Genomic DNA, 117048 nt, shown 5'->3' with positions numbered 1-117048 from the left:
ACCGGTCCCCAAGATTCAGTTCTAGACACTATATTGGTCCCTGGACCTTTTCTATTACTGAATCAGCAAACTAAGTGCTGAATTGGCTCTAAATTGCGTTGCTGGACACATGGCTAAACAATGTTGTTTCGTTTTAGCGTGGCAAGTCAGAGCTAACTCAGCATTCCGTTAGTTAATTCAACGCTTCAAAACGATCTTTTTTTTGCCTTATTTAAGAGCTAAAATGAAAAGACGCTATTTAGCCATGTGTTTAGCGTGACAAGTCAGAGCTAGCTCAGCATTCCGTTAGTTGATTCAACGCTGGAAAGAGTTTAGGGACCAATATGGTGCCTAAAGCTGAATCTCCGGGACCTGTATAGAATTTTGAATCTGAGGGACTAAGATGGTGAAAGTTGTAAACCTTAGGGAGGTTGGCCTTGTTCTCTGTTATACTTTTGGCCTACTCTGACTAATATCATCCTTTCCTTATACTTTTGCATATAGTGACAGATAAAAGAGAATGAATGAAGCGATCGAATATTTCTTTTTCGGAAAAGAAACTTGGTAAAATTCACTTCATTCCAGAATGAAGTGAGGAAGTTAGAAAGATCGAAAGAAGGATTTTCGTTGGACTGACTTTGAAGTTTGACCCCAAGTAGCTCCCAAACAGTATGTTTGACATGTCTTGAAATTAAAAGACGATTGCTACTTTTAATCACTCCCAGGGATGCTTGGCCTCGATTAACCCAACATTTTGATACTGAGATCCAGAGTGTTTTTATTTTCTTTTTTCCTTTTTCTAAAATATTTATAAGAAATCACTTTGTTTCAAAGAAGATCGATTTATTCATGACTTTGTTTTTTGCGTTATATGACAAAATGTTAGGATGCAGCTTTGTGAAGTTCAATGAGCTTATTCGGTTGCAGACACAAATATTGCGGAGGCATTAATGGAGATGTGAATTGACACTTTTTAAGAATATGAATTCATATATGGATTTTGGAGTTAAGCTCTACTTTGGTCGTGGGATTGGCATTTATTCTCTGACTTTTTAATTGCTACAATTTGGTTCTTTAGATTTAAAAAAGATGCACTAATGTAGTCTTTTGTGTATTTTTCGTCGTCGGAATTTAACGTCCTTGCCATGCTGAACATATTAAAACAACGTCGTACGCGTTTTAGCGCTAAAGAAGACACTAAATGACGTCGTTTTATGGTTTGAACAATGCTAAAACGTTACACCTCTTTCTTTTGAACAATAATAATTGTTCAAACCCTCAAACGACGCTGTTTAGTGCATTTTTTAGTGGCAAAGCGTGTATGACATTGTTTTAATATGTCCAGCGTGAAAAGTCTTGAGCCACATCACTAACGGCGTTGAGTTCTGATGATAGAAAATATACAAGAGACTATATTGGTGCACTTTTTTAAATATGGGAGACCAAATTGTAACAATTAAAAAGTCAAGAACTAAATCAGTGTATCTTGCCAATCTCAAGGATCAAAGTGGGGCTTAATTCATGGATTTTGTAAACTATTAACACTATTGTTAAATGCACAAAAATGTTATTTGTATATCAAAATCAGTCACCAATGTATTTGTATATCAATATTTATATGGTTTAATTTAGTTTTAATATATATTTATGTTTTAATATTTATTTTATACTAATAATTAATTTTGATAATTAATTTTAGTGTATATATAGTATAGTCGTTATTATTAATATTATAAAGCTTTCTGACAGCATTGATAAAGTTAATTAAATAAAGCCATAAAGATATAGTTATTAGGTCATAAAAGAACTGTTAATTTTGAAGTAGTATTTACATTCGATATTTTATAAAAAAAAAATGATATTTTTTGGAGCAGAAGCTATTTCATATGTTAATGATATATGTTGGTATGAATTAAAGCATGAAATGACTCCTAGGCCGACAAGAGTACCCGCTTGTACAGAAACGTGTGTAAAATAATTTCAATAATATGCCACCATAATTATTTCATTAGTGGAAGGTTTAAAACAACAGTGTCTTATGCATCATCATGATTTATTGATTTTAAGTAAGGAAAGGTTATTTCTTCCCAAAAAAAAAAAGTAAGGAAAGGTTATGAAACATATAAATTATAATGCATGACCACTGACATGAGATATAATACGATATGAGATATGAAAATTTAAAATTTTTATTAGATATAAGAATACAGTATATATATAAAATATAAAGTATTTTTTAGATAAATTATAATAATATTTTAGTATTTTATTAATATTAAAATATAAATTATTTTTAATATTATTGTTAATTATATAAAATATTTAAAATATATTTTATTTTAATAATTAATAATATATATTATTTTTAAATTTATTTCAAAAATATATATTAAGATTAAAGTTAAATAAACTAATACGTAATGATATTTAAGTGTATTTAAATATATTTAAAAAAATTATTTTTTATTAGACATAATTTAAACACAAAAAACACATATTAAATAAATATTATATTAAATAAATATTGTATCTAAAATATATCTCACAAATTAAAAAAATTTCCATATTTCATAACACACAAGTACTGATAATTGGAAAGGTATGAACCGGACCCGCTTGAAAACTAGTCATCAACACATGGCATCTAATAAGCTTTTCAAATAATGCTTTAACTTTTATAGTAACTATCATAAACACAATTTAAATTATTATATATGAATTTGAATACCAAGATAAATTATGAATATGTAATTTTTTAAATAAATTTTCAACTGATTTTTATTATCAATTCAACATAATCGTAATTGAGGGAGATTATAAATACAATTTAATCTTTTCTTTTTTAGAAAAACGACAACTAAAATGCACTGGTTATTTTGTAATTATTATTTAGTTCTCAAATTAACTCGGTCTCCGTACAAAAGAAGGGGAAAAAAATGTCGGCATCTTGGAATTGAAACATTATTTTTATTTTTTTATATAAAGAAAATAAAAATAAAAATAGTATTTATTGCATCAGCAGTGTGTGTTGCCACATGCACGTGCAGTAACGGTGACAGTAACAGTAACTGAAGCTGTTACTTGTTCAGTTGTTCTTGCTTTTTACTTCGTCGTTGGATTCAATGTCAAGAACTAACTTTAGGTCCTAACTAACCCCTTACAACATAAGTAGATTACTAGATTTCATCCTCTAATAATATGTGTTATTATTTTTCAGTTCAACTAGGTATCCTTTAAAAGTTGTACAATATCCAGCCTTTTATTACAATAATTTTAAAAAAATAAAACAAATATATCTAAAAATTTTAAATAGATTTAGTGTTTTTTTAAAATTAAATACACATTCAAAATACAAACTAAATAAAACTGAAATTTAAAATTTAAATTTAAATTTTAAATTTTTATTTCAAATTTAATATATTTAATTATTAATATATTATAATTACAATTTAAATACACATCCAAAAATCAAATTAGTTATAATTCAAAATTTTGAATTTAAAATTTTAAAATAAATCTTAAACCGTCTTAAAATTTTGGATGTGTTTCAAACATGTTTTGTATATAAGTCAATAATTTTAGATGTGTAATAAAGGAAAAATAACCAATATTTACAAACATACATTTTAATAATTTTAAAAGCATTAATGTTCAAATAAATAACGATAAAATTCAACAAATAATAAAAAAATGAGAAATATTAGATGAATTTTATCGAATAAGATATAAAAAAAATTAATTTTATATTTAATGTTTAAATTTAAATTTTTTATTTATGATTTTGGATGCGTTTTGGAAATATTTTTTGTATCACTTAATAATTTTAGATGTGTTACAATTGAAAACAAAATCGAATTTTTACAAACAAGCATTTTAATACTTTTAAAAGCATTAATATTAAAATAAGTAACGAAAAATCTAACTATTAAAAAAAGAGAAATATTAGATGAGTTTTTCTCGAATAAGATATAAAAATTAATTTTATTTTTAATGCTTAAATTTAAATTTTAGATTTATAATTTTGGATGTGTTTTAAAAATATTTTATGTATAATTTAATTTTAGATGTGTTACAATTGAAAAAATTAATTTTTACGAACATACATTTTAATAATTTTAAGAGCGTTAATATTCAAATAAGCAATGAAAAATTCAAAAAAAAAAATAAAAGAAAGAAAGAAAGAAAAAAAAAAAGAAGAAGAAAAGAATATTGATATATACACTGATTATTTATTATTTAATTCAAATGTTGATATAATCTTATTAAATAATGATGAATGAATTTTGAGTTAGTATGTAAGTCATTCGAAATAGAAACAAAATAGCACGACTCATCTAATAACAATAATATAATAATATAAAAATGTTAAATATGAAATAATAAATTTACCTGTAGAGAAATAATACTCTTCTATGAAAATTTTTGTAAAGAACAGTGAGAGAGAAGAAAAAAAAGAAAGAACGTACACGAGAGAGGGGAGGGGGACGTGCAAATAAATAAAAAACTAATAAAATAACTATTTTATGAAGTAGGTAGGAAGTTAGAGAAATTCTAGTATTTAAAATTTAAATTAATTTTAATTACCAACATGTTTAGCTACAAATTAGGAATGTCTTTTAACTAAAATTTATTATTTAAATTTAAAGGCTGAATAAAGGCTGAATTTTAAAGGACACATAGCATTTTCCATTATTTTTTGGATTTTATAATAAAATCATGATAAAATAATAGTGCTCTATTTTTTTAGATTTAGTAATTTTTGCTCAAGAATGATGATTAATTAATCATATATAGTTTTTAAGTGATATATTTTAGATTTAATTATCTTGTCAGTTCTTATAGTTTTAGGAATTTTTAATTAGATCTTTATATTTTTTTTCCTTTTGATTAAGTCCTTATATTATATCAGATTTTGTAATTAAGTCCCTACCGTAATAAAAATGCTAGAATTAACGAAATATTCCGTTAAAAAAAACGAATATGTCTAATATTTAACTAAATATTCTATATAGTTTAACAGAATATTTCGTTAATTTCAACTTTTTTATTATGGCAGAGACTTAATTATAAAATTTAATATGATATAAGGACTTAATTAAAAAAAAAGTATAAGAACCTAATTAAAAATTTGTTAAAACTATAAAGATAGAATAATTAAACCTATATTTTATTGTAGTAACAAAAGGAAAAGGTGATGTTTCATTACTTAATTAATTAAATATTCTTTTGGCATAAAGTAACTAAATATATATTTGCTTATGTATAATTAGTTAAATATTTTAACTTAATTACTATTGTGAAACATGCAGTACATTACATATTATTGAAACTGAGTTAGGCACATATTTCAAAAACTTTAGAGAACAAAAATGAAGATTTGCATTTGTCTTATTGAGCACTAATATTAATGGATAAAACAGTATGAATTTCGTGGAAATATACAGTTCTTCTACATCAAGTGGGCCTTAATGAAATCGAAAGATGTGTTGTCTTGAAAAATGATTTGTGTTCTTATCCAAAAATGAATGATGTCAATTTTGGTCACACATTTGTGCACTGTGCAAGATTAACTGCCTCAATGCCCACAACAAAAATAAATAAATTAAGTTAATTGCCTCGTCAAAGTAGGGAAACATTAATAATAATAATAATAATAATAATAATAATAATAATAATAATAATAATAATATGACTCTAGCTAATATGTATTTAAAGGAGGTATGTTAAAATTATTATTAGTAAACATTTTTAAATCTTTTGTTTTAATAAATAAGTAACAAATATATTAAAATATTAAATTTTACATTATATATATATTTTTAATTCTTAGTTAAATCCTAACAACAACGACATCAGAAGTTTAACCACACGTGATACATATACATTATTTGTGGTATCCAATCCAATCCAGTAGGGTTGCTAATTCGATTTACATCGGGTAGGGTAGAATACAGGTAGAGTTCTCGAACTCATATTCTACATAAAAATACGTTTAAAATAAATATTGAATTAAAGACTTTTTACTAAATTCAAAAGATCTTTAATCAGTAAAAGAAGATTATTAATTAATAATTTAATTTTTTTTACATAAAAGTTAATTCTATTTTAAATTATCATCAAGTTATATAATAATGTTGTATCTTTTTAGTAACTTGCGGATAGAGTCAAATACCCGTGAGTTAAAAACGAGTAAGATTAGGATTGGATATTCTCAATTTGTAGATAAATAAGATTAAGTTTATATAAAAATCTCAACTCGCGAATAACATTAGAGTTAGATCTAAACCCTACACTATCCTACTAAAACCCTAATATTACTTATGTTAATTTAAGGTAAAGTAATCTTTGTATTGGGGAATGCGTTTTACTATAGTCTAATTCATTGAACAAATAAAATCAAACTTGGGCTTACATGCTTCTTAAACTTAGTAAATGCAGGCTTATTTATATATGATTAAAAGTTTCATTTAATTGGATTAGTTATTTAATTATACTAAATTAAGAGATTACGTAGAAAATTAAAAAGCATGTGTCTTTGACTTATTAACAGAACTTGGCATAAGCTACTCCTTTATATAGTTTTCCAAATCAAGTCAAACATTTCTTTTGTATTATTTAATAATATTTGTGAATAAACAACACCAGCCTAAAAATAAGAAACAAATGAAAAGTAGACAAGGCTAATAATGTCATGGTTTCACCAAATAAATTTGAAGTCTTCTTGTTTTGTTTTGTTTTTTTGGTCTTCCATATTTTTAAATTCACACATTGGACTCGGATCAAATCTATGAGAATGAACATTGAAACCAATGAACCCATGTCACCACCATTGCCCTTAGGCTGCTAATAGCACCATTTCACTTTGGTTGACCACAAATTATGAACTTAGCTTCAAGTCAATCTAAAGCAGTGTTTTGAGAATCGAAACAAGTCGATCGATTAAACCAAATTAATTGGAAAGCAGCCACTAGACCTATTTGGAATCTGGTTTAAACAAAAAATTAGTTAGTAACAAATCAATCAAAACATCAGTTAATCGGTCAAACTATTCTGATTTTTTAGTATTAATCAACTTAAAATAATAATATATAATTTTTTCTGGAATATATTTAAACCAGTTCAATCTCGATTGAACTTTTAAACTTTTAAACAACTCTACCAATTCAATAATCGATTTGGTTTTCAGAACCTTGATTTAAAGCTTCAAAGCTTCAAACGTTGAACAAAGAAGAAAAAGCTTCAAGAATACACCAATGACTAACACAAATTTGACAATAAGTGTGCTTTTTATAAGCCTAATCGTTATAGATGAAAAAAGTTTAGCCTTTTGACATTTTGACATAGGTAATGCAAATTCAACTAGAGAGTAATGCTATATCTTTCAAACAAAAAAGGCCTTACTTGTTAAAGCATGAACATATTCTAGAATCAAAGATATAAACAAAATTAAAGCAATAGTCACATTAGAGCAATTTAAATAATTCCTATGCTGTGTGACTTCAATGTGGAAACAGGTAGGGGTGGCAATGGGTAGGGTAGGGTAGGGTTTGAACCCAACCCTAACCCTACCCGCGGGTTGAGTTTTTAACTAACACTCAACCCTACTCTACCCGCGGGTTGAGAAATACCCAACCCTAACCCTACCCGCGCTCAACCCGCGGGTATCCAACCCTACCCGCGGGTTGACAAAAAGAAACATTATAATGACACAAATATCTCATAAATAACACAAGTATGTTTGGTTCAGTGGTTGGGAACCTTTGTCACATGCTCAAGGTCCTTGGTTCAACTCCCATATGTAGCATTTTTAAACATATATAACACATATTATGGGGGGTGCGCGTAGGGCGGGTAGGGTTGAGGCTCAACCCGCACCCTACCCGCTCCGCAAGCCAACCCGCTCCGTGTCCAACCCTACCCGCAGCGGATCGGGTTGGCAACCCTACCCGACCGGGTTGGGTCGGGTTGGGTACCCGCGGATAGGGTTTATGCTGCCAGGCCTAGAAACAGGAAAACATAAAGAAAAAAAAATGTAGGAGCAGACTTGGCTGAATCCCATCAGTTACATAAATGTGAATTAATATACACACAAATTCTGTTGTCAGATATCTCTGGTAGAACAAAATTCTTTACTAATTTACATATAAATCCAATACAAAGAATCTTATTAAAACTGGAACAAACAAAAAAAAATTGACAATCAATAGTGATTAGTGTAAAAAGAAAAAAAAAGATATCACGATTCATCCATGGGTGTTGCAAGCACTGTTGTGCAGTTGGTCGCTTCTCCGGCGCAAAATCAAGAAGTGGTGTAAGAAATTCGGTAAACTCGCGTGCGTCAGTCTCTGGAAACTTATATCTATCAATCAGCAATTTGTCAAGTGCCAAAAATTTTAGCCTCCGGATCCTTTTCAGATCACCGTGCCTGTCAAAGAATTCCTTGGATTGTGCTCCAGAAATTGCAATCTGCAAGTCACAAGTGTTGGATAAGCTACAGTAGCTATTCAAGAAACATGTTGGGCAGTGGGAGGGTACTTACCTTCCGGGGCATCTTTCCGAGGAGCTCCATCATCAAGGCGAGATGATCCTGAAACCAATATGAAGCAAAGTGTTAGGAAATCACTGCTGATGTATATCTACTCCAGCATGGAACTTCGAATTTCATGCTGCAATTATAAACAAATGTGTTCTGTTATTTGTCCTCACTTTTTCCTCATAAACCAAACCAACGCACACCTTTCCACTATTGGATGAGGATTGAGAGTCCAACATTCCATCTAATGGTGGAGAGGTGTACATTGGCTCGGTATAGAATGATTACACAATAAAAAAAGTAGCCATGGCATTTAAACTCAAGCTCTTGTGTAATAATGAGGTCAGTTAAAATGATTCAACTATAAAAACAAGTAGTCTTATAACGCTTGTAAGTTCATTTAGAAATTTCTAACTTAAGTCATCAGCCATAAGATTCTTCCAAGTTTGCAGGCTACATATAACTGATTTGAATCCTTCTATATATGTCATAGGAATTCAAATCCTTCTATATATGGCATAAGATTCTTCCAAGTTTGCAGGCTACATATAACTTATTCATCAAATTATCTTTTGTTAAACAACTTGTTAATCAAGTTATTATGTTAACTAGTATATACTTGGTTTGGACAGTAAGAAAGAATTCATGATCAAACATTTACAATAAATTGTATATGCATAATATACAAAATTTTAATTTAACCACAATAGTTTACTAGCTGATCATCATACCTCATCTTCACTAAAACCTTGACCACCCTTGGGCGTAAACAACATATCACCAGTGGCAAGCTCGAAAGCAATGCAAGCAAAAGACCACATGTCGACAGAGAAGGAATAGCCGGACTGCAGTATAACTTCAGGAGCTCTGTATTGCCTTGTCTGTATTTCTTCAGCAAACTGCTTGTCAGCCCAACATGCATTTCCAAAATCTACAATCTTGCATCTCATATCAATCCCATCAATGTTTCTAGTAGACTTTTGCTCTTCTCCAGCTACACCCATTGAGGATCTTTTTTCGGATATCTTAGCAACAGCCCTCTTAGCTCTCCTTCTCAATCTTTTCTCAATAAGACTTGTGACTCCACCGTTGATGCCTCCCTCGGGCCTCTCCAGAATTGGGGATTGTCCAGATTTAAAAGGGTCTTTGGCAGCATCAATGGTTGAAAGTAGAAGAATATTTTCAGGTTTGAGGTCAGTGTGGATTAGACCAAGTTCTCTGTGCAAGTAATCCAAACCAATCAAAATGTATTTGCACATTTCCCTAACTTTATTCAATGGAAGGCATTTGTATCGGTTATATTTGATCAGACGTAGCAAGCTATCACCAAGAAACTCGAGGACCATGCAAAGGTGCTGCCCATTCGGGCCAGTGTGTTTAAAGTGGTCAATTAATTGAACAACAAACTTCGAATTTGAAGGGTCACCCTTAGCAATGTATGAAAGAACATCAATCTCATGAAGTGCTGCCTGAACAAACTGGGCTGCACTTTTTTGGATCTTGAGAGCAACATATGACTGCCAAAAAAATTAAAACAGAAGCAAAACACTAACTTAGAGATGATCTAAAAATGAAAATACCGGTTCACTAAAATAATAAAAAGTGACATAATTAAAAATGAAGACGCATAGCCGTAAATGTTTAACCTTTAAAGAAGATTTATAAATCAAACATGAATATTGAATAAAGGTCAAAGGATAAAACTTAGACATAGTTATATCTTCTCATTTTCTTCTTTCTTTTGGCGTTTTTCATTTGATTTTAATTTTTCTAAATTTAAGCATTTACCAAGGTCCCATAAGAAATAATCCTACTTATGATTATAATCTTAAATACAAAAGGCTCCTATAACAGTCACCTCTGGTACTTCAGCATTGAAGTTCAGAGCATAGTTATTTCCAATTTCCATATACATCCCACACTATCTACCTTCCAACAAAGTTAAATATAATGAATGCATTATAAACAAGCAAAAGAAAACCAGAATCAGTTTTCATTTTCTCATGAAATCCCATGTGTTTAATGTTACAACAAAGGAGCATGGGATATACACCAAATCAGCATAAGAACCTATTCAATTTCAAACATGTAGCAGAATGAAAGTGACACATTTATTGTTCATCTGCATAAAGACAAATCCTGAAATCCAAATTTCTAACAAAGGTGGTCACACATTCTGTGAGGACCATTCACCATATCCCAAGATAACATCATCCAATGATTCATAGGTATTCGCGACACACACACACACACACATTGAGAATTTATTCCATTTTAAGTTTTTTAGCAATAAGATATAACTATAACAGTGAAGGAAACAAAAAAAGGCAGAGAAAACCAACACCAATAACCCAAAATATCTAAATTTGATCTATTCAATGAAACCAATACACACTCCTCCCCAGATAGCGAAAAAAGACAAAACAGAAACACACATGAAATGAAAAGATGTATACAAAAGGTGCCAGTGGAAGCAAAGAACAGAATATCTTAGAAATTAGGAGCTCCACATCATTTTAAATCACAGAAATCTGAACTAAGAATTCACCATTTTTTTTAAATTAAAAAAATGGCTCTCAAGTAAACTGCACCATTAGTTTCAGAACCGATTGCATTAAAAAGGTTAGTAAAAAGAAAAAAATAAAAATCAGAACTTTACATCTAGAACACAAATCACAGCAAAATAACAACATTTTGAAGAAAATCATGGATCATAAAAGGAACAAATACAAACAAGGGTTCAAAAGAGGAACAAATCAAATCAAAGTTGAATAACGTACGGAATTGGTGGTATCGTAAGCAAGCCAAACGGTGGAGAATTGGCCCCAACCGAGCTTCCTCTGAGCTATGTACCTTCCACCGGCGAACTGATCGCCGATTCTGACAGCATGGTACCCTCCTTTGCGGTACGAATCGAAACCCTCATCGTCCTCCTCCGACCCCGACGACGATGAGCACGACATCACCTCCACTCTTTCTCTCTTCTGATCGATCTAATTCCTTCAGATTCAATCCCTAAACGAAGAAAATGAAATCAAAATCACTTTTTTCCCTTCTTCTCCAATAAAAGCTGGAATTTTTTTTCTTATTTTCCCCCCTTTTCTTTTACTGTGAGAGAAAATGCTTGGACGTGATGATCACGGAAAGTGAATCCAAATTTGAAGACTTTATTTGAACCCAAAGTGAACCATGTAATTTGTGTGGTTTTGTGTTTGTGGCTTTTGTAAAATCACTCTCTTCAATTCCTCCACTTTTTTCTCTCTTGTGAGATTTTCTTTCTTCTTTCCTTCTTTTCCTTTCCTTGCCCTTTCTCTTCAATGTGAGTCTTCCAATTTTTATTAATTTTTGTTTTCCCTTTTGTTCAATTAGGTATATCTGTTTTATTTTTTTCCCCCTCGAATGCCAAATTTTTTCTTGATTTTACTTTTATGCCCTTGGTCCTTCAATGTTGGCTACTTGGAGACCTTGACCATTTTGGGAAATTTGGGTGTTTATGGAATGTGAATTGTATTTTTTGTGAGGTGAGGTGGAGTAATCATATATTTAATTTCTAAAATCAAAATTTTCAGAATAGGGGTTGTGGAGTTGCTGCTCTTTCCTACATCACCCACCTGCCTCTTATTATCTAATCTAATTATCTTTATTTATTTGTACTACTTTTCTTTATGCTTTGCCTTTTTTATTTTTACTTCTTTGTTGGTTTTGGTCCTGTAAATTCATTTTCAATTATTATATTATTTTGGGCTTAGTTAGTTTACCCTTTTCTAAAGCCTTGTTTTGGTGTTTAAACTTGAAGTTTTGGATACTTATGATGCCAAAATTAAGAACTTATGATGAGTAAGCACTCTGATTAATGACAAATTGACAATAGGCTAAGTGTCAATTCCTCCAAAATTGCTATGTCAATATCAAATCCTTAAAAATCTATCATTGCAAGAGCCTTTGCTTTGTGTGTGGCAATTATTACCTCCAGCTCACAGCACACTATTAAGGGTGTGTTTGGCAAACACGTTGGAGATGAGAGAAGTCCGTTTGAGCTTCTTGAAAGTTTCACTTTGATGTTTGGCAATTTTTATCTTTGTGAACGCAGAATTGATTCTGCCTCTGAACCCACGTTTAGGAGAAGCTCAAATTTGTAGCTTCTGCGTTTCACGTTTCACGTTTCACGTTTCATGTTTAGGAGAAGCTAAAATATTTCTTTTTTACCAACCCTACCTTTCATTTTCTTCTATAAGAATGATACTAGTAACTATTATCTTCACAGTCATTTTTTGTAATTCTTCCTACTTCTTCATAATTTTTTAGTTCCATTTTTTTCATCAAAATCGTTCAGATTTATTTCAATAACTAACAAATTGAAATTTTTTTATTTTTATTTGATTTTATTCATATGAATTTTATTTACGTTTTATGGTATTTTTTTTGTTCATATGATATATGTTGTTGGTTTTATGGAATTTTTATTATTTCTTATCTGTATAATTTTTTTTCTATTCTTTGATGTACTCTATTTTTGTTTTGTATTAATTTTTTTTTGTTCTGAATTTGTAAAATTTGTAATTGTAATTGTAATTATTATATACTACGTTTATTATCAAAATTTTGAATAATATAAATTATGATCCTATAAAAAAATGACAAAATAAATAAATAATTAATTATAAGTAACAATAGAGTCATAAATAATAAAAATTTATAGTCTAAAATAATACTAAATTAAAGAGTACTGACGATACTAAAAAAATTATAGAATATTTTCTTTTTGTGTGACATTATAAAATTTATAGTACTCTCTTTTATATTTTTATTTTTTATTGTATTTATTTTATTTATATAAATATTTTTTATATTATTTTTTATAGTATTCTGATTTTGCAGGTATATAAAATTGATGTCTATTTTAGTAATTTTTCATCTAAAAGTGATTTTGAGTAGTATAATCCAAACAACATTTATTTTACTATAATCAATTTTGATATAAAGATTACCAAACATAAATCACGTTAACCCAAACTAACTTATCATCAAAATCAATTTTACAAAACCAATTTTATGCAAACTCTAGTTTGCAAACTGTAATCCAAACACACACTAAGTGTGGTAAAAGAGTACAATTTCTTGGAGATTACATAAATTATAAAATTATTATTGATTGAAGTAATTGCTTTCTTTTAATTATTTTATTTATTTATCATTTTACTTATTAATGTAAGAGTATGACTAAAAAAGTAAAATTAATATAATATTAGTTTAGTAATTGGGTAGTTATTTATAGAAGAATAAAGTTCAAAATTAGACATTTACTTGAGAATGAGTAAAGTATTATTGTGAAAATTTAAAATTAATAATGAAAAATAAATGTAAAACTAATGGAATAGTAATTTCCAAAGGTAAAGAATCTGTCTCATGGTACCATGAAGAGTAATTTTGATGTTACTTCAATGAAGTTAAGACACTTGCTTATTTTCATTAGCAATTAATTGACTGCTGCTGCAGCTTTCTTTTAAATTGCCATGTGATTCAACTTGTATGATTGATTCGGTGTTTGGTAAAATGTGGGTTGAAAGCATAGGAATGGTTTAACAATTTGAAAGGATCTGCTTCTTTATTTCAGGCATTAAATGGCCTACTTTATCAAAAGGTAATATGAAGATTGAAGAGCATTAACATGGGAATAACCCCTTTTTTATTTATTTTCTTTATATTGTGGAAGAAGAATAATAACTTTGTTATTTACTTATTTTCCACTTCCCAAGAGCATCACATGTGTCGTTATTAAGTCATTTTCATTTTAGATAAATGCAGATATTGATTAACTCAAACATTTATAGAGAAAAGGAGAGCTCTACAATATTTATTTTTTATTTAAATCAAACATTTATACATTTAAAGTTTAATTCATTGAATTGTTGATGAAGCCATGAACTGGCATACATGTTGGCCAGACTCAATCTCAGTCCTATTTGACTTCCACAGACCATAATCAAAAGTATATCAAATGCACATACAGTGTAGAGTGGGAAAAAAATCCATTTGTTTTTTTAAGAAAAAAAAAAGAAAAGGTTTCACTATGCCAACTAAATATAGCTGCAATTTTTACCCCCAATAAATAATAAATAAATAATAACAGCCTGCAACAAGCTAACAAGTATTTCAGCATTCAGCAACTTTATTACAAACTTTCTTCAAAGGTATTGAGAACCAAATAAAAAGAATTCTCTGAGTCATTGAAGACAAGAGTCTACTATGAGAGAAAAATACTTGCATGATCTTAGATAACATTAGATTTAGCTCATTGCAAATCTTATGCATTTTAACAAATAAATCAACCCAATCATGGTTGGCACACTAAAGACCTTACAACATTACATTATATTACATTACTCCACATAAGGGATTTTTCACATTTTTTATTTTTTTGTTTTGCCTAATTAGGCCTTAGGAGCAAGAATCTCAGATAGTGAAGACCAAGTTCCAGAAACAGCAACAACAAATCCAAAAACCACAATTGCCCCATCAGAAACTAAACACTTCCAACCCAACTCATCCTTAAACACAAGACAATGGAACATTGCAGGCAACACAAAACTAAGCACAACACATATGCTGCTCCCAACAAGTGACAAGAAATCAGCAAAATTAGGCACCAAAAGTGCCACAAGACTCACCACCAACACCAAAACCCACCTCAGCCATAAGCAGTACCTATATCCACAGAATCTTCTCTCAAAAACCTCATAAACAGGGTTCATCATCAAAGGAAAAGTGAAGAACAGGTTAATGCTTAGTCCTAATTGCACCAAAACACTAATCAAACCAGGTCCTAAATTAGTAGTAATTATATCCTTGGTGTTCTCACCAAAAGCAAAGTAACCAAGAACACCAAAAGCACCAAACAAAACAGCAATGAAACTCATCCCAAATCCCAAAACCCTACCAAACTTGTCCTTATCCTTAGTCTCAGATTCCAATGGCAAAACCATTCCAATCCCTTCAAATGCATACACAGCAACACCAATACCATAGAAGAACACAGAAATCCCACCAAAAGCCTCCAAATTTGGCCTGTTCTTGAGGAAAACAAAAACTTCCTCAACCATCACAGCACCCTTAGCAGAAAGATCAACAGCATCAGCAAATATACTCAGAGGAGCCAAGTGAGTCAAGGTCTTAATCGAATTCAGCCCTAATTGAAACGGAAAACAACCCCACAAGAACAAAACTTTAGCACTAAACCCTAGAAAAACCGGTTTTGTTGCATCAATTCCATTGTTCACAAGAAAAGCCAAAGTGGTGGAAATGAAGATTAGGTAGCTGACGCAGAAACCGGCTTGGGAAAGCACGATCATGGCGTCAACGGTGAATCTTCCAATTGGGCCGCAGATGGTGAATCCCAAATCGCCAAAAGATTGGATCTTTGAGAACCCTAATATGGAATCGAGCTTGCGGCGAGTTTTGACGAGAAGCATCATGCAGTGGTAGGTGAGGAATGCGACGGAGAGAAGCATGAGGAGGCCGGTGACATAGCCGGTGCGCTTGAAGCTGTAAGGGAGACCGAGGACCCCGGCGCCGACGATGGAGATGAAGACGTTGGCGAAGGTCTTGAAGTTGGAGGATAGCGGCGGCGACTTTGTAAGAAGTGGTGTATCCTCACGTGGGTATGGTGGAAGCGAGTAGGTTGAAGAGCCTGCTTCTTTCTCGAACCCCATTTCAATCAAGTTTTCAGCTTTGCCGGAAAGTTTTGAATTTTTGTAACGATGAGTTTTGGGTGCTGGTGCTTATGGTGTATGTTTGTTGTTGTTGTTGTTGATTTGTTGGTTGAATGGAATTGGAATTAACTAACGATTGCAGAAAGAAGTTGAGAATTGAAAAAGTAAAGAAGGATTCGATCGGAATGAGGAAGAACAGAGCTGGAAGAACACGTCTCTCTCTCTGTGTGATTCTAGCTATGGTTATGGGCTTATGGCTATGGTTATGGAGATTCATCCTTAAGAATGTGGAGGGCAAATTTGTAAATTCTATATTCATGTGGGGATTGATTTTTAGAATTTGTAGGGAAACTTGTAGATAATATAATATTTTTTATTAAAGTTTTAGTATATAGAGAATCTAGGATTTATAATTATTAAATTAGATTTATGTGTTTATAAAATAATGAATTTATTTATATTAGAATATAGGACTAGATATTTGAGTAAAATTTCCTTTTTAATAATGTCATGACATTAAATCATATATATAATATATAATAATATCCACTTCTCTACAGTTTGTTGTCTTTGTTCATAATTCAAAGATCTTATTACCTTTGTAAACAAAAAACAATATTTCTTTTTATCATTTTAGAAGAAAGGAAAATATATTACTTCCGAGAATAAGTGAGAGTAATAAAATAAGTCGTTTTCCCATGAAAGTTGTACAAGTTGTAAAAACGATGTTGATGATTGATGATGGATGTACTAGCATCAGCAGCCCCTTATGTCATTATCTCTGCACAACTTGCACCAATCTAAGATGGCATGTTAATTTGGACTCCGTGTGTAATTGACCAGTTTTCATTTGGAATTTGGGTGTTAAATGATTAAAAATTAGGCTCTATGAATCTAATAAAACAAAACTAATATATTTTTTTTACACCGGGAATTTTAAAATTATTCTAATGTTTAACGTAATTTAATTTGACTTTTAATATTTTGAAATAAGTTTTTAGAATAGAATGTATTTTTATTTCTAACGTTTTCGATTTGTTTTTAAAATATTTTTAATATTTAATTTTATTCAATTTTTTTTTATAATATTTTAATTTGCGACTCTAGATTTATTTAAATCCGAACTGTTTCAGCCAAAGTAAATCATTTTATGCTTCAACAATTTACTAGTAGACTCTCCTTCAAAGTAAATTGTGGTGACTATAAAAACCCTAAATCCTAAAATACAAACATAATCATTTCTATTTTAGGATGTGTGTATAATATTATTGTAAGATTGATTTATTCATGTGATTTATAAATACATGAAATAAAATTAAATATTTTAACAACATAAAATATAAATTTAAAACTATTAAATAATATTTATTCTATCTTATTTTTGTCAAAAATAAAGTTGCGAATATTTTTATTATTACACAAAACCCAAACTTTTAAAAATAGTCAAAATTAATCATAGTGACTTCTCTAGCAAACCGTAAGAATATTTGTTTTATCTTATGAAACATATATCAAAGAGATTAAGTTGGTAATGACAGAAGAGAGAGGCAAAAGGAATTCATAATGAGAAGAAGAAGGGAAGAATGGAATTTGGAGATTGGAATTAGGGTTAAAATTAAAGTGTTTGGATTTGGACAAAAATTAGAAATAAAGTTAAAATTAAAGAAATATATATAAAAGAAAAATTTTACTAATCGTTGATTATTATTATTATTATTAAAAAAATTTAAACGTTGAAAATAAAATTAAATCAAATTAAATATTAACAATAATTTTAAAAAGCTTCAATAATTTTAGAAACAAAAACATATACTTTTCCTAAAATAAAATAAATCTCCACGGTTCATGATTTGTGTAGTTGTATTGATGTGACTTTGATACAATCTGTTCCCTTTTTCTTTTGATAAAAAAGATAATTTTTGTGGATGCTAAATATGCAATCAGCCAAGCCAACTTATGGCTGCTAAGGCATAAGGGTTATATTTTAAATTAAAGTAAGTAACATGTGATGTATCAATTATTTTTATTTTTATTTTTATTTGCTCTCGTATAAATTATTTGAGAGGGTTTTTAATTTTTATAGTTACAACACCTACTTGCTGGTACACCATATGAAGAAAAATAAAATAGTACCCACCAAAAAGTATATATATTTTGTGGTAATGCACTAGACAATGCACTAATGCATATAAAAAAAAGGAAAGCTTATAACATTAATTATCAATTATTAATCCACAAATTGATGAGCCCTCTTCTTTTTCCTGTTTTTTTTTTCTTTTTTCTTTTTTTGCCGCGTGGATTACACAGTTTCATGATTTTGTTATAAAAATCCTCACGTTCCATATCACATCGATACCATATTGAACATACGCAGTGACAATATATAGAAATTGAAAGTGCTAGTAGTTGCAATTCTCTATAAAAGAAAAGAAAAGAAAAGAAAATACTAGTTATAATTCTTGATGATACATTTAAAGTGGTAGAATGAGATATAATTCTCATATTATAATGTATTCATAGTAGACTAAGATATGATTGACAATTTTTTTTTAGTATCTATGATTCTATTAGGTTTTGTCTCCTAAAAGACCCCCTTTTAAAAAAAAAATTGAATTTTTTGTTGAAGCAACATTTGCCGACAATTTCATTCACAAATACAATCCTTTGTAATTTGGACTTAATTCATACAAAATGCCAAGAGACAGTGGCTTTGTGGACACCCTTTCAAGAGTTGTACAATAATTTTTGTTCAGTGTGATTACGGATGAGAAATAAATTTTATAATTGGATGTTATCATAAAGGTTGAATTGGAAGTAAAATAAAATTTTAAAAACAAAGCAAAATAAAATCTATTGTGTTGATCATGACAAGCCAACCACTTCACTTGTCTTCAAATTGATGCAAATGCTTCTGCCAGAACAAAAAAAAACTTGCTTGTGAGTTGTGACCCCATCAATGGGGTTTGACTTCTTCCTTCAAACTAAAGTTCATCAACCAACCATAAGAAAACGTGAAATATATGAGGCTTTTGCTTGCATGATGATAAATATTGAGCAAGTAATCATCTAAATTAATACTAATAAATTTTAGTTTCTAATAATGTTTTTTATTATTTTAGAAGATTTTTAGAATTATTTTTGTAAAAGACTTGAAAACTTCTAAAGTAATAAAATTTGTTATGAATTAAAATGTCTGATTTAAAATTTCTTTGGAGATCAATTTAAGTGTTTACTTAATTGATAATCAGCTATAATCTTTGGTTGAATCAAAACCAAGAAGACAGCACACATGTTATGGAACCCATACCCCTTGACATAATATCTGCAATAACTTGATGGAGAAATACTTGTGGGTCTGAGTTTGCATAAATATCTATTGCTATGATTGGCTGAGTACACATTCTATTATTATTTATATAAATGGTTGTGGCCATGTGGGGATGGGAGTTCCCACAAAATATCCAATGCTATTGATATCTATCAACAGATATGGTGTTGTATGTATTCTAACATCTCTCTTGATTTTTCCTAAAACTATATCCAACAAACTAAAGCTATTGTGGATTTAGATAAATATGCATCTAGATAACATCAAAACCAATAAACAAAAATGGTATTGATTGCATAAAAAATGATGCAATAGTTTTAAATCACTAGAGGAAACAAAACAAATAGTACTATAGTAGGCCATGTATGTTGATCATATTCTTATTTTTGAAATAATTTTCTTGGCTTAGACTCAATAGCAGTGAATTCCAAATAAAATGGTTAGGAATGATGCCGTTTTCTACCATTTCTAGGAAGAGTTGCAAGGCTTTTTGAAGATCACCCTTCTTACATATAACATTAATCAAAGGACCATAAGTTTCTGCATTGGTTTCACACCCTCTTGCAGTGATATCTTCCATGAACTTCAATGCGCTTTCAACTTTTTCTTGTCTGCAAAACCCTGCAATGATTGCATTGAATATAGATGGAACTGGAAAGCAGTTATTGGCAATCATTTCATTCATCAGCTCAACCGCTTCTCGGACACAACCGTCTTCGGATAATCTGCGAACTAGGCAATCATAAACTAAAATACTTGGAAATCCACCTTCATCGATCATCTGATCATATACCCTCTTTGCATCCTCAATACTCCCCTGCTTACAATGTTCGAAAATCGTCATGCTTCTGTCAACAGCTCTTGGAAACATCTTTCCTAACTTTGTTAGAAATTCAACTGCTTCATCAAAACGGTTCTGCTTGAATAGACCATATATTATGCTATTATAAGGACTAATGTGCCCTCTAGAGCCTTCTTTGCTTTCCTCCATCAGCTCCAAAATTGAAAAACCTTCATTGATTCTTCCTTCTGAACACAACCCTCTAATTATCGTGTCGAATGTAGCGAAGTTCCATTTGATCCCATCTGTTTTCATGTCATTAAAAAGATCCAGGGCCAAATCTAACATCCCAGAATCACAAAAACCAGATATGAGTATGTTATAGGTGTCTATATTTGGAAGACAGCCTCTACTCTCCATTTGCTTCAGGAAATGAATCCCAACTTTTACTTTTCCTACTCCACAAAACCCCTTTATCAAGGTGTTATAAGCCACAACATCAAGTGAACCCCCCATGCTCTCAACTCTGTCCAAAACCTCAGCAGCCTCTGTCACACGGCCGGCCTTGCAAAGACCTTCCACAACCTTAGTCGCAGAGACAATATCAGGAACAAAACCCATGGCAAAGCTCTTCTCCAGCATCACTAGAGCCTGAACTAAATTCTCCTCTTTGCAATACCCGGATATCAAAATGTTAAACGTGACATCATTCGGTTCCACCATCTCATACATCAAGCTTCTAGCCCTCCCAACTTTTCCATTTTTGCAAAGTGCATGAAGCAAGGTGTTGTAAATCACAGTGTTTGGTGTGACCCCTCTGCTAGACTTGATCATCTGCAAGAGCTTAAAGCCCTCACCAATCCTATTGGTCAAGCAGAGCCCTTTCATCAAGATCCCAAAAGTATAATCATCCCCAACAACCCCAGACTCCATCATACTCTTCCTATAAAACTCCCTAGCTATGCCGATATCCTCCTTCACAAGGACATCAAGAATGGAGTTGTATATCTTCAAGGAAGGGCTGCTATGAAACTTGTACACCAAGTCAAGGACCTTGATGACCGCACGAGTCATGCTGGCACGGCCGAACCCGCGGACAATTGTGACGAAGATTTCATCGCCAGGAGGGGTGCCGATTGAGTCAGGCATTTCGTCGAGCAGTTGCTTGACACTGTCGAAGCGGCGGAAAGTACATAGCTTATGGATCAAGGCACGGTATGTGGATTGGGAGTGGGTGAAGTTGGGTAGTGAGGAGGCCCATCTGAAAGTTTCAATGGCCTTGGAAGCGGATTTCTGTTCAAGGATTAGGTGGCAGACATGGTCCTGTGATGGGGTAGCAGGAGCAGAAGCAGAAGTTGATGAAAGGGAACAAATTTGGAAGGTGAGAAAGCGCCTGAGAGTGAAAGATTTGGATAATATAGAATTTTGCAATGCGTTGTAGAGCTTTGGGGGCAGCATTATTTGAAGGGGCCAACAAAATTTACAAAAGGTTTTAACTTTCAAGTAAATGAATTTGTTTCTGGAAATGGCCAAATGGGTTATGTAAAAATAGTAACTTTGATTTGATTATAAGGAGTGTAGAGGGTGAAACCAGGTTTGTCCTAACCCAGACCCAGCCTAAATATATACTGGGCTTGTTTTTTAGACCATAACTCAATCTTAGACCCGATGAAACCTATACACATTCGAGCTATAATTATACAGGGTGAAAACCAGAACTTTAATAATAATTTTAAAAGGAGATAATCAAAGCACAATAAACAAACAGAACACCAAAACAGCACAATAACAATAATCAGAAACCTTATGATAACAATAATCAGAAAAATCAACAATAACCACATCAACTAAATTAAGAACAAATCAGAATAAAACAGGTAATAATCAGAGCAAAAATTCAATTTACTGATAATCAGAACAAGAATTAGAACACCAAAATACCATCACTAATTAATTTTTTCCAGATAAAAAAAATACCATCACTGGTAATGAGAAGTCAGAACAATAATCAAAATACTAATCAGAACAATAATCAAAGCACCAATCAGAAGTTATTTGCATAAAGACAAATCCTGAAATCCAAATTTCTAACAAAGGTGGTCACACATTCTGTGAGGACCATTCACCATATCCCAAGATAACATCATGCAATGATTCATAGGTATTCGTGACACACACACACACATATATTGAGAATTTATTCCATTTTAAGTTTTTTAGCAATAACACATTACTATAACAGTGAAGGAAACAAAAAAAGGCAGAGAAAACCAACACCAATAACCCAAAATATCTAATTTTGATCTATTCAATGAAACCAATACACACTCCCCAGATAGCGAAAAAAGTCAAAACAGAAACACACATGAAATGAAAACATGTATACAAAAGGTGCCAGTGGAAGCAAAGAACAGAAGATCTTAGAAGTTAGGAGCTCCACATCATTTTAAATCACAGAAATCTGAACTAAGAATACAAATTCACCATTTTTTTTTAATTAAAAAAAATGGCTCTCAAGTAAACTGCACCATTAGTTTCAGAACCGATTGCATTAAAAAGGTTAGTAAAAAGAAAAAATAAAAATCAGAACTTTAAATCTAGAACACAAATCACAGCAAAATAACAACATTTTGAAGAGAATCAAGGATCATAAAAGGAACAAATCAAATCAAAGTTGAATAACGTACGGAATTGGTGGTATCATAAGCAAGCCAAACGGTGGAGAATTGGCCCCAACCGAGCTTCCTCTGAGCTATGTACCTTCCACCGGCAAACTGATCGCCGATTCTGACGGCATGGTACCCTCCTTTCCGGTACGAATCGAAACCCTCATCGTCCTCCTTATAATAACAATAATCAGAAAAATCAACAATAACCACATCAACTAAATTAAGAACAAATCAGAAAAAAAAAACAGGTAATAATCAAAGCAAAAATTCAATTTACTGGTAATCAGAACAAGCATCAGAACACCAAAATACCATCACTAATTAATTTTTTCCAGAAAAAAAAAAAAAAAGAAAATACCATCACCGGTAATCATAAGTCAGAACAATAATCAAAATACTAACCAGAACAATAATCAAAACACCAATCAGAAGTTCCAAAGATCAACATTAATTATTTTTTAAATAAAAAGGAAAAAAATTGGTTTACCTGAGCTTGAGAACAGGGAAAGGGGCAGTTGAGCAGAGGTGGTTGCTGACTGAGCTTCGCCGGGCCTTCTAGTGGTAGCGGGGCTAACCTTCGCGGGGACTGATGGTGGCAGAGAAGAAGCAGACGAACGGGGGCAACAGCGCCGGAGCATTGACTGTCGCACTTCGCAGCCACTGATGATGTCGTCGTCACTGAGAAGCAGTCGAACAGAGGAGCTTCGGCGCGGGCCAAGGTGACTCTGAGGCTGATGAGTGGTGACAGTGGCCGGTGGTCTCCGGTGAGAGACAGACAGAAGAGGGGGTTGTGCCGCCGTGCGTGCCCTAACCTTTAGCCAAGTATATTTTTGTTTTTGGAGTACTATTCATCTCACCGGGCCGGGGACCCGATATATGGCCCGAATCCAGTTGAGATATAAGATATTCCTCTGAATGTTGTTCTCTTTACCGGGTCGGGTCTTCGGTCCATGAAAAACCCATTTAGGCAATGGCCTAAAGTGTTAGATCCAAGATTGTACGATGTTGTAATGAACTAACTACCACAAGAACAAGGCCATGTCAACTATAAACACAAATGGCAGCAGAAGAAGGCACGTGTCATCTCCCAATCCCCCTTTATACAATGGAGAGCCGCAAAAACTGCAATTGCCAAATGCCAATCACATGTTTCATATTTTTATTGTGTTATTATTATTACTATTACCTCCATTTCCTCCCCTTCACTTCCTCTCTCATATTTGGGTCTTGCTTTTTCTGCTCTTAATCTTCACCCTTTCACCTTCATTCTCCTTAATGCTACAAAGCTCCAAACAATTCCCAAGACCATGTGTTTATTGGTTCCATGGATTATATTCTACAAGCTGACAATGGCTACCCTTTATTCCTTTGTCACATAGCAGCATCATGATCTGCACCATCGTTCATGTTGTTGTTGGATTGCACCTTAAGTGCTAGTTGGCCTCTTTTCTTGGATCAAGTGCATCAGACCCACGTTCTTTGGGGGAAAAAAAAATAAAAATAAAAAAACAGCTGTTTTTGTGCTGTGAATCTTCTAATAATGCATGTTCATCCACTATGGAGATTGAATGAAAATGAAATTTTTAATCTTGTGAATTGGGTATATAAAAAATAAAGGATTTTTTCTTGTCTTTTTTATTGGTTGGTTTTTTGGGTTATGGGACAAGGATGGCACCAGGGCCTGGTTGCACATCTCAGACGACTATGTTGAGTGGTGGTGGCGGGTGTGTCGATAACAGTACTAGTAATGAGTCTGCCATGGAGGATCAAAATGGTGACACAGTTGGGAATTTGATTCACAACATTGGGAAGCCTCCAAGGGACCATTCTGTTATGAGACACTGCACCAGCTCTTCGTGGTTGATTGAACCGGTTAGTGTAATAAATTTAGGATCTTTATCATTTATAATCATCTTCGTTTTTATGCAGCCATCAATGACTGAGTTATAAGGTGTTAATGAATTGGTATCCAGATGTACACCTAGATTTTCATCCCTTAAAGATTGCAGAGCAGTTTAATAGAAAACTATGCATTATTCCTTAGTTATTGTTACTATGATGTGTTAATTAATGATGCAATGTTAATTATGGATTTTCCAATGTTTTATTCTAGGAATCAGATATTATGATTGTAGGATTGAAAACAACTAGTGAGGAAAAATCAGAATTTTCACCAAAATTACGGTCTGGAAGTTGTTCTGAGAAAGGACCAAAGCAGTACATGGAGGATGAGTTCATCTGTGTTGATATTCTCCGAGAACATACTGGTCCATCAGTGAGCCTTCCTTCTCCAGCAGCATTTTATGGGGTATGTGTTCTTCATATTACTTAAATCAGGAATTTCTTTGGTGAACGATAGAATTGAGTGAAGAGTGAAGATTCTTACTAAATTTGTAAAAGAAACAATCTTCAATGTTTTTCCAAATTTCTCTCTTCACTATAACATTATCCATCAGTTCTGCTATTAATCTCTAATTCAAGATACTTTTTTTGATGTCCTATATTCTCTCTTTCGGTACATCCTTGGATCAATGTATTTGGTTATAATTTGTATCCAGATACATGGATCCAATGATATTGAAGAGATGTGATTGATTGAGTAAATGAATTTTTGTCCTTTGATTGGTTAACTTCATGATTATGATGATAGGAATAAGAGTTAATATCTGAACAGGTATTTGATGGGCATGGTGGCATTGATGCAGCATCATTTACAAGAAAGAACATCCTTAAGTTTATAATTGAAGATTCTCATTTCCCATCTGGAATCAAGAAAGCTGTAAATAGTGCTTTTGTGAAGGCTGATCATGCATTTAGGGATGCTAGTTCTCTTGATAGTTCTTCCGGCACCACCGCACTAATCGCCATTGTCCTGGGAAGGTTAGGATTGCACACTCTAATTACAGTAATAGGTTCTAAAAGATACTAACTGGAATGAAATTAGTCCTTTTAGTAACTTTCTACTGTTAAGTGTCATGTGACATATAATAAACATTATATTACATGTGAGTTGAAAGTTAACAGAATACCAACTTAATTTGCATTAGTATCTTTTAATAACCAAATTATGTCATTGAATCTTTCAGGAACTATTATGAACATTAACTATTCATAATAATACTGTAATGTATTTATTGTATTGGTCTATTGGATTGAATTTGAAAAACCAATGTGTTTGCTGATATGATTATGCAGGGACATGCTAATTGGGAATGCAGGGGATTCAAGAGCAGTTTTAGGGAAAAGAGGCAGAGCCATTGAACTCTCCAAAGACCACAAACCAAATTGCACATCAGAAAGACTAAGAATTGAGAAACTTGGTGGTGTGATCTACGACGGATACCTCAACGGCCAACTGTCAGTGGCTCGAGCCCTTGGAGACTGGCACATCAAAGGCTCTAAAGGGTCCAAGAGTCCCCTGAGCTCAGAGCCAGAGCTAGAGGAGATTGTGTTGACAGAAGAAGATGAGTTCTTGATAATGGGGTGTGATGGACTTTGGGATGTGATGAGTAGCCAGTGTGCTGTGACAATGGTTAGGAGGGAGCTGATGCAGCACAATGATCCAACAGAATGTGCGAAAGCGCTTGTCGCGGAGGCAATCCAACGCAACACTTGTGACAATCTAACAGTTGTGGTGGTTTGTTTCTCTTTGGATCCTCCTCCAAAGATTGAGATTCCTAGAGCTCATAGGAGAAGGAGCATTTCAGCTGAAGGCCTTGATCTTCTCAAGGGTGTCTTGAATGGTAGATAGATAGATTCATTTATCATCTAACTGCTCTTCTTCAATTCTTGAGGCTTGCTTCTTCATTTGTTATTAGTTTCAGAACATTTTAGTCTTATTCTTTGTTAATTTTATCAGTGATAGCTCATTCTTTGTTTCATTCTCCTCACACTTTGATCTCCTTTGATGCTTCTTTATATATTTTTGTATTCTGTAAATAGAAAATTGAGATTAAGAATAGACATGGAAAGATGTTTAAATACTCTGCAATCTTATATTATTAGGTCTTCAGTTGTTTTGTGGTGGAAAAAAAGAAATACTAATATATGATTAGAAGTTTTCAATTATTTTTAGGTGGTTACTCTTATACATCTTTATACAAAAATAATATATATATATATATATATATATATATATATATATATATATAATAATTTATTTAAGGATAAATTATATTTTTTATCTTTAAAATTTGTTAAAATTTTAAAATAATCCCTAAACTTTATTTTGTTTTAATTTTGTCCCAAAAAATTTCGATTTGTATTAAATATATCTCTGATGGCTAATTTTTCAAAAAATTTAGGATAAATTTACCAACAATTTCATAAGAATAACCTTCAACATAAGCAAATCAGGCATAGGTAGGTGTCATGTATTATTACTGGATTAGTCCTAAACTTTCAGCAAATTTAGTTATTAGGGATATATTTAATGCAAATCGAAAACTTCAAAAATAAAATTAAAATAAAATAAAATTTAGAGATATTTTTAAAATTTTTGACAAATTTTAAGAATAAAAAATATACTTTATCCTTTATTTAAATATATCAAATTATTTGATAATTTTTTAATATTTGTTTTTATATAAAAACATTTTAATCACTTTGTTTTTCTAAAAAATATTAAACTAAAATATTTTACATTAATCGTAAGAAATGATCGAAATATATTACTGTATATTAAATTTATTTGTTACACTATAAACATTTTATAACATTATAGTAGATTATATCTACTAAAATTTAATATTAATCTAAAATCAGACTTTTTTTAATAAACATTCAATCAACATAACATGTTAATTAATGTGTAAACAAATTCTAAGGAATATATACTTTTGTTGACATCTAGACTTTGACCTATTTTTGCTTCTCTTAGAAGAAATTAAAATTAAATAATAAAGTGCACTTGTACGATACGAAGAAATTAAAATGATAAATCACCGTTATTATTATAATAATAATAATAATAATAATAATAATAATAATAATAATAATAATGTTTGCCCTAGACCCAAGATATGCATTAGGTCATCGTTGGATTCAATCTGAAATAAAAAATATAATGAGGAATAAATAAATTCCGTATGATAAATAATAATAGTTACAAGACTCAAATTTAATAGGGAAAATAATTTAATATAAAAAATATTTAATAATAAATTAAACATGCATTGATTATAGATTAAACAGGAATTACAATAAATAAAATTTAGTAATAAATTAAACAAAATGGGTGCAGAAATTTGAAAAGTAAATAATTGCGGTTGGTGTGTGGGTCACTCAGCATCAGGTGCCCCATTACCTCCATTAAGGTGGTATCTAAGTCTAAATTCGTTTGCACTTTCAAAAAGATAAAATGCACTTTGGGATTGATGAACTAGATTTATTTATTAATTACTTATTCACTAATCACTACTACTAATCATGAGATTAATGCGTTGACAAACACAAAAGCATGGGGTTAGGGGTTAGGAGTTAGGACCCATGAAATGCCTAAATACAGTACTTATGTTCATAAAGAGCTATGATATTATTGGCAACTGTTTCTTTACTTTTTTTTTTAATTATAAACTTAACTAACATATGTTTTTAAGAACATAAGATAAAATTATTAATAGTAGAATATTTTAATTTTTTAATAATTATAAACTAAATATATTAAAATTTTTAATTTTTATTTTAATAAAAAATTTTAATTTATAATTTTAATATGTGTCTTTAAAATATAAAATAAAAAAATTTATTTATTGAATTTTATTAATAATTATTTTTATAAAAAATAGTAACTGAAAATCATTAAAGGGTTGATATAAAATTATTTGATTAAATTTTTTAATACAATATATTACATCTTAATTATTATCTTTTCATATATATATATATTATATTTATGTGAGTAATCATCTACTAATAAATATATTAAAATTTGAAAGTTCAGATAAAAAATGTAAATCAAATATATATTTTTTAATTTTTATGCATTATTTAAAAAAATTAATTTCTTTTGATTTTATCCCCTTAACCATTGTTTTTAGGACTCTTTTAGCTAAATTCTTTATTTATTATTGTAATAGTTTTATATTATGAATTTATTAAATTTAAAAATTAAATAACGACGGACCTTGCTAACAAATTTCATAAGGATGTTAATTAATTTTTTAATATTTTATGCGTTGAAAAAACCAAAATTCTTTTCTTTTACTTTTTTTTTAACTAATTTATTTAGAATGCTGTTAAGCCAAAATCTTCAAATAATAAAGATTATGAATTAGAATATACTTGTTTTGAGACACCAGAAGTGATCTAAATTTAATCTAAGTATTATTATATACACTAAAAAGAATAGTTTTTTTTTATTTTTCATTATTTAAAATATTTTATGTTCAAGTTCTCTAATAATTATATACAAAGTTTAAATTACGAAAATAATTATTTTCCTATCATGAGACAAATGGGCTTTGATGTTGATTGTTGAACCCTGAAATAATTTGGTAAAATGAGCCCTAACTCAAGTGGCATATATTCCCCTTCTTTACCAAGAGGTCTCAGGTTCGAGCCTCATCTAGTGCAAATTTGACAAAAAATGGGATTTCATGTGTGTGTGAGTGTGTAACCTAGGATTGGGGGTTGTCCAATCCATCGACCAAAAAAAAAAAAAAAAACATAAATCTGTTAATTTTTTTTCTCATAATCCATTTTGAATTTTTTATAGTATTTACAAACTCATTAAGTCAAAAATTAATTTTTTGTGACTCAAAATTTCATTTATTAATTTAGTGCTAACTAATAAATTATTATATATACCAGATAAAATTAATATCCTCCAATATTTACTAAAATAAATAAATGAGCTAATCCAATCAACTAATCCAAATTAGTCATTTATTTTGGAACCTTGACAGTTGGAGCCAAACACACACTACAGTACAAAATTCTTCAAACACGTTTATTTATTCATTCATGGAAATTATCAAGGTTGCGAGAACCGGACCGGTCAATGAATCGGTGAGGTTACTAGTTCAATGGTTTAATGGTTCGACCGGGGTTCAACTGGGATTCAACCGATTTAATTAAATATTAAATAAAATTATTAAAAAATTTAAAAATAATTTTAAATATATTAATTTAATAAAAAACCGTTAAAAAACTGGTCAATTTGACCGGTTTGCCGGTTAACCGACCGGTTCGACCAATTTTTTACCGGTTTTTTACTGGCCGGTTTTTGAACTTACCCGAACCGATTAATTGACCGGTTTTTCCGGTTGAATCGGCCGGTCCGGTCCGGTTTTCAGAACCATGGAAATTATCCATTTCTTCCTTCCATGCCGTTTTCTCTCTTACCATTTATTCACCAACCTTCCATTCATAGATATTACATAAATCTTTAATAATCCTATTTTTCATGCCACAATGGACATTCAATCACGATGACGTTTCACTTATATATATATATATGGGGTATGACTTTGTAAAGACTTTGTTAAGAATATTAAAAGAGAATAAAACTTTTATATATAAAATTTTTAATTTTGTATTCAAAACAAAGATTTCTAAAGTACCTATTAGCAAAATTTTCATCTAATGAGTTTTGCTAATAGGACAAATATAAAATTTCAATCTTTTCTCAATAAATATATTATTAGAAAATACTGAAATTTTTTAAATTTTTAATAAAAAAATTATAAAGAAAATGCCTTAAAACCACTTATTAGCTATTGAAAAAAATTAAGTGATACATGAATTTATACCATATCACAACATATATTATGGCTTTTTTATTGAAATGCCATGGAAAATTCTTTAATTCTCAATATACTCACGGTTTGATCTTCCTCTTTAAATACACACGGTTATTTTGTTTGGGTCAGCCACAAAATAGTTTTAGACAACAAATCAAGAATGGTGAACACAAAAATAGTGCATTGGGTTTGACACGGGCCACATCTTTTGCAGCAGGCATGGAATGGAAGACCTCGTCTATAACACACATGAAATGGACAAAGTAGTAGAATACTTTGCTGTAAATGTTTTCAATTTTGATGTATTATTCAAGGGCTTTTTTACAATGCAAATTATAATCATGTTTTACATTGTCAATAATTTAACATAGATTCCATTTTCCCTCAGAATTTAAAAGTATCATTCTTTTAATTTTGATCAACATTTATTTTTTATTAGCTTACATGTTTTTCTTCTCATGATGCACTAGTTGATATTTTACTCTAGAATATATTTAACTGTCTGCAAGAGCAACTTTGTGAAAGGAAACGTACAATTCATGAATAGGAAAGGAAAATGGAAGAGAAGGAAAGAGAACTGCACACCATTAAAATCTTTGCAGAAGAGAGCGTGATCATTCAGAAGCTGAAAGAACTCAGCATATGAAACAAATACATGATCTTCAAGAACATATTCAAGAAAAAGACAGGCAACTTATTGAGTTGCAGAAACAGGTAGGCTGCTTACATTGTGTGCTTTGTTTCTATGATAAAAGTTTATTAGAAAAGCTGCTGCTTTACATTTCTCTGTGACTTCCAACACAAAGTAGCTCAAGAGACTCTAATGTATAAAGATGAACAATGGAGAGAAGCCCAAACTTGGATAAACCGTGTTCGTGAGATGGATGTTTTCCAATCAACAACAAACCAGTCATTGCAGGCTGGATTGCGGGAACGTGAGTAGTATAACCAGCTCTGGATGGGTTTCGAGAGACAGGTTTATCAGCAATCTCGTCTTTGCTTAAAATATTTTTGTTTTTGTGTTCTTCACTTCCTTTTTTACCGAAAAATGTATTATTTTATATTTTTGTTTATTCAGATTGACATTGATGAGATGCATCACCACTGTCGTGCCTTCAATTCGTGTCTGCTGCTCCTAATTCGGTCTGTCCATTTCGTTTCTGCCACACATCGATGAGATCCATCATCACTGTCTGCACTATGTGAAATGGTCTTCCTATTTTATGGTTACCATGCCCAAGAATGGTGTGAAAACCCATTTCGTGCCCGTCATCCTAAAAATGGTCCTACGCATTTTGAGAAACATTTTCACATATGCACATTCTGGGAGTTAAAGAATTTCCATGCGCATTTTAGTAAAAAAACCCATATATTATACTATGTTAAAATAACATACATATCATGCAATAATGGTGCCAGCCGTTAGGTTAGGTGAATGCAGCCAAATTTTATTGCTTTCACCTAAACGGCTAAACATGAATAATTCCACGCAAATTCCACCACATCATTAATGCATTTTATTATTAAAACTTTTTTGCTAATTTATATTTTTATTAAAATTTTTAGTTATAATATTCTAAATGAATATTCCTAATACACTTATTCACAAAATTTTAATAAGTGTATTAAAATTTGCGTTAAAATGATAAAAAAGATTTATCATTTTTAAAAAAATTTATCTCCAATATAAAAGTCAAACTCTAACCTATCCTTTCATGATGGCATGATAAATACCTCATGAGTGTTACTTTATAAAAACATTTTTGCTTAAATATGGTAAAAAAAAATTAAATATAGAAAAATTATGGGTGCATACACCAATAGAGGATTTTTTTAATATAAAATAAAAAAATTCATTAATTTCCAAAAGAAAAGATATGTACTTTATTTTCGAAAATACAATTTTTTTTGTGAATGCTACCCAACCCCCTCTAAAATAACATGTAAGTTACCCTTCATTACGTGTCACATTGTAATTGGTTCTTATCTTAACCATAGTTGGGTTATTTTATAATTTATTATTCTTAAAATATCAAAGCTCCACTCCCGTTAATTGAAGCACATTCCACTCCTCCATTCTTTGTTTATCACTTCATCACCTAGATTTGGTCCTTCCAAGCACCGTCGCGTTCGTGACAAGAAGCGCTAACGTCATCGTCATGCCCTCCCACACAACCTCTCTTCCCAGTATAGTATAGCCAGTGCCTCTTTTTGGCGTGAATCACTGTTTACCCACATAATTAATGGTTAATTTGGTTATTAAATTTTTTTATTAAAAAAATATATCTTTATTTAATTACGTGATGGAACATATATTTATATGTAAAATATAATATAATAAAATAAATCTATTCAAAGTATTTAAAAGTATAATTAAAATCATGAACATACAAATATAATAATTAAAATTTGTACTCCAAAAAAATAAATATATTTTTTATCATACATATATTATTTAAAAATAAATATATTATTAAAATTAATAACAGAAATTTAAAATGATAAAATTCAATTTTTTTACCGTATTTTTTATAGTATTTTTATTTTTTAATTTTTAATTTATTAGTACTTTATTATTTAATTAATAATTAAACAAATTATTTTTATAAAAAATTATTTTTTATATTATATTAGAGAAGAGACCAGTATAACAGTTTAAAAAATAAATTGTGTAAATATTTAAGAGATAAATATGAAATACATACCTAAGTAATATTTAGTTTGGTTATTAATTTTTTTTAAATAAATCTTTATTTAATTACACGATAGAACATATATTCATATGTAAAATATAATATAATAACTCTATTTAGAATATTTAAAAGTATAATTAAAATCAGAAAAAATATATTTTTTATTGTACATAAATTATTTTAAAAAATAATAAATGGTTAAAATTAATAACACAAGTTTAAAATGATAAAATCTAACTTTCTTACAAGTATTTTTTATAATATTTTTATTCTTTTAATTTTTAATTTATTCGTACTTTATTATTTAATTAATGATTAAATAAATTATCTTATGATAAATTATTTTTTGTATTATCTTAAAGAAGAGACCAATATAACAGTCTACAAAATAATGTAAAAATAATTTTTAAATAAAAAATAGATAATATTAAAATTTTTAAATACAAAAGTAAATTATATAGATAGATATTTAAGAGAAAAATATGAAATACATGCCTAAAATAAATAAAACAGACAAAAATAATTCTCCATTTCTCGATAGTACTCCCATTTTGTCTGTTTTATTTATTTTAGGTATGTATTTCATATTTATCTCTTAAATATTTATATAATTTATTTTTTAAACTACTATATTGGTCTCTTCTCTAATATAATACAAAAAATAATTTTTCATAAAAATAATTTGTTTAATTTTTAATTAAATAATAAAGTACTAATAATTTAAAAATTAAAAAAATAAAAATACTATAAAAAATACGGTAAGAAAGTTAAATTTTATTATTTTAAATTTCTGTTATTAATTTTAATAATATATTTATTTTTTAAATAATATATGTATGATAAAAAAATATGTTTATTTGTTTGGAGTACAAATTTTATTATTATATTTGTATGTTCATAATTTTAATTAAACTTTTAAATACTTTGAATAGATTTATTTTATTATATTATATTTTACATATAAATATATGTTTCGTCACGTAATTAAATAAAGATATATTTTTTTAATAAAAAAATTTAATAACTAAAATTAACCATTAATTAGAGGTTGCGTGGGAAGACAGTAGATGGCGATGACGTTGGTGCTTTTTGTCACGAAGGCAACGGTGCTTGGAAGGACCGAATCTAGGTGATGAAGTGATGAACAAAAAATGGAGGAGTGGAATGTGCTTCAATTAACGGGAGTGGAGCTTTGATATTTTAAGAATAATAAATTATAAAATAACTCAACTATGGTTAAGATAAGGATCAATTACAATGTGACACATAATGAAGGGTAACTTACATGTTATTTTAGAGGGGTTGGATAGCATTTACCATTTTTTTTACATTAAAAACAAGTTTGCCACACCTCAGCGAACTCTATGTTGAGTTCGGCAGACTATAAAAACTAATGGGACTATTTTCATTTGTCCCTTTTTTTCCTTTCTCTACTCAAAATTTACTTTGTTCATTCTTTCTGTCTCTCGACATTTATGAAGTTCGTTATCACAATATTCTCAATTTCAGGTCAGTAAATAATATACTAGTTAGAGTTACTATTTACATATTAGTTAAAGTTTCTAGTTAGAGGTTGCATGTTATTTAGAATTACAAATTTATTATTTACATGTTAGTTAGAATTACTGTTTACTGTTAATTGTTTACATGTTAGTTAAATTTTTTATGTTATTGTTGAGTTGCTGTTTATTGTTTATAATATGTTAATTAGTATAAGTTGTTAGTCAATTCTTAAGTAGTTTAAGTTGTGAGTTACAAGATAATTAATTGCATAATTAATTAAGTTAGAAGAGAAAAAAACATGATTAGTAAAATTTAGGATTTAGTTAGTTATTAATTAGGGGTTGTTTAGAGTGTTAGTTGACGACATCATATAATTGGGTTAAATTTAAATTAGTAAATTTATATACTAAAGAACTAAGGCAGACAATTATAGATTTAAATATATTTTTTAAGAATTTAGTTGGTGTAAAAGGAACTGAGTTCAGTATATGTGATTTTATTTTACTAGAGTGTGGTTAGATGGAGCAGCAGTTATTGGGTTATGAGGAGATGATGTACAAATTGGATCAGGCTAAGTATATTGTTGGCAGGCTTGATCCAGTGGTACAATTTTTTTACTGTTGCTCATTGTATTGTAATTAATAAACATTGAACTTGTTATTTTATGTGTTTACTGTCCCTTTTTTTATTTTTTGTCTCCATTTGGTAGGCGTCTCAGATTTTGCGTACCAAGCGAAATTTGATGACACGTCCACCGGAGCAGATTAGGCCATATCTCAGAGGAGCCGGGTTTGAGTATGTGACCTATATGGTTGAGTTCGAGTACGACTAGCCACTTGCATCGGCGTTGATAGAGAGGTGGAGGCCTGAGTTCCACACATTTCATCTACCATGCGGAGAGATGACTATCACCCTGCAGGATGTGGCCTATTAGCTGGGACTCAGGATCGACGGTGATTCTGTCAGTGGATGCATTGGTGTTGGGAGCAGCACCATTAGGGACGAACCATTGATGAGTTATGTTAGCAGCTTCTAGGTGTTGTTCATGACAGCGTTAATACACTCGGAAATATTCGTCGTCATGTGGCCAAATCGACAACCCTCATCTACATACTACGCCCATTGTGACCGAGGCATTTCTTCAAGCTAGTTCGTTATTACTATATTTTCGTCCCTCAGACGGCCAAAATAATGAGTGAACTCACGCTATGATTTCGAATACGCTGCGTTTATCAGAATCTTCTTCAAGTCATTGTTCTTGAAGCGAGTCATGAAGTTGACGGCAATGTGTCTTGTACAAAATGCCTGGAAGGTGTGTGGTGGTTTCCACAAACTTTCCTCATCGTTCAGCGCACTATCAATTGATTTATATCTGTCTGAAATCACTAAGACACCGGGTTGTGGTGTCACATGCTGTCGCAGATACGAAAGAAAGAACGACCAAGCCTCATTCGTCTCACCCTCAACAACGACAAATGCAATAGGCAAAATGTTTGTATTGCCATTTTGAGCAATGGCCATCAGCAATGTCCCACTGTATTTTCCATATAAATGGGTACCATTGATGGAAATAAGTTGCTTACAATACTTGAAAGTCTCAACACACGGTGAAAACGTCCAAAAAAATCTGATGAAACATGACTGTGTCGGCTGAACCAGGTCAAGGCTGTGTCACAAGTTGCACTCAAGTACCTAAAGACCTATCATCAGTTAGCACATATACATAGTGTCTTTCTTAATAGCAAATAACCACATTAATCTTACCAGGCAAGTACATCTGCATAGCGAATAACCAATGAGAAAACTCGCTGTATGACTCCTCCCAATTGCCATATATTCTAGCAATGACTCTTTGTTTTGCAAGCTAAATCTTTCTGTAGGACGCCTTGTAATCGAAGTGATTCTCCACACCTCCTTGTAGCACCCTGATGCTAATTGTTAGATCCGTTTTTACTATTGTGAAAGTGTGTTGAGCAATCACCTTCGAATCCAACCTACGATGGTCTTGACCCATTGATGTTTGCATACAAGTATGAGGACCAGTGTATCTCCTAACCAACTACTTTTCTTGTTTTTAGCGATAAGATATGAGTATACCCCAAGAACAACCGGGCCCAAACTGGATACACTGTGCATTATATATCAAATGGTCACTCTCTACTATTTTATACTCTGCGGCCCTCTTGATGCTGTACATTTTAACTACCAACATGACTTCTTCCTTGTTCTGAAATTGTTGTCCAACCTCGAACTCATTGCTTTGATCCTCTTCGGGGCCTCCTTGGGTAAATGACCAATCCAAAGTCATTACATCGAGATTCAACCGGGAGAAGTGATCCGACCGGTTATACAGTCGAGAAATCGTAGGCTGTGTCAGAACGATTTGTGTCTCACCATAGTAGTTCATCTCTTCTTCCTCGTCGCCATCATCAGGAATTTCGGGTAGTTCGTCATCAGCATCGTCTCCGTCATCGGGATTAACTTCATACTGATCCATCATCGGATCATTGATAGCAGAACCTTCATGACTTTCAACATCGTCACCCATCATGTTAGCATTCCGAACTTTAACATTAGACCCCTCTTGACTACCTTCAAGTGGCATATTCAGATCGACCATCGTCCTTCGAATATTCCGTCTAACAGATCAAAACTCAACGGACTATCATCGACAGTATCTACAGATGATCTTCGACCACCCAACTCAACCAGGAACACGAATAATTCAAACAAATGAACATTTGTCCATCTGTTGTGCCACGACCTTATAAGACGTACGTCCTCGTCGTCACGTAAACGATACCTAATTCAAAACAACATAAATATTTCTCACAACCGTGGTCTAATAAATATACTATCAACAGAGCCAAGACAACTGTGATATACCTTTTATATAACAAGCTGTCATCTACTTGTGTCGGATATCTGTAGTAAAAATTTTTCACCATCTTTGTATCTTGTTGCCCAATAGAATGCAATATCAGATTCTTTAACGCCGTTAGACGGTTGACTTCGGGTGTCATATAAGTAACTATCGGTTGTTCGGATTTAAAAACGATAGAACCTTCTTGATCGTATACTATTTCACCATCATAATGAATTGATAACAATGGATTCCTTGATATTTTTGAGGAAAAAATGTAACTACTAGAAAAAAGGTGAAGAAGGAACTTGTGGTACTTAGCTCCGTTATCCAACAGCCTCGCATTTATTTTTGAAATCCCATATAGAGTTCGTTGGAGTGCGACGAATTTGTCCTTAATGCAAAAAAAAAATTGTATTTTCAAAAATAAATTTCAAATCTCTTCTTATGGGAATTAATTAATTTTTTATTTTATATTAAAAAAAATCCTACCAATAGACATTTATTTAAAAAATAAATTTTGCTTAATAAACATCAAAGTGAAATTCTAACGTATCTTATCTTGATATCAACATTATATTTTAATTTATCACTTAAATATTTAACATGACGTTTTAAACATTTATCATAAACAAAACTTTGCTTCCAAGTTCCTTGGTTCTCAAATTCCAACAGTCACAGTCACACCCACTTCACTACACAGAAGCTAAGCTACCTTGATCTGAATGAAGACAATCATCTCAATTCACAATGTGATCTATTCATGCTGCTTACTAAATAGGGTGGGGTCCCTCTTCCTCACATCAAACCAAAAAGACAACAATATACCATGTTATTACTACTATTTTCTTGGCCATGATTCAATTTCATGAATACTATTCCCTACACCACCAACATCACTACCATAATCTCACTCAAATTTTTATTTTTTATCTTTTCAAAGCTTTATACTTGTTTAAGAATATTCTCTACTTTTTTTTTTTTCTATTCTTTCTTCCCCCCATAGTGCCTAGGTTCTCCAAAGTCCTTGTGGTCTTCCCCTGCTTCTTTTCTGGGTTCCCATATTCCTCTGCAATTCATGGCCACTGTTTAAAGGTTGTTTTTTTATGCCTTTAGTTGCCCCTAACCTCACGTTTTCTGCACCATATTTCTACCTATATATCCATGTCACTTCATTTCTACTGAATCTACAAGGCATGTGCTTCTTTAATTTTCCCAGTTGTAGTAGTTACAATTCTGACCTTTTTTCAATAAAGTTATCTTCTTCACATGTTCTATAAGCTGTTGCTATCTTGCACCTTTTTTGCTTTAGTAACAATCACTTTTAGGTGTATATTTTCTTTATCTATCTTGCTCCTTTTGTTGTTGTTGATTTGATTATTGTTTTTTGGGGATATGTTGTTTACTGTTTTCTCTTTGGTCTTTTATTTCCCCCTAGAAATTTGTATGAAATTTTCAGGTTTCAAAGTTCATGATTTCTATATTATAATCTTTTTTTTTTATTTGTACAAATGTCACCTGTTATCTGGATATTAGTGTATGATGGCACTTTGACTTCATATTTTACATTAAAAAATGGTTGGGGGTTTGTTTATTCACTTGTTTGTTGACAAGGGTGATAATTGGTGGCTATGGCTTTTCAGGCAACTGGTCCAAACATGGTTAAAGTTTGGTTCTTGGTGTTGATTGTTCTCTCCAATGGATTCTATTCAAATGGGGCAGACATGCAAAATTCCACAGTACCTGAGGTTGTAAATATTGGGGCTCTCTTCTCTTTCAATGGCTCTTTTGGTAGAAGTGTAAAATTTGCTCTAAAGGCTGCAGTTGATGATGTAAATTCTGATCCATCAATTCTTGGTAAAACAAAGCTGAATCTCATACTGCAAGAGGATACAAAATACAGAGGTTTTCTTAGCATTTCTGAGGGTATGCCTTTCATGGATATCATCATATCACCCTTTTCTTTTGTGTTCATGGCTTATAGATGATGTTGCTTTAACTTTGTTAGATCACAATTCTATGCCATTACAGTTTTGCAGGTTGCAACGAGACATACTGTGGCTATAATTGGTCCCCAGTCATCTGTAACAGCTCATGTCATAGCTCATATTGCAAATGAGCTCCAAGTTCCTCTGCTATCGTTTTCGGCTTTAGACCCTACCCTTCATTCACTTCAGTTTCCATTCTTTATTAGAACAGGTCATAGTGATCTTTATGTGATGACTGCAATAGCAGACTTTGTTGATCACTTTGGGTGGAAAGATGTTATTGCTTTCTATGTGGATGATGATAATGGGAGGAATGGAATTGGAGCTCTAGGCGACAAGCTCGCCGATAGGCGTTGCAGGATCTCGTTTAAGGCAGCTGTGAGTCCTGATGCAACTGATGAGGAGATTACTGATGTGCTTGTTCAGGTGGCTTTGGCAGAGTCAAGAGTTATAGTTCTTCACCTCAACACTGTTTGGAAACTCAAGGTTTTCAATCTTGCAAAGAATCTTGGGATGATGGAAACTGGTTATGTCTGGATAGGTACTACTTTTCTTTCTGCTGTGCTTGATATGGAAAGTCCCTTGTCCTCGGATAAAATGGATGATATTCAAGGAGTTATTACATTTCGTGTTTACACACCGGATTCTGAACTCAAAAGAAGGTTTGTTTCTAAGTGGAAGAATTTGACTCAAGCTGATAGTGCTAATGGAGGCCCTCTTGGTTTTACTCCTCTAATTCTATATGCTTATGATACTGTTTATGCTCTTGCACATGCACTTGATTCGTTTTTCAAACAAGGGAACAGAATCACTTTCTCAAATGATTCAAAGTTATCAGTGTTACAAGGTGACAACTTGCATCTTGATGCCTTGAACATCTTCAATGAAGGACCTTCCTTGCGTCGAAGCATTTATGAGGTTAACATGACCGGTGTGACAGGTCCATTCAGCTATACATCTGATGAAAATCTTGCCAATCCTGCATTTGAGATCATCAATGTAATTGGAACAGGCTCTAGGAAGATTGGTTATTGGTCTAACTACTCTGGACTATCAGTTCTTCCTCCAGATACTCTTTATTCCAAGCCTGTTAATAATTCCAGGGAAAGTAAAACTTTACTTCCGGTGATTTGGCCTGGAGACACTGATCAAAAGCCCCGTGGTTGGGTTTTTCCCAACAGTGGAAGGCTACTAAAGATTGGAGTACCAAGAAGGGTTAATTACCATGAATTTGTCTCACCGGTAAAAGGCACTGATATGTTTCAGGGATTCTGCATTGATGTGTTTCTTGCTGCAGTGGATTTGTTGCCTTATGCTGTCCCCTATAAGTTTGTCCCCTTTGGCGATGGTCGCATCAATCCTAGCGCCACAGACCTTGTCCGTCGGATCACAACCGGTGTGAGTATCATTCCAATAGTTTCTCTATGCAATTGGGATATATTATGACAATGTTCTGAGATTAACTTGTTTGTTTCAAAACTAGGAATTTGATGGTGCTGTTGGTGACATTGCCATTACTACAGAGAGAACAAGGATGGTGGATTTTACACAGCCTTATATTGAGTCTGGTCTAGTTGTAGTTGCACCAGTTAGGAAGGCAGAATCCAATGCTTGGGCGTTTTTGTCGCCGTTTACACCGATGATGTGGGCTGTCACAGCTATGTTTTTCTTGTTTGTGGGAGCTGTTGTTTGGATATTGGAGCATAGAGTTAATGATGACTTTAGGGGACCTCCCAAGAAACAAGTAGTTACTATCTTATGGTAAGAACATAGCAAAGTTTATATTGAAGTTGCAAAATTCCACACTTATTTAGATATGGATATGTTGTAATCCTTACCTGTTATTGTATCTTGCAGGTTCAGTTTTTCAACTATGTTCTACTCACACAGTTAGTACTATTTCTTCTCTCTAATGAAATTTATGCATAAATGGTAGCTTGAATAGCTTCCCTTTCTAATCAAGTTGCTTTTTTTGTATGATTTGTAGGGGAAAATACAGTTAGCACTCTCGGTCGCTTGGTGCTGATTATATGGTTATTTGTAGTTCTTATAGTTAACTCGAGTTACACAGCGAGTCTAACCTCAATCCTCACAGTGCAACAACTTTATTCACCCATCAAAGGCATTGAAAGTTTGGTAAATAGCAAGGATCCTATTGGTTACACTCAAGGTTCTTTCGCGAAAAATTATTTGATTCAGGAAATTGGCATTGCTGAATCAAGGCTGGTTCCTTTGAACACGCCGGAGGAAGCTGCTAATGCTCTTAAAAAGGGTCCCCATGGTGGTGGTGTCTCTGCATACATTGATGAACGTTCCTACATAGAGCTCTTCCTTTCAAGCCGGTGTGATTTCACTGTTATTGGTCAAGAGTTCACTAGAGATGGTTGGGGATTTGTAAGTATTCTCCTACTTTGATCTTAAAAGATTGAAAGCAGCTTAAGAATCTTGTACTAAGTACTAACTAATACTCTTGTCCCATCAATTTTCTTTAGGCCTTTCCGCGAGACTCGCCTTTAGCAGTAGACCTGTCAACAGCAATTCTGGAAATGGCAGAGAATGGAGACCTACAAAGGATCCATGACAAGTGGCTTCTGCGCAGCGCTTGCTTGTCGCAAGGCACGAAGCTGGAAGTGGAAAGACTAAACCTTCAAAGCTTCTGGGGCCTCTATCTGCTATGTGGCTTTGCTTGCTTCATTGCTCTCTTGATATATCTCATACAAGTGACTAGGCAGTACTTCAAGCATGGCTCTGATGAACTTGACCCTTCAGAGCAGGGCTCATCTTCAGGATCTGCGCGCCTTCGGAGCTTCCTTTCATTTGTGGATGAAAAGGAGGAGACAGTTAAGAGCCGCTCCAAGAGAAGGCAAATGGAGAAGATCTCATACAGAAGCAGTATTGGATCATCTATGAGCTCAAACAAAGACTATGCTCAATCTTCTCCATACAAAAATTTTTGTGCTAATGATGCTCAATCTTCTCCACACACAACTGATTGTGCTAATGAAGCATGATCCAACCACATGATTTTATAGCCTCTGATCTCAACTTCCTCTGCACCACCACCATCATTATCACTTTTGCTTTGAAATAGTGGCATATATTTTCTCTTATTCATTACACATGATATCAAAGTTGAGAAAACCAAACCGGATAAGAACCGGTTAAATTGATAGGAAATATGTATTTGTAGCTTAAGTACAATACATAGGTTTATGTATAATGTATCTTCTTTGAAAATTGATTGTAATATGTAAGTATTATTCTGGTATCTTTTGAAAGTTAGAACATAAATTATTTACTTTTATGATATATTTTTGTATAATAAATTTAATTATATACGTAATAAATTTCTCTGTATATTTCATTTGAATATGGAGTATTATATTTGAATCAAATTCTAGATAATTAATTAATTTATTGCATCATTTTCATCTTCATGAGATTATAAAATTTGAAAAATACGTGAGTAATTTTAAAATAGGGCAATTTACGTAAATAAATAAAGTGGGAGAGTTATTTACGTAAATGTGCAAATCTGTATGTTGTTACGATTTTGTGCAAAATGGATTTATATGTAAACCGTGGCAACCCACCACGGTTTCTAAACATGCATAAACCGTGGGAGGTCACCACGGATTAGGAGCAAATTTTTGTAAGAGGAAACCGTGGTAACCTACCACGGTTTATGAAGGAAATTTGGCAAGCATAAACTGTGGGGAGTCACCACGGTTTATGAAGAAACTTGTTTGCACATAAAACCTTGTGGGTCACCACGGTTTATGTGTGGTAAATAATGGCCAGAAAACCTTGTTAATTTTATGTCCAAGAGACACAACTTATTTTTTATTTTTTTATTATTCTTGTTAAATTTTTTATAATTATATTTTTTATTATTATATTTTTCATCTCAAATTTTTTTAATGAAAAAAATGAGAATAAATTAGATTTTCATAATTTGTTCTAGTTTATCACCAAGCAGAATTACAAGAACACAAAATTTTGTGTCTCTATCCATCAGTGTCTTGTCCTGTCCTATTTTCAGTGTCTTATCATATTTTGTTGTTGAAAACAAAGGCAGCCTAATAAATACACACTATATAGTACATTTTATAAAGAAAAAAATCATCTATTTCTATTGAATATTTATAATAAAATTTTTTCGTTCTCTTTATGTATTATTGACTAATATATACTATAAAATTTTTACATGTATTATCAATTAGTTTTTCATTATGTTTATCCCTATTTTTCATTTTACACTATATTTAAATATTTATTATACTATAAAAATATTAATGAACATAATAAAATAATTACTTATTAATATTTTTTAGAGTACTCATTAATATTCTTAAAATATAATAAATATTTTTTATTTTAAATTTAACAAATACTAATGTATCAATATACACTTATATGTGAATTTATTAAATCTATATAAAAGATTTAATCAATAAGCATGTTAATGAATATTAATATACCAATATTAACAAGTAATTATTTTATTGTACTCATTAATATGTTATAGTGTAATAAATCTTTATTTTATAAATGAAAAAATAAAGATGTATATAATGAGAGAGGTCAACTTAAGCTTAAACGAACTTTTGAGTAGTTTTTATAAGTTCGCCTAAGATTTTGAAAACTTCATAAAAACTCAAAATAAAAAATAAAAACACAGATTCCAAACATTAATGTTAATGGTGTTTATTATTAGAGTCTAATTTTTTTCTAATTTATTTTACATCACAAATTTTAAATATTTTAAATTTATTAAATTTCATCATCTTAAATTAAATATTAATTTTTTATTTTTTAGTAAATAGACATCAATTTTTTAAGCACTATAAAAATCATTTTCTTAGTATTATCTGATTTTTTTTATTGTACTCTTTCTATTATAAAAATAATAATTTTTATAATAAACAGCTTTGTGTCTCTTGGACATAAAATTAACAAGATTTTCTGGCCATTATTTACCACATATAAACCGTGGTGACCCACAAGGTTTTATGTGCAAACAAGTTTCTTTATAAACCGTGGTGACTCCCCACGGTTTATGCTTGCCAAATTTCCTTCATAAACCGTGGTGACCTACCACGGTTTCCTCCTACAAAAATTTGCTCCTAATCCGTGGTGACCTCCCACGGTTTATGCATGTTTAGAAACCGTGGTGAGTTGCCACGGTTTACATATAAATCCATTTTGCACAAAATTGTAACAACAAACAGATTTGCACATTTACGTAAATAACTCTCCCACTTTATTTATTTACGTAAATTGCCCTTTAAAATATATTTAATGTATGTTTCAAGAATTTATTTTTATTAAAACTTTAACTATATATTGAATTGATTAAATATATGATTATTTCTCTAGTTTTTAAAGAGTACTAGAACAATTGCCATAATTAATATGCTTTTAGCTTTTATATAGACATTTTTTTTTAAATACAAATAAGTTTTTGGTTTTATTGGTTAAAGTTTAATTTAGTTAGTTCAGATGATAATTCTCCAAAAAGTAATAAACTAAAACTAAGCATTATAATTGGTTCTTTAAAATAAGTTTTTGGTTTTATTTAGTTAGAAATCAACAAAGCATGATAATTGGCTCTTTAAAAGTGTTTCTTTTTTTAGTAATAAAATTTTGAAGGGAGAATAGAAAAGAAAAAACTTGAAGAGTCAAATAAAGTAAAATAAATTCTACAACTTTACCACTTCACAAGCACAATGGTATAAGGGTTTTCAATTTCTGGTACTGTGAATGGGAAAGGAATTATTGGGAAGAGTAAAAAATGTCAATTTATGTGTTTACAATGATTCCTGAACCATCAGTTTCCAAATTCCAAACGAAACTTGCAAGAACAACATCAGTCACATTTTTCACACCACAGATCAAAACAAAAAAGCCTAGAATGGTGGATGACGTTTCTGTTCCACACTTTTCATTACACATTTTGGAATCACAATAATGCTGATGGAATCAATTGAATGCAGCCACAAAAACCCATTGCTTTCACCTTCTTATTGAGCTCATTCTTCTCAATTCTTCTTCATTTCAAAGCACTAAAATTGTGATTTTTGAGTGCTAAAAGGGTCCCCTTTTTTATGACATTTAATAATCATAGGACAAGTGGGAAAAGCATATGTTCCATTATTAGATTTAGGAACATTATTTTCAGCACCAGCAACAGCAACATCAACCATCGCCATCATCATCAATATTCTCCACTTTGTGTTCCTTTTTCCACAGTGCTCTTAGGTTCTTCAAAATGCTTATGGTCTTGCCCTACTGCTTCTGCTTTTGCTGCCATATTCCTGTGCAATTCATTGCCCACTGGTTAAAGTTTGTATTTTTGTTCTTCAATTGACCCAAGCTTCACTCTTTTCTGCACCATTTTGTGGGTAATATATCCATTATCACTTTCTTGTCTGCTGAATCTACCAAGTACAAGGTATGTCCTTTAAATTTCTAGTAAAGTTATGTTCTTGACATGACGCTATTTTCTGTTGCTATCTCACACTTTTTGTTTGTTTTTTTGCTTTATTAGCACTTTAGGGCTATATTCTTTTTCCTTCTTGGTTATGTTTTTGTTATTTATTTCCTCTCCGAATATTATTTTCCCTGGAAATTGATAATGACACATTCAATTGCCTGAAGACTGGGGAGAAAGAGGAATATCAAGTTCCTAGGTATGGTCTTAATTACTAACAAAGTCCATAATTGAGAGTTGCATGTTATGTTTAATAATATTCTAAGTTACAAACGTCACATGTTTATTTAGTGTTTGACTAAATAATTTTTATGAATTTTTTAAGAATAAGGTTGTGGGGTTTGTCACTCCACATGTTTATTGAGAAGGCTAAGAATTAGTAGTGCCTGCTGTTCTCCAGGAAGCTTCTTCAAACATGCTTAAAGTTTGGTTCTTGGTGTTCATTGTTCTCTCCCATGGGTTCTCATCAACTGGGCAAGACATGCACAATTCCACAGTACCTGATGTTGTAAATATTGGGGCTCTCTTCAATTACAATACCACTTTTGGTAGAACTGTAAAAATTGCGATAAGAGCAGCACTCGAAGAACTGAATGCTAATCCATCTATTCTTGGTAAAACACACTTGAATGTCATACTACAAGAAGATTCTAAATACAGAGGTTTTCTGAGCATTTCTGAGGGTACGCCTTTCATGAATATCACCCTTTTTGTGTGCTTAAAGCTTAAAATAGTCTTCTTTTAGGTATTGATGAATTTACTTTTACTTGGTTATGTAACAATTTTATGTCATTACAGTTTTGCAGGTTGCAACAAAGCATACTGTGGCAATAATTGGTCCCCAGTCTGCTGTAACAGCTCATGTCATATCTCATATTGCTAATGAGCTCCAAGTTCCGCTGCTATCATTTTCGGCTCTAGATCCCACCCTTTCTTCACTTCAGTTCCCATTCTTTATTAGAACTAGTCATAGTGACCTTTATGTGATGACTGCAATAGCAGACTTTGTTGACTACTATGGGTGGAAAGACGTTATTGCTTTCTACGTCGATGATGATAGTGGGAGGAATGGTATTGAAGCTTTAGGTGATAAGCTTGCGGAGAAACGTTGCAGGATCTCATATAAGGCACCTATGAGCCCTGAACCGACCGATGAAGAGATTACAAACGTGCTTGTTCAGGTGGCTTTGGCAGAATCACGGGTTATAGTTGTTCACGTCAACATTTTCTTGGGCCGCAAGGTTTTCGATATTGCAAAGAGTCTTGGGATGATGGGAAGTGGGTATGTCTGGCTAGCCACTACTTTCCTTTCTGGTATACTTGAAATGAATACTCCCTTCCCTGCAGGATTTACAAATAATATTCAAGGTGTTATTACATTTCGTGTATATACACCAGATTCTGAACTCAAAAGAAGGTTTGCTTCTAAATGGAAAAATTTGACTCAAGGGGAGACTGCTAATGACCCCCTTGGATTAAGTGCTTTAGGTCTCTATGCATATGATACTGTTTATGCACTTGCACATGCACTAGATGCATTTTTCAAACAAGGGAACCGAATTACTTTCTCAAAGGATCCAAAATTATCATTACTTCATGGAGACAACTTGGGTCTTGATACATTGAACATCTTCAATGAAGGAAATCTTTTGCGCAGAAGCATATATGAAGTTAACATGACCGGTGTGACTGGTACATTCAGGTATACATCTGACAGAGACCTTGTAAATCCTTCATATGAAATCATGAATGTGGTTGGAACAGGGTTTAGGAGTATTGGTTATTGGTCCAATTACTCTGGATTATCAGTTGATCCTCCAGAAGCTCTTTCTTCCAAACCAGCCAATAATTCCAGGGCTGGTAAAATGTTACGTCCGGTGATTTGGCCTGGAGATACTACCAAAAAACCTCGTGGTTGGGTTTTTCCAAACAATGGAAGGTTATTGAAAATTGGAGTTCCAAAAAGCATTAGTTACCATGAATTTGTCTCACAAGTACCAGGCACCGATACATTTGAGGGATTCTGCATTGAGGTATTTCTTGCTGCAGTGAATTTGTTACCTTATGCTGTCCCCTATAAGTTTATCCCGTTTGGCGATGACCACAGCAATCCTAGCGCCACTGAACTTGTTCGTCTAATCACAACGGGTGTGAGTATCATGCAAATAATTTTTTTGCACAATTGAGATATTTTATATCAATATTTCTGATACCATTGTTCTTCTTCCGAAACAGGAATTTGATGGTGCTGTTGGTGATATTACAATTACCACAGAAAGAACAAAGATGGTGGATTTTACACAACCTTATATTGAGTCTGGTCTAGTGGTGGTAGCACCAGTTAAGAAGACAGATTCGAATGCTTGGGCATTTTTGGCCCCATTTACGCCAATGATGTGGGCAGTCACAGCAATCTTTTTTCTATTTGTGGGAGCTGTTGTTTGGATATTGGAGCATAGAGTGAATGATGATTTTAGGGGCCCTCCCAAGCAACAAATAGTAACTACTTTATGGTAAGGCCACGGTTCACCATCTTTTGCCTTTTGAGAACACAACCTATGCTAATGTTGCATGCAGTAATTATACTGATGCAAAAATCAGTCTCTGCTTACTTATACTTAGATCTTAATGTGTTGTTATTTTCATTTGTTGTTTCTGGCAGGTTTAGTTTTTCAACCATGTTCTTTTCACAAAGTAAGTGCTCTTTCTACTTCTTTGTCTTTTAACATCTCTTGCTTAGTCGAGCTATCTTTATTTATTTATTTAACCTTTTTTTGTTGATAATTTTATGCTTTGTAGAGGAAAATACAGTGAGCACGCTTGGTCGCTTTGTGCTGATTATATGGCTATTTGTAGTTCTTATAGTTAACTCGAGTTACACAGCAAGTCTGACCTCAATCCTCACTGTGCAACAACTTTCTTCACCAATCAAAGGAATTGAAAGTTTAGTGAATGGAAAGGATCCTATTGGCTACACACAAGGTTCTTTTGCGAAAAATTATTTAATCGAGGAAATTGGCATTAATGAATCCAGGCTTGTTGCTCTGAACACACCGGAGGAAGCTGCGAATGCACTAAAAAAGGGTCCCCATGATGGGGGTATCTGTGCATATATTGATGAGCGTGCCTATATGGAGCTCTTCCTTTCAACCCGGTGCGATTTCACTGTTATAGGTCAAGAGTTCACCAGAGATGGTTGGGGATTTGTCAGTATTATACTGAACCTAGTTTTCTTTCTCTTTTACTTGAACTTTGCAATTTACTTGAACATTGCATAGGCATGAATTTCTATCAACAATCCTTAATTAAAGAATAGATAGGTTTAAGAATATAAGAAATGATAGTTAAAGAGGTTCACCCCATTATAGAGTAGTATTGATCTTTCTGTTGCTTTCATATCATTCCTAGATTTAACCTTTCTGAATTCTTGAATTTTTCCTGCACTGCATGATCATAATTGCAACATGTTTAATGTTTTATACCAGCCATTCAGAATCTAGTTTAAGATTAGTTCACCTTGCTGAATTCTTGGTTGCTTTATTTCAACTTTTCTTGTTGCCTCAATCAGGCCTTTCCACGAGACTCTCCGTTAGCAATAGACCTGTCAACAGCAATTCTTGAAATGGCAGAGAGTGGAGACCTACAAAGGATCCACGACAAATGGCTTCTGCGCAGCGCTTGCTTATCACAAGGCACAAAGCTCGAAGTGGAAAGACTAAACCTTAAAAGCTTCTGGGGCCTCTATCTGATCTGTGGCTTTGCCTGCTTCCTTGCACTCTTCATATATCTCATTCAGATAGTTAGGCAGTACATCAAGCACTCCTCAGAGGAAGTTCACCCTGCTGATCAGAGCACGTCATCATCAGGGTCCTCGCGCCTTCGAAGTTTCCTTTCATTTGTAGACGAAAAGGAAGAGAAGGTTAAACACCGTTCCAAGAGAAGGCAAACAGAGATGATCTCATGCCGAAGCAGCATAGTTGGATCATCCATTAGCTTTAGCTCCAACAAAGACTATGCTCATTCATCTCCACACAAAAGTGATGGTGGTAGTGAAGCATAAGCCAACTTTTGTCTATTGTCTATACATGATTTTGTGGCCTCTCTTGCCAGCTGCAAAAGCACCAACACCGCTCCTTGTATCTTTTGGAATCATTATTATGCTGTTAGAACTTAGGATATAGTTTTGGTTAATCATCACAATTTCACTTATATAGATAGCTCTAGGAAACATCTAAAACAAGTTGACCTTTCAATTTAAGTGCAATACTTAGGTTATAATCTATCTATCTATCTATCTGTGAAAGGATTGATTGTAATTTGTAATTATTATATAGTTATATTAACAAAAAGTTTCAATAGTAGAAGATATGATTTATTTAGCAGAAGTATTTTGAGTATATCATGGTAAAACTAAGAGGATATCTCTCAACAGTAAGGTTTAATAATTGGACTTGCTTAGCGTGTTTGATAACATAATCACTAATAGTATAAGGTTAAATAGAATAACTTTTTTTAAAAAAAATTATATTGTAGTGCTTGATGAAGTTTCGCATAAAATATTAAATTTTATATTATATAATATTATCTTTATTTACTTGTACGTTTAAATGAATAAGCACTAAATAAAAATAATAGTAAAATAAGAAATTTGTTAATTATTTAAGTAAAATTTTAAAATATATTATAATTAAAAAATTTATTGAATTTTAATTGATATTAAATTTTATTACTTTTAGTCATTTATTATATCATTAATTAGCTTTTTTTCGTTATTAACAATAAAATTTGATCTCAAGACATCACACATGTTTTAAAGTATTAAAACATTTTCTTTGATATATTTATTACTTTACTAATCTTTTTTTTTTTATAAAATTCAATTTTTATTTATTTAAGATGCTACATAACTTTAATTAATGTGTATAAGTATGTCTGTATGCGAGGTTTGAACATGGAGGGTTGGTTTGGTCTTTGGTGTGTATGGCATGAGAAGATGGTGGAGAAATATTAGAGGATCTATTATTGAAGATTTAAAGAGAGCCTATTTATATTACAAAAATTGTCCATTTAACTTTTTTTTGTCGAAATAAAACAACAGAAAAATTCAGACTGTCAAAGGGTCCCAGTGTCGTCTAAAACCTAAGATCATAGATTATACATTATATACATTAAATCATAACTTTCCTGTATTACTAATTGGCGAATACATATATACATCGTATTACAGTAATATATTACACTGTTAGACTAGTGCTAGTTAACCATGTCGTTGTGATTGTTCCATGGCCTCTCTGAACCTGTTCATTCACTTTGTATATAATTTATGGTCATTAAAACAAAGCTAACGCACTAATTGTCTCTAAAATACCTTTGAAAACATTCATCTTCCTTGCAATATTTGTATATAACTCTGTATACTTCAATCAAGAGCCTTGGGAACCGACTTGCAAAATAGTCATTGAATCCTTCTGGAACAGATCCTACAAGTTCCTGATCAGCCAAAATCGTAGAAAATAAGACTCATCCTCAAATCTTTTAAAAAAAAAAATTTAAGTAAAAAGTTCTAGCTCAAGACAAAACCTGAATTTCTTGAGGTAATTCTCTATAATGATTTAGCTTGTTTCTCATGACCCTTAACAAGTCTCGAACACTGTCATATTTATATCTTCTGTAACGACCAATATTAGTAATGAAAGCTGGTTCCATCTTTTCGTCCCATTTTGCACCTAAAGCCATTGGAGCAATGCTTTCTAATGTCCTAAGAAGATCAGAATCAGTCTCTCTGTCCTCAAGTTCCACCCTATCACTGGCGTCTCGAAGAAATGAAAGTCTCATCTCAGAACTCCAGAAAAGAGGATGGTGCAACACTTCAATCGCCTTTGGCCTGTTAATAAATGAAATCAACTTTAGTGGAGTTATAAATTCATCAAAGCAGGATAATTTTTAAATAAAATTGACTCTTGAAAAATACACATGGTTTTGAGATAGATAAATAACACATTTAATCTACATAATGTACTTTAATATAGGTATTCATGCTCTTTAAATAACAATGAATGGGTAACAATATACCTTAAATTCGGATCAGGGTTTAATAAACGAGAGATAAGGTCCTCTGCCTCTGGAATGGACTCTATTAAAAAGAGATCCTTTCGATTTTTTAGAATATTAACATCACGCTCAAGGCGCTCTCCAAATGGATGTCTTCCCCCAGTCATACAGAAAAATAGGACACATCCCAAACTAAACAAATCTAAAGCTCGTGATTGGCGTCCTTGAACAAGCTGCTCTGGTGCCTGCCACCCAGAACTCCCACATCCTACAATATGCCATTACACTATTAAACTAAATGCAGGTTTCAGATTAACTTCCTTTGTTTCAGAAAGGTTAATAATTAAAAAACAGAAAACTTTTGGTATAAAAGCTTTTCTTGTAGAACTTAGCAAAACCAAAACAAGAAAAATAAGAGGAAAATTCCAACAACCATGATTTATCAATCACCAAACTGATATAGGATAGATTCATCTAATGCTAGAAACCACTGACAATTTACATAACCAATGCTTAGAAGCAGAAATAAAATCTTATAAGAGATACAGGGTGCTGACCAGTAACACTATGACCCAACGTAGACATATCTTCAAGAAGGCGTTTGCTAATTCCCATATCAGAAAGCTTTGCACATAGTGATCTTTCTGTGGTTATCAAAACATTTTGGGGTTTCAAATCCCGGTGTATTATTCCTAGCTCATGCAAATGAGCAAGCCCAGAAACTACATCCCTGTGTTGCAATAAAAAAGTGAAATTGTAGATGTAATTAAAACAAAGAGGGAAAAAAAAAGCCACCCACATGTGCAGGCACACAAAACCGCATAACAGATGGGTGCAAAATAAAAACTTGAGATTAACATCCATATTTGAACTGTGACTATCAAAAATGTAAACAAATCAAGTCTTTTGTGTGCATTCTTAGTAGTTTAGGTTTGGTAGTCTTTTTCTTGCTTTATTATGCCATGCTTGTATTCTTTCCATCCTCTTTAAGATTCAAACTTTCCTCCAAATTATTCTAGTCAATTTTGTCATCTTCTCTTTATGAAAATCCTACCTTAAACTGGCATCCACATTCATGGCCATCTCTTTTGATTGAGGCAACACTCTTCGACACAACATTAATTGGATAAATTTTCTTATCCTTAAAACTAAACTACCCCATAAAACCTTGCTTCTTCAGGCGTTAGTCATTAATATCAGAAATTGTTGTACTAGTTTTTATTGATAAGCAATTCAAAACCCCATGCACGAGACATGTTGCTTGTTTCAAAAAATAGCTCAGGTATTATATCTAGTCCAATAACTTTGGCAGAGAAAGAGTTGTTACTACTCTTATCACATTTGTCACATCTATGCATTTTGCATCAAATAAGTTGTTTTACTAACCTCATTAGCTTAAGTAATAGCGATGATGGATGGCCATTTGCTTTCCAAAGATATTGCACGTCATCCTTCCCTGTCTCCACCTGAGCCTTTATAACAATCTTAGAACCTTGATCCTTGCTATGCACTGGGTTTTCTGATATATCAGAGTAATTTTGAATCAAATCATCCAAGTTGCATATACAACGCTCCAAAGCAAGATAAACAAAATCATTATCATATTCGACCCCATACCATCGAACAATGTTTGGATGGCAATCAGATGCAATAAGGTTTTGGATTTCTTTGCTGGCTACATCATGATGAGCTTGAACAAGACGTTTGACAGCAACTTCCCGACCTTCATATATCCCCTCCAGAACAATGGTACCATTACTACCCTTAGCAATTTCTTTGTTTAGTACAATTAGTTTACCAATCTTCCGTCCATCAACATTATTTGTCAGTATATCCTCCTCAGCTGGCAATGAATTCCTATCCTGTTTGTCAACAACGATGGCATTCCTTCCAGACTTACGTGCTCTCTTTTTCTTAGAAGAAGGACTTTTTAAAATTGCCTCAATGTTTTGGTCCTTCTGCACTCTCTTTTTCTTAAGGCAGAAGCCAAAGATCAAAACGCAGAGAATAAATCCTATAAACAATATAAGAGCTGATGTTGTTGACCATTCAATCCCCTTGCTCACATCAATTTTACCAGGCGCAGCCATATCCATAGGAAACCGGTGGAGCATTACTGCATGATCATTATTATCATAGTTGATTTTCGGTGGCAGAGCAAGCAAATGATTTAGCACGTCCCCAGGAAGAATCATTTTACTATTAGGACCATGGGGAACCCTATTTTTATTAGGTTGCAATGGAAGCATCAGTTCTGAAGAAGGGGTTGGGAGCATATCACACTCTTGATAACCCTCGGATAATCTTTCAGGGTTGCCATGTTCTAGCAGAAAATTCTTCCTTTGGCGATAGACATCTTTTAGTTTTCTGTCATGACATGCATACGGCATAGCAAAACGTAAGCCACTGTCGAAAGCATATTGACCTCCTGCCTTGAATGACACCCGGTCAGAAGGATACTCATCATGTTGGCAATGTAATACAGCCTTAAATTCAGCTACTTTCATGGTCCACAAAACCATTCCAGATCCAGGACCAACAGATTGCAAAAGATAATCAGTCCTAAATATCTTGAGTAAAAACTCCGGCGGATTAAGCTGTGCAGGATCAGCAAGCTCACTACTGCTTGTACCAATGTCAGTAGCCACATTCTTCCTGTCATCACTCCAGCCGGCGGCGGACGAATCATCAAAGGCTGCAGTGGTATAACTTCTTACAAGCCTTCCGGTTTTAGCATCAACTTCAAAGACAGTTGTTCTTTTGGATCCAAGAACAACTGCCCCATCTTCTGACATAACAGGCGTATCCGCAACATAATCAGCAATAGATTCAGAGAGCCTCTGCAGGCACAAGAAAGCAACAGGGACTGTCACAAGAAACAGTTTCAACACAGAAATTGCATTGAATTCACAAGAAAGAGTTTCAACACAGAAATTGCATTGATTACGAAGCTTAAAAGCATGAGAATAAACCCTAACAAGGATTAAATTGAATAGTAATTGAAGCGATAGGGTTAAAAAGATACCGTTTTACCAAAGTGGTTGTGATGAAGGATGAGTTCCCAATCATCACCGCATTCGATGAGTCCAGATTCATTGGCGGAACTGAGAGGTGCCTGGTAGGAATGGTAGATGGGGGAACCAGTGGAGAATGACCAAATTACCCTGCCGGAATCAGTGTCGAGCAGATAGAGAGTGCCATCTAGGGCTGCAATGAGGCCCGTAGCAGGTTGACGGTTGGTATGGTGGTGGAGAAGATAGAGCTCAGAGGCGCGTGAATCTGAGAAGGATATTTGAGCTGCGAGAATCGACAACACGAAGAAATGGAAGATGAAGAGACAAATTTTCATGTGTGCGTGGCGCAACAACCGGGAATCAAGCACGGAGATCCAAGCTGTTCAGATTTCTGAGCTTTTCTGTTTACCAAATGCTCTTCACAGTATTGTTTAATATTATTCACTTCTTTTACTATTTTAATTTTTTTAATTTAAATTTATGAGTCCTACTAGGAGCTTTATACAATATATATAATAGGCTATTTATTTGGCTCGATATGAGTTAAAAATAAAAATTATTCACAAAAAATAAATTTAAAAACTCTTGTTCAATTATTTCACATCAAATTTTAAATTCTCCAATTTCAAATTTTAAATTTTTAAAAAATTCAGTTAGTTATTTCAAAAAAATAACTATTTGAAATCTTTCAATACTCTCTTCTTTTTTAATCATCAATAATCATCACATTTCACCGTCGCTACTTGACTTGCCACATGCCACTCACCCTTAATAAAAATAACCATCCACTTAACGATAAAAATAATCATCCGCATACCTAATGAAGTGAACATCTAACATATTTTAATTATATATAACTAAACTCAATCCAATCAAAATAATCATCTACATAAAAATAAAATAATCATCCGCTTACCTACTAAAATAACCATCCTAAATTGACCATTAAAATAAAAGAAGAAGATGAATAAACAGAAGAAACTATTATTGTGGTGAAATATAATTTTGAAGGACTAGTCATGACAAAAGCGGCACTGTTGTGAAGCATGCGGCTCAAATCATAAAAGAAGCTAACCATGCTTGGATTCAAAGAAGAAGAGCATGGTGGTATCATCGGTGAGAAGAGGTTTGAAGAAATGGGAGAAAGCAAAGCCGGTTCGAAAGAGAGGCACGAAAACAGCGACAGCAATGTTAGGCTGAGCGTTTGAGGGCGAGGCGCATCGGGCTGACCGGTGGAGGTGAGGACGGTGTCAGTGGAAAGATGCGGTGGCCTCGATATGACTGGCGAGAAATTCAGTGACGCGAAGTAAGAACCGGAGAAGATGACGGTGAGTTTTGGACATGTATTGGATGTTACGGTAAGATTAAAAATAAGCGTAAATAGGGTGAATGGATTTAAATACTAATCTTAATTTTCAAATTTTAAAATTTAAAATTAAATAATTAATATAATGATCTAATTTTTAATTTTAATTTTACCTTTTTTTTTAGTTCATTGTTCACATTGTACACAATTAAAATTGATTCCCAATACTTTCTCTAAATTTATTTATACTAATTTTTTTATATTTAATTTTTGACATTATATTAATTTTTAGAAATTTTCTAGTAATAAATCAACAAATTAAATATTGACTTGATTGACTTCTTATGCTGAATACAAGACTGAGTAACATCATTTTGTTTTGCTAATTAAATAAAATAAAAAAATTTATATAATATACAAATTATTATATTTTTTATCTTTTAAAATGATATCGTTTTTGCCTTATTTAAGAATTAAAACGAAAAGATATCATTTAGTCATATGTTTTAATATGACAATTCAGAATTAACTCAACATTTCGTTAATTAAATCAATATTAAAAAGATCTGAGACCGTAAATATGATATTTCGGAGGCTAATATAATAAATTCTAAATCTAAAAGACTAAAATAATATAAATTATGAATTTTAGAAAACATTATAAAAATTTGATTTAACCTTTTAGACCATCTCCAGTAGGGAACTCGTTCCAGTTCCTGTTTATGGCTCACCTGTCATAAAAAGTTACTCCACATCAGCTTTTGCGTCATAAACAGTAAATAGGAACTCAAAGCATTTCTCTCTTCTCCATTAGGATGAACTAACTTTAGTCCCTATTGTGGTCCCACTTAATTAATTAATTAAAATACTTATAATTAATATAATAATTTTTTTTAAATAATGTAATTTAAATATTTAAATTTAAAAATAATTCATTATTAAAAGATATTAATATTAAATAAATTCATATATAACAACAATACACAATATAAAATTTGGGATAGAAGTAAACTTGGAAGAAGATGAAAAAAAGTAGAGAAAAGTGTGAGAATAGAAGTGTATGTAAGTGATATATATAAAGTATTAAAATATTAATTTATTAATAATAACGGTAACATAATAATGGTTATTTTTCAACTACTAATTTTGCAACTGCTAATTTTACAACTGCTAATTTTAATAATATCGTTAGTATTTTAAATTTAAAAAATAAAAATAACCAACCCAACCAAAAATTATTTTGTAAGATGTAAAAATTAAATTTATTTTTTAATGTAAGTAAATTTAATTAATTATAATTTAATATAATAATATAAATAATATTTAATATTAATTATAATATAAATAATTAATATAAATTATTAATTAAATAAAAATTTAATTATTTAATCTAATTATTAATAATTTAATTATTATTTAATTATTTAATATAATTATTTAATTATTTTAAATTTTATATAATTATTTATTTTTATAATAACTTGCCAAGTGGCAAGTTATTATTGGTTTAGTTGAGTCCCTCTTTAGAGGGACCCTTCACATTGAATCCCGTGAAGGAATTCAGTTTTTCTCTCCCTCCAACGGTTCCTACTTGCTTTTGTCAGTAACAGGGCCTCAAAACTATGCCCATTGGAGTTGCTCTTAGACCATCTCCAGTAGGGAACTCATCCCAGTTCCTGTTTATGGCCCACCTGTCATAAAAAGTAACTCCACATCAGCTTTTGCATCATAAACAGTAAATAGGAACTCAAAGCATCTCTCTCTTCTCCATTAGGAGGAACTAACTTTAATCCCTGTTGTGATCCCACTTAATTAATTAATTAAAATACTTAAAATAAATGTAATTAATTTTTTTCAATAATATAATTCCAATTTATAAATTTAAAAATAATTCATAGTTAAAAGATATTAATGTTAAATAAATTCATATATAACAATAATACACAATATATAATTCGGGATTACACTAATTTGTAAAATTAATTAATACAAAGAAAAACATAATTAAGCTCTATAGTTGACGACAAACATTGTGAAATTGCCATATGTATTCAATCAAGTCCTCTTTCAATTGTCTATGCTGCTGTATATTTTGAAATTGGATATTTTTTTGGAGAAATATAAAAATTAAATTTATTTTTTGATTTAAGTAAATTTAATTAATTATAATTTAATATGATACTATAAATAATATTTAATATTAATTATGATATATATAATTAATATAAATTATTAATTAAATAAAAATTTAATTATTTAATCTAATTAATTATTATAATTATTAATAAATTAATTATAATTTAATTATTTAATTAATTATTATTTAAATAATTAATATAAATTATTAATTAAATAAAAATATAATTACTTAATATAATTAATTATTATAATTATTATTTAATTATTTAATATATCTATTTAGTTAATTAACATTATATATAATTATTTATTTTCTAACTAACTTGCCATTTGGCAAGTGTTGCTTGTTTCACAGGAGTCTCTGTTCAGAGGGACTCCCCTTTCTTAGAATTTGTGTGGGAACTCTCTTCCTTCCCACTCCAACGCATAAGCCTTCTTTCCTTCTGACATAACAGTAATTGAGCTTCAATTTTTACTCCCGTTGGAGATGCTCTTAGGATGTGAATAGGTTAAAATATCTACACATAGATTACAAAATTTTGTTATTAAAATTAATTAAGTGAAGCTCAAGTAGTTTGATTGAGCAAACAAAGAGTAATTTTTTGAACTAAATGTTAAGAGTTCTATCTTAGACATGAAATATAATTCAACGAAAAATTAATCGTATTAACAATAGATAACTTGGCAATGAATTAAGAGAAACTTGTTTGGAATTAAGCAATCGTTTATTCTACAAAATATATATATATAATTTAATTATATTATATACATACGAAGAACCTAAGTGAATTAAATGACACTATATCTTGACCCAAAAAAATGGAAATACATGGATTTTCTCCCCTACCTTTTTTTTTTCCTAAAAAATTAATCTTTTTTTTTTACCTAAAAAGACATGGGTAGAATTAAAAGAATTATACATAAGCTACACAATTGAAATGGCTACTCCTCCAAAGATGAATTTGAGTGAAGCAAAGAATGCCAAAATTGCACTGAAAAGAATCTTGATAACATTTCTTGTTCTTTCATTTGACCAATTAAGCCAAGACCCACAAAAGAAATGTTGACCAAGCTGTGAGTGCTATGGCGGCAGCACCATATGTCCATAGTAGGATAACTGAACACTCTTCGTTTCCTACATCAAACAACTGAGCCATGGTACCTGCATAAATATCATCTAATACTGTTACCAAGTAACTCTTAGATTTGAAAATCATAAATTTATATGTCTCTTGTTTTTTGAACAGTAGTCAGGAATGACTTCGTTACTTTCAAGCATTAGAATATGTAATATGTTTGGTTTGTATTTCTATTTGGAAAAGTCTAGGTAGCCAGCAAGTTAATTAAATTCTGGTCAGCATGTAACCAGCAAAGAAAAGTGAGTCATTGGATGAAATCTCACACCATTAAAATCATCATTACTTCCTACCACTCCTCTTTTTATTTTTAAAACGCAAATCAAATGCACCCTAAGTTGTTGCATGTGTTTTGGTTAGTATTTTGGGCAATGCAAGAACAAGTTAAACTTCAACTAAAAGAATTCATGGAATGAGTCACTTACTGATATTCATTGCTGGAGGCATGGCATATTGCATCACTAGGATGTACTGAAACAAAGGATCCACCGGGAGGAAGCCGAAATTCGCTGCCGCCTTGACGATGAACAAACCAATAACAGGAAGCAAGAAAAGTCTGGCAATGATGATGCAGAACAAGGTCAATGGCTTCACACTTGTTGATTTAAACCCTGCATGATGAGTTCAAGAGAAAAAGTTAACAAAACAATTTGTTTTTCTTGTTGCTCAAGATATCTCTCCATGGCTTCTAGTTTCTTTTGTATACCTTGAGTGAGGTTACTACCAAGCAAAAGAGTGATGCAAGGAATTGTCCCATTCCTGAAGGATCATTAAATTCAAAATCAGTTTATTATGTAAAACTTGAGAACATGTTTGGTTTTGTGAGAAAATTAAAGGCACATACCCCAATAATTGAAGAGAATCTTGGATCACCCTAAATGGAGCATTGTCTCCTATTATTAAGTTCCTTAGCCATGTAACAGCACCAAAGATGAAACCAACGAACTGATTATGGAATCATAAGAGAGAAAAAATTTTATCAGTAACCAATTTAAGTAAAGTTTTCGTTTGTATTTTGGGCCGAAATCTTTCCTATCCACCATCAGACAAGGACGAGTTCATTCCAATAATGTAAGTGAAGCTCACACCTCATCTGATGGTGGATGGATGATACGTCTTCGCAAAATATGATCATGACTATGTTTAAATAATACTAATAGACCAAAAAACATGAAACAAGAAAAAATAAGTAGAAGGAAAGAAAGGAGGAACTCACTGTAGCTATTGCTGGAGGTGACATTAGTTCTTCCAAAAGTTCACTCAGAAATTCTGTCATTTTATGCCAAAATGATTCTTTTCCTTTCACACTAGTTTGATCATGGTCTACAACCTGCAAAATCAGACTCATTTTATAATCTAGTAAAAATGATCTAGGAAATTATGCTTGTTTATTAAAGCAAGTACTAAAATTTCAGATGATCACTTTCATATTGTGGGACTAATCAACTTCATAGTATTAATTCTTACATTTTGATTTTCAAAGTCTCCAACATAATCGGACAGCGGCGGCGGCACTTCTACGGCTACATTCTCATTGTTGTGTCCCTTGAGAAGAGAAGTTTCTGCATTGGAATCAAGACCATTGTTGGGTACCTTTATGATAAGATCAGCAGCCTCAAGTGCCTTGAATTTCATTGCTCTGCTTCTTATGGTCCTATAAGTATAGGTCCATATGAATATGCCACCAAGCTATAATCAATACAAAAAAAATCATTAAGTATCTCGATTTTCGCAGCGAAAATGAGTGAAGGGGAACTGGGGAAGTGCTTGAAATGCTAAACCAGATCCATTTTGCACTTCAAACTCTTCAAGAAAATAGTTTTGAGTGTAGAAAAAGATCAAATACCGCCATAGAGAAAGATGCATAAGAGAGTGCATTGTTGTGACAAATTTCCTTTTCACCAAATGGACCTCCACTCTCATTACAGATAGCAGGTACAATCACAAGAGGAAGGTTTCCCATATTTCCTAATCAAAAGAACCATAAACTCGAAATCAAAATCTTTTAAGGTAGAAACTCAGGTGCAGTTAACTTCATGTGAAGTTGATAGTTGAAAGCGTTAGATGACAGCTTAGTCAAACCTGTCAAATCATTTAAAGTACCTGATGAACATGCAGCAATAATAAGGCCTTCTACTTTGAGATTAGGCTTGAGTAATTTCACAAGTATCCATCCTATGATGCCTCCAATTAAGAATGTAAGTCCAACATTAACAGGCATAAACCACCTGCACAGAATTAAATCCAGTGAAAAGGGTAAAAATGGAAATGTGATAAAAATACAAAGCTTTGAAGAAAAGTAAAATCTTGCTTATTATATATACCATGATATCATATCTTCAAGTGTAACACTCTTGGCAAAACTGGAAAACACAAGTGAAGGAGTGAACACAAGGAACACAACCTGCATATAAAAATGGTCAAACAAATGTTACAAAATTTGTCCTTGCATTTGTAACAAATTAAATGCATATTAATTACCTTATTCAATGATTTCCTAAAGTTTGGAGAAAGAAGATTATCAAAATACTGAGTTGCCATGAGTGCTCCTAATCCACTGATTAGTAGAACCTGAATAACTGGCATTGAAGCCACCACCAACAGATCCAAGAACCCCATTTTCTCTCTTCTCTTCCTTTTCTTTGGTCCCAATCAATATATATATATTCTTCAGTTCTAAGAAGAAGGGGAGGCACAACGTTAGAAACATGTCACAGGAAATATATAATTAAAAGCGTGACCAATTAAGGACAAAAACCTTATGACTAATTAATTAGATTATGGTGATTCATGATGGCCACCAATTACAATATGAATTTGACTCTTCTTTTTTATAGTAGAATGAAGTGAAGATGGGTAAGAAGAAAAACACTAAGGCAAAGAGAGAATAGTGGAAGGATCATTCTAATAACAACAAATGGAGACATAACTCAGAACCAAGAAGCAAACAACAAAGTTGATAAAAACTCCCATGCTGCAGTTTATGTCATACAATAAAAGAATGTTTATATTTACTCAAGTGCAGTCGACTTCACGTGAAGTTGATATCTGAGAATCATTAATAAAAATTTAGTCAATTCAATCAAATCATCTAACGACTCTCAGGTATCAACTTCATGTGAAGTCGACTTCACCTGAGTTTTCACCGACACATAATTATTATCTTTTGATTTAATTGAATTTGCGGCTAGTCACAGAGCCGTGTACTTCTTTCCAACTTGGAATAACTAACTATTTTTTGTTAATTACCAGTTACAAAACATTAACAACTTGTTAAATTATTGCAAGTATAACTAGCATTACGCAATTAAGCTTAACATGATCTTAATTTGCCACTTGCACATGCATGTGGAAAGTGGAATGAAACAGCTACAATATAACAATCAATAGATAAAAGTCACTATTGCAATTTATTATATTATTGAATACTTTGAGTATTGGCCTAAAAATTGGCCCAACCAATACTCTAGAGTTTAAATAACAATTCATTACATTGGATTAAGACTCTTATCAAACAGTACCATTATCACATTTATGTGTTTATTTTTATTATTGATTAAATAAGTTTTTTGTTCTTATATTCAAGCTTACTTTTTCATTGATTACAAAAAAATCAATATAAAATTTTTAAGATTAATATATAATTAGTACTCACAGTTTATTGGTTAAATCACAATGAATCCAAAGTCAAAGATATATTTGGCGAGCAGTAATGAAGCACGGTTTTCACAAGAAGCAGTGTTTTTTTTTTTTTTGGTAGGTTTGAATTTTTCAAATTTCAACCTAGTTGGAGACAATGCTATTATATTATTGTGTTGTGTGTATAAAATTATTAAAATATTAAAATGTTCACATTATAAATCACATCCTAGGTGACTAGATGCTACCTCCCCCAAATAGAAAGGTCCATTTCATTCTATGTGTTTTGTCCTTTTTGCCACTTATAATTAAATTTTTAAAATTGGAATGAACAAGTGGTTGAAAGCAACATGAGAAAACATGGTACGATGAGAAATTATTATTGTCCAGGTAGTAACTAGTTTAAATGAAGTTGATGAATGATGACTCCCCCCAATAAGAAGACTAATTCATTTTGGTTATTAAATATTCTAATTATTCTTTCCACTCAATCATATTAAAAAAAAATCCTATGTTTGATGTGTTTTATTTGTAAACGCCAACAATTTTGATGATGAGGCTTAAAGATTTTAATTTTAATTTGTTTCCTTCTCTTTTTAGTCTCGGTTCTTAGAATATTGGTAATGTTAGTTAGATAATTATTCTGATTTTTTTAGCATCTCATAATAAGTCTAATTGTATGTTGGTGTACTTAGCACATAAAATGAATATCTATATATTTTATTGGGCAAATTACTGTATTAAGCTATGGAGAGGAAATATTTATGCAAATCAGTCAAAGTAAAAATTGGTTCATGAATCAATCAGTTCATATTTTTATGTAGTTCGAAACAACATAATTCGAACTTCATTTGTATATAATTTGAATCATCTTAATTCGAATTAGTGGGTGTGTACGTTTTTGTGTAGTTCGAATTACATAGAAATGAAGTTCGAATTATTCTGTTTCGAACTATATAGAAATATGAACTGGTTGATTCATGAACCAATTTTTATTTTGACTAATTTGCGTAAATATTTTCTTCCCATAACTTAATACAGTGATTTGTTCTATCTTATTTGAATATAAAATATAACATTTAAAATTAAATTTTAGATAATAAATTTATTTAATAGTTATCTATTTGCAACCTGAAAACGGTTTACATAAAAATTAAAATATGAATAATGAAATCTTTGTTTGAATTATTTATTGATCACGTATAGCTTATGTATATATAAAATTACAATAAGATAATAGCTCTATATTATTATATTTATAAAAGAGGAGATTGAGTATATTTGACTTATGGTGGTGGCTGCTAAACCGACAAATACAATAATGTTCATGTCCTTGCCGCCACGTTTTTCTCACACCATCGATTATATATTAATTAACCTTAAATAAACATCTAAAAGCTCTACATTTTTTTTTTCAATGTCAAACTAACAATGCAAGTCTTCATGTGCACCCCAACAAATTCGTAGAGTGGTTCTTTAGATTTCTGATTTTTACTATTTTAGTTTTTTAAATTTAAAAATTTTCATATTAATTTTTGAGATCTAATTTTTTTACTTTATATATTGATTTTGGATTCTTTAATATTAAGATTCAGTTTTGGTAAATAACTTAATTAAATCATTTTTGAAGAAATAGCTTAAACAAAAAATATTTATATTAAAAGTAACTTATAAATAAATTATTTTATATTTGATTTTTTTTAGTTCTAAAAGTAATTATTTTAAGAAAAAAGTGATAAAAAAAATTTTATTATGAGAGAAGTCATTTTTTTAACTTCTTCTTAAGCACTAGAATAACTTTTTAAAAAATTGCAATTTTATTTTGAAAATTATACCAAACATTAATACTACACTTTTTCATAAATTAAAAGTAAAAAAAAGTCACTTATAAATCTATTCAAACGGACCTAAATCAGTAAATTAAATACTGAACTAATTCTGATTTATTATGTTAAACATAGAATTAATAATGTTATTTTATTTTAGTGTTTGAACAAAACAAAAACACAAAAATAAAAAAAAAAGTTTATATAATGTACAAATTATTCTTTTATTTTTTTAAAACAATTTATTTTGATTTGTCAGTTTAAAGTAACATATATTATGAAATTTAAGAAATATTTAAAAAGATAAGATCAACAGATATTAGCACAAAATTAGGTACAATTGGGCAACTGGCCAAAATATTAATACGAATTAAAAAGATACGGAAAAGAAAAAACAACCTGGAAGTTTGATTATAATTAAAAGTTTAATTTTAAAAAGGACAATGTGGAGGTCACAGATCCAATTAAACTTTGATTGACTTAACTGGTTACAGCTAATTCACATATTCGATTATTTTTTTTAATTCTAAAACTAAAAATTATTAATTACTTAACATATAGTCGCATATTCTCAGCTTACTGGAATAAGGAAAAGTATATACAATCTTCAATTATTTATATTATGTACATTCATGCGCATTCCCTGTAGCACAATCTCTAATGACAAAATGAAAAAAGAAAGTTTTTTTTATGTTTTGATAAATATATTAAAAATTCACTTTTTGTATACTTTTTAATTATAAAATAAATTTAATTATTGACATAAATGCTAAAATAATCTAAAATAATCATTCAAATCATTTAACGACTCTCAACTATCAATTTCATAAAAAGTTGACTGCATCTAAATTTTCACCATAATCGTGCCAATTAGTTTGACTAGGTTCAAATTAAAAGATAATTAGTATCTAATTCATTATTCTTTGTAAACTGTCCAAGAAAAAATAATTAAACACTTGAAAGATGCAAGAATAACGAAGCTGAATCGAAAGAGAAGTATGAAACCTGGGAATCAAAGGGTATATGAAACGCGGTTGAAGAAGAAATCTTGAGCTTCAATGCACGTATTTGCTTAGAATAAACCTGGTCTTGTATTATATAAATAGAGAGATTAGAGAGAGAGGAAATTGAGATTATGGAAATCGAAATCGAAAGAATATATAAGGCTAACAACTAACAAGTTGTTATATGACACTGTGGTTTGATTCAATTTTGACCAACCAACCACGCGTTACCGGCCATCACATGAACACAACATACCAAACGATTTTTAATTTAAATTTGAAAATAATACAAATATTTTTATGAATATGTATAATAAAACATCTTTTTTTTTTAATGTACACCAAACTTTTGAGATTGCACGCTCCAATTTTGAAGGGGTTGTGGTTATGGATATGTATAATCTACTCACCCACACGGTGGCAACTTTCATTCAGTCAGATACACGCTTTCCCATGCAAGCTCCTATATTCTTGGATGTGTGGTTAGCCAGTACCTAATATTGAGTTGGTCGAGTGTGGTCAGCTGGTTCGCTCGTTGGCTAGATAAGTATGAATTTAAATTTTATCATATGTATATAATAATTTATTTTTAGATTTGTAATAAATTAGTTTTGGTCCGTTGAATTAAAAGATATCGTAGACAATTAATAAAAAATAATAATTAAGAAACTAACTAATTTTGTTTAAAATAAAGTATATTTTTTGTTTTTAAAATTTATTAAAAATTTTAAAAATATCTTTTTATTTTATTTTAATTTTATCTTTAAAATTTTTTATTTATATCAAATATAATTTTTACAAAATCAAAACCAATTTGATAATAATATATGATACCTATATTTAATTTACTTGTGTTAAAAAATATTTTTGTAAAATTATTGTTAAATTTATCTTAATTTTTTTAAAATTAACCGTCAAGAGTATATTTGATGTAAATTAAATATTTTTAAAATAAAATAAAAACAAAATAAAATTTAAAAATATTTTTTTAGTTTTACCAAATTTTAAAAGTAAAAAATATATATATATATTATCTTTCTGTTTAAAGACAAAAGCATAAAAATAATAGTGAACTAAATGCTTAAATAAAATAATAATAATAATAATAATAATAATAATAATAATAATAATAATAATAATAATGATGATGATGATGATGTTACATGCATGAGATGTGGATGGAATTATGGAAAGTAGTCACGTCAGCAGTGACAGAAGAAGTAGTAGTATTAAGAACGTGCAACATTAAATTAATAATCAAATTTTATGCGTAAAATTTGTGTGCCGCCAAGGATTACTGAAATCCAAGCTGGAACATCCTTCATTGCTATAGAATCGTGGACAACTTTTCTTTCTCATCAATCAATTCTTACTATATAACTACCTATATACTTTGCATGCACTAGTTCAACATTGCAAATTACACAACTCACCTTAACGTTCAATGATTCAATCATATCAACGACAATATTTGACTACACTTTCTTTCCTTATCCTATTGAAATTGAGCTAATAACTATTGTTTAAAGGTTTGTCTAGGTGAGAGCTTTTTTTAAAAAAAAATTGTTATTTTTTTCAAAATTTTTATTTTATAAAAAAAATAAAAATTATTTTATATTTGGATAATTTATACAAAATAATTTTTTTATTTATTAATTATATTTGTGTATAATCATATAAAAATATTTTGTATTTATTTATTATGTAAAAAATATTTTTTAAAAAAAATCTTTTTAAAAAGATATAAATTACGTTTAGAAAGATGATTGAAATTGAAAAACAGATATTGAAAGATAAAAATTAAAAAATTAAGAATAAATTAAATATTTATATTATATTTAATGTAAACTTAGTATCTTATTTAATTTAAGATAAATATAAAAATAAAATAAAAATATTTATTAAAAAAATTATTATTAAATTTCAATTTTTGTCTCTATAAATTTAAATTATTTGTGTTTTTAATTTCTAGAAGTGTTAAAAGAACTAAAATAATGTGCTTTAGAACTGAAATTTTAATTCTAATATTTAGCTACTAACACAATATTAAATTTTAATTATAATATTTGAAAACAAACACTATCTAATTTACGACAAGAAATTATTTTATTTGTTGCATCTTGTAATCGTCTATCTCAATTTCTGGTTTAAATAATTTTTATTTTAAGCTATTTAAATATTAACACTTAAATAAATATAAAATTTAGTTTTATTATATTACCAGTATAAATCAGATTTATATATTTAGATATTTTTTAAATAATACATTTAAAAAATAATTACTTTTATTAATATAATAATATATTATTAATTATCTATATAAAAAAATGTTATACTGACAATATACAAAAATTAAATTCATAAATATATGTTAACTATTGTGAAAAGAAAAGGTCACTTTCATGTCTTGGCTAAGAAGTTAAAATGTTTTGCCACAATAATTGGTTGAGTTTTTCTTTTATTTTTTTCACTGCAAATAATTGTTTCGCCGCATATAAACAAAACAACAAGGGTCCCACTCTAGGCAGCTCATATAGAGTACTATGTTGTGTGTTATAAAACATTTTTTTTTATATTGATATTCTGATTCAACTACCAAATCCAATGATATCTTTGGTTGGGGTAAAATAGAAGTCACAAAACTTACAATAAAAATGTTATAAATATACTTGATGAAATGTAAAATTACACATAAATCTACAAAAAAAAAAAAAACACTATATTCCATTGTTACCACTAAAAAAAAGTTAAATGAGACTCCCCCACAAATATCAATTCAAGATTTAAATCACATTGACATTAAAATTATGCACCAAACCAACCATGAAAACTGAATTGATGTTGAATCACCTTGTGGGAAATTCAACACCTATGCATGAATCCCAACCTTATGTTTGGAACATACTATGTAGGATCAACTTCAGATCCTACACAACATGTACCTGAAGGGATTCAATAATGCAAATGTAATATGGAGTCATCATTTTAATGTTCTTAGTTGTGCCATTCAACCTAAGTTCAGCAAGAACCATGCTTTATTGGTGATGCAAAGTTAATCAACCAGAGGGAAAAGAAATAGTTGATTACTTGATTATGATAAGCAAAATTCACTAATAAAACATTAAAATCCAGTACTTGATGATAATGTTTCGAGATCATTAAAAGAATACGATAGTTTGTGATTAAATCTAATAATATATGGTCTAATCACTAATAATTCATCCATTATACAGATGATTCAACTTCCTCTGACCTTGCGACGTAGCCGTCTGTTTCCGTGGGTTCATCTGACCTCAACTGTGCAGAAACACCATCAATGGCAGAATTCAGCTCGGCTATTTTCTCCGACAGCACCTTGCGAGTCCTCTGTTTTTATCACAGTGGAAAACAACAAAATTAAAGTACAGTACTTATATGTACACCATTCATGAAAATAGACCACTCAAAATTTTAGTAAAAAAGATCAGAAGTCCTAAATTCAAAGAACAACTTCCGCTCCACTAGTAAAAGAAATTCTCTTTAAAAGTCATTATCAATTAATGGCATGTGCCAGAGTTAGTTAAGAGTTAGCATTATAACATAAAGCTTAATCTCAAGAGTCATTTCTTTACCACCTACGTTGCTCAACTAGTATATGCCATGGGAACTACCAAAATTCTAGTATTTTTCGGCAATTTATTTCTGTTGAAACTTTGTCAGGGAAATACTGACAGAACGTGTGGTTAGAAGAATGTTTTTACATTCCTAGGAATTTTACACGAAAAATCTTATATCGGAATGATCTTGCAATAAAGATTCCCAAGAATGTGAAAACTTTTCATGAACCACACATCTCTTGACAGCAATGGTTTTATTGTAAATGGGTAGGGGGTAAATTCATTATATTATATAGTCTGTAGACACGTATTATTCCTGTTTCACACACGTTTAGAAAAAGGATGGTTCAAATGAATTATAATTGCAGGGTTAATTCCTGACCTCAAGAGCTTTTTCTTCATCGTACATAAATTTCGGAAGTTTCTTCATGATTTCTGTACTGTCAGCTGCAGCTAGTGCCCTGCTTATCTGGACAGTTCATAACACGCAAGCCAAAGATAAATATTTATATGCCTCTAAACTCATTACACAATCATTTTTTAAGTTAAAAACATCATATAAAATACTGCTCAACAGCAGTTCATAAAAGAAGGTTCATGTAAAAACACATATATGACCACTGCTATCAAGTAAATGGAGTGTGTTTTTGTGTGTGTATATATACAAGTGGAAAAATAATGTGAAAAAGAAATAGAAGCAGTTTTTGTGACACCGAAGGGAGTCAACATAAATAGAGTCAAGTTCGGTATAAATGTGCTGATAGAAAACGAAGAAATCACACTGAATTTGATGCAGGCATAGTTAAGTTGCTGGGATCACATCTGATTTGAGTAATACATAAATTGGGTTAAAGTAAAAGGGACTGCAGTGTATTCTTTTTCCTAACTAAATTCAGCAGAATATATATATATGGATAATGGGGATACTCTTTTTTTATTCGGTAGTTATAGTGAGAAACTTATAAATGATAAAAAGCTGAGAAACAAAATACCTTGTGAAATCATGAAATGGCTCAAGAAGAGAAAACAAATAGTTTAAAAAATGAACAAAACAGGTTCGAAGGACATACCTGAGGTGCATATAGACAACCTAATGCTCCAACAACCAGTCCTCCCAATACAAAGCCACCAACAAAGATATTTCCACTATTTTGTCTTCCACCATCTCCACTGTACCAGCACAGCAATTAAAAACACTATAAAGTTAACACAATCCCAATGTATCCCCTATGAAAGATATCTTATGCTTGTATTAGTTTAGATATGTAAAATGACTCACAGTAGCAATGAATGATCACAACACACAATAAAAAACAAACTAAGAATAGCCATTAGTTTGCAACATTTGGGGTTGTCTAGTTGACACTTGGCAAATTATATGTTAGGTTTATATACCAAAAATAGTAGTCAAGAAACAGCGCTCTCAGAAGCTTAAACAGTTAGGAAAGAAATACAAAATTTTTTTATATATATCATGCCCCCTTATGCAAGACGCCTTTGGGCTTGAAGCATCGGCAGTGCATGTATCGATCTCTTACCTTGTGTTGAAAGTCTCAATTTCAACTTTTGTAAGAATGATCAAATTCAAAACAAAAAATGTCGTACAAGTTCTAATCTCATGTCAATTGTCAAAGACCAACTCGACCAAAAGCTTAATCTACTAGGCATAGGCACACTAACAGTTTTATATCTAACAATAACCATGTGAAAAAATAATGGTGCACCATAAAGCCACGTCTTAGTTGTACCTTGCTCGTACTACAAGTGGTAGCTTATGCGTTGCTTTAGCCCTAACAGAGGAACCTGGAAAGCATTCACTAGAGCTGATTTTCAAGAAGCATTTATCCATTGGTTTTGATAAAGAACCTGAAATTAAATCATTTTAAATGTTAATAACAAGCTTCCAGAAATGTTGCTAAATGCTAATTGTTAAATTCAAAACATGTTGACAAATGAAAAAATGCAAATTAAAACAAAGCATGTGAGTATCAACATTCTCCTCCAAATGACAACGTACACAATCAGATCAAGATACATAGCCATTTTCATTCTTCTCAACAAAACCAAGCACACTAAGACATTACAAATTTTTCACATGCCAATCATTTTTTACCAATTGTAGTGGATCATTGAGTTTTTGAGCCATCAACAAAATCGCGTTCTCTCAAGTCTCAAGGAAAATCAAATTTCAACCTAACGTTTTGATTCTGATTAAGCTATCCATTGGTTGGAGCTAGACAACTAAGTCACAATCAATTAAAAGATCCTTTAAATTTTGTTCACATTTTCTGTTTGATTTAGAAATCAACAGGATTCAGGAATCATAATAATAGAGTAAAAAAATGTGAAAAGTGAGAATCACAAAAACAAAACAATACCAAAAGCAGAGGAAATAGGATCAAAACTGATATAGAGAACAACACGGAAGATACATTTGCAGTGTGAGAAACATTAATGCGTAGTTCAGAAAAAAAAAAGGAACAGTTTTGAGGGGTGCCCATTACGGCAATGACGATGATAACAATGAATAACGAAACAACCTGAAAGAAAGTGAGTCTCTGGAATCTTAACCATGGCCACTGATCCTGATAGAACAACCATTTTCTTTCTTTCTTTCTTTCTTTCTGGACTTTCAGCAAACAGGTTCAGAGCGAAACAGAAAAACCTACGTTAATGGGAGTGGAAGTTGTCAACTTGTCATTAGTTCCTTGTAGAAATCGAAAGAATATATATTGCTGTTCCAAGTTTCAAGCTTTCGATAATATCGAGCGCTCTTCTTTTGGGCTCAGGCCGAACCTCAAAAACACACTTTTTGGGGGAACATTACAAATCTAGTGGCCCAGAAACAAAAACCTTTGTGTAAATTAATTAATCATTGTCTTGTCTTGGGCATTTGACAACAAAAAAAAAGAGTTAATAAAACATTACTCATGGTTTGTAATTTCTTGAATTAAAAGATGTTAAATTTTAGGAATTAAGATGACTTAGATTTATATTTTAAGGACTAAAGTAAACTTTTATTTCAATGCATATTATATTTCTTCAGAAAAAAAGTTCTATATCTTATGTTTAGTAGTATATTATAATTTATAAAAACAAAATTTGTTATTCTTTATAGTATTTAAAACTTATTAATATTAAAATTGGGTGAAAACTCAGGTGAAGTCGATTTCACGTGAAGTTGATATCTGAGAATCATTAGATGACAATTTAGTTAAATTAGTCAAATCATCTAACGGCTCTCAAGTATCAACTTCACGTGAAGTCGACTGCACCTAAGTTTCAACTCTAAAATTGACTTAATCTTATTAATTTTATATTCTAATAAATTAAAAATTTTTTATCCTATAACTCACAAATTAAAAGCAAAAAAACAAGATAATTTACTCTCTCTTTTCACATATATTTAGTCATATAGACATGGTTTGAAATGACGTATTCTCATATTCTAAATTATATTAAGTCTTAACATATTTTTAATGTTATTTAATCAAAGATTGTTATTAGTATTCATATTTACTTATTTAGTATGTATAGTGTTAGCATTTCCTCTCCTTTCAGTTTTTTAGACAGATTCATGTTGAAACTCTATTCTTGGCGGCAGAAAAAGCATGGTGAGAGAAGAGAGATGCATGAGCAAAATTTTGGGATCTTCTGAATATGAACTCTAATTTCAGAATCATGGCCTTACTTCAAGTACACTGTACACGTTACACTTATATATATAACTTGTAAAAGTGATTCAATGTTATCCTACTATCAATTATACTTACAAATCAAATTGTATTTTTTAATTATTTTCACTTAGATATATTTATTTTCAATTAGGTCTCATTTGAATGTGTTCAATTTCAATATTGTACACACTATTTGTGTTCAAATTCAATCATATCCCTAAAAAATAAATTATGTAAATGTTACAGGGATTAGTTTCAACTTTTGATGAACTATTATTCGGAGTAGATCATCGGTTCTATCTTAGGTATTTGTATTCTTTTAAGAAGAGATTTCCAGAACTCTAAAGCTCATAATGTGTAATTGACGGCAAGATAACATTGAATCACTTTTACAAACGTTAGAAATAAAAATAAGATGATTTAAATGTTAGGGACACAAATAGGACTTACTCCAAATATTTAGAAAAAAAATGATACTTTACTCTTATATACTAGATGTTTCATCCAAAAAGATTTCAAATAGTTAAATTATTTGATTGTCATATCTCAAATAGATTTTCTGAATATAAATGTTATTTTATTATATTTTGAGATTAAATCTCTAGAATCCCATGAGTTGTAAAGATTCTAATCTATTTACACCCAAATACGATTTTAGTCTTTAAGGTATGACCTAAAAACTTCCTTCGTTCCTAACTTTTTTTTGCTTACAAATTCGTTACTAAAGTTTAACTTAATATTAAAATCGTAAACCAAAATACCCTTTCTTTTCTTTTCCAAAATCCTCATTTTCTGTTCTTCCTTTTCTTTTTCTCCATCACAGAAGCAACCAGAAGCAAATAAACAAGACAAAAAATAGAAGCAGAAGCAATACACATGAATAATGAAAGCAGATAAACAAAGCATCCAGAAGATAAATAAGGCAATACACATTGAGAACCAGAAGAAACAGAAGGCAACAAAGCAGAGTCTTACCTTCCTCTCCAACAAAAGAAACAGAAGCAGAAGCAACCAGAAAAATCAACAACAACAATAGAATAAAAAAGAATAAACAAAAGCAACCAGAAGTATCAACAACAACAACAATAATGAAATAAACAGAAGCAACACAGTTTCCTTTAAATTTGAAAAATTAAAGAAAAAATGAATAAAAAATGGAAACAGCACTGTAGGGACCTCGAGGGAGAGCAGGTGATCTGCGAATCGCGAGGAGAAGAACTGCGTCAGTAGCGGGGGAGGAGGGGCTGCGGCGGTGAATTGCGAATCATGAGGGGAGGAGAGTTGCGATGGTGGTGGCAGATCGCGTGGAAAGGACTGCGACAGTGGTGGCGACGCCGCGAATTGCAACGAGAATGGCAATGCGGTGGTGGCGAGCTGCAAATCACGACGAGGAAGGCGCTATGGTGGTCAGCGGCGTTGCGAATCACGAGGGAGGCACTGCGGCAGTGCAAATCACGAGGGATGACAACACTCTTGAGGGCTGGCGATGGATTCCCTTCCCTCTCTTCTTCCCTGAACACCCCATTCCCCTCTTCTTCCGTGAAACCCCCTTCCCTTTCCTCTTAACGCGTTTTCCCTTTCCCAATTTCCCCTTAACGTGTTTTTTTTTTTATTTTATATTTTTTTTAGTTAGAGATAATTTAGTAATAAAAATTAAAAGTTTAGTAAAAAAGATGATTTTAAAACTAAGTTAAATTTTAAGGATGATTTTATAAGTAAAAAAAGATTAAAGATGAAAAAAATTTTCAATCTCTATCTTAAAGACCAAAATCGTACTTAACCTTTAAATCTCTTACTCCCCTAATACTAGGTAATCAAAAAGTAAACCGTTATTTATTAATTTTAAGAACAATTAATAAATATTAAATAAGATAAATTTAAATTATTTTTTGTTACTAAATATTTTTCATAATAATTAACCTCGTGCACAAATAATGAAGGTGGTGATGGACCCACACTCCACCGGTTCAAAACCACAGGGCACTCAAGAACCTCCTCTCCTACTATGATATGATAAGGAGAATATATAAAGAACATGATCAAGATGTGATGAATTGTCTCCCATGTCACCAACAACCAACTTCATTCTCAATATGGACCATATTCACCAACAAGAACAAGATTATTACCAACACCACCTTAGTAGTGCTGTGCCTGAAAAATAACCATCAATACAATCAGTTTTTTGGGAAATATCTATATGCACCGGTTTTACTATACATTTTTCCTGGATTTTGAATGAACACTATAAACAAGTGGGTATGACTTTGGTTCAAGCTAAGATACCAACATTTTTAATCCTAATCCTAATCTTCATCTTTTGAACTTGTACTAACTTTATGATCGTTGAAATCTTTGTAGGCATACCTAATCCGCCATCATTCTTTTGGAGTTTGGACCACTATATCGGACTGAAACTCCACCTCTTCCGTCACCATAAACCGACCCATATACATGCATCATTTATGTTGGCACTTCCTTAACACCGAATTAATTTTAAGGTGACAATTCCCTTACAATTATCGATCTTTACCTAAAATTAATAATTAAAATTCATTAAATAATAATTTAATCAAATATATTAAATTATTTAACAATTTTAACTATTAATTTTATATAAATATAATTATATACGCATTTTTACCTAATTATAACTATTCTTAAAAGTCACTTTTGCAGACAATAATCAGCATGGTTAATATAAAATACTTAAATCACAAATATTAATATTTGATTTGGTAAAATATTTTGAAAAGATGCTTGTACTTTTTAAAAGTATAAATTTTTTGTTTCATGTTTATTGTTAGAAACAAGAGACTAAATTGGAAAAGGATTTGTGTATTATAATATTATTGACTGTATTCAATTTGTCTACTCAAGTTGTCTAGAATGATACAATATGAAAGGATATTTATAGGTACTAAGAGAATCGTAATAATAAGGACGTAATCTCCTATAATAAATATTCGGATGTACTAAATAATACTAATTGATCATAATTGATCCTAATAATATTCTAACATCTCCCCTCAAACTTAAGTGACAACTTGAGTTTGAAACTTATTTAAAACAACGAAATAAAGAGAAAAAAACTGCATAAACTGATAAAACGGGTGCAGACGGAACTGCCGGAAGGAAGCGCAGACGGAACTGCCGGAAGGAAGCGCAGACGGAACTGCCGCTTGTTTGAAGGAAGCGCAGACAGAACTGCCGCTTGTCTGAAGGAAGCGCAGATGGAACTGCCGCAATCGAAAGAAAGTACAAACGGAACTGCCAGAAAAAAACGCAGACCGGACTACCGCAAACGAAACTGCCACGAGAAAACGCAGACGGAACTGCCACGAGAGAATGCACACGAAACTGCTGCGAGAGAACGCACACGGAACTGCCACGAGAGAACGCAGACGGAACTGCCACCACGAGAGAACGCAGACGGAACTGCCACGAGAGAACGCAGACGGAACTGCCAGAAAGAGAGCAAAAACTATATGATTTATTCATGAGAATAGAAAAACAGCGGATGACATTTGTGTTTGATCATTCGACTCGAAAAGACACAAGACGGAGAGAATAGGCTAATCGGTGAGGTGAGAAAGTATCAAAGGAGTGACAAAAGGAAAAGAAGAATGGTATAGAAAAAAATACAAAAACTACGATGATTTCATCGCAAGGAAAACAACCTATTCTCTTCAAGGAGGATACCATGGCTCTGATACCATGTTAGAAACAAGAGACTAAATTGGAAAATGATTTGTGTATTATTGACTGTATTCAAATTGTCTACTCAAGTTGTCTAGAATGATACAATATGAAAGGATATTTATAGGTACTAAGAGAATCGTAATAATAAGGACGTAATCTCCTATAATAAATATTTAGATGTACTAAATAATACTAATTGATCATAATTGATCCTAATAATATTCTAACATTTATTAAATAAAAAAGGCTATATATTTGTACTTGCAACTTTTAAAAGATATGGGGTGCTTTTGAATACACCTAAAAGAGTAATACTCCAAATAGGTCCCCAAAAAATTTACGATCAAACAAATTTATCTCCAACGAAATTTAACTAAGATTTTGACTCTGAGGTTTTTAGTTATACACCAGATACGTCCCCATGTCAGTTTGATCTGGTAAGGACTAACGGTGACAATCCGACGTGGAGGTTAACGAGCTGACGTGTCCAGTTAAGTGCGACATGTCACCTCCATGACAATTTGGTCCCCATCCAAGCTGGACAAAGCGTCGTCGTATTGGATCTTAGGCAAACGACTTCATTTCGTGGAGAACAAATAAGTCCCCACCAGAAAAGGCAGAATAACAAAATGGCACCGTTTTAACTAGGGGACCAATTCGATGCACAAGTCTTCTCATATTTAATTGTGTGGTGAAATTACTCCATACCTCGTTAGCGCTGCTCCTTCTATATCCCCATCAATGTTGTCTATAGTCATTGCTGTGGTTGATCGTAAAAATGGTTGTGACGGAGGTCGTGACAGCAGTTGGTTCCATACCCCATTGATCAAGGATAGTCAAAAATGTTTTTGAATTTCTGATTTTGTGTACATGTATTGTTATGGATAGTTGTAGTGAATACTGATTAGTGATAATGGATAAAGTAAAGAATATATTATACCTCTTTATTTAGTTAGAATCCCTTTATACATTCATTTTGTGACTAAACAAATAAGAGGTGGTACTGATGTTGACATCTGAATTGTTTGTTGGCATTTAGATGTCTGAAAATGTGGTTCCTGTGTTTCATCATGGTAGAAGCTTTGTTCAAAATAACAACAGTGTCCTGGTCTATATTAGTGGAAACGTGAAAAGGTTCCCCCCAATGGACGTTGACCTCATTTGCTTCTTTGACTTGAAGAAGCTTTTTTTTTTGGAGTTGGGATACCATGACTACAAAGCTATGTATTGATATGATCCCACATCTGCAACCCTGAAATTTGGTCTACACTCTATTCATGGAGATAAAGAAATTAGAATCCTGCAGAAGAATAAGATACAGAATGAAGATACGGATGAATATTACATTTATTTTGACCATCTGATATTGAAAATGATAGAGGAGATATTATCTGATGGCGATGAGAATATTGAGAAGGTAATTGTTAAGGTTGTTGGGTTGGACAATGATGCAATCATTAAGAGTAGTTCAAATGATGATGATGGGTATAAATCTATATAAGATGAGCCATATAAGCTCCCACCTTCATGTTATGATTTTTCTAATTCAAGTGAGGATGAGCAGTGTGATAGAAAAAAAGGTGGATGGAAAGAGAGAAAAGGTGATTATGAGAAGAAAAAAGCTACAGTGAAAGCTACAAAGCCTTGTGTTAATGTTAGCAGAGATACTAAGGCTACGACTCAAAGTAAAAGAGTAGAGAATAAAAAAGAAAGATGTGCTGTAAGTGATGAAAGTGGGCCTGATGTGAGAAAGAAGAGTGATGCTAGGTCAAGTGCCGTTGGACCTGGTAAGGATGAATCAAAATCAAATGACAATAATTGGCCCAATAAAAGTAATGGACTGGTCCTAAAAAGTCTTCAACTTTTGAAGAGGAAATTGGAGTGGATGATTTAGACATAGATTTTGAGCATGAGTCAGAAGTCTTCTTGACTCCTCCAGGCTCAAGTGATGAATGGGGTGATGAATTTGATTTGACTCAATATGATTCAAATGCAAAATTTGAAAAAGTACAATTTCAGCTGAAGATGGAGTTTAAGACTTTGGAACAATTCAAAAATTCTCTAAAGGACTACACTATAATTGAAGGCAGAAAAATATTCCGTATCAAGAATAATAAAAGAATGGTAAGAGTAGTATGTGTTCATGGAGGATTCATGGTTGAAAAAGAGATACAAAAGAAAAAAGTCAAAACAAGAGTGAGAGCTAAGAGAAAAGCTAAGACAAAGGAAGATGCATCAAATGTTTATGAAATTATTGGTAATAGTAGTATGGTACCTACTGAGACAAATATTGCTGAAGATGATAATGCAGCTCATGACATTGCAACTGAGAAAAAATCAGCTGAAACTAATTCAAACCAACCTAACCCTGATGAGGTGTTTGATGTTGTTGTAACTGATGGAGTTCAAGGTGACCATAACCAAAATACTAGAAAGACGGGATCTGAGGCAGTAGATGATAAAGAACAACATGAAAAAAATGATTGTCTTTGAATTATCTAATGTGCTAAGAACTCAAGGTTTGGAGGCTACCAGATGAAGACTTTTAGTCCTGTACATACTTGTAGGAGAGAATTTGAAAGTAACATGACAGATTAAAATTGGATTGCAGACAAGTTGTCAAAAAGATTTCTAAATCATTCAAGACTAACCCATACAGAAGTATGTGATCATATCAAAATTAATTATAATATAATAATTAGTGACAAGATGTTGTATCGGGGTTTGAAAATGGCAAGAGAGATGTATGTTGATAATGAGAAGTCTCAATATGAAAAGGTGAGAGACTACCTACAAGAACTACACGAAAGCAATCCTGGTTCAACTGCCCTTTCAGTAGTGAAGTCTATTCTCCAGTCACCTCCACTATTTGACAAGTTGTATGCGTGTTTAGATGCTTGTAAATAGAAGTTTAGGGCTAGCTATCAATCGCTGATAGGATTAGATGGCTACTTCTTGAAGGAATATTATGGAGAACAACTACTATCAGTAGTAGTACAAGATACCAACAATCACCTATACGTGATTGCATACGCAGTAGTTGCTAGTGAGACAAAAAAGACTGGAAATGGTTTCTAGAATTCCTACAAAATAATTTGGACCCTGTTGCAATTGAAGGGTGGAACTTCATTAGTAATCAGCAAAAGGTATCAATTAATTTCGATTGTTTTTTAATGACTTTTAATGTAATTAACTTTAAATTTGATTATTTATTAATTTAGTTATACCCTTTTATTTTAGTTATACCATTTAATTTAGTTATAATACTATGCAATGTTATATACGGTCTGATGCCATCTCTAAAAGAGGTTATGCTGAACGCGCATCATAGAAACTGTGTTAGACATATTTGGAAGAATTTTACTAACAAGTACAAGAACAAGCAGTTGAAAAATATTGTATAAACTTGTGCTAAGAGTAGTACGTATACAGAGTTTAGGCAGCACATGAATAGACTGAAGAAGGTCAATGAGGATGCATCGGCTTACCTAGTCAAATTTGACCTAGCATGTTGGACGAAGTCTTTCAAGAAATGATACTTTTAAGAATTAGTGTGAAACTTGTTGTGTTAGTTATAACACAAAATATTTTGTTATGTTAGAAGAAATAGACCTTTTTTTTGTTTGGATTGCTTTGGTTTAATTTATGTTGAACGAAATAAACCTTTTTTGTTTGTTTTGGTTTATGTTACTGCTAAACTTAGCTACTTGTGTGGTTAAAATATTTTAATTCTCAGTTATGTTACCATTTTGATAAATGGATGAAACAAACCAAAATCAATGTGTTTCTTTTATACTATTTCACCATAATTGACTTCATGCATATCCATCTAAATATAATGGGACATTTCAATTCAATAATGTGATAATTAACATATAATAAAATTTGCCTAATCAGTCACGACATAGATACAAAGCACAACCACAACTAACAAGGCATTAATTATTACACTCCTAAACAAAGCAAAAACAGTATGCTTCTTCACAATTTGGCAATCCTCATTTATCTTCAACAACAGATCCTCCAACTGCTTTACACTCTCATCCAAGCCATCCTTCAAACTTACAACACATTCTTCACCCGCACAAGTGTCGACATAAGCTAATCTACGCCCGTCGACTACACCTGTATACCCAAATATCTCATTAAACCATGCAAAAAATCACAATAACCTTATTTTTTCTGTAATGAGAATAATAAAAATGACAATCAACTCTACAGTTCTACAGCAATTATCATAACTATACCACAACAAAATGACTTTGGAGTATCTTAAAGTGACGACAACCAATGCAAAGAACAACCAATTCGAGTTCTCTGGTGTTTGAGACCTGCATATTACAGCATATGTTCTGCACTTGCACTTGGGATGTTCTCCTTTTCTCAGTCGGCCCCTCGCGAATCCAGTCGTCACACTATCAACCATCAGCTCATCACTAATACTTCTTCCACCTCATCTATGACTTGCAACTGACGTCGTGCCTCCACTAGCCATCATCAAATGCACATCTCTCACCACACGAAGTTGCAAGAGTTGAAGATGACAACCTAATTTTAAATTGGCCTCCCAGTTAAAACGGCGTCGTTTCGTTACTCTGCCTTTTCTAATGGGAACTTATTTGTCCTCCACGAAATGACGTCGTTTGTCCCAAGATCCAATACGACGTCGTTTTGTCCGGCTTCGATGGGACCTAATTGTCTCGGAGGTGATACGTTACACTTAACCAGACACGTCAGCTCGTTAACCTCCACGTTGGACGTCATGACCGGGTCAAACTGACATGCGAACGCATCTGGTGTATAACTAAAAATCTCAGGATTAAAATCTTAGTTAAATTTTGTTGGAGACAAATCTGTCTGATCGTGATGTATTTTTCTTGGAGACTTATTTGACGTATTATTCCACCTAAAATGAAATTTTCAAAAATGACTTGTGCTTATTAAAATTAAAAAATTTAATATAACTTCGTACATTACTTAATATTCAAATTTAGTTCTTATATTTATGTTTACTATAATATTTTTAAATTTTAAAAAATATTTTATCAAATATACTTATTATTATTATTTATACTTATTGAAAATTATTTTTAATTTAATTTATTAAATATATATAATACTATTTTTAAAAAATAAAAACTTTACCAAAACAAATCTAACCATATATAGAATCACATTATAGCAAAAGAATAGGATTATTCCATTCATTATCTTAAAAAAACATAGATAAACACAAATATTTGATTAGGTAATAAACAATGAAACCCTAACATCACTAGATTATTATTTGTATCATTTTCAGGAGTGAATGGTTGAACTGGATGGTCAACAAACATTGGCCAACGAATTAGGCATGTAACGTAGTAGTAGAAGAAGGAAATTAGTTACCTCAATTTGAACATGCCTTGCATATATTGCGATATCATCACTACCTATATATGGGGCCAATAATGGTGAATAAAAAGGTGGAAAAGGGGAAGCGAACCTTAGCTTAATTGTTGATGGAAACAGAGAGACAAAGAAAAGATGATCTTGAATTTAGTAGTATATATTTTGAGTTGACGTAAGATGTTTATATTCAAAGAATGCCACGGTATAATAGTAGTGATGCCTATAAAAAGGTTTAGAAAGTTTAATATAACAACAACACGTAATTAACTATTCACTACTATTGGTGTAAAGCCACCTAAGTTGCATGTGCATATATATCTTTGGTCAACACACTATGTGATTGTGATTGTGATCGTCAATTATGATTTTCCATACACGGAAATTAGATTCTCAAGAATTTTATCAGATGATTTTTATTAACTTCAAATTAGAAAAAACAGTACAATTTTTTTAAATCTATTTATTGTTTCAAATTTGTTGTTCCTTCGTGGCACATTCCGTAAAGTAGATGTTGGACGATACACATTTATAATACTACTCAATTATATATTTATAATTAAAGTGACAATTATATCATCGAAAATTTTGATCTTAAATTAATTAGTTTTTGAAAAAAAATATTAATATTTTTTATAATAACAAACAATTAATATGTATATCTTTCTGTCAATAAATAGTGTACAATAAAATAAAGTTGTTAATATATTTTGTTATTTATAGTTGTGCATATTTTATTATTATTGGTGAATATAATTGTAACGGCCTGGCCCAACCTGTCCCGGGTTGGGCCGACCCGATGAGTACCCGACCCGAGCGGTCGGGCACATGCGCCCTACCACGTGACCCGGACACGCGTCCCTGCCAGCTCCTCGCCTCAGCTATGAGGAAGCTTCGAGGAAGATGGGCCTATCCTTGCGGGGCCCACCTCTGACACGATATAAATAGGGAAGGACCTGTCCTTCCCCAAAGTATGTCACCCTTTACACCTGTCACATCTCCCACCTGCACACCAACTGACTTGAGCGTCTGAGTGTCTTTGCAGGTGGCACCCCCCCTTTTTGTTCACCTCCTCCTGTGACGAGAGCTCGGCTACTCGGCAGATCCTAGCCCAACATTTTCCAGGTCGACGCGTTGCCACACCCATCACTGATCACCCGACTTGTCCGGAATCCGACAACCGAACATTGGCGCCGTCTGTGGGGACTCAGCGCTCGAATGGAAGTTGCGCCGGGTCACGGAGACCAGGCTCGAGGAGCCGGGGCGGAGGGGGCAGCCTCCGTCGCCTCGTTGAGGGGGCGGCGGAGGTCTCCCCGACAACACACAGAACAGCACGCAAGGACACGACCTTTCGGGGGAACGGGCAGCGACAGCGCCATAATAATGCAGGAGCTACGCCACAGAGTCCAGAACCTAGAACGCCAGCTGGCCGATCGGGAGCAGGACGGACGAACCACCGATCCCAGCTACACACCATCCCCAGAAAGAGAAGAGGATGACTCCCACCGAAGCCGCTTGCGGCGCACCCCGCATCCCGAACGGAAGCGGAGAGCACGCGCGAGGAATCGCCCATACCGAGAAGACGAAATGACACGGTCATCTATTCCAGGGGAAGACCAACTCGCCGAGCCGCGCGTGATCGTGAAGACGGGGAAGGGAGAACACGACAACCCGTGATAATGGGCGCCACCCCATTCCACCGATCTATCCTCGAAGTCCGGTTGCCGAAACACTTCGACAAACCAACGGACATGAGGTACGACGGAACCCAAGACCCTCTAGAACACCTCACGGCCTTTGAGGCCAGGATGAATCTGGAGGGGGTGGGGGACGAGGTAAGATGTCGCGCCTTCCCGGTAACCTTAGCGGGACCCGCGATCAGGTGGTTTAACGGCCTCCCGCAGGGGTCCATCCACAGCTTCTCGGATATCAACCGCGCATTCCTGGCCCAATTTACAACGCGAATAGCAAAGGCGAAACACCCGATCAACCTTCTGGGGGTTACCCAGAGACAGGGAGAGCCGACAAGGAGGTACCTAGATCGTTTCAACGACGAATGCCTCGAAATCGACGGCTTGACCGATTCGGTGGCCAGCCTTTGCTTAACAAATGGCCTCCTCAACGAGAACTTCCGAAAACACCTTACCACGAAGCCGGTCTGGACGATGCACAAGATCCAGACGGTAGCCAAAGAGTACATAAACGATGAGGAAGTCAGCCGAGTCGTGGCTGCCAACAAACGGCAGTCCGACTACAATCAACCGCGGCAACACGGGAACGAGGACAGGCCAAAGGAGCGAACCAGGGAAGAGGGGCCAAATAAGACGCCGAGGACATTCCCCCGAGTCGGGAAATTCACCAACAACACCCTCCTCGCGCTCCCTATCGTGGAAGTGTACCAACAAATAGCAGAGAAAGGAATCCTGCCGAAAGCCCGACCGCTCAAGGACCGCACCGGAGGGAACAAAAACCTCTATTGCGACTACCACAAAGGCTACGGTCACCTGACACAGGATTGTTTTGACCTAAAGGACGCACTCGAACAAGCGATAAGAGAAGGCAAACTAGCAGCATTCTCCCACCTTATCAGGGAGCCAAGGAGACGTTATCGCGACGAAGATGAGGAAGGCAAGACCCGTTCGGCCAAGCGACGGCCAGAGCCGGAAGGCGGAGATCACGGCCTCACTGTGATAAACGTAGTAACGGCCAAAAACGCTGCACCCAGATCCAGATCCGCACACAAGAAAGATACAAAGATACTGTCAATTTCCTCCTCATCGATGCGGAGTTCTAAGAAGCCTCCGCTCATCTCCTTCGGCCCGGAAGACCAATGGTTCGACGACGCCCCGGAAAACCCACCCATGGTCATCACGGCCCGGGTGGGAACCGGCCTCGTTAAACGCATCCTCGTCGATACAGGGGCGGACTCGAACATCATGTTCCGCAATGTATTCGACGCGCTAGGGCTCAAAGACGCCGATCTGACGACTCACCAACACGGGGTCATAGGGCTAGGGGATCATTTCATTAAGCCGGACGGAGTGATATCCCTGCCAATCTCATTGGGACAACCTCAGGGTCGAAGGTCGGCGATGGCCGAGTTCGTGATCCTCCGAGACTCGACTGCCTATAACATCATCTTGGGAAGGAAGACGATCAACGACTTCGAGGCCGTAATCAATACAAAGCTGCTAGTTATGAAGTTCGTTACCGACGACGGATCTATAGGATCCGTAAGAGGAGACCTCGAGACGGCGGTCGCTTGCGACAATGCCAGCCTCTCCTTAAGAAAGAAGTCTAAAGAGGCGTCCGGTGTATTCCTGGCCGATCTAGATGCCAGGGTGGACGACAGGCCAAGGCCGGAGCCAGAAGGAGATCTAGAGAAGTTCAGGTTCGGCGACGAAGAGGATAGATTCACATTCGTCAACAAGAACCTCCCGTGCGAGCTGAAGGAGCCCTTGGTCAAAATGATAAGAGCCAACAGAGACTTGTTCGCCTGGACACCGGCCGACATGCCGGGCATAGACCCAAGAATCATGTCGCATCATTTAGCCGTCAGGGCGGAAGCGCGTCCAGTGGCTCAACGTAGGAGGAAAATGTCGGCAGAAAGGGCAGAGGAGGTGGCCAAGCAGACGGCCAGCCTCCTCGAGGCAGGCTTTATACGAGAAGTAGACTACTCGACATGGCTATCGAACGTAGTCCTGGTGAAAAAACACAACGGCAAGTGGAGAATGTGCGTAGACTACTCTGACCTCAACAAAGCTTGTCCGAAGGATTGCTTCCCCCTCCCTAACATAGACGCACTCGTCGATGCCGCGGCGGGATATCGTACCTGAGCTTCATGGACGCCTACTCCGGTTACAACCAGATACCGATGCACCCGTCCTGACGAAGACAAGACGGCGTTCATAACGCCAGGGGAACATACTGCTACAAGGTGATGCCATTCGGCCTAAAAATGCGGGGGCTACGTACCAGAGGCTGATGAATAGGATATTCCATGACCTCATAGGGAAGACAGTCGAAGTCTACGTAGACGACATCCTTGCGAAGACGACAAGACCTGACGACCTCTTAAACGATCTGGCAAGTGTCTTTGCGTCTCTCCGACGACATGGCATGAGGCTGAACCCCCTCAAGTGTGCTTTCGCCATGGAAGCAGGGAAATTCCTTGGATTCATGATAACCCAGAGAGGGGTGAAAGCCAACCCGGAGAAATGCCAAGCCATACTCCAAATGAAGAGCCCGGGTGATATAAAGGACGTCCAAAGGTTAGCGGGACGGCTGGCCTCGCTGTCGCGGTTTCTCGGAGCATCCGCAACAAAGGCCCTGCCATTCTTCAACCTCATGAAGAAAGGAATAGCGTTCGAATGGACACCCGCATGTGAAGAAGCCTTTCAGCACTTTAAGGAAATTCTGGCGGCACCCCAGTCCTCGGGAAACCAAAAGATGGGGAACCGTTGTACCTTTATCTCGCTATAACAGGAGAAGCTCTGGCCGCAGTCTTGGTGTTAGAAGAAGGAAGGAAGCAGCAACCAGTCTACTTTGTCAGCAGGGCCCTGCAAGGGGCAGAATTGAGGTATAACAAATTGGAAAAGCTAGCTCTGGCACTCCTGACCTCTTCGCGGAGGTTAAAGCAATACTTCCAAAGTCACCAGATTGTCGTAAGAACGGACCAAGGGATCCGACAAGTGCTCCAAAAACCCGACTTGGCGGGAAGAATGATGACCTGGTCCATTGAACTCTCCCAGTACGACATACGATACGAACCCCGGCAAGCCATCAAGGCGCAGGCGATGGCAGATTTCTTGGTAGAAGTAGCGGGGGATCCAACCGAAGACACGAACACACGGTGGAAGCTCCATGTTGACGGAGCCTCCAACCAAGCGTTCGGGGGCACCGGGATCATCCTGGAGAGCCCAGCCGGGGTCGTGTACGAACAGTCAATCAAGTTCGAGTTCCCCGTCTCAAATAACCAAGCAGAATATGAAGCCCTTATAGGAGGACTGGCCTTGGCAACAGAAGTTGGGGCAACGAGGTTGGAGATATGCAGCGACTCGCAGATCGTCACCTCCCAAGTGAACGGGAGCTACCAAGCTAGGGACCCCCTACTGCAGAAATACCTGGAAAAAGTCAAAGACTTGAGCCGGAAGTTTGAAGAAGTCACGATCCAGCACGTTCCAAGAGAACGGAACACACGGGCAGATCTCCTGTCGAAGTTGGCCAGCACCAAACCAGGAGAGGGCAACCGATCTCTCATCCAGGGGAAGATGAAAGAGCCGGCGGTCACGCTACATCTCACAAAGCTAAACCCCTCCTGGCTGGACCCCATCACCGACTTCTTAGAAAACGGCAAGCTCCCCGACAATGAAAAAGACGCCAAGAAGCTAAGAAGGGAAGCTGCCAGATATGCCATCATCCAGGGTCAGCTGTTCAGAAAAGGGTTCAACCACCCCCTGCTGAAGTGTTTACACCCCGACCAGACGGATTACGTCCTTAGGGAAGTCCATGAGGGGTGTTGCGGCCACCACATAGGAGGCAAGGCCCTAGCGAGGAAGTTGATCCGAGCCGGATACTATTGGCCATCAATGATGACCGACTCCATGGAATTTGTCAGGAAGTGCGTCAAGTGCCAAGAAAATGCCAACTTCCATCGTGCGCCGGCCTCAGAACTCAGCTTGCTAACGTCCTCCCGACCGTTCTCCCAATGGGGAGTCGACCTCTTAGGACCCTTTTCCGTAGGCCCGGGGCAAGTCAAATACCTTATAGTTGCTGTTGACTACTACACGAAATGGATAGAAGCCGAACCGCTGGCCAGTATATCCTCGTCCAATTGTAGGAAATTCTTGTGGAGACAAGTCATAACGCGATTCGGTATCCCGGAAGTCATCATCTCGGACAATGGGACACAGTTCACCGACAAGAAATTCACAAAATTCCTCGCCGGCCTGGGCATAAAGCAGAGATTCTCCTCGGTGGAACATCCACAGACAAACGGCCAGGCTGAGTCCGCAAATAAAATCATCCTGTTAGGGCTCAAGAAACGGTTGGACGGCAAAAAGGGCGCTTGGGCCGACGAGCTCGCCTCAGTCCTATGGTCCTACCGAACAACAGAGCAGTCCTCCACTAAAGAAACGCCCTTTCGACTAACGTACGGGACAGACGCAGTGATACCAGTAGAGATCGGGGAACCGAGCCCACGACTACTTCTGAAGGGAATAGAGGAAACCGTTGAAAAGGACCTGATAGAAGAGACCAGGGAAATGGCCCACCTGGCGGAGGCGGCACTAAAACAGAGAATGGCTTTACGTTACAATGCCAAAGCGCTCAAGAGAAAGTTCGAAGAGAACGACCTCGTTTTGAGGCGTAACGACATCGGCCCATCCACCCCTGGGGAAGGCAAGCTGGCGGAAAACTGGGAAGGACCGTACCGAATCAAAGAGGTAATAGGAAGAGGAGCGTACAAGCTAGAAAGACTTAACGGCAAAGAGGTCCCGAGGACATGGAATGCGGATAACTTGAGAAGGTTTTATTCCTAAGCCATTTCTGTAATAGTACTTCAATGTCCTCAATTATAATGATTAAACTTGCTCGAATTTCATACGCCATTTTTGCCTATGTTATCACTAACCTTTTGAGAAGTGAATTTTTGCCTATATTATCACTAACTTCTCAAGCGACTACTATGAAAACAAGGATACACGGCCCCGGGGCTGATCACCCCGGGAGCCCCTCAGGTCAAAAAACGCAGTAAACGACCTTAACAAAAAGAACGCCACAAACGGCAAACACGAGTAAATGGAAACGAAATGACAGCAAGTAAAGTTAGAAATTAAACAAACGGGTAAACGATCCCATAAGCCCATTAACGGGCACCAAAAGTCACAATACAAGGTTCAACAAAAGAAGAGTTTAATAGAACAAACACTATTTCTTCGGCATATCAACAACCTTCCCATCCTTGATGGTCTTGAAAACACCAATTGCCGACACATCGAAGTCCGGAGAAATAATTTTCACTTGAGTTTTGAGGGCATCTTCAGTCGTGAAAATCGCATTTTTCCCTTGCTCCCTGACCTCCTTGTGTTTCCGCTTGAACAACTCGGCTTCCTCCCGAGCAGCCTTAGCGGACGCCATCGCGTCGTCCCGCTCTTTCTCCAGAACGGACGCCCGACCTTGCGCGGCACTCAATTGGTTTTTCAAAGTCACCTCCTGCTCCATCAAGCGGGCCACAGACGCATCGGCAACCTTCAATTTCTCCTCCGCCGAAGTAGCCTTCTTCTGGGCGGCGTCGAGCTTACTCCCCGCTTCGACTAACCGATCCTGAAGCGTTTTAACTTGGGCTTTGTACTTGTTGTTGGCATCAACAGCAGATTCGAGCTTCCGACGAAGCGAAGCCATACCAGAAAGCTCAGATTCAGCCTTTCGGGCTATGGCCGCGCCGCGAAGAAGGGTACGATACATCCACCGAGCCTGCCCCGAGAGGTCGGTGCCATGGAAGTGATCTTCCGTACCCGGGAGCAGCTGGGTATCAATGAACGTCCCAGCGTCGAAGTTCCTCTCCATGACAGTCAGAACCCCCTCGGGACTGGAATGCGACCTCTGTCTCTTGGGAGTAGGGATGATGGACAACTCCTCCTCCTCCTCACGACGAGATGAAGACGAGTGCCCGGGAACTGGAACCTCTGGAGGAATCAGGGTTGCGGAAGTCGGAGTGGCGACTTTCGCGGACGCCTCAACCTCGGGAGGATGCACTTCCGGAGGAGCTTCTGGAGGAGCCGTCGCCTCCTGTCCTCCAGCGTCCTCGCCCGCGTCGTCCTTAAGGAAGGTTTCGAACAAGTTATCCATGCCGGTCACCTCGGCAGAAAGTCCCACTGCAAACAACAAGTTAAGAAACGAATTAGTAAAAGCAACAACGGAACATCTAAGTAGACGATGACACGACAAAGGAAACTCACGAATATAATCCCGAGCGGCCTCCCGATTACCCATAAGGAGGTGCGGATTCACATTATTCCTCCCAAGAACCGCCCACAAGATGTCGGCCACCCGCCGGTCTACGGCCGACATCTTGTTATAAGAGACTTTGATAAAAGGATTAGACCCCGCCCCGAAGCTCCAATATGTCGGGATGAGGCGCTGCTTTTCCAGAGACAGCCAAAAGGGGTGACGACCCTTGACCGGGCGGACCTTAAAATACTTGTCCTTGAACCCGTGGTAGGAGTCCTCGAACAAACCAAAGATCCTCCGGCCTTGGGCGGACCGAAAGGACATAAAACCTTTCTTGTGTTTCCCCTCCTTCGAAGGGTTTGTTAGACTAAAGAAAAAGAGGAAGACATCAACAGAGGTCGGCAACTCCAAGTACTCACACACCATCTCGAAACAGCGAACGGAAGCCCAGCTATTCGGATGCAATTGAGACGGAGCCACCGAAATTCGATTCAGGAGCTCCATCTGGAAGGAGGAAAGGGGAATGCGAACCCCCACCTGAGTGAACATGGCCTTGTAGAACCAGATCCAATCGGGAACCCGGGGGGCATGAAAGTTAATCTCATAAAGCCGCTCGTGAGGGGCAGGGACGTATACGTCATAGTTTGCCTCCTCGTCGGTACCCCCACAGAGATACTCGGCTTGGCGAAACTCCGTGAGCTCTTCCTCACCCATCTGATTGGGAGAGTTCTTGAGGTCGGAAACCACCCACGCATACGGGTCGTAACCCGCGGCGGAGCTAGACGCTCGGCTAACAACACGAGGCATACCTACAGTGGGGGCACCGTGCGGTTAGTCCGTGAGGTCGGAAGCCAGGGAAAACCTAAAGAAACCCCACGTGCCGTGACCACAAGGGGGACTAAACAAAACCAAGGCCAGAACAATGGCGCAAAACCCCCATGACACACCACAGATGGTAAAAACAAAACACGAAGGAAATACATCCATGAACAAACAAAGAAAAGCAAGCACAGAAAAGATGCCCACAACAAGCATAAACAGACATGCAATCTATCAGTAAAGCAAAAAAGATGGTTACCTGGGTGGTCAAGGAAGTTTGGACAAGGGCGAAGCGCACCGGAGCGATGGAAATAACTTCTGGTAGTGGAGCGATGAAAATAACTTCTGGTAATGGAAATGCAGGAAGAAGGAGTGGGCAGCGTGATCAGAGAGGCAAGTAGAAGGAAAACAGAATGCAAACTGTTTAAAACCGCTTTGTGGAAGCGCGAAAGGTTGGGGGCAGAACAGTCTTTGCACGCGTGGATCTTTTCGACCCTTAATGAGCATTTAAAGCCCTTCGCGAGAAACAAGGCGACAAAAGAACGCCCCGAATCGCGAACGGATGCGAGCAGCGCGTCCCCCACACGGACGAACGAATTCACGACGACGGAAGGAGAAATAACTCGCCTCCAACGACCTGAACGGTCGATTAGCGGCGCGTGGGGGCACTGTAACGGCCTGGCCCAACCTGCCCCGGGTTGGGCCGACCCGATGAGTACCCGACCCGAGCGATCGGGCACATGCGCCCTACCACGTGACCCGGACACGCGTCCCTGCCAGCTCCTCGCCTCAGCTATGAGGAAGCTTCGAGGAAGATGGGCCTATCCTTGCGGGGCCCACCTCTGACACGATATAAATAGGGAAGGACCTGTCCTTCCCCAAGGTATGTCACCCTTTACACCTGTCACATCTCCTACCTGCACACCAACTGACTTGAGCGTCTGAGTGTCTTTGCAGGTGGCACCCCCCCTTTTTGTTCACCTCCTCCTGTGACGAGAGCTCGCCTACTCGGCAGATCCTAGCCCAACATTTTCCAGGTCGATGCGTTGCCACACCCATCACTGATCACCCGACTTGTCCGGAATCCGACAACCGAACAATAATAAAAACGATGTAATTTTAGATAATAAAACATTTATTATTTTTTAAATTTTTATTTATTTATAATGAACCCTACCAAAGCAGGTAAAATTTTGCTCTTAAAAATTGTTATTTATATGACGATTTTTTATAAATAAATATGTTACAGTAGGTAATATTATATATAAATATTACTGTTAAATTTTACGTAATGAATTAATAGAAAAACATTATATATTTGCTATTTACTATCATTGTAAAAGACTAAATTAATACCTTTTTTTTTTCAAAAACTAATGAGTTCGAAGTAAAAAATTTTAAGGTCCTAATTATTTATATTATCAGTCAGGATATAATTTTCTTTTTGGATATAAGGATTGGAGTTATATCTTTTAGGGGTAAGTATTGTTTTGATCCCTAACATTTAGGGTCAGAATTGAAATCGTCTTCAATGTAATTTTTTATTTAGAATCGTTCTTAATGTTTTATTTCGTATTAAAATTATCTTTTTAACTTTTTACAAACAAAAATACCCTCCACCACCATTACCACCACCTCCCTTACGCCCATCAAATACTAATAATTAGATTCAATAGAATACCAATAATAACACATTATTCAAATTCAGAAACAACATCAAATTCAACAACAAAATCAACACACAATAACAATAAAATCAAAAAAATAATAAATCAAAATCAGAAACAGAATCAAAAGTAGAAGCAGAAACAAAACAAAAGCAAAAGCAGACACAAACGCAGAAACAGAAGAAGATGCAAATACAGATACAGAAGCAGAATGTAGATGCAGATGCAGATGCAGAAGAAGAAGCAGATGCAGAAGCCGAAACAAAATCACTGGCGCCGCCTGTGCCTCTTCCTCTTCCGTCACCACCTCGCGCTTTGTCCTTTCTCCTCCCTCGCGCATCTCCCTCTCTTCACTGTTTTGCTTCCCCAACAGCAGCTCGTGGACGAATCGGTGACGACGGCTCAGCAGCATGGTCTCCCTCCAAGGCTCGATGAGATGCGACGGCGGCGGCAAGCCTTAACAACGCCGGCGTATCTCCTTTCCCTCTTCTCTTTTCCCCGTCAGCTCCTCTCTCATTTCTTCTTTCTTTCTTTCTTTTGTGTTTTTGTCAAAGCTGCTGAGGTTGTGTTGTTTGGAAGGGAATGGTGGTGGAGTAAATGATGATTCTCGATGGCGACAGTGCTGTCTCCCTTCCTCCCCCTTCCCCTTCCTCCTTTTCCCTTTCCTCTCCCTTCGCGCCTTTTCCCTTTTTGCTTTCTCCTCTCTCCCCTCGCGTTCTTTTCTTTTATTTTTTTATTTTATAATTTTTTTATTTATTAGAATAGGAGTAATTTAGTAATAAAATTAAAATTTTTTATTAAAAAAATGATTTTAATACGAAAATAAAACGTTAAAAATGATTCTAAATAAAAAATTACATTAAAGACAATTTTAATTTTGACCCTAAACGTTAGAAACTAAAACAATACTTATCTCATTTAATATTATTAAATCTGTTAAATTGTAAAAGTGAGATAGATGAAATAAAAAAATCTAAATATATAATTTAATTTATGTTTTTTTAATCTTACATATTACATAATATACATTTACTCACACACACTACTATTATTAGTATAAATTTTATATTTTTTATTGAGAATTCGAACTTAGGTGCAGCTCTCAATAAAATAGATGATGCTGTCATTTATCTAAGGCCTCTACTGCAATTTAATTTATGTTCTTAAAAGGGTTATTAACAAATTATATTCATTACATTTTATTAAATTTTTGTGTTATTTTTATTTGTTATCTTATTTTTAAAAAAATTTGTTATATTTATCTTTTTTAAATTAGTTCTATTTATCTTTCTCTAACATAATTATTTAAAAATTTTAATTATTTTATCTTATTTTAAAATTTAAAATTAATTTAATAATTAATATAAATAAATAACATTATTCTTCCATACACAACAACAATATAACAATAAAAATTTTTCATATCTTTTTTATTCTTTCATAATTTTATTATTACACCTCTTATTATTAGGCCCGTGAAATACCTACTTCAAATAGAAAAAGCCATTATAAAGCAACATCCATATGCACAATTATTATTATTATATGCACCTTAGAAAAAAGTTGATATTGGCAAATTTAAGTAAGGCCAATTTTATGGTACTTTTTGTTTGGTGTCTAATTTTTGTCTAAATTATTTTTTATAGTAATTTTAAAATATTTAAAGATTTTTAAATTTTATACTTTTAAATTTAAAATTAATTATATTACCTATTTTAGTAGTTAAGCAATACTTTTTAAGCACCATAACAAATACCTTTTAAGTAAAAGATTAAACACGGCTATAGGTATTAGGACCATGTCACTACTCACGATGTATGATTGTATATGGCATTTCTTTTGACAAAATATTCAAAGATACTTTTAGATTCAGAATCAGAGACACAGCTATTTGAATCACCATCATAACTTTAAATTAAACGTGTTCAGATATTATTAGGATTCTTTTTCAGTTTTCACAATTTCACCTACTCTTAATCCCCCAACTCCCTATCATTTTCTTTATTTGGAATTCGGATTCAAAATCGGTAATCATTATTACACAATGACTTATAAGAATGCATTCCCATTCGAAATATATATATAATTTTTTAAAAATATCTTCCAGCAGTTCCAGACATATAAAATACTGTATATACAAAGTTAACAAAAAATGTAAATTATTTTTTTACCCACTAATTCACTATTCAGATTTCAGATAATCACATGCAAAAACTACACCTGTATTCACTCGTCACCAGTCATTTTAAATTTTAAATTTTAAGTATTAAATTTTTTACTGTAAATATTATATTTTATATTTTTATATTTTTTATTTATGAATAATTTCTTTCTAATTTTAAATATTTTTATTATTTTTAGTTTTTTATATTTTTTTAATGATCAACTGTTAACTCTTTTGCTAATTAAAAGTGTTAATTCCCTTAATAGACGCTTACAACGTACTTACTACTTGGTGAAATAACTTAAAAAAAACTATAAATACATTGTTGCTAAAAGATCACGAAATAAAATAAAAGCATAAATCAATTAGATCATAGAAAATTAATTTTTAATTAATTAATATTAATTAATTTTTTATTTAAAATTATTTTTTAATAATATTTTTGGAGAATTCAAGTTTAAAATTAAGATTTAAATTTTAATAAAATTTAAAATAAAATATAATTTCAAAAAATTTAACTGATAACTAACTAAATAATTTCATATTGAATCCAACACGTAGGTTGCGTTTATTTATGAACAAGATATAAAACATAGAGACACAAAATTTAAGTTAAATCACAATTTGGCTTTTGAAATTTGACTCGATACTCAGAATGACTCTCATAATTTTGTTGGCCCCAATTAAAATCTCCAAATTTGCAATCGTGGCTCTGACTTGTCCCTGCGATCATTTCCGTCACTGGAATGCTGATCTGGCACAATTGCATGACATGGTAGACACTACTTAAACAATGACGCATTGGTTGCGCCAAAATCCTTTGGAAATCACGTAGTGTAAGAGTTTTCTTGACGTTTTACAACTAATTATGATCGCCGTGGCAGTGAAAAGAGAGTTTTAACCCAAAAAATTGAAACCAAGTGGTTTTCAAAGGGTTTGGGCGTGAAACTAATACGTCGTCGTTTAAGTAGTGCCCATCGTATCATGCAATTGCGTCAGATCAGCATTATGATGATGGAGATGATCGCACAGACAAGCCGGAGCCACGATTGTAAATTTGGGTGTTCTAATTGGGGCCAACGAAATTGTGGGGGTTATTCTGAGTATCGGACTAAATTTTAGGGGCTAAATTGAGATTTAACTTTACAAAATTTTGTATTTTGTATTCTATTTGGTAATAAATTAAAACAAATTATGAAAATCAATTTATTCTCATTTTTTTATTCAAAAAATTTGAGACAGAAAATATAATAATAAAAATATAATTATGAAAAATTAACAAAAATAATAAAAAAAATAAAAAATAAGTTATGTCTCTTGTTAGTGTTTCTATATCTTTTTTATTAGGATTGATATAAAATATACTAATTTAATATTTTTAGACACATTATTTATGTTTATGTCTCTTTTATTAAATTTTTATATTTTTGTATTTCTGTTTTAATATCCTGTCTCTGTAAATAATTGCACAGTCATAAATACACTTAACAAGTGAGCTAGACTAGACACATGTGTTTCAATCCTAAAAGGACAGCACCTTGCATTATGAATTATTAAGATAGCCCCTCTAATTAATAGGAGGCATGATATTATGACCACCTTAAAGGATAAGAAGCCATTGCCAACCTGTTGGAGGTTTTATCTCCTTTTGTCTACCCCTGACCATGATACTATACCCTTCTTTCATCTTCTTCTTTGGAACATTAGTTGTGACTACTCAACAAAAAGTGATTACTCTTTTTCTACTAATTAATTAGTTGCCAACCTGCTTGTTAGGCAATGCTAACAAACTCATCATACATATATATATATTATATATATATATATATATATATATATATATATATATATATAAACATATATACACACACATGCTTTGATTTGCACTATGTGTATATTATTTCCAGTAATGTTATTATATAGTTAAGTATATATCTTCAACTTCCCTTTATAAATTTATTAAAGTGATACTCACAAACATAATAAAAACCGAACTAAGTAGTTCTTATATAATAACTACATTCATACTCCTTCTTTTAATCCAATCCTACTTAACTCAGTCTGGAAAAAGAATTATTTCCACTTAGACAAAAATATTTAGTCTTTACATATTTCATAATATCATATAGGTACTATTTATTTATTATTAGAAAATTAAATTCTTAATTTAGTGACACTAAATACTTAGCCTGTAAAAAATATTTATGAGTTAACAAATATTTATTTATCATGTGTATATATATTTTTATAGACATAAACATTATATATTAAAAAAAAATAGGAGATTAATATTTTTATTAAAATTTGGCTAATACTACTTAATTAATAAAAAAATGTGAATAATTTCATATTATTAGATGTAATCTCACACTATTAAAAATACTAATAATAGCTAATTGATAGTTACAAATCATAAAATTTACTAGATCTCTAACACTCCTCGTATTAATAATATGAGTTAGACGGATAAAATTGATTCTATATTCAAATTTGGCTCTACCTAAATCAAGTAAAATTATTAGTGAATAGGAATGGATTGAATATCTATAAGTACAGATGGTACTATATGAATCAAGTTAAATTAGTTTAGTAATTATTAGTTTATTAATCTATTTAAATAAATAGTAAAAGGAGTTTAAATTTTACTTTGTATATATAATAACTCATTAATTAATAACAAATTTTTAAATAAAATTTTAATTTATGACAGATTAATCTCTAATCTATTAAATTAAAAAATATCGTGAGAAATCATATCGATAGTACTGTAAATCCTACTTGTATACAGATAGTATAGTATATATGAACCCTAATAATATCTACCGCATTATTGGTATTTGGTATATATAACACACTACATACTCTTAACTAAGAACGACACACATACATGCTGAGCACATAGAATTGCAAAAGGAATGAAGGGTCACATACATTGGCTTGATGAATATCTGAGTTTCAATCATTTTATTATTATTATTATTATTTATTTGCATTATTGATAACTGACCGTAGCACATGTTGAATGAGACATAGAAGACTCAGTGGAAATACTTATCAAAGGCTACAAACAAAGCCTTCAAATTAAAAAGACATACGCACTCTTGCTTTTCATTTTGGGTGCATTAATCTTAATTATTGCCACCTTTTTATTCTTGTCCATGCACATAAATTTCGTTATTCTATGGGCCGGGCACATTATGATAATTGATATGACTCATACTTACATATACATGATTTGTAAGACATCAAAAATGATCCCTTAATTTATGATGATTATGATATCAGACATTTTCATTATCACCAATGCAATCAATTCAAGATTTGTGCCCACATGAATTTTCTTTAAAAGTTTAATTATTTGTTTATTATTTTTTAGAATTTTTAATTTTTATTTTGGAGTCTTTAGTGATTTTACAGGTCATTATGTGATCAAAAGAAAAATCTTAAGAAATAGAAAAAATAATAAAAAATTGTAAAATATCTGAAACGTAATATATGTATTTTAAACTCATTAAGCATTACAAGTTATAATTCAAGATTTTGGAATCATAGATCTTATCCAAAAGAATCGGAATTATAGCTAGTATTTGGCTTGACTCTTTTAGATAAAATTACAAATTAAAAATAATAAATATATATATGAAAATCAGTTATCATAATTAATTATTAATATATTTATATATAAATATATATAATATAATTTATTTTTAATATATATTTTATAATAATAATTAATTTTAATAATTAATTTTAGTATATATTTAATATGATTGATAATTTGATATATAATACACAATATCATAACAATTATGCTACGTATATACTAAATTCAGTTACCGATATAAAAGATATATTAAAATATAAATATATTAAAAATAAATTAAATCACACATGTATTTATACATAAATATATTAATAGTTAATTTTAGTAGCTAATTTTAATATATAAATAATATTTTTTGTGTCTTAAACCATTTTTAGTAGTGTATTCTTCTTTTTTAAATAGTCAAAAATTATGCCAACGACTTATAACTCAAATGAAACCGTTTTTATGTTTTGAGTGTTATATATTTGTTTTTTTTTTTTTAACTTAGGAGTTAGACTCGAACTCAAAATCTCTAGATAAAAATGAAGAGATAATGTCATTTGAATTATAACTTGTTGGTTTATATACTTGTATTTTTGTTCTTGGTATATGTACTATTATTATTATTCGTATCGTGGCAGAGACCTTGTGTGCACGTTGCTATATATTTTGCTCTGTTTTGTTGGTATCTTTGTATGTGACCCCCAATTACTGTACTTAATGCATGAGTTTCATTCATGAAATTCATACATAGGAAAAGTCTAGAGAAAGTAATTTTTGTGTTTTCTGATCAATACTTAATTATAAAAAAAAGTGAATAATTTTTTATTATTAGATGTAATTTCACATCACTAAAAATATTATTAATAGTCAATTAATAATTACGAAATACCAAAATTGCTGACTGATAACATTACTCATTCATATATTATTATTGTAAGCACTATAAATCCGTATCATTGAAGAAGGTTCATGTGATTCAGATACCAGTCATGGATCAAATTGTATGTTGAAATCCCTCCTCTTAGTGTGACTAATCAAATACAATCTCACTAGTTACTTCATAATCTTCTTAATCTCTCTCAAATTAATTACCTTTGATTTTTGATACCTTCAATTATCTTAGGGAAAAAAATCATAGTAATTTCCTCTATGACTAATTAAATGATATTATAGACTCTCTCTTTCATTTATAAAAATACAGTAAAAATTTAGGTGTAGTTAATTTTATGTGATGTTGATAATTGAATCAAATCATTTAAATTATTTATCAATTCTTAACTATTAATTTTATGTAAAGTTAATTGCATCTCAATTTTTACCTAAAAATATATAATAATTGTTGTAACATTTATAGTGCTCGGATATTTTTATAAAATTTTAATTTTTGTAATAAACATAACATTGAACTAAATGAACTCTGCGCTTAAAAAAAAAAAACTAATGTAAGCATGACAATTGACAAATTAAAAGACGTAAAATTTTAGTTTTGTTGCGCCACTATGGATAGAGAATTCTCGACTACTAGACAAATTTTGAACAGAAATTAAGCTAGAAAACACAAAATAAAAATATGTTATATTTAATTTAAAATTTTAATATATTAAATTAACGAGTCTTTTATCTTATAAATTGATTAAAGGATTAAGTACGATTTTAGTTCTTAAAGTATAAGTTAAAAAATTTTTTGTCTTCGATCTTTTTTAAATACAAAATCATCCCTAAGATTTAAAACTAAAATTTAAAATCGTCATTTTTACTTAAATATTAAAATTTTGAATAAAATTACCCATAAAAAATTTATAAAATAAAAAATAAAAAAAGAGAGTATTTCTATTCATCCAAAGGGTAAGGGAAGAAGAAGAATAAGTGATCGACGATTCACTTTTGTCTCTGCTTCTGCCACTACTTCCGTATTATTTAATTTTGGTCCCTAGCATAAGGACGATTTTAAAATTAAGTTAAACTTTAAAAACGATTTTGTACGTAGAAAAAATTGGGGACGAAAAAAATTTCGGCTTATACCTTAGAAATTAAAATTATACTTAACCTTGATTAAATTTTTTACTTTTTTTATTTTTTCTAATATAAGACTAATTTATTATATTCTTTACACTTACTATTTAATAAGTCTAGGCCAATATTAATGTATTATATTCATTAATAGTGAGAAAGGCACATCTAGTTAGTGACTGAAGTTGGAATGATAATTAAGGAACTTAATGTGTTGTATTCATTAATTAATAGTGACAAAGACACATCTAGTTAGTGACTGAAGTTGGAATGATAATTAAGGAACTCCTCATTTATTTTCTACTTCATATATATACAGTGACACGAACTCATAATTTATATTTTCAAAAAAAAAGAATTAATATAACAATACGAAAATACAATTTCAAAAGGTAGAATATTCGGATGGCAGGTACACATGATTCGTGAAATAATATCTGTACGATCGATTATTGACCATTATCTTTTAAGTTAAACATTACATTTTGATTAATAAAAAATAGTAAATAGTACTGCTGCTGCAGCTAAGCTTAGACGTAAATTATTAATAAGAATGGCATATTTTTGTTGGTATATATAACTGAATAAAATTACATGCATGCCACTGCCATATCCACAACCACACATTAAAACCTGTGGATGGTTTCCAATTCAGGGTACGAAACGAAACTGCTCTAACTTGCGCTGTTTTCTTTCCAAGAAACACCAAAAAAAAACTTTGGGCCACTTGGTTATGCTATTCCTTATTTTTATTTATTAAATCCATAGTTTAATATACTAAGGTACATATGTGGATTTTTATACTTTCGAGTTGATGATACTAATCAAGGTGGGTAAGATACAGCAGCAAAGTGCAAACACGAAACTTCAAATTTAGTAGCAAAATTTTGGATATTTGTATTGTTGTAATATTAAAATTAATTATTAAAATAAACTTTTTTTTAAGTTAGAAGTGAGATTTGAATCCGTAATTTTTAGATGAGTATAAAAATATTATGTTATTTAAGTTATAGTTCGTTGATAATTATTAAAATTAATTACTAAAATAAAAATATATATTAAAATATAAATATATATTAAAAATAAATTAAGATATATATATATGTTCATACCCTGGCTCAATGTTAAGGGCCCAGGTCCAACCAAAAGGCCTGATCCAAATAGATTAAGCCTAGCAAAACACCGACCTCCACTTAAGAAGTCGGTGTCTACCACGACTTAGTATGAAGAAGTCGGATACGAGATTAGCTGGCAGATAAACACTCATTCAAATGAGTAACCGCCCCTAAAATCTCTCTAACCACTTCATAAAGCCATATCTTAACCTCCCTAAGATAATGGGACGGTTAATATCCTAAAGATACGGCACTACTCCAACGGTGGTTATTGGCTCACCACTATAAGTACCCTGACACTCATCAGGTATCTCTAAGCCCAATACTCTCTAGACCTACTCACACTCTTGCTAACTTAGGCATCGGAGTGTCTTTGCAGGTACCACCCCCCATTCACTCACGCGTGTAAGTCGGACGGAGCCTCCCGAGTTGCAGATACATCTGGAGTTCCCCTCCTTCATACACTTGGGCCGTCAAACGTCATCCGTCTTATTAATCTCCGGTTACCCCCCGTAACAATATATTTATATTTTATACAAATATATTATAACTGATTTGATAATTAATTTTAGTGTATAAATAATATTTTAAAATTTTTTAGGTTTAATTACTCTATTAATTCCTGTAGTTTTATCAAATTTTCAATTAGATTTCTATATTTTTCTTAATTGAGTTCTTACATTATTTATAATTTTGTAATTAGGTCATTTTTATATAAAAAACGTTAAAATTAACCAAATATTTTTTTTAAAATACATGCAATCAAAGATCTAGTTAGGTTTTTAATTATGAAATAGTTCAGTTTTTAAAGAAATATTCAATTAACTCGAATATTTTATATACTAAAAAGGACCTAATTATAAAATTAAAAGTAGTGTAAAGATTCCATTGAAAAAAAAAGTATAAAGACCTAATTAAAAATTTAGTACAATTATAAAGACTAACAAAATAATTAAACTAATTTTTTATTATAAGTAATTGTCATAATTTTTTAATGATTAAATATATATATTTAGATGTATTATATATTTTATATTTTAGTATACTTTACTACTGCAGGTATATATTTATACAGTAGTTAATTTAATAAACAATTTTCACTAAAAAATATCGTTGAGATTTTTATGCCAACTAAATTGGTTTAATTTTTACAAGATCTCTCCTTTATGTTGAGAAAAGTAGTTAAGATATCTTCAGTCCTCACAAATCACAACATGTGTCTGATAGTATTTTCTAGAACTCACTGAAATCCATTATTGACTTCGAGTTATACATTAAGTAGATTTGATAGGGACATGTAGTTATCCACTATACTATTTTAAATTTTAAAAATAAAAAATATCTCATTTCATTATTAAACAAGACCGGGGAAATAATGAAAATCAAACACAGTTTACCTACTTGTTTAAACATGACAAGTCAGATTAAGAAAGGAAAAGGAGGAATTATTTTATCAAAAACATAGAGAAGAGAACAAAAAGGAAATTAACTGTTCTAATAAAATAAAGAACAAAGCAAACAGAAACTATTTTTTCTAATAAATTAAGCAGTTAAATAATTTTTAAAATATTATTTTATTAGTACTATTAACACTTATGACTTGATTGACAAATTGATGAAAATCAAAATGACCTGAAGTATATCATCATTTTTTAAGATATAACAAATATCATCTATGACTAATTAATGTTATTAATCATAATATTTGGCAAATATAAGATAGAGTTAGTACTTAGTAGGAAAACTATAGAAAGAATCAAGAACATGGTGGGCCATGGCTTTAATTCTCTGTAGTTTTGTTCCCTTACTCTTCCTCAATCGATACAATACGGATTACGGAGTATAGTCATTTTTCAGTATAATCTTTTTCGTTTTTTTTCTTAAATCTAGACAATTTGTATTTTAATAATTAAAAAATAATAATTTATTTTCTGTTTTTTTTTTTGTTAAACATGAGTATTTTTATAAAAAAATTTTAAAAAATAATAAAAAATGCCTATATGTAATATTAATTTGTATGATTTAGTATTTACTCTCTTACATAAATGATAATTATTTAATTAAAAATTTAAAATTATTTATCACCTATAAAATTATCAAAACAATATTATAAAGGAGTGATAATCATTTGATCCTAATCAAATAGTTATATTCACGTAGAACTTATGGTTATATAAAAATAATAAAATTGTGAAAGAATAAAAAAAAAATTATTGATTGTTGATTGATTGAATTTGTAAATGATGAAGATAAAACTAAATATATATAGAACATTGGCCTATAAAAAATAAAAATAAAGATAAGATAAGATAAGAATAAATAAAGATAAGATAAAGATAAAATAATAATAAAAACTAAAATTATAACTGAATTTGTGTATTTTGTTGGGCTAAATTTGTGAGTCATAAATTTTTTTTATTGTTATCATAGATTAAAATAAAAGAGTAATTTAACAGTTATGTCATATAAATTACGTCGTCACATATAAGTATTTTAACTCATATTTTGTCGAAAATTTCATATAAATCGTTTAATAAAAAAAGATGAATTGTCATTTTTTAATCGTGAAGTTATAAATTGTGTAAAGTGATAAAGAATAAGAACAAAAAAAAAATCTACTATTTATTTTTCTTGATTTTTAGCCATTTTAATATGTTAAATAATTAATTTAAAATAAAAAAAACAGAGAACAAAATTAGGAATATATGTAATATATGAATAAAATCAATACTAATATAAACAAGAATTTAGCTAATATATATCCTAAAAATATAAGTCAAAATTATTAATTAAATTTTAAAAAAATACAAAATTTAATTTTTAATATATTTATTATATATTTATTAAAATAAAAAATTTAAATTTTTTTACACATAATAATTTTATCAGGTATTTTTTAAACACATCATAGTTAAACCTAAACACATTCTCTAGACTCTAGGTGTCAGAAATTAATAGCTTTTATGAAAATACGAAAAATAATAATTTCAGAGTTATATTTATAATTAAAATTATAAATGGCATAACCAAATTAAATTTATATTTATAGCTAAAGTAAATATAATAAGAAAACAAAAAAGTGATAATTACTTTGTTGTATTTGTGAAAAATTTAATTATTTTTGAACAAAAAATTATTATTTTATTAAAAAAACTAAATATTTTATATATAAACTTCATAAACATATATAAACACGTAATACTTCTTTAATACTTAATATTTGAAATTTATAAAAAGAAATATAGACGTTGTTTAGTAAAATTTTAATTTAATTTGTTCCTTATTAAAAAAAACTTAAGCTTTTTAAGTGCTAAAAGAAATAATAAAATTTATTTTCATTTATAAAGTATAATGAACTAAACATAGAAATATATATATGGATAAATATGAATAATGAATAAAATAAAAATAATAATGAGGCTTAATTAGTGAATTGGTTCATAAAAAGGTCCTTACCTTCTGCTTTACCCACTTGCCTCTTCACATTCACAATACAAAGTGGGACCATCCACCACGCTCTCTTGACCCAAAGTCTCTTCTTCTTCTCCTTCTCCTTCTCCTTCTCCTTCCAACTCTTATCCTCAAACCTTCCTTCTTCCACAATTATTTAACCACCCTCCCTCCTTCCTTCCTTCTCTAACAAACCTTTTCATTAATTTCTTCTCTTTTTCCCTAATTCACACAAACACATGACACGTACTCTGAAATCCCTCACATCCACCGCCGACAACGCCACCGTCGTTGCCGCCGCTCCGCCTCCCGAGGCTGTGGCTCTTGAATCCGACTTCGTCGTCATCCTCGCAGCTCTCCTCTGCGCCCTCATATGCGTCGTCGGTCTTGTCGCCGTCGCCAGGTGCGCCTGGCTCCGCCGAGGCTCCGCCGCCGGAGCCTCACCGCGTCAGGCTCTCGCCAACAAAGGATTGAAGAAGAAGGTTCTCCAGTCGTTACCGAAATTCGCCTACGTTGACGGAGGAGATCCAGAATCCGGATTCGGTAGCGGTGCCGGGTGGATGGTGACGGCGGAGTGCGCGATCTGCCTTTCGGATTTTGCCGCCGGCGATGAGATCCGCGTGTTGCCGCAGTGCGGCCACGGGTTCCACGTGGCCTGCATAGACACGTGGCTTGGATCACACTCTTCTTGCCCTTCGTGCCGACAGGTTTTAGCGGTTGCGAGGTGCCAGAAGTGCGGGAGGTTTCCCGCCACCGGAGCTGGAAGCTCCGCCGCAAGAGCATCGATCAATGAACCTGAGCTGAAGTCGAGAGAAGACGGCAATGCCGTTTTTAACAATAACACTAATAACAGTAACAGTAATAGCGGCGGTTTCAGTTGTAATAGCAACAGTAGTAGTGGCAACACCAGCAATAATAGTGGTTTCTTGCCTTGAAGAAACAGTTGTAGTTTTTTGTATGTATCTGTAGGCTCTTTTTTAGCATTATTATTTTACCTTTTTCTTTTTTGTTTTTAAAATATCATCATCACTTGGAAGTTGTTGGTGGTTGAGATTGTAATTTGGGCAATCTAAATCTTTAGCATTATAAACCTTGCCAATTGTTAGTATTATTGTTACTACTTGCTGTGTATATTTTGGCAATTTAAATTTAATCCAATGTAATTGGTAGAGTTAGATTGAGCATGTGAAATGATCTTTTTTATGTTTTGGGTGGTGGATAACATGTGAAATGGTCTCATTAGATCCAAAATGGATATTATAGAAAAAGAGATTAGTAAATGATTAGGAGAAAGATCAAAAGACCCCATATTGCCTAACGTAGTTGAGACTTGAAATCTTGGGAATTTGGACCTCTTTAAACAATTACAAAGGGACACTGTTACAGGCAATAAATAACTATATAGATTATAGGGTTTAGGTGATAAAGACAAATTAGCTCCTGGTTGACCATTATTTTATCACAGATATATATATGGTAGTTTGCTCTTTGCCGATAAATTCTCTCTTCTAAAATAAATTGATTTTTTTAATATAATTTCATTATTAAAAAAATGAATATTGATCTTGTTGATAATATTTTTAAAAGATTATGAGATTTTTAACAAAAAATACTTATTTTAATTTTTGATATTTAATTTAGTGAAATTAATTAATTTTTTGTCGATAATTTTCCTTTAAAATATATTTACATAACACATTAATTATTAATATACTTTTTATTTAATTTTTATAAATAAAAATAATTTAAAAATTATTAATATTTTTTAATTTTACACCGTAAATGATATATTTAAAAAAGGTAAAACGTAAAAATTAAACGATCCTAACAATCACTTTAAAAGCTAATGATATTCTCAACAAAAAATATGAATTTTAATTGATTTTTAATGGATAAATTAATTATTTAATATGCCATGTAATTTGTTTTGTTAATATAAAAAAAAATATGTTAATTAAAAGACTAGTTAGTCCCATAAAATTAAATATCAAAGGCTAAAAAATAATTTTTTTGTTGAAAGTCTTATTGTCTTTGGACTTAATTACGAGGACTGTTTAGATATTTTTTTTTTAAAAAAAAAATCTTAACTTGACTTAAAGAAAATTTTGGAAAGCTATCAGATACAGTTTATCAATAAAGAAGGTTTCGAAAAAAATAAAAAGAAAACAAATAGGACAAAAATTTAAGACTTCTTGTTTTGATATATTAAATTGAATAAATTTAACTTAAATACCATTATAATCAGACAAAAAAATTATTATTATGAAAATTTAAGAGCATAATTACCGAAATTGTGACAAACTAACTATAGTTTAGTAAGTCATACTTGGTTAGCAAGATTGAAAATTGGTTTGTAGCGAGAAATTCAAACTAACATGAAATCAAACATTAAATTGAACCCATAATTGAAGCCAGAGAGTAACAGTGATGTTCAATTTGTAGAGCCGGCATATTCAAGTTGCAATAGATTCTTATATTGAGTTATGTGAGAAATTGATTTACTCGAACATATTGAAGAAAATATAGAGCTGACTAAAAGTGATTTTGTCATTTTGTGACAAATAATGACACAAGTTAAAATATCTTTTATTTTATGAAAAAATTTAGAGATTAGTAATTTTATTAAATTTTGATCAGTATATAATTAATAAAAAAATAAATTATTGGATAAAATTTCACATTAATTTTACATTATTAAAATTATTATTAATAATTATTTAATAATTACAAATCATAAAAATTATTGGTCTCTAACACCCTTTGTTTATTCATCATAGCTGTTATTATTCTTTAACCATAACATGATTAATACATTTTTTTTAAAGTAAACACAGCATGTAGTTGTTGATATGTCATGTCAAAGGGGCATTAATAACCAGTCACATCTTAAATTGTAATTACATGCTTAGTCATGCAAGTTAGCCCAACCAACCATAACATCCTCTCAATTTTTTAATTAATTTTATTAAATCTATTCTTATACCATACAAGATTTAAATAGGATATCCTGAAAAAAAAAAGTGTTATATAATATAAAATCACAGTTTATTAAAATAAAAAATTAATTGCATTTATCCTAACAACCACCCTCATACGGCGGTTTCCCAATTTCCTGTGTGTCGCTGCTCTTTTTTTCCCCTTCAAATTCAGTTGGTTCACTTAGTTTTATATGGTCAATAATCCGATTAATTTGAATCAGTAAGTAGAAATTTTAAAAGGAACATTAATAATATGTTTGGTTCTAGTTATTCAAAAAGCATTTTAACAATTTTTTTATGTAATTAAAAAAAAAAAGTTGAAAACTAAAGATAAAACAAATACACACTCTTTTTGCCTTTTATACTCCCCTCTTCTCTTTTTGTTGGGTACTAACCATTAATATCATATTAAAAAAAATATAGGAAGATAAAAAGTTTAGTATATAATATATATAATAGAAATAAAAAAAATTAAAATAAGATGATAATTAATTTAATTAATTTTAAATAATTTTGCAATTTGAATTTAAAAAAAATAAGAATTTACAAATGGTGCAATTATGTCTAGATGGTAATTATTTTTGTCCATGTGTGATTTCTGTTCTGCAGAATTTTTTTCTCGTCCATTCTCTTTCCATTATTCCGGTCCGTCGCCGCCAAGAACATCAGTTGTCGCCGCTCAGAACACTAGCTGACGCTCAGTTTTTCGACGACGCCCAACCTCTCTGCGTTCTGTTTGCGCGCCGTAGCAACGGGAGATCGCGTCGCAATAGTCCTGTGCATCCTTGTTACTGCTACCCACCCGCCAACGTGCAGCTCCCGTAGACCGCCGCCTCCCATTGTGCTGTTCAAGACTCACTTTATTCCGTGCTATATATCCACATATCTACAATCAATGAATATATAGAATTAGTGGCAATAAATTTGTTGGTCCATGGCTTTGGTTGTTATATATCCACATATCTACAATCAATGAAGATACATAATCTTTAGCTCTCTTTTCGCTCTTCTTTAACACCTCTGATTTAATTCTGCTTTCTTTCACAATTTAGTCCGCGTCGACTTTCTCCATTCCGTAATGTGCTAACAAATACTAGATGGTCATTTTATTAGGTAGTCAAATTATTATTTTAATAACTATGTGGATAGTTGTTTGATGATGATCCCGTGAGGTTGACGGAGAGAGGACTACAAGAATGACTGCCGGTGAAGAAGAAGAATGATTTAGAGGTGAAAACGATTTGTAATTTAAGATTTGGATAGTTATTTTTAAAATAATTTGATGAGATTTTTGAATTTAGGATAATTTATCGAATGATTTTTTATCTTTTTATTTTTATTAGGCTAAATAATCAGCTAATTATACACTTTATCAAGATTCCTTATTATCTCTCTAGCAGAGTTCTATAGTATATTATATATCATTACCAATCAATGTACACATATTCATATACACAATCATACACGTACCAATCTAATCCAAGTGATTGAAATGAGAATCATGTTAATCATTTTAGTCAAAGGGAATCAAATACTAAGGTCTATAATCCACCCCCAACAATAAGTGCTAACCATCTCTGCTATGACTTACATCCATCCTTCTACTTCAAGCTTCATTTCCCACTATGGATCCTCTCCTCATCTTCAATAAACAAATCCTTTTAGCAAATAATTAAATGCTAAATAATGGATCAAAATCAATCAGGTTTAATTTTGATGTACTATTACTGAATTAGATTTTTTTTATTTATATATTTAAATAATCATGATAAGATCAGGTTTTATGAAGGGAACATAAGACCGTAATATTTTCTAATCCATAAAAATTAAATCTATGTTGATGTTTACACATGATAAGATCAGGTTTTATGAGGAACAAAAAAGGTGATGTAGCTTTTTTTTCTTTCTCTTATTACATCTCTAATTCAATTAATTTATCAGTGATTGATGTTTTATATAAGAGTTTGTCATTAGTCGATAAATTATTTTATATATAAGATAAATTTTAAATTTTTGAACATTTAATTTTTTGGTAACTGAAAATAATTAAAAAATCTAAAAAAAGAGTAGGTCAGTAAAATTTTTTTTTAATAATAATATCTAAATTATTAGAGTACAATAACCACTTTAAATATACCTATTTATTAAAAACAGCAATCTTAATTATTAGATAAAATAAATTAATTATTCAATCCATTAAATAGACGAATAAATTAACTAATCGATGAATTTAATTAGGTTGATTTTTCTTATTTTATATAAAAAGTTGGAGATGCTCCTTTAGCACAATGTTGGTCCTCCTCAATTCCGCATCTATCCCAATTCCCATTCAATAAGAAACGTCTCTAATAGGAGGCTATATAAAAAGGCTCCTGCCTCCCTCACACACACTTGATGCTTATACAAAGTTTTAAAAAATAAATAAATAAAAAAATCGATGGCATCTTCTACTTTTTGGGTTTCGAGAAGGACACGTGTCTTATAAGTTATTTGGCCCCGCCTCCCATTTATCTTCCGAATTTATACCTTGAAATGTGTACTTTTTAATTTAGATATGGAAGGAGAAATGGTGTAGGATAAAATTATGGAGTGTATGGGTGCTTTACGCAGTTGTGGTGTCAAGAGTAAATCGGACCATTCGATTTGTGTTTAAAAAATTAAAAAAAATTGCATTACACAAATCGGACCGTCCGATTTGTATTTTAAACAATTAAAAAAAAATAATATTGAAATCGGACCATCCGATTTTTGTTTTTAAAATAAAAAAATTTTAAAAGTACAAATCGGACTATCCGATTTTTCCTTCCCCACAAATCGGACCATCCGATTTGTGTTCAAAATTTTTTTAACAAAGAAATCGCACAGTCCGATTTCTTCACTTTTTAATTCAAAAGAAATTATCCCACATTCATGTCTAACACCACCCACCGCCACACCTATGCACAACACACACAGAATCTGCATATCCAAAAAAATTAGCCTGAAATGTGTTACATTTATATATCAAATGCAAAAAAAAAAAAAAAAAATTGTATAATATTAATAACAACAAAATTTAATGAAATTTTATATTTTATTCAATAATAAATAGCACATGATTTGGTAAAGTGGCGCACACTAATGCACGTTAGAACATTTTTTTCTTATACCTTCCTTTCCCTTCATGTCATGGTGGCTGGCATAGTGTTGAGGTGTGAACAACCACATGCAGTGTAAAGTTGAAAGCTGATTACAAGCTATAAGCCTAAATACACTTTCCTTAATCCTCCGTAGGATAAGCATGATTAGAGAGCACTAAAGACTTATCCATTTGTCCCTTCTAATTGTTTTGTTTTCCACCAAATTGATGGATATAGACGAGGACTCAGTAACCAGCACCTTCTTTCCCAACTTTCTTTTGTTTTCATACTTCACAATCAAACCTTTCACTTAGGCACTTACTTAGCACGTGACTCATCAGAACATGACATCTCCGCGGGTCATTTGTTTCTTTATTGTTGTTATCGACATGGTATTAATACTTCTTTTTTAAAATAACGAAGTTCTTCGTCTCATTCTTAAATAGACACACAATAAAATGTGTGACTTACCAAAAAAATAAGTCATCATTTTTATTGTGCGTGTATTTAAAATATAAGACGTAGAACTTGTATCTACACAAAAGGTTCTTTATCTTCTTTTGTAGCCGCCTACAGAAGTAGCAATCAAATCTCACTCTACCTTATCATTTTTTTGGCATCTAACATGATTGTTACATGAAGATAACTATATTATCATAGCAGTGCTATTCTATCACGCCTTCTACAGGTTTGAAGGCAAGACTTGCAAATTAAAACATGGAAGCATGAAGATAATATGTAAGTGGGGTTTTGGGGATTTGATGTTTTGATTGGAGAATAACTTTGCAAGACAAGATCCTAAGTCCACTTCATCATCATATCATATAATAAAGGGAGAAACATAAGTGAATAAATCATTTAAACTTATCTTAAATTTAACTCTTGTAAATTCTAGAATGTACTCTAGAGAGTCAAATGTACAATAGTGATGAAAACAAAAAAAAAATCATTATCAGCAACTATTAAAAAAGAAGCATGAAATCTTATTAAATTCAAGAACTATCATCAGTTAGAATTGTACATTTACTGTTTTCTTGAGTGCACTTATTGCTTAGAACCACCACCAACATATAACCTGATAACTTATCGCTAAGTATCAAGTAACAATTAAGTGTTGCTATTTTTTGTTGTCATATAGTCATAGATAGTTAATATTTTGGTTCATACCTTTTTTCTTTTAATTAATCTTCCCATTCATAAGCAGGGTATAACAAGATAGCAGAAATTACTCTTAAATTGAAACATGTTCTCATCTCTTCCTTCCAAGAGGTTAATAGTATAGCTAATTGCATTCATCAAATATGGTTGCAGTTTTAACCGGATCTCGTTGAGACAATACCTTAAGTCGACCTAATTTTCTCTTCATCATCACTTTCTCCTTCAAATACAGAAGCCATCTTCATGGCCAGCTTTGCAGCCATTTCCCTTCTTTGAAAATCAGGCATCAACCTTAAGCTTGCACGCATATTCCCAATCTCAGACATCATTTGTTCCAAATCATCTAAGTCAAGAAACTTACCTGTATCCAACTTCTCGCTTTCAAGATCATCCATGTCCTCTACTACTTCCTTGTCACTCTCATCCTTAAATGCAGTGCTAGAGGTTGAGGGCTCAAACTCTTTGTTGGGCTTGATTCCATCCTCATTTTCACATTCTGTGTTCAGGTTGCCATGAGGAACTGATCCTCCTGCGTCTAAGGATGTTGCAGAAACCCATTGTTGTTCACTTGTTCTGTATCATCCCATGGCTCTGCTGAACCGGCTGATAAAACTTCATACTCCAATTCATAATCAGATTCTTCCGAAGACAACTCTGAAGAAAAAGAAGAGCAACTAAATTCGAAGGCTTAGAGTTTATTCTACATCACAGACATTAGTATGCTTTAAAGAACAAGAAAGGTTAAGGGAATTACCTTCTTTCACAGGCAACAATGACTCGCTCGTTCTATTACCAGATTTCATTATCATTTCAGGCCACATATGAGCAGAAAGAGCACCATAGAGCCTTTCAACTCCCTATGAATCACCATCTACAGACAAGCCTGTCAAAAACAGTTCTTTGTCTCAGTGTTGCGATACATCAAACTTTTAAAGTTGGAAATAGGTTTAATACTTAATAACTCATCATTGTATCCTTGAATTAAGCGAACTAAACAAGGTTTGGTCATGATGGTGTTCCTACTTACAAGACATTGCTTGTTAACCCCCAAAAAATAGTCATGGTTATGACTAATTAATATGTAGACCAAATGTTTCAAATAAAAAATCAGAGCAATGTGCAGAATATCATATGATTAACTTTTGTATGGACCTCATTCGCAAAGGCATACATTTGTCAAAATCGGCATCGGAAGCACATGCCTCAATGAACTCAAATGTTATTCTCAGTATACAATTCCAAGCAGGACTTTCTGATATCCCCTGATGATTCTTCATCCCCTAATAAACTAGTTCTCTCCAATTCAGATATTCTATAATCAGCAACCTCTGCATAAGGATCAAGAACAGAATCATCTAGCTTCAGTAGTTGTCTTCTGTACTCAGCATGAGCCGGATGACCTGGAAACAGGTCCACTTTGTTTCCAATGCATAATAATATCTCAAAGTTTTGAATATCCGTGGAGATACCCAATCTTGAAGTGCAGTTAGGGAAGATAGCTGCAAGTACAAGAGAGAAAATAATATTAACAATAAAGATATGTCAGTGCAAAAGCATAAGTTCATGCAATTAAATCATACAACATACAACACTAACATCCCTCATGTAAAAAACCATAACCAAAGCTTCCAATTCTTGCAATATAGAGAGTTTCCCAACAGAACAATCATCACCAAGGTTAGCTATTCAAATAGAAACATCAGCAGAGTAATACTTATTGCTGATATTCCACCTGTTCATGATACCAAACACACAATGAAGGAACACACACACACACAAAAGAGGTAAAAGAAAATCAAAATCAATCATTTGGTGAAAATGATTCAGGGGACATTTACTTCAGATGCAGACTCAGAAGTATCTTCAAAATCAACAGAGAGCAACCCTGAAGTAATCAAGCATGCAAAATAAAATTCAGCAGGTGAAAAACTAAATCTAGATAGTACATTAGAATGATCATAGATAACTATGGAAGAACATGATGATTTGGGCTTTTATGAGATATATACAGATAAATAAACTGATATCTTGTGCTGAAAATGTGAATTTGAAGTAAAAAACAGTTAAACAATATACCAAATTCAAAATTAACCGAAAACCTGAGCTTGAAATTCAACCAAAGTAACTAAAATTTCAAATGAGAGAAATTGAATTGAAAAATGAGATACTAACAGCAAGCAAAACATGAAACAAGGAGAAGAGGAAGTCAGAAAGCGTAACTTACGGGATAAAAAGGTACGTTTACCAACGTTAGGGGATCCAATGATGAAGATGCCGGGTCGGTTCTCAAGGGGAATCGAATCCTTGATCGATTCATTATTGTTCATTTTTCAGTAACAAGCTTCAAACTTTGGTCCTTAGGAACGCTTTTTTCTTTTGAATTTTGTTTCTTGCTTTTTCTGAAACCCTAATTGTTGGCGGTTCTGTTCTGACTCGGTCATGGTCGTCGTCGGCTCCTTCATGGCGCCGGCGCGAAAACCTTGCAGTGATCCCCTGAGCTGGTCACCACACAAGCAACGGTGTGGCTATCTGCGAACCAGTCATTTTCCGCCACGTTGGACCCTTTTTGTGATCAAGAAAAATCTTGTTATTGGATCTTACTAAATTCAGAAAAAAAAATATAATTATTATTAGAGAAAATTCCACTCTCATGTTCTGCGAGATGCTAAAATGATATTTTTCTTCCTTCTATTTTATAAATATATATTTTTTTCCCTCCTAATTTTTAAAAAATATTTTCTTTAATCTATTTTTAACTTTTTGTATTAACTAATATTAATTTTATTCATTTTTTAAGAAAAATAAACTATTTTTTAAAAAATACTTATTAACAAAAATTTTATTTACCAAAATACCCTTTAATATCCTTTTATCACGTTCCCTCTTTATTGGATCTATAACATCCCAAAAATATTTTCACTTTTCTTTTGTTTGAAAAAAGATTTTCATTTTGTTTTTCTTAACAAACCCACAATACCAAACCTTCAACTGTTGAAGCCTGATACCACCAAAAAAACCAAGTAGCCCATAAAATCAATTTCCCAGAAAAAGATTACCAGTAACAATATTATTATGCGAACCTCGTTAAAATTAAAATCATTCTCGTGACAGACCATCGAAATCAAAATCTCTGCTTCTGTCAGTGTACTTGTAGCAACTGCTAAATCTGTCAAACTTGTTATTGAACAAGTGTCACATAATGACACAGTACACTTAAAATCTATAGATGTAAATATTTTATACCATCTACACCATAAAATTTGCCTTTATATATATGCCTCCCCTTAGAGACCATAATTATTGTGCCTATCGTAGTTTATTTTTTCATTTTCTTTTTCAAAAATTAAGAATTAGTGGAGAAGAGATACATATTGGTTTCATGTTTCTGCGAGGTGATTGCATTGAAAGGGTAATTTATTTAAATAAACTGTTTGAAGTTAGATATTATTAAATTGTCCTAAATTTGAATTAATAACAATTATGTCCTCCTAATATTTATATAAATCCTGGGTGAACCGCAAGACTTATGAAAAAATAAATCTTCAAATAGTTTATTAAGTAAATTATCCTCATTGAAATGATAATTGAATTATTAAGAGTCTGTTAGGACGTCATTTTTAGAAAATATTTTTTTTTTAAATTTTTTTATAAAAATAAGAGTGGTTTTATGTTTGAATATCTTATGTAAAAAATCTTTTTATTTATTAATTATCTTTAGATAAAATAAGATAAAAGTATTTTTTATTCATTTATTATATAAAAAATATTTTTTTAAAAAAATAAAAAATATAAATAATAACTTCTCAAAAAATATATATTTTTATTTTTTTAGTATTTTTATTTTTATTATTAAAAATTTATCAAATATACTAAAAAATAAAAAAATTATCGATTTAATGGATCCAAACAAGTATTAAGTATAAATGGAGACGAAAAAAATACAAGTATTAAGGTTCATAGTTGGTTTAATTAGTTGTATCACTTGAAAATCGGGATTATAATAATAAAATCATCTTTTAAATTTTGAGTTATTTATTATCCCTGACTAATTCATTTGATAATAGTACGTATGTGTTCTCAATATTGTTTAATTTTAAATATTTAAAATGATAAATAGTAATATATTTTATGATCTTATAAATATCTTTAAAATGAAATTTAAATAAAATTTTTGTATATATTAGGATAATATATAGGTAGATAATTTTTAAAATGAAGATACCTAAGTATTATTATTATTTTCTCAAAGTTCAATGAGTAGATTTCATTA

The 117048-nt window shown here is 32.5% G+C and overlaps 10 protein-coding genes and 1 pseudogene across 20 annotated transcripts; 4 read left to right on the top strand and 7 right to left on the bottom strand.

Moving 5' to 3' along the window:
• Positions 1-7965: 7965 nt before the first annotated feature.
• Positions 7966-11857, bottom strand: LOC130979871 (uncharacterized). The gene is made up of 5 exons (XM_057903416.1): positions 11293-11857; positions 9244-10029; positions 8519-8566; positions 8178-8445; positions 7966-7979 (listed from the first exon to the last, which is right to left on the bottom strand). The coding sequence occupies exons 1-5, from the start codon at positions 11473-11475 to the stop codon at positions 7966-7968; spliced, it is 1299 nt and encodes a 432-aa protein (XP_057759399.1). The 5' UTR covers positions 11476-11857.
• A 2772-nt stretch (positions 11858-14629) lies between these two features.
• On the bottom strand, positions 14630-16530 carry LOC130979748 (amino acid transporter AVT3C-like). Its single transcript, XM_057903281.1, has one exon. The coding sequence runs from the start codon at positions 16219-16221 to the stop codon at positions 14944-14946; it is 1278 nt and encodes a 425-aa protein (XP_057759264.1). The 5' UTR covers positions 16222-16530; the 3' UTR covers positions 14630-14943.
• A 2866-nt stretch (positions 16531-19396) lies between these two features.
• On the bottom strand, positions 19397-23169 carry LOC130979747 (pentatricopeptide repeat-containing protein At2g17525, mitochondrial-like). Of its 2 annotated transcripts, none has more exons than XM_057903279.1 (2): positions 23018-23169; positions 19397-22005 (listed from the first exon to the last, which is right to left on the bottom strand). In XM_057903279.1, exon 2 carries the CDS (start codon positions 21786-21788, stop codon positions 19899-19901), a length of 1890 nt encoding a protein of 629 aa, XP_057759262.1. In that variant the 5' UTR covers positions 21789-22005; positions 23018-23169; the 3' UTR covers positions 19397-19898. The 2 variants fall into 2 exon arrangements, with proteins under 2 accessions (XP_057759262.1, XP_057759263.1); XM_057903280.1 differs by having other exon boundaries at positions 19397-21723; positions 23018-23157.
• On the top strand, positions 22928-27019 carry LOC130979749 (probable protein phosphatase 2C 47). Of its 4 annotated transcripts, XM_057903283.1 has the most exons (5): positions 22934-23143; positions 24667-24871; positions 25113-25307; positions 25674-25879; positions 26195-27019. In XM_057903283.1, the coding sequence occupies exons 2-5, from the start codon at positions 24668-24670 to the stop codon at positions 26748-26750; spliced, it is 1161 nt and encodes a 386-aa protein (XP_057759266.1). In that variant the 5' UTR covers positions 22934-23143; position 24667; the 3' UTR covers positions 26751-27019. The 4 variants fall into 4 exon arrangements, with proteins under 4 accessions (XP_057759267.1, XP_057759266.1, XP_057759265.1 ...); XM_057903284.1 differs by lacking the exon at positions 24667-24871 and having other exon boundaries at positions 22928-23143; XM_057903282.1 differs by lacking the exon at positions 22934-23143 and having other exon boundaries at positions 24045-24871.
• Positions 27020-38510: 11491 nt separating this feature from the next.
• On the top strand, positions 38511-43091 carry LOC130981669 (glutamate receptor 3.6-like). Of its 3 annotated transcripts, none has more exons than XM_057905301.1 (7): positions 38511-38582; positions 39444-39726; positions 39832-41186; positions 41272-41549; positions 41646-41677; positions 41776-42182; positions 42281-43091. In XM_057905301.1, the coding sequence occupies exons 1-7, from the start codon at positions 38526-38528 to the stop codon at positions 42797-42799; spliced, it is 2931 nt and encodes a 976-aa protein (XP_057761284.1). In that variant the 5' UTR covers positions 38511-38525; the 3' UTR covers positions 42800-43091. The 3 variants fall into 3 exon arrangements, with proteins under 3 accessions (XP_057761284.1, XP_057761285.1, XP_057761283.1); XM_057905302.1 differs by lacking the exon at positions 38511-38582 and adding an exon at positions 38757-38994; XM_057905300.1 differs by lacking the exon at positions 38511-38582 and adding an exon at positions 38769-38895.
• Positions 43092-45601: 2510 nt separating this feature from the next.
• Positions 45602-50632, top strand: LOC130983309 (glutamate receptor 3.6-like). 5 transcript variants are annotated; one of them, XM_057907535.1, is made up of 8 exons: positions 45608-46242; positions 46449-46480; positions 46682-46964; positions 47080-48431; positions 48517-48794; positions 48944-48975; positions 49081-49487; positions 49850-50632. In XM_057907535.1, exons 3-8 carry the CDS (start codon positions 46697-46699, stop codon positions 50339-50341), a joined length of 2829 nt encoding a protein of 942 aa, XP_057763518.1. In that variant the 5' UTR covers positions 45608-46242; positions 46449-46480; positions 46682-46696; the 3' UTR covers positions 50342-50632. The 5 variants fall into 5 exon arrangements, with proteins under 5 accessions (XP_057763520.1, XP_057763521.1, XP_057763518.1 ...); XM_057907537.1 differs by lacking the exon at positions 46449-46480 and having other exon boundaries at positions 45602-46242; positions 49081-49491; positions 49850-50133; XM_057907538.1 differs by lacking the exon at positions 46449-46480 and having other exon boundaries at positions 45602-46242; positions 49081-49435; positions 49850-50109.
• Positions 50633-51208: 576 nt separating this feature from the next.
• LOC130983311 (serine/threonine-protein kinase/endoribonuclease IRE1a-like) lies at positions 51209-55743 on the bottom strand. The gene is made up of 6 exons (XM_057907539.1): positions 55358-55743; positions 53719-55172; positions 52890-53062; positions 52354-52600; positions 51862-52165; positions 51209-51771 (listed from the first exon to the last, which is right to left on the bottom strand). Exons 1-6 carry the CDS (start codon positions 55679-55681, stop codon positions 51631-51633), a joined length of 2643 nt encoding a protein of 880 aa, XP_057763522.1. The 5' UTR covers positions 55682-55743; the 3' UTR covers positions 51209-51630.
• A 3729-nt stretch (positions 55744-59472) lies between these two features.
• On the bottom strand, positions 59473-66650 carry LOC130982134 (protein PIN-LIKES 7-like). The gene is made up of 11 exons (XM_057906004.1): positions 66398-66650; positions 62409-62603; positions 62252-62331; positions 62031-62155; positions 61774-61895; positions 61395-61616; positions 61144-61257; positions 60772-60872; positions 60634-60686; positions 60353-60538; positions 59473-59953 (listed from the first exon to the last, which is right to left on the bottom strand). Exons 2-11 carry the CDS (start codon positions 62544-62546, stop codon positions 59829-59831), a joined length of 1266 nt encoding a protein of 421 aa, XP_057761987.1. The 5' UTR covers positions 62547-62603; positions 66398-66650; the 3' UTR covers positions 59473-59828.
• Positions 66651-69128: 2478 nt separating this feature from the next.
• Positions 69129-72696, bottom strand: LOC130982561 (uncharacterized). The gene is made up of 5 exons (XM_057906597.1): positions 72533-72696; positions 71741-71858; positions 71063-71162; positions 70375-70461; positions 69129-69762 (listed from the first exon to the last, which is right to left on the bottom strand). The coding sequence occupies exons 1-5, from the start codon at positions 72591-72593 to the stop codon at positions 69622-69624; spliced, it is 507 nt and encodes a 168-aa protein (XP_057762580.1). The 5' UTR covers positions 72594-72696; the 3' UTR covers positions 69129-69621.
• Positions 72697-105541: 32845 nt separating this feature from the next.
• Positions 105542-106726, top strand: LOC130979236 (RING-H2 finger protein ATL8-like). Its single transcript, XM_057902619.1, has one exon. The coding sequence runs from the start codon at positions 105763-105765 to the stop codon at positions 106456-106458; it is 696 nt and encodes a 231-aa protein (XP_057758602.1). The 5' UTR covers positions 105542-105762; the 3' UTR covers positions 106459-106726.
• A 5296-nt stretch (positions 106727-112022) lies between these two features.
• LOC130979001 (uncharacterized) lies at positions 112023-115302 on the bottom strand (annotated as a pseudogene).
• Between the last annotated feature and the right edge of the window lie 1746 nt (positions 115303-117048).

This window comes from Arachis stenosperma, chromosome 5 (assembly GCF_014773155.1).
Source record: "Arachis stenosperma cultivar V10309 chromosome 5, arast.V10309.gnm1.PFL2, whole genome shotgun sequence".
NCBI lineage: Eukaryota > Viridiplantae > Streptophyta > Magnoliopsida > Fabales > Fabaceae > Arachis > Arachis stenosperma.
Note: the sequence above shows the minus strand (reverse complement) of the source record. Positions and strands in the feature narration are given on the sequence as shown.

Excerpts from the sequence above, each read along its gene's own strand:
- LOC130979871 (XM_057903416.1), bottom strand. The coding sequence starts at position 11,475 with ATGTCGTGCTCATCGTCGTCGGGGTCGGAGGAGGACGATGAGGGTTTC. Across the intron at positions 8,567-9,243 it reads AAGGTTTTAGTGAAGATGAG|GATCATCTCGCCTTGATGAT; the intron begins GTATGATGATCA and ends TATTGGTTTCAG. Across the intron at positions 8,446-8,518 it reads TCGGAAAGATGCCCCGGAAG|ATTGCAATTTCTGGAGCACA; the intron begins GTAAGTACCCTC and ends TGTGACTTGCAG.
- LOC130979748 (XM_057903281.1), bottom strand. The coding sequence starts at position 16,221 with ATGGGGTTCGAGAAAGAAGCAGGCTCTTCAACCTACTCGCTTCCACCA.
- LOC130979747 (XM_057903279.1), bottom strand. The coding sequence starts at position 21,788 with ATGCTGCCCCCAAAGCTCTACAACGCATTGCAAAATTCTATATTATCC.
- LOC130979749 (XM_057903283.1), top strand. The coding sequence starts at position 24,668 with ATGGCACCAGGGCCTGGTTGCACATCTCAGACGACTATGTTGAGTGGT. Across the intron at positions 24,872-25,112 it reads CTTCGTGGTTGATTGAACCG|GAATCAGATATTATGATTGT; the intron begins GTTAGTGTAATA and ends GTTTTATTCTAG. Across the intron at positions 25,308-25,673 it reads CTCCAGCAGCATTTTATGGG|GTATTTGATGGGCATGGTGG; the intron begins GTATGTGTTCTT and ends ATATCTGAACAG.
- LOC130981669 (XM_057905301.1), top strand. The coding sequence starts at position 38,526 with ATGAAGACAATCATCTCAATTCACAATGTGATCTATTCATGCTGCTTA. Across the intron at positions 41,187-41,271 it reads TCCGTCGGATCACAACCGGT|GAATTTGATGGTGCTGTTGG; the intron begins GTGAGTATCATT and ends TTTCAAAACTAG. Across the intron at positions 41,678-41,775 it reads AACTATGTTCTACTCACACA|GGGAAAATACAGTTAGCACT; the intron begins GTTAGTACTATT and ends TATGATTTGTAG.
- LOC130983309 (XM_057907534.1), top strand. The coding sequence starts at position 46,697 with ATGCTTAAAGTTTGGTTCTTGGTGTTCATTGTTCTCTCCCATGGGTTC. Across the intron at positions 48,432-48,516 it reads TTCGTCTAATCACAACGGGT|GAATTTGATGGTGCTGTTGG; the intron begins GTGAGTATCATG and ends CTTCCGAAACAG. Across the intron at positions 48,976-49,080 it reads AACCATGTTCTTTTCACAAA|AGGAAAATACAGTGAGCACG; the intron begins GTAAGTGCTCTT and ends TATGCTTTGTAG.
- LOC130983311 (XM_057907539.1), bottom strand. The coding sequence starts at position 55,681 with ATGAAAATTTGTCTCTTCATCTTCCATTTCTTCGTGTTGTCGATTCTC. Across the intron at positions 55,173-55,357 it reads ACAACCACTTTGGTAAAACG|AGGCTCTCTGAATCTATTGC; the intron begins GTATCTTTTTAA and ends TTGTGCCTGCAG. Across the intron at positions 52,166-52,353 it reads AACCCTGATCCGAATTTAAG|GCCAAAGGCGATTGAAGTGT; the intron begins GTATATTGTTAC and ends ATTTATTAACAG.
- LOC130982134 (XM_057906004.1), bottom strand. The coding sequence starts at position 62,546 with ATGGGGTTCTTGGATCTGTTGGTGGTGGCTTCAATGCCAGTTATTCAG. Across the intron at positions 60,873-61,143 it reads CACCTCCAGCAATAGCTACA|TTCGTTGGTTTCATCTTTGG; the intron begins GTGAGTTCCTCC and ends TTCCATAATCAG. Across the intron at positions 59,954-60,352 it reads GCCTCCAGCAATGAATATCA|GTACCATGGCTCAGTTGTTT; the intron begins GTAAGTGACTCA and ends ATATTTATGCAG.
- LOC130982561 (XM_057906597.1), bottom strand. The coding sequence starts at position 72,593 with ATGGTTGTTCTATCAGGATCAGTGGCCATGGTTAAGATTCCAGAGACT. Across the intron at positions 71,859-72,532 it reads AGAGACTCACTTTCTTTCAG|GTTCTTTATCAAAACCAATG; the intron begins GTTGTTTCGTTA and ends ATTTAATTTCAG. Across the intron at positions 70,462-71,062 it reads GTTGTCTATATGCACCTCAG|ATAAGCAGGGCACTAGCTGC; the intron begins GTATGTCCTTCG and ends TGAACTGTCCAG.
- LOC130979236 (XM_057902619.1), top strand. The coding sequence starts at position 105,763 with ATGACACGTACTCTGAAATCCCTCACATCCACCGCCGACAACGCCACC.